Source organism: Fringilla coelebs (genome assembly GCF_963513975.1).
Source record: "Fringilla coelebs genome assembly, chromosome: 8".
Lineage (NCBI taxonomy): Eukaryota > Metazoa > Chordata > Aves > Passeriformes > Fringillidae > Fringilla > Fringilla coelebs.
In genome coordinates, this window is record NC_140066.1 from 2548639 (window position 1) to 2681118 (window position 132480).

The 132480-nt window shown below is 47.8% G+C and overlaps 4 protein-coding genes and 1 long non-coding RNA gene across 5 annotated transcripts in view; 2 read left to right on the plus strand and 3 right to left on the minus strand.

Annotated features, from left to right (window-relative positions):
- Positions 1-28418: 28418 nt before the first annotated feature.
- Positions 28419-82797, plus strand: COL13A1 (collagen type XIII alpha 1 chain; the record flags this gene model as incomplete). The annotated part of the gene is made up of 40 exons (XM_084210773.1): positions 28419-28439; positions 29042-29068; positions 30785-30835; positions 34537-34572; positions 36058-36084; positions 36858-36884; positions 37917-37943; positions 38034-38060; positions 38334-38360; positions 40382-40438; positions 45768-45884; positions 46328-46369; positions 47200-47226; positions 47960-47995; positions 49256-49318; positions 49911-49937; positions 53197-53241; positions 54947-54979; positions 55508-55534; positions 56806-56868; positions 58575-58628; positions 59629-59715; positions 60102-60155; positions 60364-60408; positions 60948-61016; positions 61960-61983; positions 62380-62433; positions 63034-63078; positions 63348-63500; positions 64279-64377; positions 65418-65459; positions 65931-65957; positions 67171-67251; positions 69617-69652; positions 71731-71784; positions 72046-72099; positions 72819-72854; positions 75648-75734; positions 79650-79688; positions 82765-82797. 40 exons carry the CDS (start codon positions 28419-28421, stop codon positions 82795-82797), a joined length of 1980 nt encoding a protein of 659 aa, XP_084066899.1.
- A 10227-nt stretch (positions 82798-93024) lies between these two features.
- LOC311156299 lies at positions 93025-94523 on the minus strand. The gene is made up of 3 exons (XR_014616335.1): positions 94424-94523; positions 93441-93576; positions 93025-93117 (listed from the first exon to the last, which is right to left on the minus strand). It is a non-coding gene; the product is annotated as an uncharacterized lncRNA (long non-coding RNA).
- Positions 94524-95051: 528 nt separating this feature from the next.
- Positions 95052-116539, plus strand: MACROH2A2 (macroH2A.2 histone). Its single transcript, XM_084210274.1, has 9 exons — positions 95052-95365; positions 99939-100172; positions 107390-107496; positions 108750-108947; positions 110170-110280; positions 110647-110746; positions 111643-111732; positions 113412-113586; positions 115618-116539. The coding sequence occupies exons 2-9, from the start codon at positions 100001-100003 to the stop codon at positions 115781-115783; spliced, it is 1119 nt and encodes a 372-aa protein (XP_084066400.1). The 5' UTR covers positions 95052-95365; positions 99939-100000; the 3' UTR covers positions 115784-116539.
- Positions 116540-116782: 243 nt separating this feature from the next.
- On the minus strand, positions 116783-121317 carry AIFM2 (AIF family member 2). The gene is made up of 8 exons (XM_084210339.1): positions 121117-121317; positions 120147-120262; positions 119373-119492; positions 118927-119019; positions 118564-118672; positions 118227-118379; positions 117713-117913; positions 116783-117214 (listed from the first exon to the last, which is right to left on the minus strand). Exons 1-8 carry the CDS (start codon positions 121289-121291, stop codon positions 117060-117062), a joined length of 1122 nt encoding a protein of 373 aa, XP_084066465.1. The 5' UTR covers positions 121292-121317; the 3' UTR covers positions 116783-117059.
- An 8916-nt stretch (positions 121318-130233) lies between these two features.
- CHST3 (carbohydrate sulfotransferase 3) overlaps positions 130234-132480 on the minus strand; it is a 2539-nt gene continuing 292 nt past the window's right edge. The window contains exon 2 of the mRNA XM_084209893.1: positions 130234-132473. Within this exon, the coding sequence (XP_084066019.1) occupies positions 131243-132473 (1231 nt within the window). The 3' untranslated portion in view covers positions 130234-131242. The remainder of the gene's footprint in view (positions 132474-132480) is intronic.

The following is a 132480-nucleotide window of genomic DNA, read 5'->3' on the forward strand; positions in this document are numbered from 1 at the left end:
GCACTGATCCTCACTGCTTTCCCAATAGTCTCATTTCCCTGGAACTCTTTCCTTATGCAAGCAAAGGAGGGACACCAGGCAGCTCTTTCCCTCCTGACTTGAAGCATTTTCCCCCCTCATTTCATTCCCTATCTCAAAGCACACTGCACAATTGTTTCTTAGGGTCTGCAGGCTTGCTCTAAGCACCCCCTGCCTACATCTTTAGCTTAGTGTTCTTTGCCCCACAGTCAGGGGATCTACTTTTTTCTTTCAGCTTCTCTGGTAGCTAAGTTCCATTTCCTTTCAGCTGCTTGCAATCCCTGTACCTAGGTGGTGTAATTTCCAAGCTTTTTGCTCCATCTGGGAGGACTCGCTGCTCCCTTTTGCTTTGTGCCACAAGGTCCCATGATCCCAGGAGCTGGGCCTTTAAGAAAAAACGGGGAAATTGGAAGTAAAACAATAAGAGTTAACAAAACCACCCACCCCTGAAATCCTCCTGATGGTTGTAATAGATTATCTATTTAAAATGTGTTTCTCTTAGCTGTTGGAGATAGTGGTGGGAAATGATTTCACCTCCCCGGGTGACTGCAAATAACTGGGAATGCTAAAGAGCTATTAATCTGCCCCCTTTGAAGAAGTGCCCTCCCTCTCACCTAATCTCAAGAGCCCATCCAAAATAGACAGGCACTGGCAAGGTTTAGGAGACCACAGCACTTTAATGTCAGAAGTGGCCTTGCTCTTGCTGCTCTGTCCCCCATGTCAGCCCTGTCCTGTCACGCTTGTGGTGAGTTAACAAAACCCATGGGAAAAGCCCGTGCTGACTTTAGTGCCCATTCCCAGCAGGTGTTGCAGCATGACCCTCCTGGCCTTGCCCTTTTGCAGATGGGATTTTCCCTTTCCTCTCACTCAGCAATGTGCCATGGCTCCCGAATCCATAGAGGTGCGGGCAGGGGCCATCAGCTGTGGCTCTAGTGCTGGCCAAGGCTTTTCTCAGCCACTTGCCCTGGTGTAGGGGGAAGATGCAGCTGCTATGTCACTGGATAACGTGACAGTCGAGAGCAGGCTCTGCTGACAAAGCAATCCCCTCCATAGGAAGTGTTTTCATCCTTTCTAGAAGGAAGCCTGTTGCTGCTCTTGATGTTACATGCTCCAGGTATCCCTCAGGTGAAAAAAATCCCCAAGATCCCAGGGAGGACATTGCAAACACTAGATTCCCAGAACTGACCTTCTTTTTAAATTTTGCTCACAGAAGCCAACCTTGCACTAAAATTGAATGCTTTTCTATTGCCTGGGAATGAAAGTTTTCAATTGGAAATGACATTTTTAGAGGGAAATACACTTGGTTTGCTCTCCTGAACAAAGCCAGCTTCTTGTGTTGGACCAGGCATTATTTTGCACAGTGGAAATGAGGGAAGCAGAAAAGGCTGGGGGGTTTGTTTTGTTTTGCCATCTCCACCCAAAGTTGAATTGAGGTCTCCAAGAGCCAAGGATTTTTTCTGTGGCAGTGTTTGTTTGATAGACTGTGCAGGAGAATGAGCACCAGGCGCTCCTAAATCCCTGGTAGGTTTTGCCTCCCACTAAAGGGGAGCAGTGCCATGGCACCACTGCCCTTTGCACTCCCCAGGGATGTGCAGAGCTCTTGGGCTTGAGGGAGACTCGAGGGATGGGGCAGAATGTCCAAATGCTGGTAAGTGAGCCATGGCTGCATGCTCATGGTGCACAGGGCTGTGCTCCAGCCTGCCCAGCAGCACCAGCACCTCCCTCCCCAGGGGCCCCTGTCCTTGAGAAGGCTATTTCAGTTGTCCCAGGTCTTTCTACTACCTTGACCCTGCAGATAAAGCCTCAGGGAAATGTTATCAGCCCTGTTCCGTTCCCAGTCACGCTCAAGTCCTGCTGGGTCATCACTTCCCTGTCCAGTTATGCTGCTCCTCTCTCTGTGAGCCTGCCCAGCAACCCAGCCAAGGCTTCTTGCAGCACAGCCTAACTGAGCCATTCTCCCTTACAGCCTCTCCACTGCCTCTGCACTTGGTGGGGCAGGGATGTGTTCCATGTTTCCTTGCAGATTTGTGTCCTCTGAAGGCTCCTGCTGCATGCAGGGTGTTGAGACCCTTGGCTAGGAAATGGCTTTCTGCTCCTGCCTTTGCAAACCATCATCCCTTCCTTGTCTGAGCCCGATTCCAAACATGGGAGCGCCACCCAAACGTGGCAGTTCTGGTGGTGGAGGTGTTTTGGTTGGCACATGTGTGGATTGGAATGGGGCTTTGTGTGTGTTCACATACCAGTGTGAGTATCCAAATAAAGGCTCTGCTGTCCTGCTTGTGCCCATGTTTGACCACTAGCAGTTAGAAGCCAGGCAGTGCTGCAGAGCAGAGCTGTGCCATCTGGGCTGGCAGCAGGATGGGAACATGCCCAAATGCAGAAATTCACAGAATATCTGTGCTTTTAACTGAGAAGGTAAACACCAATGAAATGCTCTATGGGAACTGGCAATTTTCCTTGCCTAAACCCTCTCCTCACCCTGCTATCAAATCAACTTGCTATCAAAACATTTCAATCTACCATGCAAAATAAAGCTCGGAAAATATTTAATTTCTAGTCAGTCACAACAACCATTACTCTTTTGACTTGCAATGAGGAAGCCAGTCCTTTCAAAGTGAAAAAATGGAAATGTTCCAGCCAATTCTACCTTCCTTCATCCCAAGTGGAAACAAGTTGATTTATTTTATCCTTTCTAAAAGAATTTTTTCCCAAACTGATGCCTTCTTGCAGGAAGCTGTCCAATTACTTGTGAAAATAAAGCAATTTCTATATGATCTTGGGCACGGGCTTCTGTTGTGTCCTATATGAGGCCATTTCTTTTGAAATATTGGCCCATGTGTGAAGTAGTTCAAAAAATAGGAAGGCTCAACGGGGATGGGAAGTTGGGCTTGGAGGTTAAGAGGGAAGAGAGAGTGATTCCAGAGCTTAGGAACCTCAGCAGCTCAGTGGTTTCAAATCATTAACCAAGTGTGGTTCGCAGGCATTAATGAATAACCTGTTTGGATTGATTTGCATTTTCTTCACTAAATTAAGGTTATTTTATAAGGTCTGTGAGGGGTGGTGAAGATGCTACCCCTGAAGCACATTTTTCTCAGGACATTGGTTAATTTTGTTGATGTTCCCAGTGAGGGAATATGCAGTGACCTCAGGTGGACTTTATTTGCCCTTCAAGAGATACACAGATGGGCCCAGAGAGCAGGAGACTGACATGCTGACACCATTAGAAATCCAAACTCATATATGAAATGAACATTCTGACAAAAGTCCACCTTGTGGAAGCTCTTGATAGGTTTTGTTGTGTTTTGCCCTTGGGGGAAAAATTAAGTTTCACAGTATCTGAAGATTTCAGGGGATGCTCTTGCTGTTTTCAGTTCATCTTCAGCCACAATCTTGCAGTGGGATCCTTCTGTCCATCCAGGTGTGTCCAAGGACATCAGGAGTGTGCTGCAGGGTGGAAGAGGACCTGCTTCAGATCTTCATTTTCTGCCCACTGAGTGGGTCTTCTGAGAAATGTGGCTTTGTCACGAGGACACAGTCACCAATTTATTTGCCACTGCTGGCTCTTGGTTTTGTAATGCCTGTCAGGAGGACCACATTTGGAGGCCATTACGAAACTCCCTCAGCCTGCTTTCAATCAAACCCTGCATTTCTAGTTAAGGGCTATGAACTTTATTGCCTTTCTTCGTTCCCAAACTGTTCTGCCCTGTCTCTCCCATCTCTACTTGGGCAGCATCCACTTTTTCAAGAATTTGAGGCTTTGCTTTCAATGGTATAAATTAATCCTTTTTCTGTTTTTCCTCTCTTGGCAGAAATTAAAGTTCCACTTGCCAAGACATCGAGAAGTTCGAGACACACACCAGCGATGCAACTGCCCAGCAGGTAGGGATCTGGGACAGCTGGCACTGTGGAAAGTGACAAAATCTTTTCTGTTTTTATATCTCCTTGAAGGATTTTTTAATGCAGTCTCCAGTGTGAATGCAAAATTACATGAACTTGCATAACACTTTGCTCAAATACAGGAAGTTGATATGGAGATGTGGGCAACAGGTCTGGTATGTACATAGGTGCCAAAATGTGACAGGAACAACGAGAAAAGGGATCCAGGTGGATGTCCAGATAGCCAAAAGATAAGGACACATCTGGAGGGCCAATGTCCCCAGTGATTTTAGATATCAGTTTTGAAGTGGGCAGAGAGGCTCTTGGGAAGTGCATCTTTCTTGCCTGATTTTGGAAGGTTTAAGACATGTAAGCTAAATCCAACACCAAAGCTGAATTTTGGTGAGCCAAAATGCCTCTAGGGTCAGAAGATTTGAATTCCTTGGTGTTCTACAACTATCTGAGGCATGTTGCAGAATTAACAGCTTTCTGCTAGAAGCAGCCATTTATGGGGGGCTTGAATTAAGTGGTCACTTAAGGTCCCACTCATATAACGTACAGAAATATTATGGGATTGCCTAATTGCATTATGGTTTTAATCATGTTAATATCAAAAGGCTCTTTGAGACACATCTTCTGAAGTGGTTTCAATACAATAAGTGACAAATTGCTATGGAAAAAAACGTTTGTGAATGGCATTTCATTCCACGAGTATGAATCATTCAGCCTTCCTCATTGTCTTTTGATGCATTTGACTAGAAAAAAAATAAAGAAGTGCCAGCTACCACTCACATCCAAAGTTGAAGTTCTGGGAGAATTTGAATCTGTATGTTCAAACTGGGTGACTAAAACTCGTTTTGCAAAGAAGGTGGCAGGGAAAGTTATGTCTGGATGAGAACATGAAAGTAGCATTTCCATTTTCAGTTGTTTCCCCTTTGGCTCTCCTTCATGTCCAGTGTGACAGTATCTGGCAGTGTGCTTAACAAAGGGTATTTAAATATGGTCAGTTGGGATAAGGGTGGATAAAATTACAAAGGGGTTGTCTTTGCTGTAGCTAAGGTCTCAAAATCATTGTATTCAGGCTTGTACAGACACAGTCTCTTATCAGACTAAAATGAATTTGCAGCACAGCAGCTTGTAAAAGCAAGAGTTAAAGCTCTACAGGTTTGTGGTGGAAAGAACTAAAGTCCAGGATCCAGAACTGTAGAACATTGGGAAAAGCCTGATTTGAGTAGTCCAGATCAGGACTCTTGGACTTTCTTTTTAGTCCCAGAAAGAAACAACAGGAGTAATTTTCATTTAAATTTAAAAGATGGTACAAATGAAATGTTTTCTAAATAACGTTTCACAAAAGAACAGATCAAAACTGAGTTCAACTTATTTAAAATACCAACATTTTCCCTTCAATGGGAACATAAATCACAGCCCTCCTCCATTTTTAAGTTCTTGCCTGGGCTTGACAGATAAATGCCATAAAGCCACAGGAGTGAATGTTCTCCTGATGTTTCTGAGCCAGCTTGATGAAGGAAGCTTTGAACTTGAGTGCAGAGCAGAGAAAAAAGATATTAGTTCCTTTCTGAGGCCATCTGAATGTCACTCCTACACCATTTGTGTGATAGATGAATCGCCCAGGTATTTCAGCATTGAGATCATAACACTGGGTTACAGATACCCAAATCCCTTGGGAAGCTTTGGCAGCAATCTGTGCTGGATTTCTCATTTTAGGTGCCCATTCATTCCATTAAGCTCATAGTATTGCTGAATAACAGCTTTGATTCAGGAGGACAATAATAATAATAATAGATGTCTCCTAAGGATTGAGGCTTCCTTTTTACCTGTCAAACTTGCTTGTCTTTGTCAAATATTCTATGGATACAGAAACTGTATATAAAATTCTCCCCCACCCATCAGCTAATCTGTTGAGGGAAATTGTGAAACCATGGTCTAAAGCTGATGATGTGGCAGGTGAAGTTTTGATTGGCTTGGAGCTGTACAGAAACAAAGGCACCTTCAGCCAGCTGTTGTCTCCTCTCAGACCCTTTGCTCCAGGGTATTTCCCTCTGGTCTCCAGGCTGGTGCAATGCAGGCCACCTGACCGCGTTTCAGCGTGGTCTCTCTTCCAGCACAAGACCTTGGGAATCCTTTTCCTCCATGCATTTTTTCCCCCTGGTGTTTAAAACGCCCCAAGGACCAGACAAGATGACTTTTGCGGGAGACCAAGGTATTCAGAAGTGCCAGGATGTTGCAAGACTTGGCGCATGCCCGTTGCTTCTCACTGGCCCACTTCACTGCCTATAAACACATCATGCTCCTCAGCAAAATAAATGTTTATCAGAAGTGACATTTGAGTTCATCCCTGTCTGGGAGTCAGGTCCCTGCATGGCAGAGAAGGGGAAAAGGAAGACAAGTTCATTTGCTGACCTGTTCAGTGCGGATGTGGAGGTCCTGGGCAGTGTCACCCATTGCCATAGAAGAGCTTCTGAACGGATGGGATTGTGAACAGAAATGGTTTGGAAAAGCTGGGAATAGGAGAAAAAGAAGATTGTGAATTGTGTGACTGTGCTGTGGCTATCTGAGAGCGTGTGATAAGGATTCTAGAAATAACATGGTCAGGAAAACAGCACAGCTGTATTTACAGCAAATGATAAGGAAATAAAAGTTTCATTTGACTGGAGAGCGGCTACTTCAGATCACTTGGGCTGGGTGTGGCTACCTGTGAGATGTTGCTCCTTGCCATTGTGATTTTTGAGTTTAGAGGTCACAGTGGGCTTCTCCGGCAGTGTCTTGGTGGGGAGGACACAGCCCTCAAGTTTAACATAACCCATCTGGGTAATTAATGACTTTGTTCTCTTCAATAGATAACCTCTGTCATTCATTCTGTCCCCACTTACTGCCAGACAGATCTGGGACAACTTTGTACAGGTTGGAGAAGAGAAACGTCAATGGCAGCAACGACTCCAACCCCAGACCCTGTGCTGGGGATGGGGCCAAGTGTGGGCTGGGAGCTCACACTTGTTTTGCTCTGAGGTTGTTGAATGCATGGATGTGACTTGGGGAATTTTTCTGGGACTGAGCAGATGCTTTTCCATATGGTGTGTGGATGTGGTCAGGAGCTACCTGAGGCTGGAGGATCCTCTTACAGCCAACTGACCTCCCTTAATTTCCTCCATGTAGTAAAAAAATGCTGCAAGGGGAAAGCATTTTGTTTCAGGTTGACAGGGCAAAAAATCTTAGCTCTCCTGGCCTAATCTTGATCCAGTTGCAGATCCAGACTATGTCTGCCTGGGCAGCCTCAAACAGCCAGGGATTACACCACAATCCCTTCCCACAGCTTTCCTGGCGGAGGTGGGCGCTTGTGTATTTTGTATATTGTGACTCTCTTTATTAGACCTTTCCCATCTTCCTCTCCTCAGCTCTGATTTTCACAGTCCCCACGTGGCTGTTTTTCACTGTGCTGGCTCTCTTCTCTGGTTTTCAATATCCCTTTAAAAAAAAAAGAAAGAAAAAAAGGCTGGCTGCTTTCCCTCTGCCTCCACAGTGCTTGTTTTGGTCCGGTTTCTCCTTGGTCAGGTTGGGAGCCTGCGGTGCTGGAGGCGGTCAGCCATGCAAGCAGGGAAGCAGCTCAGAGGGATGCTGAATGACTTTTCCATCCCTCCCTGTGGCAGCTCTCGGGGGCAGAGGAGGGACCTGGGCTGCAGGAAGAGGCAGCTCCCAGGCACTGGCACTGGCAGTCAGAGGAAGGTTGCACAGCCCTGCCACAAACCAATGTACCTTCTGTTGTTACAGGGGCTTGGAGGATGTGTGCAAGAATTTTGGCAGTGGCCAGGAACTGAGCTTTTCTCTGGAATGTCTTTGAGGCTTTGCAAAGGAATGTCCCCTGGGCGTTTCTTCTCATACAAAATTTCACCCACATTTCCTATCTGCCCCACCACGGGGCACAGAGAAGGCTGCTTGGCCACCCTTCATCTGCAATTGACTTTACAGAAATATCAGCAGCAGATACTGCAACTCAAAATTGTTGCTGCTGTTCCCCTTCTTGCAGGGAAGCTTGCAGGAGCCAAGGTGCAGCCATGGCCCCAGTTGCACCCAGGAGATGTGTGCCACTTGGTGCACACACTCAGTCCAGGCATTCTGCTTTCCTTCTTGGCTACACCCGTCCTCTGCTGTCCAGACCCCTCGACACATTGGCAGCTGCTGGACAAAGCCAGCAAGAAACAGTGTAGGGCTGCAGTGGGGTGTTGGCTTCCACCTAGAGCCAGCTGATGGGAAGTGGATTTCCCACATCCCAACCTGTGTCTGTCCCCACAGACAGGTGCAGAGGAAGGAAAAAATGGGAAAGGCAGCAGATGAGGGGTTGGTGGGGATGGCTGAAGCAAGGGGAGACTCCTGGGCAGTGTGGGCTGAGCCTTGGCCCTGCAGCAGACAGGCAGGATGTTGTATCCGAGTGGATGCATCCGTTTCTAACTTGGGATTTGTATCTTCTCCCCAGACATCTCTGTGGAGATGAGCCAAAAAGGGGGACAGTGCCCAAGTCCTGCCTTCTCCCCGCATCCCAGCAGGGGTGCTCCATCTCTTGCCAGGTTGTTTTCATGGCTTTTATATTTTCTCTCTTGTCATGTTTAATGTGATCCTTTTTCAGCTTGCTGGGGCTGCTTGGATAGATCACAGAATCATAGAGAGGTTTGGGTTGGAAGGGACCTTAAAGGATTATCTAGTTCCACTCCTCTGCCACAGACAGGGACGCCTTCTATTAGACAAGGTTACTCCAAGACCTGTCCAGCCTGACCTAGAACACTTCTAGGGATGGGGCAGCCCCAGCTTCTCTGGGCAACCTGTGCCAGTGTCTTAATGCTGCTCCAGGGCTCCCATGAGATTAAAAACATGAACACACTGATGAGCCCCGAGAGGTGAAGGAGGTGTTTGGGATCCCTGGTGTGGGGTGAGGGTGGGGAAAGGTCAACTCCAGCTATTTGAACACCAGCAGCCACAAGCCATGTCAATGGCCCTGGCTCAGAGCCATGAGGAGGATGGGGTGGGAGGGTGCAATGGAACACCCTTGGCCCCATGGCCTTACTGTCAGGAGGTGCATTGAACTGGTTGAAATGCTCTGGTTTTGTATTTCACCCCTTTTGAGGACAGTAAGTCAGCATGGCTTTGTGTGCTGACTGTGCAAAAGGTGTTTTCCGCTTTGGAAGTGCCTCAACGCTGCTTTTTGACAGGCGCTGAGAAAAAAATTGGAAAGGAGGACTTCTGTCTCAAGCAGCTGCTCCTTGCCAAAAGCTTTGGGCTCTCTGAATTGTGTTTCCCCTTGGAAGGAATAAGCCCTCATGGCAGGGCTCACCAGAGAGCTGGGATGTGGAGGGAGCAACGCTGCAGCCATGGCAGCACATTGCCGTGTCAGAAAATGGGGTTCTCTGGCACGCCACCCCCCTAGCACATCTGGAAGAAAAATTGCAGTATAATCATTGCTCAAATACTACCCTCCTTTTTTCCCTGGGAATTCTATTATTCCCTGAAATTTAAATATATTCCCCCATCCACATTTTTGGGCCCTCCAGAGTATATACACACTTCAGCCTGGAAAGTTGCTCATGCGCCCTGGGCTGCTGGCTGTATTTTGGGTTGGGGTTTGTTTGGTTTAGACATACTGTTGTTTCATTTGTTTTGAAGATGCAAACCACACAATGAATTCCATGGATTCTGTGAGCAGTTATGAATAAATGGGGATGAACAATTCAGGAAAAAACCAAACAAATAGTTTGTTTGGTCACTTAGCTCTCGTTCTCTGAACATGTAGGCTGCCGTGCTCTTAACTGGAGCGGCTTGAGGAGTCACCCCAACCTTGGCTTTTGTCACCTGTATGTTGCCACATCCGTGCTTGCGGGACAGGAAGAGGGAGAAATGATGTTCCTTAAACCTCTAAGCATCAACTCATCCGGCTTAGTCTGCTTTCGGGATTTAAACTGGCTTTATTAAGGAGTATTTAATTGATTTTAATTAAGCTGCAGTTGTTGCCTGAGTGCAGACTAGGAGGGCTTGTGTAAGCCATTAATATGTTTGTGAGCGTGGCCTGTGCTGCAAAATGGTTGGAGGGCTCAAAGCATCCCTGTGGGGCTACCATGCGATAGAGTTAGGATGGCAAACACCTTGGCCTTTCCCTCTTTATCCAAAATATTCTTAGAAACAGCCAAAGCATTGAAAAGGGAAGGTGCCCTGGAACAGTGGTGCTCTGAAAGAGGGTGGCCTGCTTGTTTCCATGCATCTACTTGTTCAGATAATTCCCCCTTGCCATGTTCAGGCCTGCTTCCTGTACACTCCAGGGCTCCCCTCTCTGTCTTTTATATGTCTTATTTTAAACTTTTTATTTTTTGGCTTTTTAAAAATTTTAAACTGGATGGAAGGTGGGAAGAATTTCCTCCAAAGATGTGGAATTGCTATGGAGGCTGAGGTGCAAACAGGTGAACATTTATATTCAGGTGTGCATGAGTCCTGGTGATGCATGCATTAACTTTGATGGTCCGAATGTTATATGTTATATGGCCCAAATGTTATATCCTAGCCCTTGGTTGTTTGAGACCGTCGTTCCCCAAGAAAACCAGGGATAAACAAACCTAATTCTCAGGCAAAGGATGGTGCAGAGAGAGACATTGAGGATTAAATGGATGGGAAAGAGATTTTGGAGCAGATACCCGCCGTGAAGTGCTCTGTGAAGAAAAGCGCTGTGGCTGTGCTGATTTTTATCAGGCAGTGGTCTCGGTGTGACCTTTACCATCCATGTCCCAGTAACAATCCCATGGCACATTGCACCCCACGTGCAGGCTGGGGCCCGACAGCTTGCCTGTGGGGCACCGGGGCGCATGTCGAGGGCTGCAGCAGGGAGCTTCTGCATGTTCGACGGGTTTGTGTACAGATGTTCGGTAGAAGTGTTTACACCATTGCGTGCCTGCGCTCACAACGTATATGGTACATATGGGCATAAATCAGCGCCTTGACAAAGCCAGGCAAAACCATCCCAGCTGGCTGAGGAAACCCGAAGAGCACATTGCGCTGCTACTGTACGCGACGGCTTTGATTCAGCGCGAGCGTGCTACCGGGGCGGAGGATTTTCCCCGGGCCCGGGCTGCCTGCACATGGCCGGCCTGGTTTGCGTCAGCCGCTGACGCACGTCCGGGCCCCGCGACGCGGGCCTCGCGTGTGCTGCCCATGCTGGCAGCTCTGCGGCCGCCCGAGGAATGAGCGCGAGCCCAGCCGGCCGCCAGGCTCCACGGCGGGGCATGAGCCCCTTGCGCAAAGCGTGGGCGCCCGCCAGCCGCCGAGGAGCGCTGGAAACACCCGGCATGGGCCCAGGGAGATGTTGGAGGTGCCAAGCGGCTCCGTCCGAAGCTGTTTGCCAGGGGACTTCGCTAGATGCTGCCATGAGGGCCATGGGCAGGTAAAAAGTGGGCTGCTGGCCTGGCCAGTGGCGGGATGGCTCGGTTTGGTGTCCCTGTGGTGGGGTAGAGAGGGGTTTCTCAGGGGGATGCAGAGGCCCGTGAGGAGCCGTCCTCTCCAAGGTCTCTGCTTTCAGTGTGGTGATACCCGATTCCCTGTTGGCTTTTCCGGGCATCTGCCTACACCTTTGCCCTATGGGGACCAAGGCCCAGGCTGATCCGCCGGTGCCCGAGGGTGTCCCAGGACGCAGATCAACAGGAAGAGAGGAGGGGCGGCTTTCCTTCCCCCGGATCGCCTTTCAGCCCTTGTGCCAGGCTGGGGCCGCAGGTACGCTGATGGTACAGGGGCAGAGTCAGCCTTTAAAAGGGAGAGGTTGCATCATGCGGGGCTGGGCGGGCCTTGCGAGGCAGAAACCTCATCTGTTAAACATATACCGCCCCCCCTCTGCCGGGGAACATTCAATCCTCTCTTTGATGGACGTCCAAGAAAATACTTCTTCCACATCCTAAACTTGTTAGCACCAGTTAATCATCTTAACCTTCTTCCCCTCCGAACACACACTCCAATGAGTTTCCCATCGCTGGCAGCTGTTAAAGACGCAGCGACGCTTTTTGCGCCAGCCTTCGCAGGCGAGCGCATGGCCATTAATTATTAAACCTCCCGCTGTCCCCCAGGTGGGACAGCAGCGACCCACACCTTGTGCTGAAGCCCCTTCGAAGTGACTGCCCGATGAATCGCTTTGGGGGTGGATGCACTTGATGCAGCTCTCCTCTTCCAGGAGTTGTACCAGGTCTGTGTCCCTCTGTGCACAGCCTCTTTGACATTATGAGTGCATCGTGAAGCAGAAGCCCTGGAAAATATTTGTTTGCATCAGAGTGATGCTTCAACATCCCAGATGAACACTGCAGAATGCCAGCAGCGTGATAGTCAGAGAGGTTGGAGAGGTGTGCTCACATGTGGAATCTGTGCCACCCACCTGGTAAGAGGAGTGGGTTGTGACATGACACCTGGAAGCTGAGCATCTGCCCTGTATTGCATCTGGCTATTTCTCCCCTTTCCAGTCTAGAAACCCCCTCGTTGCCCACTGTGTGTCTTTGGTTTTCCCCTCAAAACAAGCTTGTGTTTCAGATAGAAGAAAGGTGACAGCCTGATGCATCCATCCCCTCTGCAGTGCCCAGGGCTCTGGTGGGGCAGTGATGTACCCTTTGATGGTGTCTATCTCTTGCACATAAGGGATTGGGTGGCAGCCCACTTGTATGGGCTCCCTGGACCAATGCAACCCCTCTCTCCCCAAACCAGCTCTGGGATGATTCCTGCCCTGCTTGCCCATCCTGCTCTAGCCTGGCTGCTGAGGCTCAGTGTCTGTTTCTTCCTGGTGCAATGTCTCGGGTGAGCAGCATTGCAGAGGGGCTGTGCAAGCAGGCGGTAATTAAATCAGTGTATTCCCTGGGGGGGGGCAGCTGATTAACAGCACATGGGGGGCTGAGGCTCACAAGAGCAGTATCAATCCATCGCTTGCCTCACTCAACTCCCTTAGGATGTCTGTTTTTTTCTTTCTGCTTTTCTTTTTTTCCTTTCTTTCAAAGAGAAAATGAAGATTATATCAGCTGAACTGGAATCTGAACTGACAGAGCTTTGTGCGAGGGACTTGTTTATTTTGATTTGGTGTTGCTCTGGGCAGTGTGTCCGCCTCGCTGGGGACCACCCAGCTGTCCCATCCACGCCAGGCTACCCTTGCTGGGCAGCTCAGCCAGCAGCAGGTAGAAGATCTTTTGAGAGGGCTCTTCCAGAGGCTGAACCTGGTACTGGAATGTGGCACTGGGTGGATGCAGCCAGATCCTGGTGGCTGCTCTTTTCTTGTCCTTCTCCTCTGTCATCTGCTGCTGCTGTCCCAGGGAGGAGATGTTGCTGGAGGCAACAGCAGCTGCTGGGAGTTGTGTGTTGGCCTCGTCCCTAACGGAGCTGAAGAACACAATGGGCTAGGATTTTTTTTAATCCTTTTTTTGGTTTAGGTTTTAAATATTAGCTCCTTATTAGAGCAATTTTGGCAGCAAAGAGGGAGCAGTTATGTCTCCCAAAACGGCAGTCCTTGCCTACAGATTAACTTCCCATTAGACTCTAAGGTATACAAGTGCCACACACATGGCAGAGGGGTTGAAACCCCAAAAGCACCCACAGAGCTTACAGGTCTGTGGCACTGCCCTGGCCACAGCGAGGGAGCCACTTGTCAGCCCTCTGCTCAACAGGGAGCAGTGTACCTGGCTCTGACCCCTCTGAAACCCAGGGAGAAGCTGTGTTACTGTGAGGCTCTTTGCCCCTCCCTGTGCAATGTGATTTCATCTGTGTTTAAAAGCAGAAGGAGAGGAGAGGGGAAAATAAGTGTGTATTTTTCTGAAAGGTGTAGCCTTGTGTTTATTGGTTTACTCCCAATTCATGTGTATGGTGATCTCTTGCTTATGGATGACCTGAGTGCTTATAGAAAATGTTTATTTTGTGGGGAAGCAGGTGGAGATGGGGGTTACCAGGTGTGGTTGTGAATATTTCTGTCTCTGAATTCCAAAGCCATCCTGGATAGAACCTCATGCTCTGCTATTGCACTAAACTGTATCTTAATAGGCAGGGTCCTGGAGTTTGTTGGGACAGTGGCTCTCAGGCCCTTTAGGAAGGGAAGCTACAAAAATGTGACTCTTGGCTCGAGGGCTGGCGTGGGGCATGCGCCACATGGTCTGGCATGCATTCAGCCCTTCCCCCCTCCTCCACATGGGTTTTGCTACGTGCCTTTCCCATGCAGCAAACTGTTGCAGACCTTGGTTCTCGTTCCTCCTCTTTGCTCTCTTCTTTTCTAGAACAGTGAGGGTTTCCTGTTTTGATTGAATTTGCCTCTTTAGCAGTGGCTGAGGAGCCTCAACCTTTTTTTTTTACCAGGTGTACCACACAGCCCATGTACTTTGGAGAAACTTCTCTCTGAATATAATGCCCTTTTGCCCTCATGCCCTCAGGGCCTTTCCTTTTGTCTGGCAGGAAGAGCTTCAGAGTAACTGATGTCTAAACTTGCTTGGTTTTCCTCCAAGTAATTTTTTCTCTGCTCTGGCAAGAAGGAAAACTATTTCTTATCCATTTTCTTTGCGTTCTCTTTTTGAGATTATAATGGGATCTCTCACTACCTTAAAAAATAACCACCGGTATGCCTAAATAAGGAAAAAATCTTGCCCTCTCAAACAAGATGGAGGTCCTGACAATTTAGCAGACTTACTGAGTCAAATTTGCCATGTTGGGAAGATGAGAGCATGCAGGTGCCTTCCACACCCCGCTCGGCGGGAGGCAGCAGTTGGTTGGGGTTCCTTCTTTGCCTTTCCACTTGGATGGCTCTCTCCACAGTGTGTGCTGTGCATCTGGTGCTGGCACTAGGGGCAGCAGGGAAGGGATCTGCACGCACAGTTCATTCTAGGTAAGGGAAGCCTGAGTCCTTTATCCCTGTAAGCCAGTGCAGGTTGTCTCCATATGTGCATGCTGCCCCAGCCTGGCTCCCACTGGGCATGGGGTAGCCGAGCCAACCTCTCCAGCTTGAGATGTGCTAAAAGCATCAGCTAGAGTTGGCTGAATGAATACTCTCCTCTTCTGCTCCATAAAACATGCTGAACAAACCCACTTAGGCTCATAAACCCCATCACATTTTTCCTTTTGAAAGGGCTAGCATCAGCCCCACTCTCCTCCACATGCTCTATTTGGAAACAAGGCGACTCATCAGGAAGAGCCTGAAGGAAGAATTTATGGTGTCTCTAATTAGTCAGTTTGTTCCATCCTTGAAGGAGAGGATAACGAGCGACAGGGATGCATTGCTGGCCTCTGGAGGAAGAGCACTGTGGCTAGGCTCATGTCCAACTGCTGATAGGGTAATTAGTGGTAACTGGGAGCTATCAATCATCTGGGGTGGAAAAATGTCTGGGCTAAAGGAAAGACCCTCCCAAACATTTTCATAACTCAAAAGGGTGTGAGACAGGGTCTGGAAGGGAGTACTGGCAGTCCGTGAGGTATTTGAGGAAGGAGTCTATTAAAAGATAAATTGAACACAATGGTCTTTTGTTCGTCCCTGGGTAGGTGACAGAATTTGCTGTTATAAAAGTTGCAAAGTATTTTGGAAGGAGGAAGGAAGAAGAAAAGAGTTAGCAGATGGAAAAGAGAGAAGAATAACAAAAATTAAGGGGGAGAAAAAAGTAACAGTGCGCTAGTTATTAAAATCAGCTGCTAATTGCAAAAATTATATAGGATTAAAATTAATTATGCAATTTGCCAAATGAATAAAGTGTGCTGTTTGCATTTGAAGTGCACGAGCAGAGAATTTATTCAAATAATTATTAGCTGTAGTAAGGTCCAACTTTCTACTTTTCCCAGACAACCACATTATGAGAGAGATTGTAATTTTCAGCAGGAAGTAAAAATGCCATGGATTTTGGTTTTTGCTTTACCCAGCCATGATTTACTTTGGCCATTTTTTCCTTGTGGTTCCTTCCTAATTCTGCAACTCTCTGAGGAATAGGTCTTGTGCAGGGCCTGGCCGAGTGCTGAAGAAGTCTGCTCCTCGGTGCAGAAACAAGAGACTTCTCTTGAGCAACCAGCTGTAACTTTCAAACTGGTTTGGATCTCTCCAGAGCTTTCAGATGCTACCTTCTTATTCCTGGCATGGAGGAGGATGGGTTAGGGGATTTAGGGTGGGAGTTCCAGAGAGATTATCAAACATCTGCCAAAGGGTAGGGTTTGTTGGAGTGATGCCTTATTGAATTGGCATGTGCATCTTCAGACTAAGAGTTGGCACGTGCTTCTGGTGCTCAGGCGTTTGAGATGGATTTCAAAAACTCAGAAGGAGCTGGGGAATTGGTGGGGTAGTGCCCCTGGAGAGCAGGAGCTGGGGAAGAAGTTGAGAAAACTCAGCAGCCTGACAGAGAAACTGTTGAAGGCACGAGTTGAAGTTGTCTCGGTGTGAAGGAGCCGCAGGAAGAGATCAGCTAAAGAAAATCACTAAGTCGTCAGCAAGGTGAAATTCAAGACAGAAGGAAAGTAAAGCTGAAAGGTTTTAAAATGAATGGGTGTGCAAGATGAAAATCTGAGAGCCTAGGCTGAGGTGGGGACTGTCAAGGACACGAAGGAAAGGCTGAAGTTATTCCTTGTGAGTGAGCAGGAGACCTTCCTCCTCACTGGATCATGAATGCCAGTCACACCCAACAGAGGACATCAGCTTCTTAAAGAAGAGAGCCCTCGAGGGCTCATGGAGAACAAGTGACATGTCAGAACATAAGGGCAAGGCAGAGGTGGTGACAGGGAGGAACTCATTTTCCCTCTGTGAGTAAGACCCTGTGGATAAGGTAAATAGACACCATGTCTTCTGCCTTCACCAAGTCGTCTGCCATTGACTCATGCACTGAGCTGGAGAGGCGGTTGCTGTTTGAGAATTACATTTCAAGAGGCAAAAAGGCCACGGAGGGGGAGCAATGCGAGGAACCAGAGGTCCAGAAAACATGGCCTCTGCAGAGAGACTGGAAGAATTAGGTTTTGTTTAGTCTAAAGACAAGAGAAGACTGAGGAACGGGACTGCAGACATCAAATACATGAGGTAACCGCAAAAAGGAGAGAAATAAAAAAATCCCTTCTTTGAATTTGCTGTGCATCAGAGGTCATTGACTGACTTAAACAACAACACTGGAAATTTTGGGTAGTCTCTAAGAAAGATAATAAATATGGCCTTATGAATCAGGGCTTGGGTATTGCCTGGATTGGATCACTAGGGAAGCATGTGGTGTCGCTATCCCCAGAGGACAGCAACAGGTTAGAGAAATATTTGCCCAAATGGGCTAGGTACAGACTTTTTATTCCTTTGGTTGCTTTGAAGATGTTCCCTCCTCAGTTTCGTGCCATTCTCATTTCACAGGAATCCTTTAATCTCTGTCTGGTTTGCTCAGGGGAGGCAGAAGGGGAAGAGAAAGGGGGATAGTCAAGAGCAGCGGTTTTGGGCTGGTGGTTTGCTGGAGCCTGGGGGCTCTTTGGCAGAAGGTGGTGGAATGGAATGAGCCTGCCACCATAAGGTTTCCATTTACCATCCAGGGGTCTGCCCCACTGCTGGAAAACTTTGGGGGGGGCCTTCAAGTATGAAAACCCACTGGGTGAGCTGACCCTGGGAGTCCTTCCCAGCCCGGATTTCTCTGCTTTCTGTGGTGCTAAGTGCTTCAGCATGGCAGGGACAAATGTGATTGTTTGCTGCTTGGGAAGAGCTTGCTGACCCGTGGATGCCTGCCCAAAAGGAGCATTGTGCTGCCCAGCATTGGCCATCCCACCATCTCTCCCCTGGCGGTGCCAGAGGTGCTCTGTTTGTCCTGGGTGCAGCCAGCACTGTGTGGGCCATCTGCTCTTGACCCTTTCCTGCCCTTTGTTTTTGCAAGGGGGTCTCCCAAATGTTTGGCAGAATACTTTTTGCTTGTCTGTTGTTGAGCACTTTAATTTGCCGAACGGGCTGGGTGTGGTTATGCCAAAGGCCCCACTTACCCTTTTTCTTTTGGCTCTGGAGGCTGACTGGCTCCTGTTGTCCTGATTTTGAAACAAGCAGAGGTATTTGGAGATGCACTTGGGATCTGTGATTAAACTACACTATCAGACTCCCTCTTTTTGGTTTTGAGGCTAATGCTTAATCAGGTTCATTTTTCTGTGAGGCTTCACCTTGGTGTCTACTTTGATGATAGCAGCATCCTTTGGACTTTTTTTGGTGCTGTGCTTGGGGCCTTCTGCTTGGCTTGGGCTGGTGGTGGTGATGCTGGGATGCTCAGAGTGCCTGAGCAGTGACTTTTATCCTCAACAGCTGCTGATATTAACTGCCGACTCTCAGTGATGTCATGGGTTTGATTTTGGGGGCCAGCTTGAATGACTGGCATAACCTGGTGCCTCAGCTTAACGTTGGTCAGATTTTTTAGCAGTGGAATCCTGATGGTCCTTTCACTGTCCAACATTTCTGCAATCCTTTGAAGAACCTCTTGCCACTCTGCAAGGGTGTAGCCTAGAAGGGAATGTTTTAGGGATGGAGGAGCCTGGCCTTTTGCAATGGCCTTCTGCTCTCTGGAGTGAGTTATCCACACAGATTTTCCGCCTCTGCTGACAAAACCTGAAGCAAAATTACTGGAGGTTGTTCTTTGGGTAGTCAGTGTTTAAAATTTTTCTTATTATTTTCAAGATTTGTTTTTGTCTTTAATTCCACCTACAGCTAATAATAATGAATTATGGCAAGGCACATGGCATTTTTTGCCTTTTCATTTGAAGTTCTCTGAGTTAATGTTCCCTCTGCCTTCGCTTGTACCGCTTGTCTCCTAATGGAGGTGGGGAAGCTGGCTCTAGAAGAATATGAGTGCTCTGGGTCTGTTGTGAGAAAACTGCAGCATGGTCTGTGTTTAAAATAGGCCAAACCCATTGTTTGTGCTCCATGCACCCAGCTGGGGTATGCCTGCTCTGAAATGGGGTCAGTCTGCACTGAATGCCCGTGGAGCCATGAATTAGGGGTTCCATGCCACCCTGGGTAGGGTCATGCTCAGGCCACTGGCATTTCAATCAGCATTTCATAACTAATTGCCTGGCCACAGCTATCTTGTTATCAATTAACATAGCACTGAATGTCAGGAAGTAACTGTATCTCTAACTCCCTAAGGCTGGCTTCTGGGTCTGTGAAATGGCTGGATTTCCTCACGGGGATGGATTACATGTTTACATCTTTGCTGCTGCCAGAGTGTGTAGTGAGGATGACCCAAGTAACCAACAGCAATGTCTTCGTGTTCCCTCTTTCTCCTCCTCATCTTATGTATGCTATACAGGAGGGGAAAAAAACCCCTTGTATGTGATCTCTTGGAGCAGGCTGGAAGATACACACATTGCAGACACTGTACTGCCTGAATCCAAGAAATTAGAGGGAAAAAATAAGCAACGGCATTTGGGAACCTTTTGAGAATGGACACTTTTCCAGACTTCAGGAAATACCCGTAAGTGGCTGGGATCATTTCAATGATCCTCTCGGTCCAGAGAGCACTGCCGTCTCAAGCTGGAGAATATCTCTGTCATCAGCAGAAGGCCTCTCACCAAACCTGCTCCTCTGCAGCTTTTAACATCTGGTAGTCTGGAACATGAGACTTTCCAGATTAGGATAAATTTGACCGGCTTGCAAAATGAAGCCTCTCCTTTTCTGAGGCTACAGCGTGGAGAGTGGCATTTTATCTCTGTTAGTGGCTGAGAGAAAAGGAATCATTGCAGCTCTTTTGTGGTCAGTTGCTGGTTGAACATGGGGAAGATCAAGTGAGCAGTGGGCTCTGTGGCATGGCCTTGCAGTTCACCACAGGTGTGGTGTTTCTGTATGTGCAGTAAGGTGGACCTACCCTTAGGCGGCCGCTGATTTGCTCACTTCGGCTACTGAAAGGCAGAGCTTCTTTAAGGAAGTTTTCTGTCTGCATAAAAACCAGAGCAGCTGAGAAGGGACAGTGCAGATGGTGCTAATTTCCAGAGGCCATATGTTTGGAGGGACCTTGGGTACCCCTACAAGAATTCTTTGTTTTCTCAATGCTCCGTTTCAAAGGTACTCTGGAGGTCTCCTCCTTGCAGGAGACCACTGCTTCCTCCCACTCGTCCACTCCTGACACGTTTTCCCTGTCCCCTCCTCCATCCCCTGCTGCTCCACAAGCCCTGCAGCTGGATAAACAGCTCTTGCAGTCACTTACAGCCCTCCAGTGCCTTCCAGCACGGCGCCGGCACGGAGAGAAGCTTCCTGAGCAGCCCGTCGTGGGCGGATGGTCGTGCTGCAGCCCGCGTGCCAGCACCGGCATCGCCCCGCTCCCAGCAAGATCAGGTTCAAAACACACAGCATCTGGAGGTGCTAATTACAACTGTGGGTTCTCTGTCCGTGCAAGGCTGAGGAATTTGGTGATCTGGAAGCTCTGGGTCTGTTTGCTGGCTGGGCTTCGCTGCGCAGTGGGCTTGGAGACGTTTCACAGTAGCTTTTATCGCTTCTCTGTTGACTCATCCTTTCTCTGTTGACTGTTTGTATGGAATGGGGATCTAGCTCATCTCCTATGCAGCACAACCTCTGTCTCACCCCAAAAGAGCCTGCTGTAAGGAGGGGAGGAGCCCCCAGTAAGTGTGATTTGTCCTTGTGGCCGTCCTGGTTGTTTGTGGAGCTCTTTGGAGTTCAGCACCGAGAGCTGGCCCCTGTGGGGGCAAGCAGGCCTGGTTCCACATGGTTGCCCCAAACTGGCTGGGCCTGCAAGTGACATGACAAAGGGACTACATTTAGAGGTGGTGTGGTGACTCTGTTGCAGTTCAGGTGGCCTTTGTAAAGGGTCCCATGCAGCCTGGTCAACTTGTGGGTTTGTTCCCTTGGCTTGCAGGGTTGTCATCATGCCGGCCTAGACCAGAGCAGCTCTGCCAGAGCTTTGGCCAGGACTGAGCTCACTGCATTGCTGGTGGTTGGAGCTGTTGAGAGTAGAGGCTCAAGTATCTCCGTCCTCTTTTATCCACTCTTTCCTGTAATGTGCATTAATTTACTACTTGTATTAAGGATAGAGCCACTTGAGAACCTCTGCTCCACCTTGTCATTTATCACTGTGACAGAATATGACCAAAGCATTTTGCTGAAGCTTTATTCTGCTTTGTAAAATCCCCTATGCTTTGCAACAGCTAATCCAGCAGCACCTCCTCCCTTCCTGCTGTCTTTGGGACATCTTTCCTCCTCCTCCTCCTCCTCCTCCAGCCCGTGCAAGATGATGTTGCTTTTGGAAATGACTCTGTCTGAGGGCTTTGCTTTCTCCTGGGTCACACGGATGATCCCCATGATTTGAAGCCCAGTCCCTGATGGTGTATCCCGATTGACTTATTGCAGCCAAGACTGTGTCCCTGCAGCTCACTGATGAGTGTTTACACAAGACTGTGCAGTCCCCTTCACAGAGCCATTAATTTTATAGGGGGCACATAGCAGAGATGGGCCTCCACTATTGCTCCTGCCTTTGATCTGTGTGGGGTGTGTGGCCCAGAGCTGCCGGCATTGCTGATTTACTCCGCTCTGTGGGCGGAGCTTCTGGAGCAAACAAGAGTTTATGTTTGCTCTCAGTGGTATGGCAACACCGTGCTGCTGGCTGGTTGTGTTTGGGCTGGAAGGACAGGGATGGCTCAGGGTTTGCATGTCCTTAAGTTTTAATATTAGCTCAGCAGTTTGGTTCATGCAATGCATGAGTGCCCAAGTCCATGCAGACAGGTAGGTGGGTTATTAAGGGTCTGAAATGTTGCTAATGGAAATAAAGTCTGTGTATTGGCAAGCTATAAGCATTGACCTTGTGTCAGGGCACTCAGTCTGAAACAAAATCTCTCCAAAACAGTTCTCTCACAGAACTTTATTGTGATCCAAGCCAGACTCAGAAAACTCTCTCTTTCTTTTTCTTTCTTTTCTCCCAGTCTGGCATAAATTAGGATTCCGGCATCAGTGTGACCTTGCCCTCCTAAATGAGCTGTCTGATCAGAAGCCCTTTTGTTGTTTAGGCTTGGTGTAGCAAGTAGGGAACAGTGACCTCAACATCAGCACCGGTATGGGACCATTGCCAGACCAACCAAATCTGGATTGCCCCTGTCCTAAATTTAATTGGAGTTGTTTTGAGTTGTTGAGTGTTGTCTTTAGCTCTGTCAACCATCATGAAGGTGATTATTATTCTTTGTATTTTAACCAAAAGTTACTTTATCTAGAACTAACCTCTTCTGATCAACCACAATGAAAGCCGTGTCTAACAGTGGCATTTGACAGGGCAGTTTCAGGTCACCAAACCTGGTATGAGAGAGTCACACTAAGTGAGAGATTTCCAGTGTGGAAAGTGTTTGTTCATCCAAGATCTCCAGTTTCTTTAGTGGACTTTCAGCCAGGGGCATTTTCAGGATGACGACTGTTCCGCAGGTGCTCGCCGTGATATCCGCCTGCCGTGCAAGGAAGAGGCTGCTGCCTGTTATCTGTCAGCTCGCCTGTTAGACTGCTTAGCCTTGCTTCTTGGCACTCTGTGTGAAGGAAAAAAAAAGAGAAAACACAATGTCTATAAAGTATGGAGAATGTAGAAACCCCTGACAGTTGTATGGTGTGTCTTGCTTCTCCCACAGAGAGGAAACCACAAAATAGTGAGTCCGGGGGTTTCTTTCCACACACACAATATCTGTCAGGATTTTGAGGAATTTTCTGGGAGCTGATGAAAGAAATGTGCTGTTTGAGCCCTGATATATATTGTACAACCATTCTGTATGAGGGAGATGCAGTGCTCCACACTGGCAGGTTCCAGAAAAGATTTCCAAAATAAAAGAAACCCAAAGGATTTGAGGGAATTTCTTCTGAGAGGGCAGGTTGACTTCGATGGGATCAGAGGCAGAAAAAAAGGGGAAAATTTGCTTGTATTCAAGTGAAAAGGTACCTGATATCTTTAATAGCTGTAGTTTCCTCATTAACCATTTTACACCTTCACAAGATTACTGATTCTGGTGGGAAATGGGTAGGAATTTTCGCAGCAAAGGGGCTCTTGCCTCCTCAGTTTCAACTTTCTCATCCCCCCATGGGTGGGCAGGATGTGAGGAAAAATCTTATAAATAACAAATTCCCCACTCTCATGTGTGCTGGAAGACCAAAACTGAGTTTGACAGTGTCAAGAGCCTGACTAGTGTGGCCTTTGACAGGGCTGTCAGAGGCTGCCCTGCACTCACAATGGTTATTAGCAGCTGCTAATTGTGGGGATACCTTAATTAACAAGCAGGGAGCAGCCTGAGGATAAAGCCCCAAAGATGGTGCAATGTTTTTTTCTAGCTCTTCTTGTTAGGATTTATTGCGTTAAAAAATTAATTACTGTTTATTTTTCTTCTCTCTTCCAGGTCCACCTGTAAGTACCAAACCTCTATGGTTATAGAAGCTGTTGACATGGAGTCTGTGGGGCGTGAAGCCTCCTGTCTGTGGTGTCTGGTGTGGCAGCCACCTTTGCAGTCCTGGCAGCCTGGGCTATCCCAAACAGCAAGTACTGGGGGAGCTCAGGACTGGATTGGGGTGGGATTGCTCCTGGCTGCAGCTCAGCAGGGACAGGGACACGGCAGATTCACGTGGTGCAGAGATCTCTGTGTGAGCAGCCGGCCCTGCAGCCTCTGGGGGAACCAGCTGTGTGTGCTTCACTTGCATGGGATGCCACGTGCTGAATGAGATGTGTTTGCAGAAAAGGGAAAGACAGATCACAAACACATGGCAGGAGCTGAGCTGCAGGGACTTGTTCCCTGCTACTCACCCGGGCTGGCTGAACTACTGGGCCTTCAAGTATAGCTGTGCAACTATCAATTTCAGAGGAAAAATTGTGTTGACAGCTTCCTTTTCAAATGTTAGCTAATGTAAAACCTCAGCACAGACAATTTAGGCTTCAGGAAAATAGCTAGGTTATTGCAGAAATTTTCTTGCAGCTATTACCAGACCCACAGTGAACCAGAAGCAGCAAGGCAAGGACTGAAGCCATGTATGGATAGCTCTCAGGATTATAAAGAAATGCTACATTGTCTCATAGCAGGGTCCTTCCAGAGGAAATGGTTTATATTCCTGTACAATAGAGGGACTATTCAGGGTTTCTGTGAAGGAACATGAGAAGTTAAACATACGGTAGTCATCTTTTGTCTGTTCACGCAAAAATGTCTTAAACAGTTTGCAGATGACGTTCTGAGTAGTAGTTGCTGCACAACCTATTTTCTTTCCCCTTTCATCAGGCTGAAATGCTATAGACTCAACTCCCACAGATATACGAGCACAGACCTATTTCATGACAGCAATCTTCCAAAAAGTTTCACCTTCTAGGCCAAAAGGTCTGAAAGCATTTCACAGCTGGAAGGCCTGATCCACACAAAACCTCAGCGATAGCTCACCCCAGGGGCTTTCAAGACTGGCTGTTTCAGCATTAGCTGTGGCTTTTTGGGAGGAGAGCATGCCTCTGCAGGCACCTCCAAACTGGAGTCCCTCCATGGCAGTCCCTGCCACTTCAGCCTGGGCAGCCCATGTGTTGGCTCTAAAGGGATGAGGTGGGCACAAAATCGGCAGTGGTGTTGGCATTTCTATTATTGCTGTGGGAAATCAGAGAGAAATCACTAGATCAACACAGATGAGCAGTCAGTGCCTTTGTGGGGTGAGGAAGACGCACGCTCCAGGCTTGCTCTGCAGCAATAAGGGTTAGAAACCTAATATTGTAATGAGAGATTGAAGCCTGGCAGAAGCACATGGGACCACCAGAGAAGTGCTGACACTATATGCTACTGTATCCTGGCTTCTTGCGACCCCTGAACCTGTCTCTGCAAGCAGACTTCTAGGACAGGCTGTGAGGAATGCTGCAGCCAATGGAAATAACAAGAGGATGTCGGGCAGACTGAGTGTTCTTAGCCAAAGTGAAATTTGTCTTGGACTAGTAGGACCCTCATCTCATTCAGGACCTCTTGGGTTTCTGATCAGCTGGCAAGTGAGATCGGCTCGGTCACTGTGAGCAAAGGTTCACCTCTGAAAAGCCAAGTGAGTTCTACATGTCACCACAGGAAGTATTCCCCCACTCCTGTGTATTTCTCCTGATTGAAATGGAAATGGTTTTATGAGCAGCAGCCTGAGCTCCTTCCTGGCTGATTGTCATACACATTGTCCTGGATAGTGACCCCAAAGCAATGACCACCCCACTTCTCCCTCCCATTATTGTTTCCCAGCTTGCAGAAGAGACAACAACTGTGTGACAGGGCTTAGCTCCCAGTGCAGGTGTTGGCTTGGGTGTGGAGATGGGCAGAAATACTCGTTAGAAATGCACTCAGCTCTTCTTGCAGTCAAGGACAGCATGGAAAAGAGCCAGGGAAATGGATGAGCACCATCAGAGCAGCAAAAGGGAACTTCATGTTCTTCTCTTGCCCAATGAACACTTCCACCCTTATTCCTCAAGCCAGTGAAGGCTTTGGTGAAGACAAGGGCAACCCGCAGTCATGTAAGATATTTGATGAGATTGGGACTAAAAGGGGTGAAGGAAGGAAGTGATGAAATCCTGCAATAGTCCTTTTGCTGTCTGGACCACATCCGAAGCAAATGATCCTCTCACGGACATTTTCTCTCCCATTTCTGATCATGCAACATTTCTGTGGCAACTGCAGCAATTCCATACATGAAAAAATAATATTTAGCAGATGGAAACTAAGGAAGAAAGTCAAAGCCCTGTAATTAGCTTGTTCTCCGTGGACTTGCAGATACCTTCAGAGCTCGTGCGGAGAGCTGTGGGTAGAGTCGTGCCAAAAGGAGAGAAAACTTCACAAGCAGGAGATTAGGAAACCGAAGCAATCAGAGCTGATGGTCAAGGAGCTGTGGAGAGTTTTTTTAACCATTCTGTTTCCTAAACACTTCCATGTGATTCCATATCTTTATCAAGCCCTCCTTTCAGAGTTTGAGGCTGACTTTTCCTATTTCAGTGTATTTTGTTCCAGGGCCTCACAGAAAGGCTACAGCTCCTGGCAAATACTTCATTATTTCTGTTTCATCCCCTCATTCTTTCTGTCTGACAGTACTTTGATCAGGAGGCCCCCAGCATTCATAAGGTGGTAGAAAGTAGACTTGCATAAAAAATGGGACATGGAATAGAATATTGGAAACAGGACGTGTCCCATATAGAGTAGGGACCGCAGGAGCTTTGTAGGTCCAAACTTAAAGGGTAGTATGATCCTCATGAACCCTCCTATGTGTGGGAAACACAACTTTTGAAGATGTCTTTGAGGGTCAGGTTGAAGAGGCAAAGTGTTCAGTGTTCTCGCTGATGGGATTTGCTAGTTGCAGCAGGATTTAGAAGGCCTAAGTCACCCTGGGACAAATGCAAAAACCCATAATAACAGTATCTGCATCTGAGTTAGTCATGACTGAGGAAGGAGCGTGGGTTTTGGAATTACAGCAGTGTGATTTTCTGGTGATGGTTCCCTGCTCCCCAGGCTGTGGCTCACCTGGAAGATTGCACGAGCCATAACAGGCAGTTTCCCTGTCAAGGAAATGCAAACTGTGCTGCTGGCTCTCCCCTGGCTCAGGACAGGGGCTGCTGGTTGCCTTTCATGCTCTTTTAACTCTGATGTGGGAGCTTCAGGCAGCTTTTCATGGCTTTGTAACCAACCTACCCGGTATCATCCACCCACAAGTGCTCCTTCCTGGCTCCCTGTCACAGACAACCTTTCCTTACAAACATCTGGCATTTATTTGCTGTCCTACAGGGAGCTGCCCCTTTGCTGTAGCTCTGCACAGTCACATTCCAGACACGGTGCCGTCATGTACCTCTCCAGGTACTCACAGGGGACCTGACACAGCTCAGCCCTGACCTTGGGCCCTTCCTGCTCGGGCACCAGCCACAGCAGAGACAGAAGAAGCAAATTCAGCTTTTACCTCAAAAACCACGAGGGAAATCAGCCTGGGCTCAGCTCTGGAGGAAAGCAGCAGTTAAGGGACTAAAAGCAGAGGAAAGCTCAGTATTATGTTTTCCAGCAGCCACAAAGTAATGCCAGGGCCAGATGCTGACACCAGGAGCTCTGCTCACTGCTGGCACAAAGAGATAGGCAAATATTAGCAGGACTGAGAACCCACCTAAAACCCTAGAAGAAAGCAGTTTCCCATAATATATCCTCAACAAAACTTAAAATCAAGCAGCTGTTCAGGGTTTCATCCATCTGAAAGGAGTGCTTTTGCAAAGTGTACAGGGCTCTTCAATTTATCACAACATAAGCTGCATTGGAAAGGAATGCCCCCCATACCAAACAGCCCCCCCAGGTCTGCAGAGGGAAATGACTGAGCTTCCACCAGGGAATGGTTTGATCCCAAGCAATAATGTTTGAGTTTGGGATACACAGCCTTTGTGTACTCCCAGAAGAACAAACAGAGCTAAGTGCCTTCCCCTGCCAGAGATTTCAGATTATGTTCACACGCGCTAGGGCTGAACGTGTGGGGAGGCATAAAGAGGTGGCACCCATGGGGCTGGTGTCTCCAGCTGCAGAAACCAGAAAACCAGGTTTATGTCTACAGACACAGTCAGCCAAGGGCAGGAACATTCTGTTTTACATAAGGAAACCCCAAACATCGCTGGAAACAGAGCTGAGGGATTATTATCATGTCATTTTTGCAAAATATAGAGCAAAAGCTACATGACTGCTGAAGCCATAATCATCAAGATCCTTTAGCCATGAGCTGCTATCTTCCAGATCTGCGCAGCCTTCAGTTTTGGTGACCAGGAACGCAGAGGGGGTAATTTTTTTTTTTTTTTGGTAATTGCACAGTACAGTTCAGCTGTAAGAGGCATCCAACTGCCTTGTAGGTAAGTGGGTGAAGAAAATTGTCACTGGTCCTATGTTCATGTGTTTACGAGCCTCTGTCCAGTGTCACCTGACCCATAGTCATTCCCAAAACCACTGTTAGGATCACTCACATGCTGACAATGCACTGGGAAGTATCTCAGAGGGGTAGAGGACACTGAAAACAGCTGCTCATATGTCTTCTTCCAGACATGCTTTTTCCTGTGGCAGCTTGTGTTCTCACATTTTTCTCCTGCTTCTGGACAGGACAGTATTTTTAAGTCTGAAAGAATTGTGTTTTAAAGTGATAACTCTATAAATAAATAGCTAACACCCAGATGACTTTGGTCAAGAAAGAGAAAAATATGACAGCTGGCCACTGCAGGAAGCCAGTTCCCAGGACCTGGATTTTATGAAGTGTTGGAAATAGGGATAGTACTTTGTTTGACTGGAGACTCCTGTCCTCCTTTAGCTGCCTAAATTGCTGTATGTAATTTCTGTTGTGAGATGGGTGGGTTTGTCATATGTGGAAATGAACTGGTGGCTCACACGTTCTAAAGACACGTTTGAGCACACGCAAACGCATTTTACCCTTTAACCTTCTCCCTTTCAAAATCCCTGGGCACTTGCACCACAGTGTGAAGCTGCTGCTGTGGCTTAGTTCAGTTTTGCTGTTTTATAACCTTGCTTTTGGCCAGTTACCAATTCCCTCTGATTTTTGCCTTAATTGCCAGGGGGACAAAGGTGCGATGGGAATCCCTGGGCGGCCGGTAAGTCAAACCCTCTCTTGTGTGCCTTATCATTCCCATTCTCTTCCAACCCCCAGGATTTGGGGGTGAGGGAGGGTGGCTTTCAGGATAATCCTTGTCAGTTAGAGCAAAACTACTCTCCCTGAGCCCCACATCTGAGGGGCTCCCCTGGTCTCAGCGGGGTGACCAGCCCTGCAAGCCACGTACGTGCTGGGGAGGTGTTTCCATTTCACCTGCTGTCCTATCCAGGCCCTCCTCTGGTTCAGCATCCCCCTCTTTGGGTGTCTCCCACTGCCACCTCGTGTGCCAGCTGGGCTTGCTAACCCTGGGTTTCCTAACACGCACCCCTGCTTGCCACTGGCAGCTGCCTTGAGCAAAGGGGGCCATCCCCTGCCTGGCTGAGCTGTGTTTTGGAGCTGCTCCTTGCTCGGGCATCCCATGGTGAGGATGGGAAAGAGGACTGGGGCAGGAGCTGAGGCCACCCTGCTGATGCCAGCCCCATAGCCAGGGTTGTGGGGGGCAGAGCGTGCCTTTGCCGCTGACGCCTGTGTTTGTCTCTCTCCTTTCTCTCTCTCTTCCCTGCACCCTCTTGCATGTGGCTGTGACGGCTGCCACTGACCCAGGGACTAAAGGGGCAATCTGGAGAGAAGGTGAGTCAGCTCCTTGTAGCACCCTCAAACTGCCCTCTTCTAGGGCCAGCCCAAGCTCCCCTGTCACAGTCATGGCCACTGCAGCCAGCTTTGGGCTTCCACACCCCTGGGCTGCCCCATCTTCCGTGTCAGTGCAAGTATATCTCCCAAATTCCTTCCAGGCCAGTCAGCCTCCAAAGATGCTGCGTTTCTTGTTTATGACAATTTACTAACAGCATAAGAGCCAGTGGGCACGTGCAGGGCTTCCTTCAAGGCTTCCTGGATTTTAACCATTGACTTTCTCCCCCTCTGGCAGCTCTGCTTGTCCCAGCCAACCTGCAGCTCCCTTCTACCTCCCAGGTTAGCCTGACCCCTGATGCAGGTGGGAGCAAGGAATAAAAGTGGCGTGGCATGCTCCTATTCCTGACATGGTGGGACCTCTTCCTCCCGAGAAAAGCTGATGGTCTGTGGGAAACCATCTCACAGACTGTTTGCTGTGCAGCGAGTTGAGATTTGTACCCACTAAAAAGTACTGGTTTACAAAGTGATCCTACTGCTGGCCTTTTTCTGGCATTTCCGTGTTAGTATATTTTCCCCAGAGCTGTGAGTACCTCCCACCTGGGAGAGCAGGGAAATGGAGGTGTTTGGGATTTGTGAATAATTGAATAACAATGTGTAGAAATTAAGAAAGGTATGGAGATTTACCTGACAAGGAAGGTCATCTATGCAGTACCATACCAGACCCATTTGCTCCTCTTCATAATAGAGAGAAAAACACAGCAAGGAAGGGGAAAGTAGGATAGAGATTCTTCATCTTTGTGTTCGCTGTTTGCTCATTGGAGCCAACCAACATCCAACAGACCAGAATTTCCCACCTGAAGCCATTCTGCTTTTTTCTCTGAGTATTCTTGCATTTGTTTCTGGCCAAAGTTTTCATGAAGGCACAGCAGATAGATACAAACAAACAATGGGAAAAAAAATCACTCCTAATTGCCCCTCAGCCCCAAAGGCCTCCCTGAGAGCCCTAAGTCTTTGGCAGTCCATAGCTTTGTTTTTCAGAGTGCTTTGCTTTCTTGCAGGCTGCTTGGTTTATGGGATGCTCTGTCCCAAAGCTCCTCAGCCCTGGGCACTTCTGGAGCTGCCTCTCAGGAATACATCATGTTTCCAAAGAGTGACATGTCCTGCCCATCACACGCTGTGGGTGGCGTGGAGTTGGAGAGGCAGCTGTTTCCCTTTCCAGCAAGCACTTTGCTTTGTTTTCATCCACATCTCAACTGAGTTTGAGATGTACACAAGCGAGGCATTTCTGGAGGCAACCAAATGAGCTGCCTGCAGCTCCCCTTACCCTGGAGCCCAGCACATCCCTCTTTTTCTTTTTTTCTGCAGGACACAATCCTCCTGGAACTCGCAGGAAGGAAACAGAAAGGGTTTCAGGCCATCTTTCACACTTGCAATGGGGCAGAACATCTGTTTTGCCAGAAAGTGTTTTATGTGTTTATACTTCTCCTTGCTGTGCAGCTTCCATTTTCTGGCACATCTGAGCAGCTCTCAAGGACATCTTTTTTCCTCAAGTGTCAGGCAGGATCTGGGGGAGGCAGAACAGCAGCTGCCCCATAAGTCCTGAAGATCTCACACCTAAAGCACCCTCATTTACCCGCAGTCTTGACAGGAATATAGTTGTCTTTGTGTTTTCCTCTCCTATTCTCACCCCTTTTCCTCTGCTTTGTCTCTCTGCAGGGTGCTCCAGGAGAAGCTGGCATGTCCATCATTGGGCCCCGTGGTCCACCAGTAAGTGGTTTTTTCTCTCTATTTTTGTCTGATGCAGGATTTGGGCAAGTTACTGGGAAAGCCTTAGGAGAGGCATTAAGACTCAGCATCAGCTGGAAAGAGCAAAAACCCTGTATAATGTGGTTCCCATGCTGAGCCAGCCTTGGTTTTATACTGCTATTATATACTATATATAATGAAATTATAGCTCATATTCCAGAACAAATGAGGAAGCCTTCCCTTGGCAAGGAAACTAGAGTCCGGCATTTCAAAGGAAGAAGTGTATTTCCTTTTTGCAACAGAGCTGCTGTCACTTTTGGAGAAAATTTGCCCTTTGCCTGGCTGATTTCAGCCTTTGGTTTGATCAGCAGGGAACAAGCCCCCTAATTTTACTGCCTGGCAGGATCAGAGCTAAGCTAGTGACTGGGGAGCTCACAAAGACAAAGGGTAGTTCAGGGGTCTTTGTCATACACCCAAAATCTTGGAAGCTCTTTGTCAGCATGGTGGCTGCTTATCTGGCTGAGAAAAGGCAGGATTTTGTTCTCTCTTCCAGTAAAAGTGTCTCTACAAGGTGCAATGAGTCAGCCAGACAAAACTTTTTGCAAGGGCAGGGTCATAAAAAAAGACCAAGATGAAGGGTTGGAGTGTTTACGTGCCCTAAATGCTGGATGCTTCTTGCACTGTGGCTCAGCCATCCAGCCTCTGCTTTTGTGTGGGTGCAGCCAGACCTCTCCACTCCATCCCTGCACAGCCTCCACCAGAGATTTCCATGAAAAAAGACCTGGAGATTCAATTCTCTCCCTCCCAGTGGGCACTTCCGATTTTGATTAACCTGTGAAGAGCACCGTCCTTGACCTGCAGAGAGGATGGGCTGCTGGCAGCCTTTGTTTCACAGCTGAGGTCAAGTGAGACAGACCCAGGCACTTGGCTACATCTGGCTTTCCAATTAACTTCCCAAAAGCCCCATGACAAGTGTTTCTAATAAAAACCAGCTTTGCTGGTCCCCAGGCCCACCTGCCGGGGATGCTGCAGTTCGAGAAGCGACAGAACCAAAGCCCAGGACCCAAATGGGTCTCCCCAAGGGTTTTATGCCTAGCAGATGGTCCCTGGTCATGTGTCCAGACAAGGAAGAGGGGCTGGCAAGTCTCTCAAGCCAAGGTCTGAGCAAGACCACCCTGCTCTACAAACAGCAGATTTTGGAGGGTAAGTGCCCAGTTGTTTTTGCTATTTCTCACAAACTCTGGCTCTCAGCCTTCTGAACGGGGTAATTATAGTAATCAGAGGGAAAACCCATCAGTCCCCGTCCAGGTAGGTTCTGCAAAGGAGGCAGTTTTCTTGAAGGACAATTTTGTCTGCTTTGCTGCTGTTTGGGAAAGTGCAGAACAGGTTGCATCTTCAAAGCAGCAGAAAAATTAGATGGCAAATGGTATCTAAAATGGGGTTTTGCCCACACCAGTCAAAGCCCTGAGGTGCCAGGACCGGCCCAACTCCACACTTTCCCCCTGCAAAGCCTACTGTGAAAATGATCCAGTTTCCTGGGGAGCTGGTGATAGGTCAAAAGGATGGCTGAGCACTGAAGACAAACACGGAAACCCTGGCCAAGGGGCCACTCAGAAAGATGTGGGATGACAAATAGTTTCCAGATTTTTGTTTGGAGGTTAAAGTTTTTGCCGGAGCTCAGAGCTGCTTAACTCCCGGCCAGAGAGGGACAGTGCACCAATAGTGGCAGAAACAGACGGTCTCCATGATTTGGCAGCTCCCAGGATCACATACTTCATACAATCAACATTTTAAAAAGGAGACAAGGAAAACCAGCCACCCAACAAAAACAGTCTCTTGGAATCGCTCGCTGCTGAACTGTTGTCTTGGCGTGATACCGTGCAAATCATTCTGCTGTCCTCTTAGGAGAAAGAAGCAGCAGTCTGTAGTCTACAGAGGAAGCCAAATTGCACCATTTCCAGGTTTTCTCCCTAATTCTTTTTTTAGCACTTTTTGTCAGGGAGGTGTCCAACAGGGAACCAGAATTCTGGCTCGGCTCTTCTTGCTTCTTCTTGCCTTTTCAGAAGCCAGCGGTGGACAGATCCTTTAATTTATAGCCTATCTTCCCTCCTGGTCACTGGCCAACAGGGCCAGGTGGTTTTGTGTGTATCTTGCAAAGCAAAGCTGACCAAGTTCAACTTTGCAGAACTAAAGAAATAGTGCAAATGTGATTAGGTCCTGCTAGCACTGCCGAGCAAACCAGAACTCTTCACTGTGACATGAGGGGATTCTGTGGTGGGGGGGCATCCCTCAAACCCTGCCAAGAGGCTGTTTGGGCCCATCCTCTGCAGGGGTAAACCCTCAATGAGTCTCTCTGCAGACAGAGGGTGCCTGGAGATGTTACCTGAAGGTGAAGGTTTTCCCTATCAGTGCAACTCTGAGGTCTCCCAAAGGATTGTTACTGCTTCGCTGTGGCAAACCTCAACCTCACAGCCCAGAAGCCCCATCTCCTGCTTGCCCTTCCCTTCCCTCAGCACCACATGGGATCACTCTAGTTAAGGCAGAGGTGCACCCTGTTTATGCCCAGCTCTATCCTAGGAAACCCCTGTGGGGCTCCAGCAGTCCAGTCATGGTAGCTCAAATTGCTGAAAAAAGCATTTCTTTCCCCCCAAATGAGAGAACACAGAAGGAAGCTGGGCATTTTGGCATCCCAGCCCAGCTTTCAGGGTAGGCAGGATGCCACGGTGGTCAGCTGATGAGCGTGGCACAGGATTTACCTCATCCTGCTGTTTCTGTCTACATGAGACTGCTTCAAGATCTGCTGAAGCCTGGGCCAGATGGACCATATGCTTCCTGACCTTTTTCTTTTTAAAACAGATTGAAAAATCCTAAAATGAAGTGGTATCTTTCCTGGATACCAACAAAGCTATGGTAACTGTGACCTTGTCACCGGCCTGAAAAATTCAAGAACTACAAAAATTTAACAGCCAGGACATTTTCTCTTTTTTTTGGTGTTCTTAAGTAGGGGATGAAGAAGCTGCCAAACACATGCCAAGCCAGTGTTTGCTGTACCTGATCCCAGCCTGGTAGCCATAGCTAACTAGCCAGGAAGGGGCAGGGGAAAAGTTGTGGTGTTCATGTTCCTCTCATCACACAGCCTAACTCTCCTTTTTTGTCTTAGCTCTCAGGGGATAAAAATAAAAATAAAAATAAAAAAAAACAGAAGAGGAAAAATAAAATCATCTCCAGAATTATTTCTGAGGAAAATGAATGAGCTGAGATATAAGATGAGGGGGGTGGAGGAGGAGAGGGATGGTTGTATTTAGACACCAGTGACCTGCAAGGCTTGTCTTGCATAGAACAGCACCCTGCATTAAACATCTCAGGTTTATGGCAGCAAGAACTGCCATAAAATGAGCTCAGCCTCTGGAATATACTCCAAAAGTCTAACATATGGGCTAGAGACACCCATTTAATTAATGTAGAAACTTAAAGGAAACTGCCTGCAATCCAAACTGGAGCTGCTCCAGCCTTTTCTTGGCCCTGTACAAATTGGAGTGGGGATGAGAGATTTCCCCTCCTTCCCCAGACACTTTCCCCTTGGAGAGGAATTGGGTATCTCTTCAGAGAGTTGCAGGATAATTGGTCAGAGGCTGGAGGAAAGGCTCTGTAGAGAGGACTTAGGATCCATCAAAATTTATTTCAGTTCCTCTAAACTGCTGTCTCTGTTTCATCCTTCCCAGGGACAGCCTGGAACAAGAGGTTTTCCTGGATTCCCGGTAAGTGGAACTCCTAATTTATGAGGTACGGATGTGTGGTACTACTAGGAAGCCTCACAAGTGCTTGCTGTATCTCATCATTTCTTCCTGAAACCAAGGACCTGATCTGATATCACTGGAAAAAGCAATTTTTTTTTTCATTTGTTTTTCTCCTGCCTTTTTTTCTTCTTTTAAACGATACTTAGGGAGAAAAAAACCCTACCAAACCCAACCACACAACTCTGAAAGGAAATTAATTTTTAAAAAATCCCCAAGTGTTAAAATAACATAGTTAAAGCCAGATCTGTTCAGTAAAAGAAAACCATCCTAAGAAATGCCCCTATCCCAAACAAAGAAAACATCCCCTAGGTAGGGGTAGGTAGGGGAAATTCCAAATTTAATTGAGCTTTTAGATGATATTCCAATAGCAGCAAGTGCCTGGGATCCAAAAAAGGCCCTGCCTGTTGAGGGTCAGCTGGGGACTGTGCTGGGCTGAACACCCTGGTCATGCCAAAGGGAAAGGACACGAGGGGGAATTCTTCTCCAGCACAGTTGCAAGGGAACTAAGATAATGCCCAGGAGAGGACAAAGCAAATTTCATTTCAATCCCACAGTTGCTGGCAGCACTCCATGAAGCACTGAGGCTGCTGAAGAGCTCCAACAGTTGCTATTTATTCATATGCATTTATCCTGGACAGCTAGGAAGCCTGGGGCAAACACAAACACCCCCCAGATCCCTGCTCTGGCCAGGCAGCTCAGCTGCTGCTCCAGGACCCTGGATGTGCCAGAGCAGGTCTGCAGGGGGGACTCTCACGCCTGCAAAGTGGGAGGAATTGGCAGCCTCCCCCTGTCTGCTGGGCTCCACCTCTCTGCCTGTTGTGACAGGGGGGTGTGAGCTGCCCCTGGGCTGAGGAGAAGCAGATCTCTCCAGGCCCTTGTGGTCTTTGGCTTTTGGAGGAGCAGAAAACAAATGGGTCCAGCTCATGAGAAAGTGCTGGGTGGGACAGCTCTGTGGAGCCTGTTTCTCATCAAACAGTACCTTCAGCATGTGCTGAGCTGTATGTCACCTCTTCCCTGAGACGCTTTTATTATTCTGTCACTTGGAAAAATTCCTCTTCCCCCAAAGGTGGGTGCCCTTTTAAGTGAAAGTCTTGAGAAAACTACTGATATTCAACTAGTTTACCCAACACTGTAAAATTTTGAATTCTCGAGATTTTTTTTTTGCAAATTGACTATGAATCCCTCCTTGTTTCTGTTCCTGTGTCCAGCATTGCTGCTAAAATGTGCTGACAGTGAGCAGGTCCCTGCTGAAGCAGTTTGAAATCTGGGCTGGTACTCAGTGGGCCAGGGACCTGCCAGGACCGGACAGGAGGGCAGGGAGTCACCTCACGTCACCCCAGCCCATGCAGTCTTGTGGCACACAGTGCTTCCTGGGACAGATGGACAGGATGGACAGAGACACCATGGGGAAAACACTTCTCATCCTTTTTTCCTCTTTTATTTCAGGGCCCTATTGGCTTGGACGGCAAACCGGTAAGCAAAGAACTCCTCTGCAGGCTTCTGCCCTGCCTCCTGCAGGCTCCCACTGGGCTGCAGCCTGGGTGTTACACCTTGTGTTTGAAAGGGATTGTTTAGAAAGAAAATTAGGAGGTTGGCAGGCAGGAGGGTGCCACAGATGCCTTGGGGGAGATGCAGGAGTCAGGAGATTAAGGAAGGCAGAGGATGGCCTGTTCCTTTCTAGGTAAATCTATAAACTAGCAGTTCACAAGTTCTCCTGCTGCAGGGAGAGCCTTAGCAGGCACTCCCACCCAGAATCAGACAGGCAGAGCAGATCCCCAAGGTATCAGCCCTCTGCCTTAGCCAACAGCTTCCTGCTCTTTGCTGCTGTGCCAAAACGGTGCAGTAGAGGAGGGAAGGATCCTAAAGACCTCTTTGAGACCTCCATGCTGTCCTTAGAGATTTGCAGTAGAAACCCAAGTTCTTCCCATCCTTCAGAGCTGGGCACAAATGAGCTACTTCTCTGTGAACCCAGTGGGCATGAAACCCATAGCTCCACGTGGCAGCCATGTAGCCAGGCTCCCCACCACACTCCTGCAGTGCTGCAATGGAGAAGGAGCTGGTAGCTCATACTTCTGGCTTCTGATTTCCTGTTTCTGCCATGAAGAACTTCACCCCCAAGAGAGATGTGGCAGCACCTTTCTTGTGCTGCTCTGGGGACACACACTTCACTCAGCAGAAGCTGTTAAATCACCATCATCTAGAGTCTGCAGCGGCCAAAGCTGATGTGTGTTTCCTTTCTTTTGCAGGGGCATCCTGGACAGAAGGGAGAGATGGTAAAAATACATTTGTTTGTCTGTGGGTGATGGGTTGGTTTGCAATGATGTTGGGCCTCAGCTGGAAACAAGCTTATGGGCAGGGTAACAATCTTACCTCAGTTGATGCACTAACTGCATCCCTAATTCTGTAACTTCATAATAGCAGTGCTGGGATGCATGTCTGTAATTTTTGCATTATGGCTAGCACATTCATCATGTCACAACAGCAACTCTCTAGTTAGGCATGGGATGTGTTTTCCTTGCACTTAGCAATTATGTTCTTTAAATATATTCTGGGAGCTGACATTTTTCGTGGTTGGCCTCATAGGACAAGTAAAAGTTGATGGAAAGATTTCTGAAAATCCATCTGGCAGCTTTCAACTTATCTAACAACAACCAAAAAAAGCATATTTTTTGTATTAAATGCGGTTCCCCCCACCCTCTTTTCATATGTGCATCATACTAAAATGCTTTTGGTTGAAAATGATAAACTTAGACTGCACTTTATGGAAGCCCAAATGCTGTCTTGTTCCTCTTGACATCTCTGATGATGAAATCCCAAATATGAGTATGTCAAAAGAGAGAGGCCCTGTAGTCACCTTTGCTCACTAAAGTGTTGAATGTTTTCTTCTGCTAATTCTGTAATTCTGGTTTTTGAGCCCGAGTGTCAGTATAGCCCTCTGGCAAGCACATGTTGAAGATCCCCCTCCCCACTCCCCTGTTGCACAATCCCAGCTCAGGCTTCAATCCTGGCTGCCTCTGGTTCCATCCCAGAGCGTGGCTGGGGAGACTCGCTGTCAGCTGAGGTCCTGGGAACAATGAGGGTGTGTTTTCCTGATGATTTTCCCCCCTCTCCTTTTAATATTTCCCCCCCGTGGTGCAGCCAGAGCATGTGTGCATTTTAACTCCTCCAGAGCAACAAAGGGAACCCAGATCTCTCTTGGGAATTTTCTTCACAATTGTTTTTAAAAGCTCAGTTATTCTATACGCTGTCTTTTTGTCCCTGAAAATGGAAAATCATCCCGTGTTAAATTCTGTGTTTCTTTAAAGGGTGCTGCAGGTCCCAGGGGACAACCTGTAAGTATCTTTCCCCCTAATCCCTTTCCCCTTGCATTCCCTGAACTCCTTCGTTTACTGAGGCCTTTTTTGATTGCTTTTCTCCTACAGGGACCCCCAGGACAAAAAGGAGAGAAGGTAATTTCAATGGGGGCCTTGTTAAAAGTAAGGAAGGGACTTGCTGGACTTGGTGCTGCTTGATCTGACTGTGAGTGAGGAGTACCAAGAGCAGAGGGCTCAGGGGATGGGGACAGGAGGCAGGGTGCTTATCGGGTACAAACTGGCATAGCTGCACTGAGTCTGATAGAGTCACAGTGATTTACACCTTCTGGGTCTGACCCTGCGTGCCTATTTTGGTCGCCTCTGTTTGTGGTTTAAACTCTTTTCCTTTTTAATCCCCTTCTTTCACAGGGTCAGTGTGCAGAGTACCCGCACAGGGTAAGTCATTAGCGTTATTATCCTCTGTCCCGTGCCTTCCTGCATGTTAATCCTCCTTCGTTTGAATGGCTTTTTGTTGGAGGTAGAGATCGTTCCATTAACAAGAAGCGTCATCTGGGCCCCCGGGGCAGTGCTTGGCTGATGGATGTGTTTCGCAGAAAAGCAGCAGATAAGGTTTTCCAGGAGGGATGTTGGTTCTTCGGTTTGTCTGTTCCTGCCCACCAGAGCTGACCCCTAGATGGCTGCTGTCAATTCTGCTTCCTGGACACCCTCCTGTGCTTTGTGCTGGAGAGGGGAAGGTCCACGTCCCCAGCCCAAAACCCAGTGAAACCTGGGGGTTCTGGAGGAGCAGAGGTCACCCACTCATGCCCTGAGCTGCTGCACCGGCTCCGTGCTGCTTGCACAGCCTCTGCTCTGGCTGTGTGGCCTGAAGCAGTGTGGGGTTTGAAGACCTGGGGAAAACTCCATCATCATTCCTCTCTTTTTCTTCTCCCTCGTGCTGGTGTCATCCCTGCATAGAGACAAGGGGAAGGGTTATGCTCCCTGCCTGAGGGTAACCCTGCACTGCCTGGCCATGGTGCTCTGTGAGGTCAACAGTGAGCTGGTCCCCATGCTGGTCCCCCAAGCCTGGTGGAATATCTGCCTGCAGGGAAGAGGCTGAGTGGGAGGCTTGATGCCAGCAACTGTTTAATGAAAGCCAGGATGTTGCCCCACCTGCCCCTTCATCTTGGCCTGGCCAGTATGTGCTGCAGCCAAGAGTGGAGAGAGAACATCATGGGGTTTGAGGGGATTTAACCAGTTCTAAAAACAACCAGAGTGCTGAAAATCCACTGGAAATGCATTGGAACGACATCATATGAAGTGGCTGGAATTTGTAATCTGGGTGTACAGGGAGACAAGCTTAAGAGCTTTCTGTTTATTTTTGATGGGCCTCTGGATAATCAGCTGGGCTCTGGTCCCTGGCCCGGAGGGAGCAGGGTTGGAGCAGCAGAGCCACAGGAGGGAGAGCTGGGCTGGCAGCGAGGGAGAAGGGGGCTGTGGGGAAGTGCCAGTGCCCCGTGCAATAACAGCCGCTCAGCTGTGTTTATTTAGTGAGCCGGCTCACTAGATTGTTATGTTAAAAAGAAGCCAACAACACTGGTCACCCCAGCAGTGTCCTGAGTTCCTGTTACAGCCCTTGGCTCTGAGTGTCCCCAGTGCTCAAGGTGAAAAGCAGTGGCAGGAGCCAAAGCAGCACTGGGAAGGGAGCTGGTGCATCCCTGGGAATAGCCTGGGCTCAGGCACGCTGGTTTGGTGGGTCAGGGTTGTAGGGTGGCTGGTGAGCTGCAGGGCTGTGATAGTGGGAAAAGGGTGGGTGCACAGCCTCACATCCTGGCAGCGTTTCCTTGCCTCTCATGGAGATACTTTGGTCTCATGAGGCACCAAGCTCAACATTATAAAAAGCCCGTGAGTTGTTCACGGCTGAGACATGCTCACGGGAAGGGTGACTGTCCTCAGATCAACTCAAGGACAGGCTGTCCTGAACTGCAAGTTCAGGGAGCCAGAGGCACAGACCAGCCAGCAGAAGGTGCAGTTCTCTTTCTTCCTCCCTGAATGAAAATTAGGATGAGCCTTGCTGCAAAAATGTGACACTGCTGACCGAACTGCAATTTATTCTTGCTTTTCTGTTTGATAAGGCTCTTTGTCAGATGCTCCGGGTGAGGAAATGAAAACCAGCATCCTGACAAACTGGGCACGTTGTTTCAGTTTTGTTTCATATTTGTTTTCTTAGGAAGGAAATACAAGGTTAGGATATGTGCCTTGGCCCTTGTAGATTCCTATGTTTTTTGTCTGTATGAGTCTGTGTGGCCTGCAGTGCTGTGAGGGATGCATTGGTGCTGCCCGTTCAGGGTGAGAGTGGCCCTCAAGCTGCTGCCAAGTGCCACTCAGGGAAACAGGGGGACCATCCATGCTGCGTTGGCTCTCAGAAATGTGTTTGTCTAACTGACCCCGTTTGTCTCGTGTGTGTTCCCTGTCCCCAGGAGTACCTAAGTACCACACTTGCAGCCCTGCGCTCTAACCAGATCCTTACGCTGAAGGTTTGTGGGTAGCAGTCTCAGGGGACCCAGTTCTGATGCAAAGGCTTGAGGGAGCAAATCCAATATTGCAAGCTGCCTTCTGAAAAAACTTCCCATTGGAACACAGAGGGGGCAGGGCAGGAGCTGGGTGGAAGTGCCTTCTGATTTCTTTTCACCTGAATCCATTGCAGGGTCTTGTCTTGCCAGTTTTCAGGACTGGTTCTCTCCATTTCCTCCTTATCCTTTCCAGCATCCTCCCTCAGCTTCCCTGTAAGCTGTGTGATATTTCAGATACCCTTCAGCACTTAAGCAGCCAGGCAAAGCCAGCTTAGCTGGCTCTCCTGAGCTAAGGGGCCTCCTGCACTGTCTTTTAGAAAAGGGAGGTCTGCCTTTGGGTAAAATCAGCCCAGCTGAATTTCCAGCAGCACTGCTTTTGGAGTGATAGCTTGTGGCTGTCTGGATCAGTGCATTTGAGCACAACCACCTAATCATGATGCTGCAAAATTGGGTTGCTACTTCTCTTTGCAACAGGACTGGATCCTTGCTTTCACTGCACACATGAAGTACGATGTTTAAAGGGAATAACATGTGCTCCTTGGAAGTGTATGGTTTCTGTGGTGGGACACCTGTGGGCACACCTCTGGGATCTGATGCACAGCTCACGTGGGGAAATGTCACACATGGGCACGTTTTTGTGCCAAGCACAGAAAGGCTCTCTCACCTCTCCCTATGTAAATCAAGAGCAGCTTCAATGGAAAACTGATAGGAACAGGAAAGTGGATCAGGCCAGAGCAGCATTCCTGGGCCTGGAGCCGACCTGGTGGGTGCCAGGGTGACAGCAGCATGCGTGCAAGTGGAAACTGGATACGGCAAAAGGATGAACAAATGCTCCTGAGCTTTAGTGCATTTGATTTCTGTGTGTCCGGGTCAGCTTTGTGCCCTAAGGCAGCATTCCTGGCTATAAGCAGGCAGAAGGTGATGACACTGTTGAGCAAGGAAAAACAAAGCACAGGCTGCCAAGGCAATGCCCTGCTTAGCTGTCCAGCTCCAAGGCCTGGTCTTGTCCCTTGGCCATGGTAGTGGTGTGTGCCAAGTTAAGTGAGCCAAGCCAGGACTCCTGTGCTGACCCCAGCTGGCCTTTCTCTGCTTCCTTCCACACCTGGAGGAAGGGTGAGACCTGGAGATACACTGGGTTTCCTGTAAGAGAGCTAGAAAACTTGGAAAATTTGGAGAAAATTGTTATTCTGATAGGTGCCCCAAATCTGGTGATGATGAGAATTTAAGAGAAACAGTCCCATTGCTGGACACCCTAGCAGAGCCAGCGAGGGATGCCTTGCAGTGAGCAGTTCCTAAGGAGATAGCAGAGCTGAGTCAGAAATGTCCTGGCCATTTTCTGTTTCCAGGCAGAGGGAGCTGTGAAAGCTCTGTGCAGTGGGGATGGTGAGTGGGCTGGCCCCTGGTGGGTGCCCCTGTGAGCAGCAGCAGGAGCTCAGAGGTCTGCCAGCAGGTACTCACCCCTGTGAGCAGCAGCAGGAGCTCAGAGTCTGCCAGCAGGTACCCACCCCTGTGAGCAGCAGCAGGAGCTCAGAGGTCTGCCAGCAGGTACCCGCCCCACGCCGCTCTCCTGCCAGGCTTCATTTTCATGGCAATCTCTCTGTTCCCCTCTTCTGTGGTCTCTCCCCTGGCTGCTCTCTGACTCTGGGTGCCCTAATGGCCTCCTTTGCCCTGTGACCTTCTGGTTTGATCTTCTTCAGCTGCTGCCTCTCCTCAATTCAGTGCGGCTGGCTCCACCTCCGGTCATAAAGAGACGCACTTTCCAGGTAGACTTCTCCTCCTTGTTGCCTGTTTCTGAGCTTATCCCAGTGCTTGCAATTAATCAGCTTGCTACCTGTCTTTCTTCCCCTACAGAGGGCTTTCCAAGAGTTTCAGGCAGAGCTGAGGGACTTTCTTTAAAGCAGAGGAAACCTTTGATGTGATAATGTTGCTAAAAAGAAATGCAGTGAAGCCAGATTTTTGAACTAAAAGAAATGGGCCATGAAGCTGTTCTTGGGGCTGTCGACAAGCAGCCTCCTCCCTTAAGGAGTCAGTTCCTGCATATTCAATCTCCAGAAGAGGTTGGAAGCCTCTTGCTGAAATTCATCTAATGTCTGTGAAATTTAACTGAGATGAATGAATAGGCAAACGCTTCTTCTAAGGGCTAGTCTAGTCTGAGGCACTTGGGGAAATGTGTTTAAATAAGCTCTTAGAATGGTTTCATTAAATTGCATTAAATCTTTGTGTAAACACATTTATTTTGGTTTCCAGGGCTATAATTCATGTTTAGTTTATTTTGGGAATGAATTCATAAAGTGAATTACGGACATATGAATAGTGAATAAGAGTGTCCATAGTCAGAGTTCATGTGGCTTTTAATGAGCCCACTTTATGCTCCCTCATTCCATCAATTGGGATTAGCTTTCCTGTGTGGACAAACTGCTGCAATTACCCTGCTGAAGTGTGCTGGGCACTCTTTATTAAGTGGCTGGGTTTTGTCACCCTGCTGCCTGTCTAGACGGTCGGATGCCAGCAGGGAACTGCAGGATGCGAGAGACTTTACCATGAGGTGCCTGGTCCTTGCCCAGCTCTGGACAAATCCTGACCTTCCCACGTGAGCCCGTGGTTTCAGTTCAGTTTCTATCGATTCAGCACTCACACCACGCAGAGCCCCGTGGATTGCGCTGTTTGCCCTTCAAAGTGACAGTCTGGAGAGCCAGGCCAAGGACTGACCTCTTGGGAAGGCTTTGAAAGCTGAAGTTCCTCTCCAGGATGAAGTGGGAAACTTGAATAGCTGCCCTACATCCTGTCGTCAGCCAGGGCTGCAAATTCCCTCTGTCCACAGAGGAAAACTTCACCGGAGTTTTGCCATGATCCGTTTTGCCTTTGCTGTATTCATTCTCTAAATGCAACAGGGTGGGGTCTGCTCCTGCAGATCTGCCAGCACGAGGCAATTCCAGGAGCCCAGCCTGTGAGTACTAAGGAAAAAAGTGAGGCTGCAAAATGGATGTTAGCACCAGCACCTGGAAGAGAGGAAAATCCTGCTGCTAGCTCTGAGCACATCAGCAGGAGTGCTTTGCCCAAGGGCTGGGGCTTAGCTGAGCGTGGGCTGAGTGGGGTCCTCTGTGAGCAAGCATTGCATTGCTGGGGTGCAGGCAGGGTGCCTGGCTGGTGTTTAAAAGAACAGAGAAATAGTTCCAGTCGACAGCTAAAAATATAGAATGACAACTGAGGAAAATGACACCTGATCTCCCACTTACTGTATCCACTTACTGTCCATTTAGCTCTGTGGGGGTCCTTTTGTGCTGAACACATTAATGAGGCTATAATGATGTGGTGATAACACTTTGTGTGTTTAGGGATCTGCAAGGATGGGCACTTGCTTAAACAAAGCCTGCCGTGCCCAAGACAGCAGAGTGAGGGTGATGCAAACGGGACTTTGGGTGAGCTCCTTCCACCCACTCCCTGTGCTGGGGCAGGGCTCCTGCTCTGCCCATCTCCCTGTTCCCTGCCAGCACCCCGTTCCAGCACCATGCTGCATTTTAGTGCCCTAAATTTGGAGCATGGACTAGGCTGGCAGAGAGTAGCTGAGGTGGGAATGGAGGAGAGGGAGCCAAAGTGAGATGGGCAGAGCCCCCTTTGCTTTCCCATGGTGCACCCATGCTGGGGGTGTTGTAAGATGCAGTGGGAGGGAAGTCTTTGAGGCTGGAATGAGAGGGCAAGGCAAGAGAAAATCTAGAAATATATTCCAACGTCTTCCCATCATCTTCAATAGATCCAAATTACCTCCCATATTTAAAAGCTATGAGACCATTTTCAAGATAGTTGAGTAGCACTGAGTATGGAGGATAAGGAAGCTTAGAAAAGAACCTGCGTTCCCTTGCAAGGGCCACAGGATGAATGAAGATCCATTTTAAAACTGGGGAGAAGCAAGGGCACCCCTCCTGCCTGGCCCTGCAGGCTTCCCAGTGTGGGCTGAGGGTTGGGCAGTGAGGCACAGGAAAAGAAAGGGCTGTTGCTCCACATATGACCGAGCTTCTCGTGAGCCTGGCCCACGTGTTGGAAATTTTCTTTTAAATAGGGCTCATGGCAGAAAGGATGAAATTTGCAGCTTATTACTTTCATTTATCATTCTAAATAAAGCAAACATCCCTGTATCTGCATGTTTTACTAAAGGCAGCCAGGATAAACAGCGCACTTGGTAGGAACACAGGGGACAGATTTCATGCATTTTCCTCCAGTGTGTAAGGCTGTAGAGAGGATAAATGCAGCAGAGACCCAACTGCACACCCACTGACTTTTAATTGAGAAACAGCCATGTTTGGTTTCTAGCTTCCCATGGAGCCACCAAGGGAAGTTTTTCAGATTTGAACTGGATCACTAGCAGTAGGCTCTCGTGGTATTTTATCTAGGGAGGTGAGCCTAGTGACTGAGCAGCTTAGCACGGGTGCCACAGTGCCCTAGGAGCTGGATTCATCAATTCTAGATCAGCAGTCTGGTATTCAAACGTGGTGCTTCCAACCCACTGTCTCCTCAGTGCCGCTCGGTGCCACGTGCAGCCCCTTTGGGCCAGATGACATTGCTGAGGCATGAGCCACAGGCACTGAGTGGCCGCTGAGGGGCCTGGGGAGGAACTGGCTCAAACAGCTCCATCTCACAGAGCTGAAAATGGCAGGTGGCTCAGCAGGCACTGCCTTGTTAAAGCTGAGAAAAACAGGCTCTGCCTGGTGTCCATGGGCCTGCCTTGGGTGGGCTCCAGGAATGCCATGATGATTGTGTTATTTTCTTTGGGGTTTGTGGCATTTCTACTTTTGGTCCTTGGCAAAACAGGGGAAGTGTTGTCCAACAAATATAGTATGGGGGGAAACTGGCTGAGGTAAGACACTGTGGCTCTGCCTGGAAGTGCCAGTGTCGTCACGGGAGGCTTTGCTTCACATGTGACTGTCAAGTGCTTTGGAAAGCCTCCTCAGAGACTCAAGACATGTTGGTCTTTGACACGTAAATTTTACTTGGCTGGCTCAATGAAGAAAAAGGTCTCTTTGGGCTGCTCTGTCATCACTAGATCCCTCTAGAAGGGACCTCTGACCAGGTGACCTCAGATGTCTTTGCAAACCATTGGGTGCTGGCTCCTGCTCCCCAGGCCTCCCAGCTGCCCTCGGCAGGGCTCTCCATCACTCTTGGAAACTTCTCCTGGCAGTAACCTGGGACTTGCTTCTGTCTCCTCTGCTTCAGTCAGGCTGGCCTGCCTTGGGCCCTTCGGGTGGTGGTGTGAAGGGTTTGCTCTGCCTGGTGGTGACTCTTGTTTTACAAACTGCAGGGTGAACAAGGACAGGCGGGGATCCAAGGTCCCCCGGGGCCCCCTGGTCCACCAGGGCCCCCTGGACCAGCTGGACCCGAAGGAATCCCAGGACGTCCTGGGCCAGTTGGACCCCCTGTAAGTCCTTACCAAAACTGAAATCCTTCTGCTTCCTCATCCCCTTGGGCAGAGGCTGCTTCCTCTGGCCTCTGTTGCTTCTAGTGAAGCTGAGATAGCCACGGACAGAGGCTGTGGATGCGTGGACCGGAAGAAGTTCTGGGAAGGAGGGGAGTGAGAGGAAAGGCAGAGATGTGAACTGGGCACTGCTGCTATCTGGACACACAGTGGGTGACACCAGGCTCATTTCCTCCTCCTCAGCCCCTGCAGATGGCCCCGGGGAGGAAGTAACACGTGGGGTGTAATTGTCTGCTCCCTGCCACCCCTTTGAAGTCCTGTCCCTGTCCTAGCAAGCAGCCGAGGAGGGTGGGAGCAGAAGCACCACTTATAAAATAAAACCACTGCTGAATGGCAGGGCAGAGGACAGAAAGTGCTGCTAATGTACCTCTTTCTTCTTGCAACAGGGCAGAGCAGGAGAACCTGGAAAGCCTGGCAGAGATGGAAAGGTGGGTATGAGAATCCAGCTCCATTCCTGGGAGCTGCAGGGGCCAACATGCCATGCTGGCTCTGCAGCCCCTGGGAATTAAAGGAGTTTCCACCTCCAAGAGTTTTCAAGGCCTCCTAGCAGGAAAAGCCAGTCTTGTCCCTGGAGGCAAATCCATCCCTCCACACACAATACAGGGGTCAGCACCCTCATTTCTCTCTGAGAGATCTTCCTCTCTCTGAGGGGCCAAGGACAGGATGGCTAAGCACCTGAATTGCCATGGCAGGTGGCATAGGCATCAGAGCATATCTAGAGCAGTTTTCCTTCCCTGCCTGCTCACAGGCAGCTCCTGCGTGGATACTTTGTTTATTTATATTTACACACACGTATGTCTGGTATGCTTCACGGTTCATATCAGGTAAATTGTTTGGTTATTTCTTATTTAGAGACACAAGTGGTTTGTTTGTTAATACATTCTCTCTGTTTAGCTTGCCAGAGGAAGCTGCAAATGCTTGATTTACTCTGGAGCTGCAGTGGGCTGGGAACAAGTTCCCCAAGCAAACTAGAGAAACAGAAAAGATTCTGGAGCATAATGCATAAGGCAAAGCAGCTTTTTAGTCTTCAAACTGAGCAAGAACAAACCTGGGGGTATGGAGCACTGTGGGCATAAGTTTATTTGAGTTTATGCTCTTAAGATAACTACATGAAGAATAGATTGGGGATGTTTGAGCTCAGCAGTGGAAATCTCTAAGGGGTGTTTTGAATCAAACCAGCCTGCATCCCCCTATCACCCTGCTGTCCATGTAATGTCACACTTTCCAACCCCACTGTCTGTTTTGATTCTATCCACAGGGTTTACCTGGGCCTCCTGGACCAAAGGTGAGACATCCCACCTCCCTTAGAGGTGTAGAAAGATGATGACCAGAGATGGGCTGTCCTGATGAGGACAGATGTGTGCATTTTGATGGATGGAGGAGGGCTAAAAGAGGTTACATCAAAGAGCTGAGAAGGATTTCTAACCCAGCTCAGCACTGCCTCTGGGGCCCAGCCCCTGTGCTGACTCATGGGTTTCGTCCAGGCGACACGTCTGAGCTGCCTCTCCACTGAGCCAGGCACGCCTCATCAGCCCAGCTTGCAAAATTGTTTGCCACACACAGCTTTATTGGCTTCTCCCATTCTCAAAGCATTTCCCAGTGCTTCAGGAATGGATTTTGCAATGCTATTGTTAACTCTGCCACGGTTTCCCATTTATTCACTTGCCAAAGTGCGAGGGAGGGGGTGGTTGTTGTTGTTTTTCAGCTGCAGCCACCCAACCTAATTTGTTTTTATCTGAGATATGTAGCCAGGGTGAGGAGACAGGAACCATGGAGTTGGGGCACAGAGCTGACCCATGTTAGCTGTCTGCCAAAGCTTTCCTTCCAGGGCTCAGCCCAGTTGAGGTAATGTTGACCTGTGGGTCTGAAGGGACAGGAGCTCACTGGAATCACTCTGAGCAAAAGGCAGATTTTCCCCATGGAATGCTCAGCCATCCCAGCAATACCCCAGGGAAATGGGGAAAGATTGTCCCTCTCAGTCCAAGTCTCACTTTCTTTTGTCTTTTTGCCTTTCTCAGGGAGATGCTGGGATTCAGGGATACCCTGGCAGAAAGGTAAGGAGGGAAACTCCAGTGTTGTTAAATGAATTAAGTGCACTGATGCTTTCTGGAATCATGGCTGAAAATCTGTGGACTATGCTGGAGCCTCCTGTGGAGCTCTGCTGCTGCTGGGTTTGCAACAGGCCCACAGATTCCCTGCTGTCACCTGTGTAAAGAGAGCCTGGGCCCAGAGTTGTCCGTAACTCCCCAGCAGCTGTGGAACAAATACCTCCCTGTGTATGTGTGTGTGTGTGTCTCTCTACACCCACTTCCAGGCTGAAATGCATTTCTTATGCATTCAAACCCACATGGGAGGCTGAAAAGGGCTAAATCCCTGTCTGTTCCTCTCTGGGATACAGGAAAGAGTCAGTCCTGCTCTGGGTTAAAAGGCAGAAGCTGGCAATGCCCGAATGCCTTCAGCAGCAGCTGATTAACAGCAGGGCTGTCAAGCCCCGAGGGTGTAATGAAGAGACAAGAAGAGAGACAGGGGAAAGACAAAGGGAGATCAAACAGGAGAGAGGGAATGAAGAGATACTGCCGAAGAGATGTCAGCTGGAGATGGGGAAGGTGAATGTTCCCAGCAGGAAGGAGTCCTGTGTCCCCTGTTATCTCCACCTTGCTTTATGGGTGCTCTGCAAGCAAAATGGCAAGACCTGAGAGCTTTTTAATTAGCTCTGTATAAACTGAGAAGTTTTTGTTATGTCAGGAAGTGGAAATTACAGCCCCTGCAGACCAAGCCCACTCCTGCAGACAGACACAATTTATTGCCCCTTCTCCCAGTGAACCCACAGGTTTTCCATCAGGAGCCCATCCTGTCCCGTGTGCTCCGGGCGGGCGGCTCTGGGCGGCGACCTCCCAGCGAGGGCCCCTCCCAGCAGCTCCTCTTACACGAAACAACTTGTCTGGCTTGATCCCTGCTGAGCCAGGAGCCTGCCCTGGTCTGGAAGGATGAGCCCAAGGCATTCCCTGGGAAAGCTGGAAGGAATGGATGAATGCAGGGCACCAAATCCTAACGGGAAAGGAAAAGAAGGCAAAAGGTTGAGTGAAGTTGTTAACTCAGATGTGATGCTCCCTTCACTCCATGCATTTCATACACTGAATATCTTTCTTGATGCAGAGTGGTGCTCCTCTCCCAGAGACCCAGGGGTAGGTTGGTGGGACACCTCAGTGGGGGACGTGCCTCTCACCTCTCTGCTGGCCTTTCTGGCAACAGACAGCTCCTTTTCTTGCTGCTGTGTTTGCTTCTTCCACTGTTTTGTTTGTTCTCTTCCTCAGGGTGAGGTGGGTGAGTCAGGCCTGCCTGGTGCCCGTGGCCTCCCTGGAGCCTCTGGCCCCAAGGTAACCCTTCAGCTGGAGTCAGTGGGGCACCCCTGAGGGGCAGATAAGTGGCACAAGCCCGTCCTAAAGGGATATCAAAGGCTGCAGACAGTTCTCTGGAGCCTGGAATGAGCCACGTAGACAGAAACACTTGCTCCTGTGTGTAGAATCTGGGCAGTTGTGGCCAAGGTGATTCCATGCTGTCCTGAACCAGGACCTGCACAGTCCCTCATTAAGGAACAAAACTGACCCAGCCTCTAGAGGCTTTTGCACCAGTGCTGTGGAAATGAGGGTACTCTGGACCATGAAATGTTTCAATGGTTTCTGCACCCTTATCATGTAGAAAAGCATTGGTGTGGGCAACCTCCAGTGTCCACTCCAAGGACCTAAACTGCTTTGCACTGCCTGGGAGGGGAGGGAGGGCTGCAGCCAGCGCTTGACTGGTGCCGTGTTGCCGTGAGGAGACCTGGAGTGCTGGGGTTGCATTTATCACACCCTCTTTTGGCTACTTTGTCTTCGTTTCTTGCTGTTACAATTGAACTGCTTGCTTTGTTTCCCTTTGTGTTCACTGTCCCTCTCTGTTTCCCCCCTTTCTCTCTCCTTTGCCGGGCAGGGTGAAAAAGGGGATGCTGGCATAAAGGTAGGCACAACAAATCCGTTTTCCTAACTCCCAGCAGATCACCTGGGAGATGCTGCTGCTTGGGCTGATGGGCTGTAAGGGGAAGCTGGGTGCAAGGCAGCTCTGTGGGGTGTTTGATGGAGTACACATCTGTGCTCTGATTAGCCACAGACAGGCACTCCCAGCTCAGGCTGCCTTCGTCCCTTTGCTGGAATTCCATTCTTACCAAAGGCATTTCTCTGGCTATGAAGCTTGCTGGTGATTTGTTACATCTCCCTATTTGATGGGCTAGGTTGGGGTTTCCTCATAAAATCTGGTCAGCTGACGCATCAAATCCACTCCAACTCCGCCATTCAGGCTGAGGTTTGGCACCAGCTTTTCTGTCTGTTTCTGGACACTTTTTACAGGCTCTGCCCAGATGTTATCTATTTGACTGAAATTTACTGTACCCATATATTTAAAGTATATTACTCAATGTAGACTGTGCTTAAAACATTACAACATTGGCAAGTGTTCATGGCAGTCAGAGCACACTGTGTCATGCCATACATCTCAGACATCGTGAGGAAAGATTGGTCCTGTAATATTTGGAAAGGCATTAACTGTGACATGTTCATTTCAATTATTTAGTGTGTGGCATGCAGCTCATTTATCCTGCAGCACATACACTTTCTGTATCTTTTCCATCTGGGTGGATTGCTGTTTGAAGAGAGAAAAGGCCCCTTCAGAGCTTACCAAGGATGCATTACTTGGAATTTAAAGAAATGTTCTTTGGGAATGCAGGCTCTGGGTTCATAGCTGAACAGAGCAGCAGGGATTGTCTTCCTATAAGAAAACACCTCAGAAACACTACAGTGCATGTAGTTCCCTGTGTCCATCTCCATCAAGCACAAAGGCATCGCTCCTGTTTGTACCAGTGGGAATGAAGGTGGAATTGCACCCAGAACTGATTATTTTGAGGGCTTGGAGTTTGCTGCTCTCTTGACAGCATGTCTCCCATTAAACTGAACTGAAGGAATGAAGTCAGAGTGTTGCCCAGGAGGGAGAAAAGACTGAAAGGAGAAGCTGTTTTATCCTTGCTGAAACCCTCATGTTTCACTGCTAGCATTGGAACACCTGCTTTGCTCATGCCCGTGTACAAGCACTAGCCAGCTCTTCATGTGGGTTCTGGCAAAGGGGAAGTCTCCAGTCATGTCTCAGGGTCATCCAGAGGGTGAGAGCCTTCCCTGACTTGGGGCCACCCTGGAGACACAGTCTTGCTACTTGGCCCTTTATTTATGTCTTACACACCCCCCTTCAGGAAGAGCAGAGATGAAACCCACCACACTTTTAGGATACTAAATTGCAGCTCCAAAGGGGCACCTCTGCAGCCCCAAAGCAGCAGTTTCTTTCACACACAGACTATCATTTATTACTGTCAAGGTCACTTTTCTCTTGACTTCCTTTCTTTTTCTCAGAGGAGTTGAAAGGGAAGTGCAGACACATTCTTAAATCAGCAGCCAGACCTCACTCAGTAGCAGATCGTGAGCATCCAACAGCACGTGCATTTGTTGTCTTTGGAAATTGCTTCTTTCTGTTGTCCTCCCACCTAGGAGGATTGATTGGGCCTCTGGAAGACTTTTAAATCTTCCAACTTTGGATCCAATTGCCTGGACTGGTTTTACCTTCTCTTTGCCTTGAGGAGCCCTGCACAAACACCACGATTCATAGGTCAGCTGTAGTGACCAATTTTGCATGGAATATCACTGCTCTGGCTGGCAGTGAAGAATATCTCTGGCCTGAAGAGGTTTCCTAGAATCACACAGAGCCCTTGTTCATTTAACCACCTCTCCCTGTCCAGTGGCAGGTGCACCACGACCTAGATTGTCTCTCAGCTGTTTTTTTCCTGTGGCCATCATTTGTACTTTGATCATGTAAGGACCTAAGTCTGTGTCTCATGAAGGTCATTAGGCAGTGATTGTGATCACCTGGGCCACTTGAATGAGCATTTGACTCAGTGCCCCCAGCTTGTCACATTCAGCTTGTCTGATGTTTCCTTACTTTTTTTTTCCTGAAAGATTCAGAGGATAAGGCTTTCTCTCATGCTCTGAGGAAGGAGCCATAAAGTGCCCAGAGCCTGTCTTAATAAACCCCTGATAATTTGCCTCTGACAGCAAAGAGCAAAAAGGAAGGGTGTCTGCTTTAATTGGCAGCTGATCGGTGTGAGGCATCGTTGGCACCCAGTGGGGATAAAGCTGCTCACAGCAGGTAGAGCAGGGTGTGAGGTTTCTCTGGGAAGGGGAGAGGTGTAGCCTAATTCTCCCAGAGACCCGGGGGAGATGCTTCCTAAACCAGCATGAGGCTCAGGAGAGCTGCGAGGTGCTGCTGCTCGCCTTCCTGAAGCGCCCTGGGGAGCTGTGCTGGATGTTTTGCCTTTGGTACCCAGCTCCTGACTTGGCTGCACCGTTCCAGGGCTGCTTTCGGTGGGAGGCTGCTGCTGCCCGGAATCACAAAGGGAGCAGCCCAGCGGGTACTCGCTGCACTACAATGGCTTTCAAACACTTAAAGGCTTAAAGATGTTCTGCAGAGTTGTTTTTCCTGCTTTTTCTCCGGCGCTGGGTTTCTTTCTGTTCTTCGGTGGCTCAGTGTCACGTTTGTTGCTGCCCTCTCTAATTAGCCCTAGTGGCTGTGTGATCCCGCCGCTGCCGGGGGCTGTGCCAGCCTCATCGGGAAGCACAGTGTAGGCTGGCTGCTCTGAGTTGCCTCCGTGGGGGTCACCGAGCTCCCTCTCACCGAGGGGGCTTTGCTTTTGCAGGGTGAAATAATTAAGCAGCTCTTCAGGCAGGCAGCAGTTCCAGGAAAGTCTCTGGGAAGGGGAATTACTGTCACAGGCTGGGCTGCCCTTTGGGGATGGTCTCTGCGAGCAGGGTGGGTGTGTCCCAGCAGAAAGCATCAGTCTTCCCTGCTGGGTCTCACTTAAAAAAGACAGGGAGCATAGTTGGGAAGGAGAGAGACCAATCCACGTCCTCCAGTACAAAGTATTCCTAATTACTGCTTTACTTTTCTTACTGCTGAAAATAGGGGAGTTAAGTAAGCTGTGTAGGGCATGGTCATGGATATTATGTTAGAAAGTGTTTTATGAAATATAGTTCACAGGATGCTGTAATTACAAAAAGTTATTACAAAAAAAAAAAAAAGCATATATATATATCCTGTGCCCTGGACTCTCCTCATGGGGCTCTGGGAGGACTCATCTCCTGTCTCTTGCTGTCTTTCTCTGTGTGTCTTGCTCTGCTTCCAGGGGGAGAGAGGCATGCCAGGGCTGCCAGGAAGACATGGCTCTAAGGTACCTTGGAACCAGAGGAGTGATGCTTGTCTGCCTGACCTCACCCCTAGCACTCGACTGCCCCTGATGCACAGGCATTTGTGTGTGTGTCTGTGAGCCACTGACTGTCCTCAGCTGAATTATTCACGCTTCTAAATTGGAAAATACAGGGCCTAATTCATGAAGGCAGTGGTGGGGGAAGATGTGTATTCCAGAGCAAATGGCATGCCCAGTCTGATGCTGCCTTGCAACATCAGGATCTTAGTGCTTTCCAGCAGTGAGAGCAGCCAGTTGCTGATGTTTTTAGGGAATTGGCATTTTGTAAATTGTCCCAGGTGGGCGCTGCAGGTGTGTGTCAGCCCAGCTGGGATGAGCAGGGCTGCCCGAGTGGGAGCCTGGGCTAACAGAGCAATGAATCAGGGTCAGTGTGTGAGCAGCCCTGCATGTCTGTGGATTGCAGTTTGAGGGGAAATACTAGAAAATAACATGGTCTGCATGCACTGCTGTTTGAAGGCTGGACAATGAGGACCAGGCGTCCCAAGGCTCTGCAAAGGCCTAACCAAAGGCACTTACTGCACGTTATCCCTTTCATGGCTCCAGCCCATATTGGCTGAAACCTACTGACCCTGAGACAGTCTGGAATGCTTTTTACCCCATTTATTGCATAGAATCCCTGATCTCCATCTTCTGTCCTTGTGTTTTTTAGCTTTTGTCCCCGATTTCTGTTTCAGAAAGCTGAGAGGTATGATCCTGCTGCTCTCTGGCTCCCCACTCCTCCTTGTTTGAACTGTGCCAAGCTTTTTTTCACTTTGAACTTGCCTCCCAGTCCTCTGCACTGCCTCATGTGCTACATCCCACCCCCTCATATTTCCCAACTTCTAACACCACTTCACTCCCTCCCATTTCCTTAGTTATCCCTCATATTTGCCTTTTTAACTGGACCTTTTCTAACCAGGACCTGACTAATGCTAACACAGGGGATACAGAGATTTCAGAGAGGATGGTGGACAGGGACAACCTGCTTTTTGCATCAGTGCTGTTGAGGGAAATGTGACAGTCCCTGTGGGAGCAGCTGCCCCCTGAGGCTCCTGTCTGGGATGGCAGGGCAGGGACACTCCACAGTCCCATGGTGGTGGCTTGCTCTGCACTGCAAAATGACACCTGAATCTCAGTGCTTGGAAGTCTGGTTTTTTCCCTAAGGTGTCTGGCTTCAGAGCTCTCCTGAAAACACATTTTGCTGCAGGGTTTGTCTTCTGTGATAAGAACAGGTCAGGGGGAATAGCAAGGCCAAGGCTCTAGGGTATGAGCCAGCCTTTCTCAGGATGCTTGAGCTGATGTGTCTGGGCTCAAGCCTTGAAGTGGGGGTTTGGTCCTCGGTTTGCCTTTGCATTCCTCAGTTATTTGACACTGTTCTGCTTGTTGGCTTCACTTGCAGGACTAAAACCAGGAGTGGTGGGGGTGGAAATCAGTTGGACTGGGTTGTGCTCATGGTGCCTGCCTTTGGAAGAGCTTTCTGCAACCCAGAGCCACTGCCATGGGTGAGCAGATGCTCAGGGGATGAGGACGTGTGCTGTGTGGGCTCACAGCATCACTTCTGAGTTGTGGAAAGGAGAAGATGTGGATTTTTGCATTTTCACTTTCACCTGACTGCTACTGTTTCGTTTTAAAAAAATGTGTATCCGATTAATTTCAAACAAGGTGTTGCTGTGTCTCCTCTCTCTGCCAGGGCGCTCCCGGGATGGCGGCCGCAGGGATGAAGGTCAGTTCTGGGCTGCAATGCCTCGGCTTGGGCTTGGGCTGGAGCTGGGAGGTGCTGGAAAATGGTCGGACAGCTCCCACTGATGGGGAATATCAGAACTGCCTGCCTTTGGCAGAGCTGCCAGACCTGTCTGCAGCCTCACCCCGGGGCTGGTGAGCTCCCATCAGCACAGCCTCCCGCAGCCTTGCTCTTCTGTGAATACAGAGTGGGGAGTGGCGAGTTCCTCTGTGCCAGCACATGAGTCTTGTCTTGCTCTGCTCTTTGGTATCTGCTAAACACCTGCAAGTACCACTCTGTGCTGTGGAAGCCATGAGTCTGAGGTTTGGTGGTTTCTCACAGCAGCCTGGGAGCTGGCTAATGAAGATAAAAGAAGTTCCAGGCACAAAAATTTGCAACTGAAGCACTCTTGTGCTTCAAGCTCAAGGCCCCCATAGATGAATGTTCTTTTCCCCACTCTGATAGCTCTAGGAAGATTTGTGCTCTCTCCTCCTGGTTTGTCACTCTGCTTTCCTGTCTCTTTCTCACCAGGGCGAGCCTGGGACTCCAGGAGAAAAGGTACTCTCAGAAGGTTTTGCTCTGAGCCTGCACTTCTGGTTGGTTTGTGTATTTTTCCCCTCCCTGAGCAGCTGAGGAATGTCTGTGTACATCCCAGTGTAAATCCAGGCCCTAATGGCACCTGCCCCTCTAAGCAAATTGGTAGTAGGGTACAGTGATACACCCAGTGAGAGAGGGACCATACTGCAAATATTTCCATCCTCCTGCTCATGTCTGTGTGTTACTATAGGACATGAAATGACACACACACACCTCTGTTCTCCAGGTAAAAAAGGGGAACTTCATTTTTTGACTTTAACATTTATAGATTTCTAAAAGTGATAGTGGATTGGGGGGTGAAAGTGCCACCTCTCCAATGATGCTGGACAAACTAAAAGTCTATTAAATTTTTCCTCTTTTATAAAAGAATGTAAAACAATGAGTTACTTACAGAAAATGTGTGAGAAAGTTTGTTACAAGAATGTAAACATCAGAAGGCTTAGAAAATCTTAAAAAATCAGAGCAACATCTGTGTCCATGGGGATACCTTCAGCTGCCATCCTCCTTTCCTCCCTGCTCCACAAGAGACACAGAGCACACTTTGCTTAGGAAGCAGGTTCCCTCTGCCCCTTCCCTTGTCCCCCTTGTGCCTCCCAGCACTTCTGTGTCCCCAAGCCTTGCCACGTCCCTGCAGAGGGCTGTCCCCTCCTGTGTCAGTGTGCTGTGACCTGGTGTGAGTTCCCAGGGCAGGCATGGGGCAGTACTGCCCTGTCACTTTCATATTTTCTGAAACATCCCTTCACCAGGATTTTGTCTCCTGGGAAGCTGAGAGGCCTCAGAGAAAAATGAAAACAATAATGATCTGATTGCTTCTCCTGTGTTTCCCTGCTTTGGAATGTGGTTTGGAGATTGTTTACCAACAGGTGGTTGTTTGATTGGTTTCATGTGAATTGTTTTGATTGAATGACCAATCACAGCCAGCTGTGTCGGGACTCTGGAAGAGAGAGTCACGAGTTTTCATTATCATTCTTTGTAGCCTTCTTTCTGTATTCTTTAGTATAGTATCCTTTAATATAATATAGCAACATAAAATAACAACTTAGCCTTCTGAGAACATGGAGTCAGATTCACTCATCTCTCCCCTCGTTGGGATTGCCTCCAAATTCAACACTGCCCCATCCCTCTCCATCCTGGAGCAGCTGCCTCCTCTTGTGTGAGGCCGGCTGGGTTATGTTACAGCATGTGACAGCCATGTAACACGACGTTCTCTGTCTCTTTTCTTCCCCCCCAAGGGAGATTCTGGAGTGCCAGGGAGGATGGGCCCCCCAGGTTTGCCAGGGAAGAGGGGGCAGCGGGTAGGACATTGCGTGTTTGGGCTGGGTGTCCCGGCAGCGCTGCGCTCCTGCAGCTGCATTGCGGTGCTTGCAGGGGATTATGTGTCCTGTGCTGGCTCTGGCCCCCTTGGTGAAGTGTGTTTGTGTGTTCCTGCTTGCAGGAGGGTGGGGGCTGCTGGCAGGCAGGGCAGCATGAGATGCCTGGGATGCAGTCTTGTCCCGGGAACGGTTAAGGACAGTGCCACTTCGCTCCAGAAATAACAGCCTAAACAGGCATCCAGTAATCTGACCTCCTTCCTCAAGAAATCCACTGCTTTGCTCTCTAGTTCTGGCAGCACAGGATGTTTTCAGTAGTTCTTATGGACACATGTATTCAAAACAGTCCTTGAATGAAAAATGGGATACCAAAGCAGATTCAGGGATTCACAGATCCCTGGGACAGGATTAAGAATTATATTTTTACAAAAACCTTCAATGCCAAACCTTTTCCTTGGGTATGAGGTCTTGAAAATGTTTTCCCTCTTTCCAGGAGAGAAGCATTAATTTAGCAATGTGCATGCTCTGGCAGGGAAAGAAAGCTGGGGAGGGGCCACAGGTGGCTGGAAGCCAAATTACCTTAGAGAAAGGGGTCACTGCACTCTAGAATTGCCTGACAAAAATATTGCTCCTAGTAGATTATTTTCCAGGGAGCCACCAGTGCATGTCTGTTCCTGAAGCATTGATGCAAGTCCCCTGCATGTCAGATGAGTGCCCTTGAGCTCTGATGAGCAGCAGCAGCATCCTCTGCAGAGCAGCAGCAGGGCTCCAGGAGAGAGCTGGCCACTTGTGGGGGCAAAGAGGGTTTGAGTCGTTCTGTATAATCTGTACAAGTTGCTGAATCTTGGAGCTGTGGGGTAGTGGCTAAGAACACACCTTTCCCTGGGGGTGCAAAATGCAGACTCCCAAACAGGACACTGTGCCTGGAAACCATGGGTTTAGCAGCTGGGTGGAATGATCTGAAGAGAACTTCAACACAAAGACCAGTAATTGATCTCCAATATTGAAAATATGGCTCAGGTGTCGTGGTGAACTGAGCAAAGCCACTTCACCAAGGGAATGTTGGGTGCTCACCATTGCTCAGTGCCCCTGGCATCCTCCATGGTGCCTCACACAGCTCAGCCTGCAGCTCTCCAGGCAGCATCTTACACCATCAGCTGCTGGCTTTGCCATTGCTGCCACTCCTGCCTTCACTGCTTACATGACCAGTGTGTGTCCCAGAGCTTGGCTGCCAGCTGAGATGCTGCACTGCTTGGGTTTATTTGGGAGCATGATGAGGCTGGGATTTGGATCTAGGGAAGAGGAGCAGGACATGGAGAAATTCCTGCACTTCAACTAAAATTCACCCTGGGCAACAGCTTCTGTGGGCATATGGATCAGGGAAAGCCTCTGCAGAAGAAGGGTCAGGGAAAAGTGTTCAGCAGACCAGAGGGATAAGGAAAATGTGCAGGGAGGACCCTGAATCCATTTCTCATTCACCTTCCTTTGGAGAGAAATGGCAATGATGTGCAGAGATAGTCAAAAGGTTGGGCAAAACCATGTAATGTCTTGAGCTGGTACTGCTCAAGGTCTGTGCTCATCCCTAGAGAGGAGAAAGAGGGTGTGAAACCAGGAGCAGATCACCTTTTTACTGCTCCTCCAGGATGGAGAGCCTGCAGAGTCAGCCTTGACCATGTCTGTTTTGCCAACAGGGTGAGAAGGGACGAGCTGGTGACCCTGGAATTCCTGGACTTCCTGGCCCAAAGGTTTGTCTCTTTCCTGAATTTTTTTTTTTTTTTTTGGTAGGGCCACCCTCACCCCTTTTCCTCCCTCCCTCCTGTGCACAGCTCACACATTCTTAGCTGGCTGTGGCAGCATGTTCTGCACTGCTCAGCTGAATGGCTGAATGTCACCTTCAGTCAGGGATGTGAGAGAGGCACACAAAAGATGCCTTTTTGTAGGAATGCAGTGAGGGGCAGGTTGTGGTCCTGGGAGCAGGACCACAGAGTTGTGTTCCAGTAGTTGCCCTTTAAAAGCATGACCCCAGATGAAACATGGCATTTCAGCCTCCCTCCTGCTCCAAGATCCATGGATGATGAGGAGCTGGGCTTTTGGGGAGCTGCACTGCTGTGCTCTGAGTTGGAGGAGTAGCTTTGTGCTCAGAGAGACCCAGGGCAGGTCAGATAAAGCTAAGCCCTGAAACTGGTTTTTCCCCTGTGCTCTGAGATTCCCAGGTAGAAATCACACCCAGACTTGCTCAGGGTGCTTTTCCTTTGGGAAAGGGGACAGTGCAGTAAATACCAGTGGCCATTTCAGGAAGGGATGAGGGTGTAGTGGCAAAGCTCTCCTGTTGCTGCCTTATTATTTGCTCTGTGCAAAGGACATGGTGTGCAGGGCTGAGTGGCTGGTGACTACAGCTCCAGAGGGAGCATTCCAAAGGAAGCCATCATCAATCAGGTGCTTTAATCAGCTCAGTTTCATCAGCAGAGTTCAAAGGGAGGCTGGGGGATGAGGGCTGTCCTGGTGCAACCAAAGGGTTGAGCGTGGCTGTGGCTGCTGGCAGGGCTCCACAAGGACCCTCAGGCAGGACCTGCTGTGCTGGTTCCTGGCCAGCTGCTGCCTCTGGAGCAGTGCTCTCTGGGCTGTCAAGAGTCCAGCTGATGGATTTTGTCTTGGCTGTGTCTCTGAGCCTGTGTTTTGGCAAGTGAACTTACAGAGGTGCAGAGTCTGAACTGAGACACGTGGCTTGTTGTTCTTTGCTAACAGGGAGAGAAGGGAATTGCTGAGAATGCCTTGGTGGGAGCTAAAGGAGAACCTGGCCCTCCAGGTCTGCCTGGACCCCCTGGACCAAAGGTGAGGGATTTTTCCTTCACAGAGTTGTGGGTTGTATTCATCTGTGCCCACCTCTGATCACCTGCTGGAGGGATACCAGGCTCTACAGAATGTTCTAGTACTGTGGTTCTGTATGCTGCAGGTGAGAAAGTGAACTGGTTGTGGAAGGAAAATACCCTTCTTGTGCTCAGATAACTCTGTGAGAAACCAGTCTGAGCACTGTGCACTGGGTGGGACAGAAGGGAGCCTGGTGGGCAGTGGTGACAGGAGATTTGGGCTACCTGAGGGGAAGGTACAGGAGGGGTGCTTGGCTGGTGCAGTTCTGCAGTTCTTCCTCCTGGAAATGCAAAGCCAGCACCCTCTCACCACAACACAAACCCATGCCTCTCCCTTTCTCTCCCTGTCAGGGAGAAGCTGGTGACATTGGTCAGCCTGGTGCTGCAGGATCACAGGGAGAAAAGGTAAGGAGTGCTTCTGCACAGCCCAGCTCTGGGCTCCCAGCTTCAGGAGCTGCACATTTGTTCCTGTGTGTACAAAACTTAGCTGAGAAAGAGGATTTTAAATCAAGCTGTCTAGCCCAGATTGTTTCAGAGAACCAGCAGAGTGATTCCTGGACTTCAAGAAAGTGAAGGGATGGGCTTTGCTAAAACTGTGATCTTGCTGTTTCAGGGGGAACGTGGTTCACCAGGAGACCAGGGACCCATGGGCCCACGGGTAGGTGTTGCTTCACTGACAAGGAGTTTTGGCCCTTCAGGGGCTCTGAGGATAGTGGGACCACACTGACAGTGCAGATTGGGTCTTGCTGTCACTAGGAGTACTCCTAGATGGGCAGTGGGCAAGTTTGAGGTGGGCTCTTTCTCCACTCCACACCCTCAGCCCTACATCAGAGGAAAACATTCTCCCAGGCCATCTCAGGGTGGCTCGTTCAGAGGAGGAGGTGGGTTTGGACATCCCAGTCTGGACTCAGACCCTTGACCTACCTACAAGAGGGTGGATGCATGCACACATCTAGCAATTGGTCAAACAATCCAGTTCCTGCATTCTGGCCTCAACTTCACCTCTTCCCAGACTGCCAGCTTTGATGGTTGTGATTTGGTGATCTGAGCTGGGCTGGCTGCAATTCTGTAGAATCTCCTGCACTGCAGGGGCTTTCTTTAATAAATTCAAAACTGGTGAAATGGGCCCCTCTGAGCCCCCTTTTTCAGAGTGAACCTCAGCTCTGAGCCCCTGGCTGAAGACCTGGTATTTTGCAGGGCCCTAAAGGAGAGCCTGGGAAGGATGAAATGATGGACTATGATGGGAACATCAGTGAAGCTCTCCAGGTGAGCAGCTGCCTCCCTGTCCTGTGAGGTGTCTGCTGTATGCTTGGCTATTCCCCAAGGGATGCAGACAGGGGACAGATCTGCAGATCTGTTTTCTCAGCAGGAGCAGCAAAGGGAAGCTTTGCTTGTGCCACAGTCCCCTTCATCCCACAGCTCACTGCCTGCAGTGTTTTGCTGAATACCTTTTGTATTGTATTTGCAAGGACCCTCATGGCAAGAAAGAATTATGAATCTATGTTCTCAGAAGGCTAATTTATTATTTTATGATACTATATTATATTAAAGAATACTATATGATACTAAAGAATACAGAAGAGATACTTACAAAATGCTAAAAGGCTAATAATGAAAACTTGTGACTCCTTCCATAGTCCTGATTGGCCAAAGAGTCAAAACAACTCACTAAAATCTAATTAAACAATCTTCAAACACATTCTACATGTGAACACAACACAGGAGAAGCAAATGAGATAAAAATTTTCTTTTTTTCTCAGAGGCTTCTCAGAGAGCAAAGGGATTTTTCCAGAGAATGTGAATGCCACGCTGGCTGGGCTGGTGCACTGACACTGGTGGGCAGAGGGGTCACATGAATGCCCTGGGAGTGGCCCAGAGCATGGGGTGGGTGGTGAATAAAGTCACCAAAGCTCCCTCACAAGGAATGTGAGGATGGAGAGCAGTGAACTGGGCTGTGCGCAGCTCTGGGCTGGCCTGGACTCCACTGGGAAAATGGAGAAATTGTAGAATAACAGCTCTGTGGGACTCGGAGTGAGTTTTTAGTTTGGCTTTCTTTTGGGTTTTTTTTTCCCCTCTTCTTAATTTTGTAAGCTCCTTACTCATTTGGGCCTGTGTTACTTTAGTGGAGAACAAACCAACTCCAGGAAAAAGCTTATTTTTCCAATGGCTGTTTTCTTTTCTAATTTTTTTTTCACTTTTTCTTTCCTAGGAAATACGAACTTTGGCCTTGATGGTGAGTTCCTGTCCATGCTGAGGGGTTTTATACAAGCAGCCATATGTCCATCCTAAGCAGATGGCCTGACAATTTAGGTGCAGCTAAAACACTTGGCCTCTGCAATTGGGAGCTAAAGCTGGGGCAGCTGACAGCTGAAAGAAGAGCTCATCTTGCCTTCTGATCTTGGCACTTGAATTCTAATCAGGGCTTTCATCTCTCTGCTTTAAGAGGTCATACATGCTGCTCAGAAGGAGCAGGGAAGAGCAGCTCTCAGGGCTCTCCATTGCTCATCTTCCCAGCAAAATAGGATTTTAGGAATCCCTTGGAATATTTCTCTGTGATTGCCCCTTAAACTTAGGAGAGGTATTTGGTTTCAAAAATACAGATATGAAAATATTTTTTTTCTTTATCTAGGGACCCCCAGGACGTCCAGGTGTGGCTGGACCTCCAGGGCCACCAGGACAGAAGGTATTGTCCCAGTTCAGCACTTGCAGATCTCAGGGAAACACAGGAGTGGCCCAGGCAGAATTCCCACCCCCAACTCTTCCCAGTGTCCGATATTTCCTGTCCAGCACTGTCAGACTGTCCTGCTGTCCTCTGCCACTCCTCCTCATACACAATATCCTGAAGATCTTTTTTCCCACAGTGATAATGCCTAATCTGAAAGATGAAGGATCCTTTTTACTTGCCCTCCCTTGTGGGAACCAAACTGTGGGATTGTGTTGGTTGGGGACTGCATGACTGCACTGGGAGCTGGCAGTCAGGATCAACAAGATTGGGAAAGTGCTCAGGCAGTCACATAATTTAATGTTTCATCAGGGGTTTCCATGGGTTTTTTTTTTTTGTTTCTTTTTTTAATTCTATGACTGCAGAAAAACCCAGAGGCTTCCATGCTTTATTTTTGGTGATTACGGCAAAAAAATTTGGATTTTTCCTGCTTTTTTTTTTTTCAGTGAGTAGTGGATGCAGACTATTTCTGCAATGCCTGCCCTTTTTCATCACAGTGCCCCCCAGAAGGAGTCAGAGTAGCTGCTTTCTAAGTGCCAAAGTAACAATTCTGTGTTTCAGGGTGAAATTGGCTTGCCAGGTCCTCCAGGCCACGATGGAGAAAAGGTAAGGCATGATGCTCTTCCCTTCAGGGGCCTTACCTGGGGTAATCTCTGCCACTGCCATCACACAATTACTTTTTCCACCAGGAAAAAAAAGTTTTCTGCTTCACAAGAAGGAGCATTAATGGTTTGTCAGTGTCCTAACATTTGTCATGGCAGTGTTGCTTTGTCCTCTCTCCCAAGGGCATAGCTGGGAGGGAAAGGATGAGCAGAAAAAGGAGGCTCTGAGCCTTACTCCATCTGTAAGTTGTTTGTTGTGTGAATTTCATTTAGGGACCACGTGGCAAGCCTGGAGAAATGGGCCCCCCTGGGCCTCAGGGACTGCCAGGGAAGGATGGACCTGCTGGGATGAAGGGAGAGCCAGGCCACGTTGGGCTCAGAGGAGAGAAGGGTGATAAGGGAGAGCCAGGACAGGCAGGCTCCCCGGTGAGTAAATCAAAGCCTCTCCAGTCCTGCTGCCCACCCAGCTCATGGGGCAAGGCTCCAGGGCTCCCTGCAAGGTGGGTGCTGCTGTGTCAAGTGCCACAGAGCAGGAGATCCTGGCTTCCTGGCACCTTGTGTTGTCCTCTTGCTGGAGTGGCTGTCCCCAGGTGCCTGCCCTGCACTGTGTGCCTAGCTCAGCTTGCTGCCTGGTGTCTTGCTGGCACTGAAATGCTGCTGGCAGTGAGCAGGTGTGAGTGTGAGCCAGGAGGCTGAGGCAGCAGCACGCCTCCTCTGGGAGGGCAGCTGCATGGGGTAACCCCTCACAAGCCAGCCACTAACTGGGGCAGAGTGCCCAGCCTCCCAGCTTCAGTCTGTCACAGCTCCTGTGTCCCCAGCACTGCTCAGGGGGGTTTGTGAAACAATTCCTGCCTCTCCATTGGATTGCCAGGATGAAACTCCTGTTGTCTCAACAGCTGGCTGTGGGGGATGATTGCTAACACAGACTCCAGCAAACTGCATGAGCCTGGGCAGAACTTGGAGGCAGGAAAGCAGCACCCCATCCCCGCTCTGGGGACTGGTACATCCACAGTGACAGGAGGATGTTCAGCCACTTGCCCCTCTGCTTTTAATGCTAGTGAATTTCCCTGGATACCTGGTGGATGTCCAAGGTTTTCAGAGTACTCTTGGGATGACCAGAGTCAATCTTGCCTCTTATACTGATATGTTCTATGTCTGCCTGACTTAGCAGTGCAAAACTCCACAAATCCTTCTTGATCTGTAGGGTCTAGATGGCCCCACTGGAGAGAAGGGCGAACAAGGTGACCAAGGGATCCCAGGACCATCAGGACTGCCAGGGCCCATTGGACTTCCAGGATTGACAGTAAGAATGGAAAAGAAAAGGCTGAGAGCAGCACACGAGGGCTCCTTTCCCAAAGTGCTGAGTACCCTGGGAGCCTCAGAGGTGTCACAGGATGTCCCTCAGACCTCCAGCAGCACACAGGGAACGTGAAACACATGGTCTGTCCCCACTTCTCCTGGGGGAGCTCTGCTTGCCAGCACGTGGAGGGTTCACAGGCAGCTTCAGTGGAGGGAGACTCCAGAGCACAGCCAGTGGTGATGGGCAGGGAGGGAAGGAGGAGCTGGGGAGCACGGAGACAAAAGGAATCCAGGAGAGCTGCTATGTGGCATTTTTTGGAAACCCACATAAATTCCACCCAGGACAAAGGTGGAATTGATGAATTTGACTCTATGTTTTTAGAAGGTTAATTTATTATTCTATGTACTTATATTTAAAAAATGCTATACGTAAGCTATACTAAAGAATAGAGAAAGTACCTTGTTAAGCCTTCTGTCTGTATCCTAATTAAGAACTCGTGGCTGACTCCTCAGAGTCCTGACACAGCTGGACCATGATTGATCATTAAGTAAAAGCAACTCACATGAAACCAATCAAACAACCACCTGTTGGATAAATACTCTCCAAGCACATTCCAAAGCAGCACAACACAGGAGAAGCAACCAGATAATTATTGTTTTCCTTTTTCTCTGAGGCTTCTCAGCTTCCCAGGAGAAGAATCCTGGGCAAGGGGATTTTTCAGAAAATATGACCATGACAACCCTCTGCCTTCTTGTAGGAATGGTGGTAGAGTAGTGGAAGTTGACCTTTCTTTGCAAAAAACCTCACTGCTTTCCCTCCTCTTAAAGACTGGCAACTTTTGCATAACCTTCCCCTGAGTCCTGCTGCTGCTTGCCAGCCTCTCAGTGCTGGATTGCTGCTGCTTCCTAATGCAGTCCTTAGGTGGAATCCAGGTTTCCCAGGCTGGCAGAGGAGCTCTGCTGCACCCTGTCCCCCTCTGAGCAGCCCCACTGTGCCCCTGAGGGCACCACATTGATGGTGACTTCTCTTGCTTTGCTTTCCAGGTATCTGGGCCCCCTGGACCCCAGGGCCCTCCAGGACCTCCAGTAAGTTTGAGTCATTCACCTGAGGAGCAAGGGAATGGGATTAGAGCAGGCAGTGGCTGGGGAGGATTCTGTGTGGAGACAGCCAGAACCACTTCATTGAAATGGGAACATGCTTGGTGTCACTTCCAAACCCACCCCCAGGGTAGGTCAGGGCTGGGAGGGCACAGAAAGAAGGTTTTGTTAGTTGGAGATGAAAGGGAGGACAGTAGTGAGATGGGATTAAAGGGATCAACTGCAGAAATTGTTTAAACAGCACACCTGGCCCCCTGCCAGGGTGTGCTTGGCAAGAGGCTCCTGGTTAGGGATGAGAACAGCACATGAGGTGCCCCTTACACAAATAAAGAGGCTTTGGGGCTGAGGGTTCCTGCCCCACAGAGCAAAACCTTTGTAGTGCATGCTTCACTGGGATACCTGGAGTGTAAAGCCCACCCTGAAACATTTCTTACATCTTGTCTCTCCTCCCAAATACAGGGTCTGCAGGGTGTCCCAGGACCCAAGGTAAGGGTACAAAGCATTTTGTACTGAAATGTAACAAAAGTTGTCCCAGGTGCTAGAATTCCCTTTCAGGTGGTAGATTTCTTCCATCTTGGTAAGAGGACAAATCCTTCTGGGTATTTTCTTGAAGGAAATGGATTAGCAGCTCTCATTTTAGGACCCAGAAAAATGGTCATTCCCTCCAGTTTTCACCCAGAGAAGTGGGAATTCACTGGTCTGTGGAATTCTGCCTGTGAGAGCACAGTTGAAATCTCCGTCTGGAGGGTGGAGGTCTGTACAGTGGGATGAATAGTCTGCCACACAGTCCTAAGGAATTGAGCTCTAGCTAAAAATTAGTCTTAAAATTACCCTGTACATTCTGCTGTAAAGCACTTTAGAACTTCACCATCCTTGGTGGTGAGAATCTTTCTAATCTCCATGTAAATGATCAGCCTGCACCATTGCCTTGCCCACTGTTCCCTACACAAAACTGCTCCCTACACAAAAAATAGGGGAGTGGAAATGTTCAAGGAGAGCTGCATATTTCTGGTGACATTCTGGACAAAGACTGGAAAATGTGAAAAATGTCATAATTTTAATTATTCTTAGTATTTGGCCAGCAGCATTGTTTTAAAAGGGATGGATATGTTTTAAAAAGCCTTGTGAGCAGCAATGAGGAGGAAAAAATTGGTTACATTTTGAATTTAGGAAAAAGGAGTATTTTTTAAAATATTGCTTTATAGTTTATAATAGAGAATTTTAAATATACAGCTGGGAAAAGAATGGTGAAATTGTTTTTTTTTCTGAAATGTTGAAACTGATGCCTTAGCATCTCCAAAAATTATTTCTGTGTGATTTTTCTTCAAGGCTTGTAGACACCTGTCATTCACTTCCAGTGGATCCACATCTTAAAATGTAGACCCACTGTATCAGATAACTTCTGGTTATTTATATTCATATATAAATGTATGTACAGCAACAACAGCAGGGAAAGAAGCACTGGAGTGAGCTCAGCTCTCCTCTGAACATCTTTATCTCAGGGCCTGAGTCTCCTCTTATTGCCACTGAGATAAAACAGGGCTAATTTGAGTGACAGTGCTTTTCTTCAGATTAGGCTGAGAATTGGGCTAAAGCATTGCTCTGCTGCCTCTTGTATTCCCTCTGCTCTGAGGGGAGGAATGTCTGTTATATAAGTGCTGTTATGGTGGGTTTATTTTCTGCTCCATCCTTCCTTTAGGGGGAAGCAGGGATTGATGGAGTGAAAGGAGAGAAGGGTGCCCAGGGTGAAAAAGGAGACAGAGGGCCACTGGGATTACCCGTAAGTATCCAGGAAGCCAGCAGCACTTTGTGAGCCAAACTTGATAGCAGCTGTAAAAGGATCCCTCAATAGCAGAGAGGCACGTGGGGATTTGCTACATCAAGTCAAAGAGATGCTCTATAAATAACTGTGCCTTTGCTTTTTAAACCCAAAGCTTCAATTTCTGTACTGAGCCTTCATCTTCTAGATCTGTTGAATAGATGAGTGATTACTTTATTTCCTCCTGCTTCTGGCAGGACTGGGAGAAACAAGCAGTAACTTTCCTGGAGGTTCTCTGCACTTCAGGGCAAGATGAGAAACAAAAGTCAGAGATGTGGAAAGAGAAAAACCTTCCCCAGCCATTTGTCTCCTGGGCTAAGCTTTGTACAAAGCATGGTGGTTCTCAGTGCAAGCAGCTTCTTTGATAGCTGGAACATTCCTGCCCCTTCTGCCATGGGATCAGTGCTCCCCCTGGCCCAGCTTGTCCCTGCTGTGTGTGAACTCAGTTCCAGTAGCCTGGTGTTAGAGCACTGCTTGGCTTAGCAAGGGACCTTGGGGCATGGTGTGTTGCAGAGAAGTTGCAGGAGCTTTAGATACAAACCTGATGATGAGTTGGTGGTAACTTAGTCCCACCCAGTTGTTCCACCAGCCCCCAGGTTCTCATCATAAAAAGCACTGGTGGCACAGTAGGCCTTCCCCAAATGTTCTGCCTGGAACAAACACTGCAGAGTGCATCTCATGTGCTGTGTGGCTTGTTGTCCTGTGTTCCACCACCCAGATCCCTTGTCCCTGACTTTGGCTGAAATGTGTGTCTTTGTTTGTAAAATGTTTTCCTCCTTTAGTTGTGCAGAGCAGTGGTTCCCTTCTAGAGCTTGAATGAATTCTCTCTAACTCCAGGCTCTCAAATGAGCCCAGCCAGAGTACATTCCCTGGGGCTCCAGGCAGGGCAGTGGGGGGAAAGGGCTGCTTTTGGAAGGCTCAGAGGGCAGGGATTGTGCCTCAGTGAAGTAGTGAGAAGTCAAAACTCAGTCCCCTGAGAAAGGCCAGTGGAAGTTTGCTGTGTACATGGTTCTTCCCTTGAGCCTGTGGGGTATCTGGACAGGAGAAGGAGGTCCTTGTGACAGCCCAAGCAGGAGGTGCCCCAGCAATTATCCCAACATCTCATCCTTGAGGCAGGGAATGTGCTAGCTGCTTCTCTACAGCAGTGAGCCCCATGGGGGTCCAAAGGTCCCTTGGCTTTTCCCAGCACTCTTCCTGAGCTGTGGAGGTGGGAAGACTGGCTCAGAAGGGCCCTCTTAGCAATGTTTTGTTGGGATCAGCAATATTGGCTGGCCAACCAGGCAGCACAGCTCGTTAGATCAGATACTGTGGAACTTGTGTCCTTCTCCAGAGCCATTGAACTCTGTCCATAAGCTTTTCCATGCCTGATCCAGTGTATCATCAGCCTGTCAAACTAAATGCAGTGCCAAGCAGGTTCTGAAATATTTCAGGGTGTAAAATCCTGAAGCTGGGTCTGCTGCCTTTTCCTCTGACTTGGGGCTTGACATCATGCACAATTCCAGTCCTGATTATCTGCAGTAGCCTTGGGCTTCTCTATGGCTGCCAGGGTGAGGACCTTGTAATTCTCAGGTGGAGGAAAACTCAGTATTTGGTACTTATATCCTACCACAGTTTCCCTCCCAGCCACTGTCTGAGACAAGCCACTGGGCTTGATGGGCCTTGGGCAGAACCACTGTTAGGTCTTGTGGATGAGGAGGTTCAGGGCAGACAGCAAAGGGCTGTCTGATCTCAGTTTGGTGTAAATCTGCACTGGTGACACAGGGAGATGAGCCACCTGTTTCATAAGCCCCCAAACAACTGCATGTGGAGTGGAGCAAGCCTGCAGCTGACCTAGTGGGCACCACAAGCCCTGGGTTTCTTGGTGGCAACTTGAACAGCTGATGGTTCTGCACTGCCTGTGAATGCCTTGGTGACCAGTGGCCTCTGAGCCTTGTGTCTCACCTGTGTTGCCCAGCCTGCCACAAAGGCAGTGCAGATTCCAGCTCCACTGTCACATTGTCCTTTTCACCACCTGTCACAGAACAGCTGCTTCCCTAGGAGTTTTCCTGGTCCTATTGAGTGAGGGAAATTTGTACTCTTAAGAGGGTCTTAAGAATGCAAAGAGAGAAAGTTGCAGGTCAACATTATATGTATTCAGTGTTTCTATGTTTTTGTTGGTTTGCTTGTAAGTGCCATCACCTGTCCTTGAGATCTTAATTTTTGTTAATTGCAAGCATATGTTTGTCTCAAGTCACTGCTTTACTCACCTCTCCCCTCCCCTCTCCTTTCCCCTCACCCTCCTCCCCCTCCTTTGCCTTGTTTTTGTGACCCCTCCCTGCCTGTTCAGGGTGCTTCAGGTTTAGACGGCAGGCCTGGACCAGCGGTGAGTTCCACTTCTCTGTTACCCCGTGTTTGTCCTCCCCAGTATCGTGACTCGTGTTGTGTCTCCCACCCAAGTCTTGTTTATACCAGGAATAATCTTATTTTTACCAAAGCAGGCCTGGGAGGGGGTTAAACTTAAAATGAAGAGTGATATCACACACTTGTTGTCTTTGATGCTCCCAGTCTGGATGCTGGGATCACAGCCTACTTGTTCCACTCTGTCTCAGTAGTAAGAGGAATGAAACCTCTGCATGATTCCATGATGCTCTGTTCTCCTGTCCTGTTCATCCTGATGGGTCTCCAACCTGTCATTCTCCAGGAGGTGGGAGAGGGACTCATCATCAGGAACTGTAGTCACAGCACAAGGGGGAATGGCTTCAAAATGAAAGATTCAGTAGGTTTAGATTGGATATTAGGAAAAAGTTCTTTACTGTGAGGTACTGGCACAAGCTGTCCAGAGAAGCTGTGACTTCCCTGAAAGTGTTCAAGGCCAGGTTTGACAAGGCTTGGAGCAGCCTGGTCTAGTGGGGGTGTCCATGTTCATGGAAGGGGGTTGGAGAGATGATGTGTAAGGGCCCCACAGACCCCAAACCATTTCATGATTCTAAGTAATGCCAACCTGGTTCTGCAAACCACTCAGCTATTCTTGGGTAACAGCTGTTAAATAACAGCCAAATATTTTTAATCCCTCTTGGGAAATCACAGATCACCCATGTACAGTCCATTTGGCTATTTAAAAACAAAAAGCAATTTCTCCTCCTCAGTGTAGCTGGGAATAATTTCAGCTGCTCTGATTTCTGAAGAGCATCTGAGTGGCAGCTTATAGAGTCACTTGTTTGGGGAAGCTGTAGATCTGATTTTATAGATGTGCAGGACAGATTTCAGTGTATTCCTTAGTGCATAAGTGAAGGCAATTAAGGTGTCCATGATTGCATGGATCTAATGCCTGATTTTTCTCTCTTCCTTCACCACACTGAAGTTGTGTGTTGCATGAGCTGCTCCTCAACTTGTGTTCAGTGGATCTTGACTTCTCTGAAAAGCTTTCCTGATCCATATGAGCTGTCCTGCTCTCATCAGAGGGGTTACTTTAGTGACTAAGCATTGCAGACTGACATTAGAATGTGCAAGACCCTTTGCTTTAAGGCTTTTAGAAAAACACTCTCCCATTTGGGAAGTTTTCTCCTTGGTTCTTCCTAGGAGTCAGGCAGTGTGCCTCAGAAGTGTTCCTATATGGAGGCTCCTTGAGGGAATTGTAGACCCATACCTATGTGGTTCAAGGAACCTGAGCTGGAGGTGCTGGAATCCTGTTCTTAGCCAGAGGGGTATTACTGCCAACATTAAAGGTCACTTTGATTTCCCAGAGGCCAGGTGAGTCTCAGGAGCACCAGCAGGGAAGTTTGGTGTGCTGGTGGGAGATGGGCTCTGTGTCAAAGGCTTAGGAAAAACACTGGGTTTTCCTGTCAGCATGGCTGGGAGCCTGGTGGAGTGACAGGAATGGCAAAGGAGGAGCAGAGGGACTGGAGGATGCCCCTCCCAGCTCACACCTGTGCCTGTGCACACCTGCATTCAGCTCTGCAGCTTGGGCTCTGTCAGCTTGCATGAACCACTGACCCAACACTTCCCATCTCCTCAACTACACTGACTCCAGGAGAGGGTAGAGAAAATAGGGAAATAATCCAAAAGAAAAGCAAATTGTTTAGCATGTGTGTAAATGGCCTTTATTCTGCTACAGCTTTCAGCCTTGTCTGGTATAGCCTAGAAAGAAAGAATTCCTGTTTGTGGAGCTGGTAGAAATGCCTGCTGAAATAATTGGCAGGAGAGAGCTTCAGAATTAAAAATGAGGCTCTGTACAGTGGTGCTGGTGTTATCTAACATAGCAGTTCCCATGTTCTTCAAATTGCCTTGCCAACTACAAATCCACCTCCCCCAACACTGAAAGCTGTAGTGGTGCCAGGTGCCTTCCTCCACCAGCCTGTCCTTCCAAGCTCTGCTTTTCCTAAGGGAGCAGCAGTGTCTCCTGGCTTTAAGGAGGCCCTGGAATAAAAGTGTCCTGATGTGTTTTCCTTCCTACAACTGCAGGGTATTCCAGGACCAATTGGGCCTTCAGGACCAGCAGGACCAAAAGGAGAGAGGGTGAGTTTTCTTCAGATCTGACAGATGCTCTGTAACTGCTCTGAGGGATAGAGGAGCTCTAGGCTTTTCCAGGGCTGGGATTGCCCTCTCCTTGCTCATGGAAGAGCCTCAGCTGGGCCTCTTTGGTGCTTGAGTACCTCATCCTTGTGGGTTTTCAGGTGCTTTGAAATGCAGCCTTTGCTTTTTCTTCTATGGTGCTCTGCTGCCTGTTTGTAATGAATAGGAATGTGAACAGTTTCTACCCTTTTGTATCCATTTCAGGGCAGTAAAGGAGATCCTGGAGTTGCAGGACCAATGGGGCCAGCAGGGCTTCCTGTGAGTATGGAAATCCTAGGGATTTACCTCCAGAGCCTGTTTCCTTGCTGTGCTTGACAGCTGAAGATGCTGCTGTGATACAGTGTTTGCAGCCACAGCTGGGTTAGGTGTGACTCAAATTCCAAGACTTTGTTCACTATGGGAGTGACAGAAAAAGCTGAGTAGCTTCAGGGCAGACTCAGAGTGATGTGCAGGAGGCTGAAAGGAAATTGTTAATTCTCCTTGGTCCTTGAACTGCCTGAAGAAGCTGTGTGGGACTCCCAGGATGTGTCTCTTAGTCCAAAGTGCTGCTTTTGAGCAGCTCCTTTACCTTTCACAGCCTGGGTGCCTGCCTCCTGTCTGAGAGGGCCCTGTGTTGTCATTGCAGGGACAAAAGCTGCCTTCAGTGAGGTTAATTCCACTGCCTGGGATTGCTTTTGGCAAAATGGAGCCAGTGTTGGTGCTGTGGTCTAATGCAGGAAGTTTGTTGCATGCTCATAACTTAATTTGTTTCTTATCTGAAGAGTTCATAGGGTAGGTGGTGGTGGTGTTGCCACCTGGATGGTCTGATGGAGGTGAAGAGGAGCTTGCCTATTGGAAAAGTTTTGTTTATTTTCACATAGCCATTGGTACAAATAGAAAAAACCACCAAAACCCTGAGCACACATTCCTCTCTTTAGTGGGAACATGGTGAAATCTGCTTGTTTTGAATTGTTTCTTTCTGTGTTGATGCATTTCAGGGTTTACAAGGTCTACCTGGTGACAAGGGAGTCCGGGTAAGTTACCAGGCAAACTTTGTGTTGAATTGCTAACCCCTGCACTCAGTGACAGCCCAGTTAACTCCTGTGGCAGCCAGCATGTCTTTGTGTGCCACACCCTCATCCCAGTGACTTTGCACACCTGTGCTTTAGCAGGTGAGACCTGTAGCTCATTCCATCACCTGGAACATTGTGCTACATCTCCCTGAAGGCTGTAGGAGGGATTTTCTGGTGTGTTCATTGTGGTCACACCTCTGTTCTAACTGAAGCACAGGACTTGAGTTGGGCCAGCACGGTGTGCCTTAGGAAATCCTGCTTATCTAGTTCCTGATGTGTGTAGGGATTCCTGGGAGAATTAGCTGAGGTGCAGCCAGCAAATCTTATTTCAGTACTTCTAAATTGTCCCTGAAGCATGAAAAAGAAGGTTGTCTTCTAGCAAACAACCCTGCAGAGAATTTGAAAGATGGAGATTTTGAGAAGATAAATTAAATTTGCCTGTCTTGAAGAATCAGGCCTGCAGTCTCCTCAGGCATTGTCCTGATGTGATGGTGAAGAGCTGGGTCAAACCCAGCGACAGGATGGCAGCTTTCCCATTGTACCACCTGTCATGGAAAGATAAACATTGCTAAGAAGTGTCTGTGGAGAAGCTCCTTCTTTTTCATCAGGTTTTCTTGGCTGTTAAGGCTTTTAATCTGAATCATTTTGATAAAAACATTTAGGAGCTGTGGTTGAGTATAATTTATATTTAGAAATATAAATTACTTTTGGATTGAGTCTGTAACATTACAATTGTATAAATGTCTAGAGGTTCAATACAGTACAAGTGTATGTAGTCACATCTTTAATTCATAAGACTCTGGCATCACCTAAATTTATCTGGAGGTGTAATTTTTTTATAGTGCATGTGCCTATGTGATGATTTTCATTATATGGATTTGCTTCTGGTGTGTAGTGAGTGTTCTGTGTCCTCTATCTGCAATGGGTTTCTGACCTTACTCTGCACAGAAAGGACAGTTCTGGACAGCACTGGCCAACTGGCATCTTAAACTAGGGGAGAAAGGTTCAAGTTTCATGGAAACACCAAAGTTCTCCCCTTTTTTAATTATTGCATTTCTGGCTTTGCTTCTTAACTTTCACTTCACTTTTGTTTTGCATGTGTGGCTTCTTCTAAAAAAAATGTAGTTTTTAATTCCTCAGCTTTTTCAGTTGGTTTTTGAACTGAGTGCCTTGGTTAAAAGAAGGCTCTTTCATTAGCTTTCATTAATGGGATTTCTCTGAGCTCTGGCATAAAAGCAAGTGAAAAGTGAGAGAAATTGCAACTCCTTGTAGAGGATGAGCTGGAAAGCACGAGTGAGGAGTTCTGCTGGTCCCTGGAAGCTTGCATGCACTCTGCCTCACTGCAGCCTGTGGTTTGCAATGGTAAACTGAGAGACTCAGGAGTGTAAATGGGCAAGGGCAATATCCTAGGGGACCCTAGAGACCACCCCTTTTGCCACTGAGCCTTTGTACAGGGATTTCCCCTTACTCCTTACTCTGAAGTGCCAGTTTGCCAACAGCCTCTCTTTTCCTCTGTGCTTTTTAAATCCCAGAAAAGCTCCTGCTGCTCTCTGCTTGGAGCAGGAGATCAGCATGGCTGTGCCTGGGGTTGTGGCACTAATGGCAGTGGGAGCAGGCAGCATTTTGTGAAAGCCAGCTGAAAAAGTGTGAGCCCTGAACGTGTCCTGCTGTCATTTTAATGCTGGGGGGGTTTGTGTGTGTTTGTGCATCTTCTTTGCTCCTACCAGGTCCCCCTTTGTCCCCTTTATCCCTTCCTCCTCTTCCACATTTCTTCCTGGTTCCTTCCTCCAGAGCAACCCATGCTGCATTTTTCCTGGATTATCCTCTCCATTCCAGCGCTTGGTTCTGGGTGATTTCTCCTCATTGCTTCTCCTCTCCCATCCATTTCTCTTGCCAGCTTTGGGTTTAACACTTTATTTTTTAAACAAGAAGCAGCAGCCTGTGCTGTCTGATTTTATCCCTTAATTCCTTTAACTCTCCCCACGAGGACCCTAAGCTCAGTTCCCTGTGCAGCAGCCCCTTCTCCCTGTTTGATGCTCAGCAGCTTTGAGAATTTCCTGTTACACAGAAGGATTTGGTGTGGGTGTAACTGGCAAATACCACACTATGCCCTGCCTGGTGCTGCCAGTTAAGGATCAGGGACCAGCTGCTGCCCTGTGGCTGTGCTGCCTAGGACTACTCCCTGCTCTTACAGGTTTTTTGGGAGGGCACTACTCAGAGCATCCCAAGGACAGCCAGACTGTGCAGACTCAGAGCTGAGCACTTCCTTCATTCCCTGGCTGACAGTTCCCTGAGTGAAACTTTCTGTAAGAATGGGAATTGAGAGGGATAAAAAAAGCATCCCAGTGCTATCCCAGAGCCCCAGTGCAAGAGGGACCTTCCCAGCCAGCTGGAGATGGAGATAAGGAGGCACAGTGCTGGCCAGAGGGGTGGTTTCCATCCTGTGTGCCTGGGCTCAGCCAGCTCTCCAAGGTGCCCTCTCTGATGTGTGGGAAGCCCTGAGCAGTGGTGTGAGGATCCCTTTGGTGCTGAGCCCTGTCCATGTGGGGCTGCAGCCACAGCCACAATGTTTATGCAGCTCAGCCACAGCTCAGCAGCTCCAAGCATTGATCTTCACATCTCAGAGGGAGATTGGTTTTAAAATGTGTCCTAAATGTTTATCCTTTTTTAAACTATCGCTGACATTTGTTTGAAATGGATGATCCTAAAGCTTTTGTGTATTCTTTTTTTCTTGGACTAAACTATTATTTACAGGGGGAGAGGGGCAAGAAAGGCTCTAGAGGGTCTAAAGGGGATAAGGGAGACCAAGGAGCACCTGGATTAGATGCACCCTGTCCGTTGGTATGTCCTGTTTCATCAAATGTATTGTTTTAATATGTGTTGATGGGGAAGACAGAAGGAAATCATAACAGAAATAATGGTCTTGCAAAAGTACAACATTTGGATAAGCCCAGCTGGGTTCCCACCACAGCCTGTGGGACCAACTGATCCTCTCAGAGATCAGGCAGCTGAGTGACCATGGTTATGTTCCTTCCTCTTCCAGACAAAGGTTTGGGTACATGGGGTGTGCCATGTGCTGGGAGCTCAGGGCTTTCTCCACTGTGGATAGAGCCCTGTCTCCTTTGCTGCTGGTTCCAGCTCTTCTCTGGAGATGCTCCATGGGATCAAAGCTACCTGACAGCAAAACTGCAATGCTGGTTCCTTGCCTTGGAATAACAGCCAGCTGATGTGATGGCCTGAGAGCACACAGGGCACTTGAGCTGCACTACCCAGAGGGAAAACAAGTCTCAGTTATCCTAAATGGGATGTGTTTCTGTCAAAACAGATTGGCCATAAGTCTAGACACGTGAATAAATACAGGAACATGTGTATATTTTTATCTAAATTCATATGCTGCAGCAAACACTGCCAGAAATCTGCTAGCAGTGCCACAAATTCCAGGAGTACTTGGGGATCATTCTTTTAGAAATCCAGCTGCTGGGTTTCTCAGTGAGGAATGGAAGAAATACCATTCCCATCCTCTCAGAAAAGCATCTCCCGGCTCGTGGATGACAGAAAACTGCTGCTGCTGCAGACACAGCTCACTGTGCAGCCAGGGCTCTGTGCTGGGTGTGCAGCTGAGTGCCCTGTGCCAGTCCCAGCAGGCACTCAGCCTCTCCTCCTGGGACGTGGAGCTGGCTGGCACTGACTGAAATAACGATAGTGGTTGATTTCATGAACAGGGTCTCCGAGGTTTTAAAGGCGAGAAGGGTGAGCCGGGGTTACCTGGGCTGGACGGCCTGGATGCCCCATGCCCATTGGTATGGTGTACCTTCCCTTTCCTGCATGCTCGTTTGCTTTTTGCCTCTTGGTGCTATTTTCTCATCCCACCAAACGGCTGCATGCCCTGGAAACACTGGCAGTTCCTTCCTTACCTGTCTGCAGACTCCCTCTCATTGCTGCTGTCAGAACCAGGCCCTTCCCTTCATTCTGATTCCAGCAGCTGTCAGCAGTACTTTGTGGCATGAGGAAAAATAGAGTTGGAATGTGGTTTTATTTACAACTGCTTCACTTCTTCCTTTGCCTTCCCTTTGACAATTTCCAGTAAACCAGTGCATGCAGACCCAGCTCTACAGTGGCTTGGCTTCCTCACAAGGAGCTGCAGTGCTTGTGTCCTTCATTAACTCTGTTTCTAATTGCTTGTGTGTGTTGAGTACAGCCTGACATGGTTCTGTATGACTTCAGTCACCCCATACATGAAGATGACTGAAGATAAAATTATCCCATTAGTAAGCCCATGTGAAGCATATTAATGGAGACACTTAACCTCCCTGCTGGATCATTCCTATTTATGACTCTCCCCAAAAGTCCAAATTGCACCAATGGCATCCAGAAAGCTTGAATTTAGGATTGCCTGTTTCCCGATATCCATCTTATTCAAGTGATAAAATGATTATTGCATTAGTGCCTGATCTAGCCTAACAGTTGTAGGACAAAAGTATTCAGAAACACTTAACCCCAACTGGTTTCTTAGTATCCCAATAAAGGCCACCAATTTATTCATTCTCTCTGAGTTTTCTGGAGATGCAACATTCAGGTGATGTTTTTGCTCTCTGGGAGAGTCTCAACATCTCCATAATACGAAGTAACTTCTACTCCCCTGCCCATCCAGCCCTGTTTGGCATGACAAGGTTTGCTTGAGGATGGTCTTTCCATTAAGGAAGTTTGATACCATCTACAAGAGATGGGATATTGTTAGTTCAACTAGCTGGGAAAATGCATCCCAAAGCAAAAAGCCACATTTAGTTTAAAAGATTTTCCTAGTTTCTTGAGGGGGAAAAAAAAAAAGCCATGAAATTGCCATTAAAAGCCTTTGTTATTTGAGCTTTGTGAAGAGCTGACATAATTTTTCTTCCAGTGTTCCCTCCTTTGGGTGCTGCCATTGCCTCTTTGGGACAGTGACCACTCAAAGTCTCAGTTGCTGCTCTGTAAATTCTGGGTAGTAGAAACTTGTGCCAGTCCCACAGGTGAAACCATAGCTGCCCAGAACAGTGCTCAAAGGAGGAAGACCACAGAGCCATGTGTTTTGTGTCCCAATGATCACAGCCATGGAGTAACTTCTGGCTGAGTAAGGCACTTAATTTCACAGGTGCAAGGATTCCACCAATGCCCTGGCAGGTGACATTTCTGGTTTTGTCACTGCTCCCAGTGAGGATTCACCCCACATGGCCATATTAGAACTCATACTTCTTTTCATACCTATTTTCATTAAGGGAAACTTGCCAGAAAATCTGATGAAATATGGATGCTGTTATTTTTTTATACATGGTGTTGTGGCATGCAAGCTAGCTTGGGGACGTGAATAAGCATGTTTTTTGATCCAACTAGGTTTAAAGCTTGGCATCCAGCTGACACATCCATGTGTGTAGCTTATGGAGGCTGTGAACTAACTCTTGGCACATCTGAGATATGTGGAAGGAGATCCTTGGTACTAACAAGCACGTCATGTTTCCGTTCTCGGCACATTCGCCCGCAACAAACACTTCCTTGTGACCCTGGTCTCCTTTGATCCCTGAGCTGTGACTCCCTGGCCTCCCATTCCTTCATACACCTAACTTCCCATCTCCTCCTGCCATGCACTGTACCAGCCATTCCTATCACCACCAGTGTACCAATGGGAACACCACAATTGACTCAGTAATTTTGTATTTCCACATAGTTGGGGGAAGGGGAGGAAACAGCACAAGGAGACCAAAGTCCAAAAAATGCCTTTGAAAAGCAATATTGTTATAACATCATGGTAATGTTCAGTGCATCAGCCCCCTGGAAGTGCATCTCCAGTAAATAGTTCATTTCTCAATATATTACTGTGCATTTGCTTTTCTGTTCGTATTTTTTTGGGGTTTCCTGAGGAATAGTGATAGACCATGAATCTGCCATGTGCATACAGCACAAGAATTTGACTTCTTGTGTCAGACGTGTATTTCCTTACACCTGACTTTATCTGCTGCTCCAGAGCACCTTAGCACTGGTGTCATATCTGGCCCATCAAAGAGGGCTGCACAGGGTTGAAATGATGGCAGTAATCTACAAAAGCATTTCCCAGCTATGGAGCCCAAGACATCACGGGTGCAGAAGTGCCAGGGGATTTCCACAGAAATCCCCCTGATGTTTTTGAAGCCAAAGTCCCTTTTCAGGGAGTCAGCTGAGACATCCTGAACCAGCAGAGGGGCTGCCCTTATTTCCCCAGAAGCAAGAGGGGATAACTGGGCAGTGACATGCCAAAGCATGTAAACATGACAAAGCAAACCTTTAACAGGGCAGAAAGGAAATGGAGATTTTTTTTTCTAGATCCTCCTCAGGGTCTCAGGTTAGTGCTGACTCTGGGATTGGCTTTTAAGCTCAGTGTTACAGAGGATACAGAGCAGCCACCTCTCACTTTCCTGTTTATCTGGCTGAGTTGGACCTCCTGTGTTCCTTCTCCCTTCCAGGAGGCCTGGATAGACTCCTTTCTTAGGGGAGGGTGGTTCTTGGGTACCTAAGTCCCTTGCACAGCCTGCAGGCATTTCCCCTCTTCACCCCAGCCCCTGCTTCAGGCTGCACAGGTTGTGCCAGCCAGAAGTCTGGGTCATCTGAAGGATGAGGAATATCTCTCAGACTATTCCTCCAGCCCAGGTTCAAACTGTTTGTTGCAGTAACAGTTAACCCATGCCTTCCTTTCTCCATCTCTGTGCTACTTTCTGTCCTAAACTGCTGTTTCATCCATCTCTTTCACAGGGAGAAGATGGCCTTCCAGTTCAAGGCTGCTGGAATAAGGTAATTTGGAAATGTTGCTGTACTGAGTTGGCAGTGCCACGGGTCCTGCTGATGTTTTCCATGAATCTGGCTAAGGGCAGAAGAGGTGTGGATGCATGGATGGGATTTCCAGGACTGTATCCCAGAGAAGTGGCAATTAAAACTCCTCCTTATTTAAATACCACAGTTCAGCTCTGTGGGCTACAAAGGAGAGAACTGTATGTGTGGCCTTTGTGCTGCCTGCCCCAAAGTGCTCTAGTTCTTGCACAAAGATGAGATTTCCACCTGGCTTCTCTCAGCCACCCCCTGCGCTCCCCAGGGTCTGGCCCACCTTCAGGAAAGGTGGAAAGGGTCCCTGCTGAGATCCATCAGCACTGCTTTTCCTCCTGGAGAGCCCAGAGCCAGCTTCCCTAACAGTGTCCTTCCCCCTGTGAGCTGTCACTAACATTTGTTTATGTTTTCTTTTGCAGTGATGATTCTAACCCTGGACTGACCTGTGTGTGTTACTGTACATAGAATATTTATTTTTATACTGTGTTCTTCTCTGAAATGCCAAAAGTTATGCATTTTTACAAATTATCAAAAAGTGGCATATTTTTTTGTACAGAAAATACTAGATCTCCCTTTTTTCCCATTTGTCAGTTCTCTGTATGATTCTATGTCTGCATTATGCTTGTTTTGTCATGGAGTACAGCTGTAATATTTACATGATATTTGTGCACACATGATGAATATAGGAACTTAATAAATTATTGCATTTAAAGTGCCCAAAGGAACTGCCCTGTATAGATTTAAAGGTCATTTTCATTTTTTAAGCTGGATCATTCAAGAATATTTCAAAATATTATGTATTTTTTATTAAAGTGAAATATTAACACTTCTGTTGTGATGAATTAAAGTGTTGCTGAAAAACCTCCTAGTAGTCCCTGTGCACTGGGAATGCAGAGACACCATGATTTACAATTATCCTCTCATGACCTGGAATAACCCTCATGACTAGGAGCCCTGGTTGGCAAGAAATTCTCATCCCTTTCTAAATTGTAGGATTTCAAGCAGCTTAATTAAAGCCTTATTTAAAATTAAGCATAACGCAGCATACCTTGATATCCTAACAAATGTTTGTAAAATCAATCCACGTGGCTTTTTAAAATGTTAACCAAAGGTCACATGCAAATTTGCAAGTGTGTAATTTTCATTTGCATATGCACATCTCAGTTATCCTTCCTGACATACCTTTGCTGATGTCTCAAGTCTAAACTACCCAGAGAGGAAAACACCACCAGACTAAAGTGAGCATAACACTGTGCTTTCCTTAGGATATGAGGGGACAAGTGGGAGCCTAAATCTATTCCCTAAAACACATCCACTTGCCTTGGCCCTTGACACAGGGGGCAAAGGCAGTGCAGGAGTCTCAGGGGAAGCTCCTGATCCCAAAGGAGAAGCACAAGTGGTTATTTTTTTAGTGAGACTGATCCACTCAAGTCCTGCTCTTTGCATGATGCTGCCACTCCAACAGGAATTCGGCTCCTCCTGGCTACAGCTGTGCCAGTGGAAGGGGTCACCACCACGATGCTCCCTATACTCACCTGTTCACAAACTATTATCAGGTAATTTTCCAGATGATTCCAAGCAGCCTTTTAGCACCATCATAATAAAGTGACAGACTAAGGGATGTAGTTCCCTTGCACACAGGGAAAGGCCTGCTGGGGACTGCCCAAGGATCCCAGCCCAGCCTCTGACTGCTGCAATCCATTTGTCACTCGCCCTTTCAGAAATTTATTGAATTTCTTCTGAAAACTAGGGAGTTTTCCACTGGCCTGTGTCCTTCCCCTCCCTGCCCTGCAGGCTGTTCCGACTCCAGTGCCCTCGCAGTTAGGAAACTCCTTGCAACTTTCGACCTAAACTAATTTGCGGTATTTACAACTATTTGTTCTCGTGCCAACATTGTCCTTGGGATGAAACGTTTCCATGCACGATGTTTTCATGAGATGCTTGGTGTGCTGGAGCTGAAACAGCACAGAAAGAAAATGAACCACAGAGCACTGAGGGATTCTCCCTGGTTTTCTCAGTAATAGATGTCGTTAATATAAGCCCCAGCGCCCTGTTAAAAGGCTTTGCAGCTGTGAAGCTGAGCTAATTGGAACAGCTAATGGTCCAATTGTGTTTTAATTGCACACCTGTTAAAGCAGTTACTAAACACCCAGCCAGGTGTACTCCTCGTGCTTTGGGTTTGGAAGGTTGTAGCGGCAGCAGTGAGTTCCTGCTCTGATCTTGAAGGTAGGGTGTCTGAATGCTTCAGTCCCTTCTACAAATCCTGATTATTCTTAATCCTTTAAAATACAGAGATCCTAGGAGAAGCTGCCAATGCTTCCTGTTCCCTTTGGTCTGTGTAGCGTGGTTTTGGTGTAGCTGGTTTTTGTGATTGCACTGCATGGGATTGTTGTTGGTTGTTTTTATCTGATCCAAGAGCAGAGCAAGTGCACAGCTACCACCTTGTTCTGACACAGCTCCCGAAAGGTTAAGGACTCTCCAGGTGATGCTGTACCTGTTTTATTTCTTGGGCTGTTTTTTGACTGTTCTATTTGTGAGAAAGCTCTTGCTTGAGGTGTAAGGGAGCTTGAAGTGAAATTGCCAGAACTCTTGATAGTACCTGACTTGGGTCAGCAATGACTTACCTAACACGGGGAAAACGTGGAGGCTACCCACTCATTTAAAGGTTGGAAAAATGGTGATAAATGTTCCCTGTGGCTGTGGTGGATTATAGATTATGGCCTGGGATCTTAACTGAAGTACCAGATAACCATTTTAGATTGCTGCTCCACAGCCCCAATACTCATATAATCTCATCAGCCCCTGGGGATAAACAAGAGGGCTCAAATCAGTGATGCTGCACTAACCTGCAGCTCTTCCCAAACCTAAGCTCCTTACATGTCAAAAGAAACCCAAGCAGGGGAGCTGGGTTTGTACCACCCTGAGCGTGGCAATTTGTTTCAGGCTCTGTCCCTACTAAAACCTGTAACTAGGCTGCTGTTGCTGTGGGTTCCTGTCAATTCTACCTGTCTGTTTTCACATGAAACCTTTTGTCTGCCACTTCAAGGGCCAAACTCCTTGGCTGATAGCCAGAAAGTGAGTCTGAGGGTGGAGAAGCTTGGGAAATGGCAGCAGAGGGAAAGGAGAAGGAGGACCTTCCTGAAGATTTGCTGGAGATGTTTTGCAAGTTCCCTCCCTGGAGCTTGGGAAGAGTTCCTCAGCAGTGCACCAGGAATGTGTGCCCAGATGCTGGGCCTGCAGGAGCTCGGCGTGCCAGCACTTTCTGCTTTGCTTTCTGTTTTCTCCCAGAGGGTTGAGAATGGCACCATTTATATTCTTTTTCTTTGGTCATTTTCACTTCACTCTACTATTGTGGTCAGACTCTTCAGATGAAGAATTAGGCTCGTTTTCCAGCAGCAGCTACGCAAATGAGTGCAAGACATAGACAATATTTCTGGGAGGGGATCCTTTGATCCATGAAAGAAACCCTTCTTGAAGATTTCTCTTTAGAAAAGCAGAGAAACCCCAGAACTGTGTTCAGTTCAGAGTGCTGCTCAGAGAAGATGTGATAACACTTTTTGCTACCATTTCTGGTTACCAGGTGACAGACTTCCACCTGTATCATTGGTGATTCCATCTTTAACCTTTTCATCACAAACTTTCTTCTCCCATTTAATTATAAGGAAATGACATTGGCTTGTTTGGGTTTTTTTAAACCATACTGGATTCTGAAGGCATGAAATATGTTTTCAGAAGAGAAAAATGTGGAGTGTGGAAAAAGGCTGGTTTCACTGACTAATTCCTTTGCTTCCTGTACTTGTGCTTTGGTCTCCACTGCACCCTCTGGATTTACTTTGTCTGGAGCCCTCCACAAATGTTTTCTGTTGGCCCATTAAGGCCCTTTTGTGGGTACTTCTCCACAGATGTACATCCAGATGGAAAAGAAGAATCACAAAGGTTCGATTCCACTGTTACATGTTTTAATATGTTCACTAAAGGGAAATAAAGATTTGGCAAAGTGCTGAGGGGTTCAGAGGACGTTTCCCAGCCTGAAGGACAGAATGTACAATCCTGGATACTTTCTGCCAACTGCCATGCAAACCTGGTGTCCTTTACTCAGCCCCCACTGCTGAAGGTTAGCATATGAGCTCAAGTGACTTTCCACCACGGATCTTGAAATTTATTTTAAAAAACCCCAAATTTAAAATAAGTACCTATCTTTTGAACATGACAAAACATCTCTACTTTCCTGAGTGCATTGGGAATCCCGTTTGCCCAAGAACTAAACCACGTCTTTAACTTTGAGGGAGTGATTCCCTGCTGGCCTAAATGATGCCATTTGCATATTGAAATACTTGGGTGAGCCAGGGCCATTGTTATTAGAGCTAATGAATGACATTATCTCAATCATTAGACAGATCCAAGTGCTAAGTAATTCACATTACAGCTGGGGAGAAAGTGCTGATTTCAAGCTCAAAGGGATGCCATTAACCCAGGGCAATCCCAGATTCAAACACTATCAGCACAAGTAGAATCATTCTGATCTTCTGATAAGGACACCTGTACCTGACACCCATCTCCTCTCTACAACGCACAGAAAGTCTACTGTTTAAATAAGTCCAGGTTTGTAAAGACTGGGGGAAAAGTCCTACTTTCAAGTTCAATTGAAGAATTGCAGATTTTTTTATTGAGGTTTCCAACGGAGGTGTTCAGGACATAGAGCAGTGGGGGAAGAAATTGTTTCACTTGGGAACCAGGCTGGTGGAAACATTAATTTATTTTATTTGTATTTTTTTTAATTTTTACTTTTTTGGGGTGGGCAGAGGGAGAACCTGACCAGAACTGCAGGCGGTAGGGTGTGCATTTTTCCTTCTTTTTTAATGAAAACCATTATATATATAGTTTGATAATTTTACTTTTGTTAATGATTTTTTGAGGCAATTTGTTTGCTCTATTCTGTTTTCTTGTGTTTTCTTTTAGGTATATTTTTAATGGGATTTTGGAATAAGTGCATAGAAGTTCCTCACCCAAAATGTCCTAAGGACATTCCTGTCGTGTTTTTTCTCCCTAAGTTCGGTAGTGAAGAGGTGCTTTCCATCGGCAAAGGCGTTTTTAGTGGGGATAAACATATCCCCAAAGGCCACACCTAGGGACCAGGTGCCAGTGACCTCTCCCAGACAAAACGCTCCCTCCACAATGCTTCATTTACATTTACAAAGATCCAAAGGGCTATGTTAGGGACCAGCCGCTTGGAAATGGTCTCTTCCCACCTTCGCTGGTCTGTCTGAAAGCAGTGAAGTCTGGCAAGAGTCGCTGTGTCCTCTTCAACAAAACCTTCTGCAGCCTGGAATAGCAGGCATGGCTAGAAAGAGCTGAAAAATTAAATTAGGAAGACGTTTATTTGAAGGTGACAAGTTCTTGGAGGGTACCTGCTCAAGTATTACAGTCTGTTGCTGTTGTTTTCCCTCCTCTGAATCCAGCAGCACACGCAGGCTCAAGCTTAACTTTAGGCTGTGCTTCACCCTGAGCCTATGTGCAAATGCTTTGCTGGATGAAGGTCTCTCCTGTTACACTTTGGGTTTTTTTCTTCCCTTCCCCTCTTTTTGTCCCTGTATCTTCCAGATGTCTTTGATCCAGACAAAATAACTGCTTTCTTTTCTGCGTTTTCAGAAAATCTCTGTTGGTCACGTTTGGATCATTTTCCCCTCCCTGTGATTATCTGCCCTTCCTGCTGTCCTCCCTCCCTCCTTGTAGGCCTGCTTTGGTAAACATTTTATCTGATGAGAACATCGTGACAAAACATGAATTAAGGTTGTAGATGTTTGTGATTTATTTCAGAGTTGACTGTAAAGCTTTTACTGTTTAAAAGGCAGCAAGGGCAGTGTAGTTTTGTAGCTTTCTTACAATTTTGTTTGTTCTTTTTTAAATGGAGTTAGAATATTGCAGGGTTGTTTTTTTTCAAGAAAAACGTGCTAAACTTTTGTTTTTCCTGCAAAACATGAGTTTGCTGAACTGCTGTTTCAAAGCTTAATAAGTTAGATACTAATGGCAGGTACGAGAGGACTGATTGTGGAGCTTGTGGAGCGCAACTTACGCTATTGCTTTCCATGGCTTGCTGTTTGTCAGTCTCTTGTCTCCAGTGGGGGTTTGCTGGGAGTGTGAAATTCCATTTTGTGATAATTCCATTGTTTTTTTCACAGTAATGTTTCAAAACGTTGCTTCAGTAAATCATCCCTTTTGCTCTCCTGCAAAGATTTGCTGTTACCCTGATGTTGCACCCCACCAGCAGTGCCACAGACCGAGCAGTTTCACCCTTTTTTTGAGCCTTCCAAAGGAAGAGTGTTAGCTCCATGAGTTTCACAGCCTTTTCTGGGTGATGTCAGTGAAAAGGAGAGGGAGACACTTGGCAGCAAAACTCTGCAGGCCACCATAAGCAGACTCCTTCTCCGAGCCTGGTCCTTCAGCATTCATGGATGACCTGTCCCATTCCCACTCCTTGGCTCTGCTATTCCTTGTTCTCACTCACCATTATGTTTAAAGATGGGTAAAGTGAGGCAGAGCATTCATTGTTTGGTTCTGAGGTTATCCCCGGTGCAGGGAAGGATGTCCTGATCCCACCCCCTTCTCATGGCATCAGTGATGCAGAATGAGCTCCAGAGGCTGAGCAGGGCAGCAGTGGGAGGGAGCTCCTGATTTATGAGGACAGCCTGTGCCTGTCTGGGCTCTCCACGCTTCCATCACCAGTGGCTGCAGTGAGTGGCTGTGGGGTTTCTCCCGGTGCTCTGCCGTCCCCCATCCAGGTGACTGCGCTGCTGCAGAATCCCCCCTTGGCATTCAGAGTCCTCAGGGCTCCAGGAAACACCGCCCCGATGGCCTGTCCCACACCTGGGATGCTTGTGTCATTGGCACCGCTCCCGTTTCTCATCTTTGTGGCACTTGGACACCAAATTCTTTGGTACTGGGACACTTTCTGTCCAAGATCTGCTCATCAGCCAACACCAGACAAACATGAACGACCTGCAGGAGAGCGATTTCTGAAGCAACTCTGTGTCCTTACATATCTGGTTTCCTTGTATTTTACAAGAGAGATTTTTTTTTCCCTTTTGATGGCATAGGATGTAGAATATTTATTGTAGCTGTAGCAAAGTGATGAATTGTGAGTAGACTTGACAGGGCATTGTTTCTATGTTTCTCTTACACTGATTGAGATGTTTAAATCTGAATACATTTTGTACACTTTTTTTTTCCCACACGGAGCTTTTCAGCCTGTATATTGAATATCCAATGTTATTTGGCATTGATTCATGTATGTGCTGTGTATATTTTTGTGTTACCAGTAATTTTTACTGTCATTGTGCTGTTTCTAAGACATTATTTCAACTCCTTTTGACATAGTTTAGCTATTAGGAATTTTTTGGATTTCCACAAAATTCCATGCTTAGTAATTGCTAGAATGAAGAGAACAAAGGGATGTTCTTTCCCACAAGCTTTTCAATCTCAGTAGGAGCTTCTTCAGCCAAAATGAGCATTTGACTTTTCTTTGTCACTTTTTTCTTATTAATACAATAGTGCTGATTTGTTTGGTTTTTAATCCTGGGAATTCTGAATTCCATGTTGACCATTCCTAGCAATATTTTACAAAAGCAGAGACAGCTGTGCCATAAGGAGTTCTACTGATCATAACAGAATTGAAATATTGTAATTATTTGGTGTTTATTTATAAATATTTTTCCACTATTAGGTTTTTAAGCAAATCTTTTCTCAGTGTGATATAAGATTAAAAAGACACTAAAGGACTAAGCACTCAACATGTACAAGGAAAGGGATTCAGGTAAATGATTTCCATCTGTATGAGTGAAAAATAGCTTAGGAATTTTTGTCAGAACAAAAGCTGAGTTTGTTACACATTTCCTGAGTCCATTAAATTAATCCAGTGATTTCAATGAAACCACCCCTGTCCTGGAAACTAGAGATAGACTTAAAGAACCCCCTGAATCCACTCCTCAGTAGTAAATAAAGCTGAGTTGAGTAAAAGTAAAGTGTTGCTTAAATAAAGCACCTTCAAAGCATTTCTATCTTCTTGTAAAAGATGAGAATTATCTTTAATCACCAAATGCCCATTTATCAGATAAAGAAGTCAGTGCTGATATTACCAGAGGTGCTGGTTTATATTGTGATAAAAACTGCTATGCAGAGCTGTGTATAACTGTTTTAAATACCTTACCTTAGTACAGTATTTACATTAATTATCTACATTAGGAGAACAAGTATGTGAGATTTTTAGGAGGAAGTTTGTTTGGGGAATGAGTTTTTGGATAACTAAAAATGTGCTAAAAAACCAGGCAGGAGGTTATGAAAAATATCTCTGGCAGGGGGGTGGTTGTAGTGTTAAACATGACCTGGTACTTAAAGTGTCATCCCATTGTTTTCCAAAAGGAATCTGATGAATTCCCCGTGCCTTGTGTTGAGGCTTTACTCCTTTGTGTCAATGTTTTAGTGAGGTTTCTATTTTAATTTATGAATTAAATACATACATAGATAGCTATTCCAGTACAGTCTGCATTTGTTCTCTACGATGTACATACTTTCTTCTCCTTTTATAAAAATGCCTGTTTACCTGCACATAGTTTGTGTCTTTTGTAAATGACACCACATGCAAATCATAGCCCATAAATTCACTCACAGGTGAATTCACTTCCCCTTTGGGGATAGGTTTTAGGTTCCTGGGCTGAGGCAACCACGCCATCTGCTGTTTGCCAGACAGGCCCGGGAACTGTGGAACTGGTGGGAAACGGCACTGGATTTAGGAGAGAAACCTCAAAAAGGCTGTTATCATTATAAAATTAGATGGCTGGAGAGAGGACAGAGTCCTGCCTAGTGCCTGTGTAAGGGAAAGGCAGCAACATCCACTGAGCCCTAGCACTGGACACTGCAGAATCTGCACGGGAGAAAGCCTGAAACCTCCCATGGCAAGAACAGCAGCTTGCTTTTACAGCAGGAATTCATCAACCATAAGGCACAAACCCACACTAATTGTGGAACTGAGAGAGCAAGGGCACAGAGGGGAGAGACAAACTCTCTCTAGTTATGCCCATGCTAAAATTCTTGTAATTATCAGCTTTGTGTGTTGCCTTCCTCTGAAACTGGAACAATGGGGAGGTGTCCATCCCTCTGTCCCTTCCCTCAGCTTAGGGATACAGCCTTTTCCCTCCCCTCTCCTGCATGCCTGGGTCTGTTTCTGTGTGAGCCCAACCACCAATGCAGTGGAGGTTCCTTGGAATCAAAGTGTTGGGATGAAAAACCATTAGTTCTGAGTGGCCAGACAGCAAAAGTGTGCTTCACTCCTGACCTCCTCTGGGTACACACAGTGAGCTTGGAGTGAGGCAAAATCCTCAAGAATGTGGATGTTTAACAGTGACTGATGCATAAAGTTATATAGGAAAACAAACATGTTTTGATGATCTAACTGGGAATGGAGTGTGTTTGAAACTTTGGTTTTTATCTTTCCTTAAGGCTTCAAGGTCACTCTTGTTAATAAAGTGATGGTTCCTGGATATGTATTGCTCTGCCCAGGGAGAGCAGTGAAATCTTGCACTTGCTCAATAAATAAATGTTCTGGAGGCTTGCTCTGTCCTGCCTCAGACAAACCAAAGGTTGAGACCCAAAGGCTGGCTTGGACACAGCTGGGATTTTTTTTTCCTTTAGGGCTATGCTGTTAGCAGGAAAAAATCGCTAATGAGGTAAATTGTTTTAAATCAAACTCAGGAGCAGACAAACAAGCAGGGCTGTGCTGCCCTTACCTGTGAAGCTGCTCTGAAAAGAACCTGGAGCTTAATGCTCTGAGCTTGTCTGTGTCACCAGAGGAGAAAGGAAATGTCTGTCACTGCTCCAAACGACACCAGAGGGTGTAACAGCACAGGGGCAGACATCCTTATCAGCACAGGAATCATCAATCAGATCTAAGATCCCTTTGCAACAGGTGAGAAGTGGGAAGTGCGATCTGGTCGCTGCAGATCTGGAGGGATATGGAGTTGAGTGACTCAGTGCTCAAACAGTCCAATGACACATTGCTGCATCTTTGCTCCTCTGACAAACAGAGCTCTGCAAATACCAAACCCAAATCATCACCTCAGGAGTCCCCAGACAAAGAATGTGTCACTTCTGCACCAAAAAGCTGTGCTATAGTAAATGCACATTATTGCAAGTAGTTTTCTTAAAGAAATTCACAGGGATAGAGGCTTTTCTGACTTTTAGCTTGGCAGTGCCTGGTTACCACATTGATCTGTGGCCAAAAGCTTCACTCACAAATGTATGGTTTTATCCATCCGGCTTTCCTCAAACTCAGAAACTGAAATAGGTATTTTAGTAGTTAATGTAAAAAAATGCAATCCTTGGGAGGTACTGAGCACCAAGCCAAGAGCATCAGTCCTTCCTCAAGCCACCACTCAGTTTCCTTAGCTAGAAGTCCTGACCTGTTCTAATTTCCTTGGAGAAGTCAGTCTATGCTCACGATTCCCACAATTTTCCCTATCCCTTTCTGGCTACTTTTTCTAAGTTGTGGGGAGGGATCCTACAATGTATTCCTCAGCTGAAACAATGTTATTTTCTGGGGTTTGTTACCTTATTTTTTTTTCCTCATTCTGAAAGAAATATTTGTAAATCTCCGTTAGACAAAAAAAAAAAAAAAAAAAAAAAAAAGTTGTGTTGATTGTGATTAAACATTCAATTGGAATTTTTACTTATATGGCTAAGGAATAATTAAGACATGATTTCAGCTGCATTTAAGGATAAGTAAAAAAGATTCAAACCTCCTTTTAAAGGATGAAAAGACATCTTTGATTTGATATTTTGCTAAGCTAATAAGCTACATTTAACTTTTAGAATCAGTTGGTGTTTGGGGAAGAAAGACCTTTCCCGTTGCTTACACACTATAGCTAACCTGTGACTGCAGCTAATCAGCCCACTTAAACAACGTGTCAGAATCTGACACACACACAGACTTCAAATTCTGAAATATGCAGGATGGTCTAATTTAAGAAAGTACTATTAAAAGAGTTCTCTAGAAAGTTAGGGTTTAGGTTTTCTGGCTTCTTCAGCCCATTGTACCCAATCTACTGGCATAACAAGCACATAAACAATATGAAAGGTGGAGGAAGGGTTTAAAAATGGCTAAAAAATGGGAAAAATAATTCATTACAGAAATATTGATTAGTTGCAGAACTTGGTTGTTACAGCTGTTCACTATGACCATTGTATAGACACACATCAACTTTGATTGCATTTAGTTATCCTAATGTCAGGGCAATGCTTACACTGATTTGATCAAGTTCCCTGGATTATATACACACATGAAATGGAGCTTTTGGAGCACTTGGCATTCCTGTCCTGCCAGGATGGCCCTGAACGCCTGCCAGCCCCAGAGAGAGCCAAGCCCTTTCTCTGGGTTCTGGGGCTATGAAATATTCATTGCAATGTTTGAGCTGTAACAGCTTCTGCCCCAAAATGAGAGTGCCATAAACAGGCTGTTTCCCCCATGGCTGGGGAGTCAGGCAGGCAGCAGGCTAGAAATGATCAGATAGAAGTGTTGTTTATTTTGACAAAATAACAGATTGTATTTGTGCTTGAAAGGCAACAGGCAGATGGTCTTTGCACAACCTAGAGAGGGCAGGCCCTGCTCCTGCTGAGTGGGGAAAGCTCTGCTCGACTCCAGCAGGGCACAAATGAGGGTGAGCAACAGTTCCTCCTTGAACAACTCAATAAAATGGCACAAATGAGGGTGAGCAACAGTTCCTCCTTGAACAACTCCATCTAAATGGCACAAATGAGGGTGAGCAACAGTTCTTCCTTGAACAATTCAATAAAATGGCACAAATGAGGGTTAGTAACAGTTCCTCCTTGCACAGCTCCATCTAAATGGCACAAATGAGGGTTAGTAACAGTTCCTCCTTGAACAACTCCATCTAAATGGCACAAATGAGGGTGAGCAACAGTTCTTCCTTGAACAGCTCAATAAAATGGCACAAATGAGGGTTAGTAACAGTTCCTCCTTGAACAGCTCTATCTAATGGCACAAATGAGGGTGAGCAACAGTTCCTCCTTGAACAGCTCCATCTAAATGGCACAAATTAGGGTTAGTAACAGTTCCTCCTTGAACAACTCAATGAAATGGCACAAATGAGGGTTAGTAACAGTTCCTCCTTGAACAGCTCCATCTAAACGGCTGGAACATACAGGTGCTGTGACCAGAAGTGTCTTTCCTGCTCTAAAAAGCTGTTTCCAAGGGTGCTGTTACTGCAGAACAATTCACACCCAGTAACTGATCCACTGTTGCCTTGCTCTGATCTGCTCTACTCAAAAATTCTTTATTGTGTCACCAAGTGACCCCAAATCTTCCAGAAATATTTGAAGCAACATAAAATATCCATGTAAATGCCGTTAATATTTAGGTTAAGGATAGGCTGTATCCACTGGAGAAATACAGAGTGGAATATGAGTTTATGGTGTGAGACTTAAAAATCACAACAGCACAAAAATTGTTATTAAAATTCAGACATCTATGACAGACTTAAAAAGTGTTACACTGTGAAAATTTTCAATGTCCTCTCTCACACTTCTCCAGCACTCCTGTTTCCTTCAGGAGAATGTTGTTTATAAACAGAAAAATGTTGTTATAAACAGAGGGAGTTCTCCTAATGTTGAAAGTTTGCCTCACACAAAGACTTTTTTTTTTCCTTGAAAGACCTCCCGCACGCTCATGTTCTTATCACGCAGCAACTATTTGATGTTAAACTCTAAGAAACTGGAAATGTTTTCAAAAACTTGGGATGCTTATTTTGCATCTCAAATTATTTTAAATTACAAAGCCACGTACCACATGCATGATTGTAAGGGCTTTTGGATGCAGTTATTTGTATCTGGAAATAGAAAAATGTAAATGCTTTTCTTCCTTTTCACATGGGTTTTACATTGTCATTAATTTTTATGCTTAGTGCTTGAAAATCTTCTTGAGCTTCCTTCTACCCTCCCAATATAGTTCAATACACTGACAAGCCTACAGATATCTTCTTCCTTTGATAAATTCCAACTCTCAGTGGGCAAGATCAAGGTAAGGCTTCCTCTTACATGCAAAATAAGTCAAATTCATACACGAGTTTTTTCTGCTATGGTGTCAAGGCATCTTGACCTTGTTTTCAAAAAGAAGCGAGGAAGAGAACAGATCCCAAAGAATTAATCCACACCAATGCATTGAGGCTGTTACTCAATGCTTGAAAAGAGAAAAGGTATCTTTATTTCCATTTTACCAACAGTCAAAATACAGCTGTGTAAAGGGAACTGCTTTACTCAAGGTCACAGGAAAACGCAGGTCCTGAACTCAGGCCCTCTTTCTTCATGAGATGGTGCAATCCAAAATTAACATAACCTGGGGAAATATTCCATTGCTTTTTTACCCACCAAATCCAATCCTGTGCAGACATAAAATTGCTTACTTTGGCAGAGCCAAAAACCAAGCTCAAGTGAATCTTTTATGATTTTTTTTTACAGTGGCAAAGAGAATGCTGAATGCATGAATGGTTCTTTCCCTCTGTTGTTCCCAGACACCCTCCTAAAGTAACACTGCAAGCAAGCAGGAGTGGCCTGTGTTAATAATGTATCTCCTAGTGCATTACAGTAGCACCCAAACGTCTTTATAGCAAAATCAGTGCAACAAAGTGTTTGTGTAGGAACGATGATATAAACCTATACCTGAGAGGAGTTAAAGAGGTGTAGCCCTGCACTCTCCTGTTTGCACCAGCCTCTGCTCACGGATTTGGCGCTGCCAAGACTCAAAGCACAATCGCTTATTGCGTCTCTTGGAGCTCGAGCTCTTCAATCCGTGCGACTGCAGGGAAGGAAAGAAAAACCCTCAGCTCCCATTCAGAAGGGAACTTTGCAGCCCTCACGGACGAGTTGGAAAGCCTGAGAGCGCCCAGAACGCTCCAAGGCAAGACAACACAAAGAGCCGCCGGCACTCTTTGTTAGGGCCGTTCCAAGCCGACTTGGGGATGCCGCAATATTTGGGTTAGAGGCACCATAGCGAGGCGCACAGGCCACCCTGCCAAAGGGACAGAGGGATGGGTGGCTCTCTCTAACAAAAACCAGGCGCTCCTTGGGCTTTAACCCAATCTGGGATTGCCTTGAAACCTCTCCATCTCCGAACTCCTCCACCCTGGCAAAGGATGGGAAGGCTTTCTGCCTTTATGCTCCCGGCTACCACAAGCCCACTGGGACTGGGGTCAGGGGGGCCCTTTCTCTGCTGGGCGGGGAGGGGGCTCCTGCCCCCACTGCAGCCCTGGGGCCCGGACGAGGAGGGCGGCAGCCAGGAGAGGGGGGTTGTAGCGGGCCCGGGCTGCAGTGACTCCTCCTAGAGGCGGTATGTGCGGAGCGGGAGGAAACCCCTGCCGCCCCCCTCACCAGCAGCCGCCATCGCCATTGAAACATACAATACGGGGAGAGCGGCTGAGGCGGAGCGAGGGCGGGGGGAGCCGAAAAGGGAAAGGGGGAGGAAAGGGGAGGGGGGGCAAGGAGAGGAGGAAAAGAGGGGGAGGAAAAAGAGGAAGGGAAGACAAGAAGGAGGAGGCGGCGGCGGCGGGCGCCGGCAGGTGAGGGGAGCGGCGGCGCGGGGGTTCCGGGGGCCGCGGTGAGGCCCTGCTCCTCTCCTTCCCTCTCTCCTCGGCCGCACGACCCACCTCCTCCTCCTCCTCCTCCTCCTCTTCGCGGCGCCGCTGCCGTTCTCCGGGAGGGCCCGGCCATGGCCGAGGCCGTGAGGGGGGCGGGTGAGGGGCGGCCATAAAGGGTGGGGGGGCGCGAGGCTGTAACGGCGGCGCGCGCGGGGCCGACCCCGGCCAAGCTGTGTATGGGGGGGGGGAGGGGGCGGTTCTTCCTCGCTCGCTGCCTCCGCTCGGCCCCCGCAGCGCTTCCCGTTCCGGGGCCGTGCGGCCGCCGCCACAGCCGCCCCTCGGCGGGCAGCGGGCGAAGCCCCCGCGGCGGCGGCGCTGGCTGAGGGCGGTGTGAGGGGGGGGCGTGAGGGGGGAGCGTTTGCGCGGGAAAGCCGGCGGCCACACCCCCACACACACGCACACTCCACTGCGCCTCGGGACGCCTGCGCGGCCCGGCTGCTGCCCCCGCCCCTCTCCTGTCGATCAAGAGGCTCGCAGCCAATCACCGCGCGCTCTACCCAGCCCGGGCTGCCGCAGCGGCCAATCAGCGGGGGGAGTGGGCGGGGCGGCGGTGTCCAGGCAACAGTGAGGCGTGCGCGGGGCGGGGCGGCGGCGCGGGCCGGGCGGGCCCTGAGGGGGCTCGGGGCGGCTCCGGGGCCGAGCGCGGCGTCCCCGAGGCTGTGAGGCCGTACCAGGCCCGTCCTGTCAGCTGCATCGGGGTCGCCCGATGTTGTTTGTGAGTGGAAGCTGCCTCAGCAGGGACCCCCGGGGCTTGCGGGGGCCCTGGAAGCTTCTTTGACGGGGAGCGCTCTCTGTGTGGGCGGTTCTGGAGACACCGCACCTGCCCCCTGAACAGCGCTATGGCCTTAGCAGTTCGGTCAGACAACGAACCCCTGCTTCAGGTCTTCTTCAGGGTTATTTTTCGCAAATATTTCGTTTGTAAGTGAATGTGCAGCCTAAGCTGGATCCAAGGTATGTCTGTGGGTTCATTGTCAACTCCTAACTGTTCTGATAGATCTGCTGGAGATGAGGGGAGTGCAGCTGTGTGGATAGTCCCGAATGTCCTTTATTTTAGCCTTTGGCTGCTGAGTTCGAGTTCTCTTGGTGTTTGGAAGTCACAGAGTCAGAGAATAATGGGGTTGGAAGAGACCGCTAAGATCATCGAGTCCAACCCATGCCCTGACACCTCAACCAGACTCTAGCACCAAGTGCCATGTCCAGTGTTTTTTTAAACACATCCAGAGATGGTGATTCTACCACCTCCCTGGGAAGAGCATCCCAGTACTTTATTATTCTTTTGGTGAAAAATTTCTTCCTAATATTCAACCTATCCCTTCCCTGATGTAGCTTGAGACTGTGTCCTCTGGTTCTGTCAGACACCAACCCTACCTGTCTACAGCCTCCCTTCAGGGAGTTGCAGAGAGCAATAAAGTCACCTCTGAGCCTCTTCTTCTCCAGGCTGAGCACCCCCAGTTCCCTCAGTGGTTCCTCACAGGGTTTGTGTTCCAAGCCTCTCACCAGCCTCATTGCCTCCTCTGGATGCACTCAAGCATCTCAACATCTTTCCCAAGTCAAGGTGCTCCGAGGGCTGGAACCTCTCTGCTCAGGAGACAGGCTGGGAGAGCTGGGCATGTTGAGCCTGGCCCTGGAAAGGCTCTAGGCAGACTTTGCTGCAGCCCTTCTATACCTGAGTGGGGCCTGTGAGAAAGAGGGAGAGGGGACTTTATACACAGGCAGATAGTGACAGGGCCAGGGGGAATGGTTTAAATCTAAAAAAGGAGAGATTTGTGTCAGATGTTATGAAGGATTCCCTTCGTTTTCCCAGTGAAGGTGGGGAGGTCCTGGCACAGGGTGCCCAGAGAAGCCGTGGCTGCCCCATCCCTGGAAGTGTCCCAGTCCAGGTTGGATGGCTCTTGGAGCAGCCTGCTCCAGTGGAAGGTGGACTCTTAGGTATTTTTCCAGGAGGTAGAAGGAAAATATCACTGGTTGCCTTGGGCTGTGAAGAAGGCAAAACTCATCAGAGGAAAGCCCTGCTGCAGTCATGTTGTAGAGAGCTCTGTGAGTTGTTTTACCTACTCAATCCCCCATAGCAACACGGGGTTGTTGGAGTCATGGCAGAGTGGGAGTGTGCTGTGACCAATTAAGGGATAGGGAAAAGAATTGCTTTCAATTGCCCAAGCCTTGTTGGCCTCATGGCAGGCAGATATAGACACAGCCCTTGTAGCTCAGTGAGGATGGACTTAGCACGAGTGGCACAGGTTTATTTTTAAATGGAGGCTGTTCTTCATGAGGAGAAGCATAGAGATGATGAATCAGCTGGCAGAGAGGGAACGAGTGTGGGTAGACTTTTCAACTGATAAGCCTTTGAGGCTTGGCTGTGTCCTCAGAAGAGAACAATTAGGACAGCAGTGCTCAACTTGTAGCTCTTTACCTGTTGGTTGCAGTTCAGGTGAGTGTGGCAGGGCTGAGCTCATGTGCCCCTTCCTGCAAGGAAACCAGATCCCTGCCTTTGGGATTTCTTTGTCCAGGTCCACAGGAGTTTTCTCTGCATGTTTCTTTGTCCAGATCCTGTTGTGACTATGCCAGAGCTTGGCTTTCTACCAAAAATTGCCTCCTGTAGGAGTCAAAACAAGACACTGTGTTTGTTGCTCCTCAGTGCACTCTGGTCCGTGTGAGTTGTAAAGCAGAGACAGTGTTAGCAGAGTTTTGAAACATCTTGTATTTAGGCTCTCACAAAATTCTCCAAACGTAACCTGCAGTGCATTTGGAAAATATTTTGGGATTCCAAGAGCTGGCTTGGCAGCAGGGGAGTAAATAATAGCAGAGGGCTTCCTGTGAGAGAGGAGGGGAAAATAAAGGAGTAGGCAGGGGTGGAAAGTTCAGTGATGGCAACAGAAGGATGAGCCAAAAGTGAGTAATTAAACATAAATTTATATAATGCAGCAGCATGGCCCAAAGCAGTGTGGTTAGTTGTATACAAATATGTTTTGATTTTCTACTATGGAGATCAAGTGTAACAATGGTATTTTCTGTGGATCTAATCCCTTGATGTTGGCCTTTTTCCATTGATTTTCATTCAAGTGGGATTTGATGCTATAGGAACAAATATATGAGAGGTTAGTTTAATATAATTTTGATACAGGTAGTGTACTCTTTCAGCATGGCTCTCTGTAGGGGTTTCAGTGCTGGACTGAACTCTTGGGTGATAAAACTGTCCTGCCAGCATTGCAGGAAGCTGTTTGTACCCTACTGCATACATTTATTAACTTCCACTTCAAAAAGAGTTATTGTTGCTCTAAAGGGAAGGCTGTTCTAGAAATTGGCTCCTCTGATGACTAGAAGCTTAATTCCCAGCCTGTGTTTATTATTTGGATGTCAGTTGTCACAAACTGAGAAGGACACATTTTAAGGGTTGTTATTATTATGAAATTGAATGTTCATGAAGGGTTTGTTGCAAATTGCGAGTTACGTCAAGGAAGATCACCAGGTCCAACCTCCAGCCCCGAGGCAGATCCAGTGCTGCTGGATTTCTGCCATACATTCTCAAATTGTTCTGAAGTTGTCCTGATGGGAAGATTCTGCTGCCTCCCTGTGTGCTCTCTCCCCTCTGCTATACAACTTCTGTAAGAGTCACTGCTGTAGGGAACACTTGCTCTCTCCACCTTCACAGCATCTCTAAGGACCAGTATCATGCCTCCCCACTTCTTTTCACCTTCCTTTGGAGCTCTGTTGCCACCACTCAGGGTTCCAGGCTGGCAGTTGGCAGGGAATTCAGAGTAGGATGATGAGCAATGCCAATTTTAATGTGTCTGTGTCTGATAGGTTTACTGGTTTAATCTTTCCCAACTTTCCTTATCATGCCCACATGATACATTGCTCACAGAAAGAAAAAATTGTCTGGCTGATACACAAGGACATGCCAAGGTTTTTACAGCTCCCTGCTGATTTTATATCCTTGATAAAATAAATGAAAATTTATGATAAAGTTTAGCAGTATCACCTAGATTTGTTTGAATGCTTTCCAAAGTGTTTCCCTTGTTGTGTTTCCTTGTTTCACTGAGGTGAATGGATGCTGGCAGTGAGGTAATTGTGCTTTCCTTGGCAGAAATCTCATCTGTGGCAGACCTGCTTAGTGTTTGCTTCCAAGGAGTAACCAGGCTCATAATTATGCCTCCAGGGCAGCTATCAAAATGGAGTTAAAACCAAGTTTTGTAAACAGAGTTAAAACTCTCCCAAACATTATTTGTCTGAGAGTGAGAACTGGAGGTGTAATTGTGACCACATGCAAGCTTTGGAGTAGAGTGGCAGATTCCAGGGTTTGTTGTCTGTTTATCCCTAATCTTGTGGTTGCCAGAAAAATAAGGAGGAAACAAGGTTTGTTTTCTTTGCTCCTGATATTGCTACACTGACAGTGCAGTTCAAAAGCAAAGTTATAGCAAATATTCCAATTATCCTATGTGGTGTTTGTGAGTGTCCCCAGGATGAAGTGAGAGATGAGAATCTGGCTCCATGTTCAGGAGGCTGATTTATTATTTTATGATACTATATTATATTTAAGAATGCTATACTAAAACTATACTAAAGAAAGAGAAAGGATACAGATAGAAGGCTTAACAAGAATGATAATGAAAGCTCGTGACTGACTCAGAGAGTCTGACGTGGGTGGCTGTGATTGGTCATTAATTAAAAACAATTCACATGAAACCAATCAAACGTTCACCTGTTGGCAAACAATGTCCAAGCCACTTCCAAAGCAGCAAACACAGGAGCAGCAATCAGATCATTATTGTTTTCATTCCTCCCTGAGGCTTCTCAGCTTCCCAGGAGAAAATCCTGGGCAAAGAGGATTTTTCAGAAAATATCATGGTGACAATCCTGCTTTTAATGAATAATGCCTGCACTTTAACAGGTGTTGAGAGCAGCTTGGGATTTTTGCTTCTGGAACAGCAGCAATGCATGAAGATCACAGAGTCAGAGAATAATGGGGTTGGAAGAGACCTCTAAGGTCATCGAGTCCAACTCATGCCCTAACACCTCAACCAGACTCTAGCACCAAGTGCCATGTCCAGTGTTTTTTTAAACACATCCAGAGATGGTGATTCTACCACCTCCCTGGGAAGAGCATCCCAGTACTTTATTATTCTTTTGGTGAAAAATTTCTTCCTAATATCCAACCTATCCCTTCCCTGATGTAGCTTGAGACTGTGTCCTCTGGTTCTGTCAGACACCAACCCTACCTGTCTACAGCCTCCCTTCAGGGAGTTGTAGAGAGCAATAAAGTCACCTCTGAGCCTCCTCTTCTCCAGGCTGAGCACCCCCAGCTCCCTCAGTGGTTCCTCACAGGGTTTCCCAGCCCCTCTCCAGCCTCATTGCCCTCCTCTGGATGCGCTCCAGCATCTCAACATCCTTCCTAAACTGAGGGGCCAGAGCTGCACACAGCACTCCAGGTGTGGTCTCACCAGTACAGGGGCAGAGTGACCTCCCTGCTCCTGCAGGCCACACCAACGTGTTGTTTCTCACCAACACTCTTGGTTTTCTCTTGCAGCCCATAGATTTGGAGCAAGGCACTGAGAACCACCAGCAAATTGAAAAACACGAGGCTGCAAGATGTCGGGGAGGAGCGGGAAGAAGAAAATGTCCAAACTGTCCCGCTCGAGCAGGGCCGGGGTGATCTTCCCCGTGGGGAGGATGATGCGCTACCTGAAGAAAGGCACCTACAAGTACCGCATCGGGGTGGGGGCACCCGTCTACATGGCAGCTGTCATAGAGTACCTGGCAGGTAAAGCAAGACCTGCTCCTGGCAGTGCTCCTCACACACAGGAGCCAGGCTTAGCCAGGGGAGGGGATGGGAGCATGTGGAGCACTCCTGGAAATCAGGATCTGCTGAAAACGCTAAGACGGTTCACTTCTTGGATGGAAATTCTCTCCTTTAGAGGCACCATGCTTGGTGACTAGCTGGAGTGTTTTTTTAATTGTTTTGCAGAGTGAGGAGTGACTTCTGTGTAGTTTCTGTAGTGTCATAGAGTACCTGGCAGGTAAAGCAAGACCTGCTCCTGGCAGTGCTCCTCACGCACAGGAGCCAGGCTTAGCCAGGGGAGGGGATGGGAGCATGTGGAGCACTCCTGGAAATCAGGATTTGCTGAAAACGCTAAGACGGTTTGCTTCTTTCTTGGAGAGGATGGAAATTCTCTCCTTTAGAAGTACCATGTTTGGTCACTAGCTGGAGTGTTATTTTTTACTGTTTTGCAGAGTGAGGAATCACTTCTGTGTAGTTTTTGTAGCTGTCACAGAGTACCTGGATATAAACCCAGAGCCTGCTCCTGGCAGTGCTCCTCACACACAGGAGCCAGGCGTAGTCAGGGGAGGGGATGTGAGCATGTGGAGCACTCCTGGAAATCAGGATTTGTTGATTTCAGATTTCAGAAACCTGCTGTAAATGCTAAGCAGGTTCATTTGTTTCCTGAGAGAGAGGCTCAGAGTGGAAATTTTCTCCTTTAGTGACCATGCTTTGTCACTAGCTGGAGTGTTATTTTTTCTTGTATTGCAGAGTGAGTATTCACTTCTGTGTAGTTTTTGTAGCTGTCATAGAGTACTTGGCAGGTAAAGCAAGACCTGCTCCTGGCAGTGCTCCTCACACACAGGAGCCATGCACAGGATGAGATGTGAGCATGTGGAGCACTCCTGGAAATCAGGATCTGCTGAAAATGCTAAGAAGGTTAATCTGTTTCCTGGAGAGAGGTTGAGGGTAGAAATTCTCTCCTTTAGGGGCACCAAGCTTGGTCACTAGCTGGAGATTTATTTTGTCTTATTTTGCAGAGTGAGGAGTCACTTCTGTGTAGTTTTTGTCCCAGAGAAAAATGGTATTAATTAGTTTTTTTGATACACCTAAATGTGAACAATAACAGAAAAAAAAGCAAATCCACCTTATACTGCTTCTGTGCTTTTTAAGTGAGAAAACTGTTTTGCTGGCTGCATTTCTCCTTGCAGGAGAGTGTCACAATGTTATGAAATATAAAAGGGTTTTTTTGAAATTAAAAAAAACCCTTTTGCTTTGCCTAAGTGTATAAAGAAAGTGTTCTAGGGTTATATCTTCCCACATGCCCTGAATTTTCATTTTCCTGCCTTTCTGAAATTGAACTTTGAGGAAGGGGCAGGTGTCCCATGGTGATACAGTATACTGTGATTCTGTACAGAAATATTTCAGAGTGTCCTTTGATCATATCTGCTGAGTTTCTTGTTTAATTATGGAAAATAGCACTTCAGCAAATTGTTAGAATTCACGGTGCAGAGAGCATTCTGGTTCAGGTTACTCGGGGGGTACAGATCAAGACTGAGGTGCATTAGAGGATCTGTGAGGAGTCACAGCCTGGATGGAATCAGTTGAGTTATGTTTCAGCAGTGTAATTTATTGCCAGGTTGGCATGAAGAAGCTTGCATGGAGCCTGGTTGTCCATGCAACAGATTTTATGTAAACACTGCTGTCTTTTTTACACATGAAACCTGTTCTCACTACCAGACAATAAAAGCATTATTTTCTTTCAAAGTGTGGAGAAAATCTGAGATCTCACTAATAAATTTCACTAATTTAACAATTTCATAGCAGATTGCAAAAATTTCCATGTTTGTGGCAGTACATTCCAGATGAGAATCAATTTTATTTTTTTTTCCCCCTGAGGCTACTTCTGGAGCTGGAGTGACAAAGTATTGCTTGTGTTGAAGAAATCACAATAACTTTTATAACATAATGTGATGCATTATGACTCTTGTGACCTTCTGTCTGCAGAGAAATAATTTTTTTCTTCTCCTACTCCACAGGGAGATATTTCTAGGATAAACATTTGGAGATGCTTGTTCTGAGCTGTGGCAATTTTTACAAGGTGCAGTAATAAATTGTCAGCAGCACATCTGGTATGTGCAACATTTCAGTGGTGCAGACTGACTTGTGGTCAGCACTGTTTGCCTGTTACCTGAACTAGAACAATGTATGTCTTGGCTCTGCTCCTGGGTAGTAAGTGCAGTTTAATTTAAATCATTAATCTGATATGAGCAGATTATGTGTGGGCCTACACTTTGCTTTAGAAAAAAAAGAATGTGTAGTCAACCAGGCAAGAAGATTGCTAGAGGTGTAGGCTGGGAGCCCACATAAATTGTAAGAGAATGCTATTTTTAGCTGCTTGGTTTAGCAGAGAACTCCTGTATATATTGTGATAGAATGGAGTAATGTTTCTGAGCAAACATCTATTGCTGGTGGATTGTGTTCTTTCCAAACCAAAGTTCCTGTGCTCTGTCCAGGATTTGTTTGGAAATATTACAAAGGTGGAGAGTTCAGTTAAAAAGAAAAAAAGTGTTGCAGCATTTAATCCTGCTGATCTAGTTATTCCTAATATTACAGATGTATAAAGTCTTTGGTTTTGGGAAGCCTGTGGAAACAAAAGAGGTTTTTCCAAGGATGTTGTTGAAGAGGGTATTATATATCAAACAGCTAAATTGTCTTCTCATTATCTGATCTTTCTGTTACAAATGCCATTCGTTTCTCCTGGATTTGCAGGTGTGAAATGGTGGTTTCTCAGGATGAAAGGCTGCATGCAGGGGAACTGCTTCAGGCTAAATCTGGGAGAGTGGCAGTAAGGGACTGTCACTTTTTAGCTGTTCTACAGAAGCAGGTTGAACATATTTTTTTAATGTTAAAACATTCACGAAAACTTCTCCTCTAATCCCCTGAGTGCTTCTCTGTGTTTGAGCAGAGATTTAATGCTTTACAAAAGGGGAAGGGGGGGTCTGTGCCCCTCAGAGAAATCTGCTCTCTTTGGCCAGGCTCTAACTTTGATAAAACACAGGATGCTCATGCTCAGCAGAGACTTCTTAGACTTTTAACAGCTAAAATCTCTGAAGTCTTGGTCCTCACTGAACATGTTCCAGCCTCTCTCAGCTCCCAAATCATAACATTGTGGGGAGGCAGTGGTTATGGAAGAAAAATGTTGGTGTTAGAGACAGGGTAACGATAGGTCTGGCTACTGGGGAGAGCTGGACTGGTGACCAATAGGTAAATAAATGGTGAGGATTGTCTCAATATCCTGCCAGGAAGCTGGAGAGCAAGTTGAAAAAATAGGAAATAGGCCAAGGATTGGATGGAGGGGGTGCTGGGCAGGAATATTGAGCCAGAGTAGACAGGAAAAATGGTGACAGGAAAGGTGCTGAGATAGAAGTCTTGGTGTGGATTGCCAGGGAAAGGAGATTGGGATGTGGGGAAGCAAGTCATGGCTGGGATAGGAGCAGGGTGGATGAGGTTGGAAGGGTCAAACAGAACCAGAACCACCTGAGTGCCTGCATTCCTCCAGGGCTGGCATGGACCAGCAGATCTCTGAGTGACCAGTCCTGCATGGTCTGCTGCTGGCCTGGGTTTGTGCTGCCCCAGAGCGCTGAGCCTCATGGCTGGTATCATCCAGAGGCTGCAAATACATCTGGAGCATCCTTACTCCCAGTCTGTGGAGTTGAGACTGCTCTTTGGCTTTGGTATGTGCTCTGTGTCACAAGATACTAGACCCCTGTTTTTTTCCTTTGTAAGCAAGGTTGATCATGGCAGCACCTCACAGCCATTATTACCCCCAAATCTGCACTTTGCCTTATCAATCCCATCATTAAAATGCCAGCAATGGTGGTGGACTCTCAAGAAGAGATATTTTACCTCAGCTGATCAGCTAATGTGAAAATCTCCTCACTGTTTTAAACCTTTCTTTCTAATCTCTCCATGCTGTTTTACATTTTAGGCTCATATTGTAAAACTGCAACTGAATTCCTATCCAGAAGGTTGTGTTTGCTGAGAATTCCACTGGCTTCAGAGTTAAAATTCTCTGAAAAATTGGCCTGAGTCCCATCTGATTGATGGGTTTTGCAACAGACTCATGCTCTGAGTGTTCACAGAGCTGACTGCAGGCACAACCACCTAAATCAAACATCAACTGCATATGTCCCACAGGGCATCTTCCCAAAAAGCAGGCAACGAATACAGAAGCCCCTTGATGAGGAAGCACAAGTCATGTTCAGAGGAACTTTTGGAAGATCTCAATGGAAAGCCACCCTCTCTAAATTAGGGCAGAACATACCACCAGCAAAGGCTTCCTCCTTCACAGGAATCACCTGGAGCACTCTTCTGCCTGTTGTGCTCATCTGCCATGCAGAGACAAATCCAGCAGATACCTTTCCACCTGTAAATGGAGGACAAGGACTCCATCATCAATAGCTTTTTGCAGAGTAAAGGTATTGCTGGTACATTTTTATGTGGTAGTGCAACAGGAGCTGACAGAATTTCTCCTGAAGGGGAAGTGGAAAACAAGACAACCTGTATGAAATTTTTCCAATTTGCTATCAGTGATTCTCATAGACCTTTCTTAGCAGTTCACCTTCCTGAACAAAAACCTTTGGCATGGCTAGGATGCTTTAGTTCCCAGACATTTCAAATCTGCTGATCCATCAGCTAAAGAAACCTCTTTTCCCCTGTATGTCACAGGGTGACAAGATGTAATCCCATCCAGGTCATAGCTTGGCTGCAGCTTGTCTCTGCTGGAAGAGAGTTATGTGCTTCTGAAGATGTCTGGATTTGAAGTTAAACTTCTGATGTGGAGGCATCTTTGTGGATTTTGACTCTTGCAGGAAGCAATATGATTTGAGATTTCAATATAATTCTTAATGCCTGTGCTTAGAGCAAAAAGTAAAACCAATTTATGGCTGAAAATATCAAGATGCCCAGTTCCAAGAGAATTTATTATAGTGTAGGATCTATATTCTACTTTCCTATATTCTATATTCATATTATATTCTATAATACCTATTTATATAGGTATTTATATAGGTATTATAGGACCTATATTCTCAGACTAGTATTTTTAGAATTTAGGTGACCTCAGCTGTTAAGAAATTTCTAGTTGAAATGTAAAGCAGTTTCTTGAGGGATCTGTTATTGTTAGCAGAGCATGTGACAACTGAAGCCTCCAGTTTTGATATTGTATTTTGTAAATGCCATTTTATATTCTTAAGATTATGAGCCCCTGCCTCTACCATTAGAAAAAATATTCATAGAAACCTTCACTAGAAGAAGGTAAGGTAATAATTTACCTATGCAAATGTTTGGCATCCTTTGGTAAATCATGTACATATTCCACAATCTGCCATTCATCACCTCTGCCTCGGATTCCCTTCTTCCCAGTGTCCTGTGATGGATGGCTGGCATTTGAGTGTTCTGCCTTTTTTGCTCTTAACATTAGGCAGAGGACTAAGAGTGCACCATCAGGATGCTGCTGGCCAAAGGACCCAAACCTGGGGCAGTGGGGTGAGCACACAGGTAGCAGGATGTGCCTGTTGTTGTGGCACACCTGAAAGAGCTTCAGTTCCCACACAGGTAAGTATCTGCTGGTTTTTTGGATTTTTTTTTCCCCCTGATGCAATTTTCCTCTGCTGTCAGCACACATCTGCAAATCCCACTGGAGGAGCCTGGGTCTCTTTTCTTGCTCTCTGCTGGTCTGCACAATGGATGGAATCTGTTCCTGCTGTCTGCTGCTGTGTTAGCTCTGCTGGCAGAGGTCTGGGAGAGGGTCTGACAATTCCAGCCCTGTGGGGGTGAATATGTGGGATCTCTTTGCAGTTTCCTCCTTTAAAATCCAGGACAGACTAGGAAATGCTAGAGCTGAGAGGTTCCTGCCCTAACTTTTACAATTCACTGTAAATATGCATGTAATTTTTCAAAAAAGGCTTTTACATTTCCAACATTCAATTAAATATGTGTGCTGTGTAGCAGTGAAAACTGGAAGACAAGTTTGTACTTTTGTTCTTCTGAGTGGAATTGAAGGCTTGTATTTTTCCCATGAGTCAGAGCTAAGCCCCATGTTGAAATCATTTGGATTTTAGCCAAACATTATGTACATTTCCACAAGATTTTTCCTGAAAATTCTTCTTTTATAATAGTTATAGTTCTTTATGTAGTTTGCAAAAAGGAGTGGGATGTCATTAAGGCTTCAGTAAGTTATTAACAGGATCCTGATCGGCTGTAATTTTCATATTCCTGTTACTGACAAACACAAACCCAAAAGACAGGGACACTACATACTTTTAAAATGAAAAAAAAGTGGGAATATGATTTTTAGGAGTAATTGGAGGGAAAAAATTCCTTTCTCCTTCCTTCTCAGTGTTTCAGTAGAGCTCTTACATGAGAAATAAGTTCTGAGTAGAGGCCAAACTATGTAAGCTAATGAATTATACTGATTGCTACAGTCCAAATAAACTTAGGAAGAAATATCTGTATTTCTGTAATAATTGGGAAAAGCTCAGTGACTTTGGTTACAGTATAAATGTTATTATTTCTCTAACTGGTAGGTAGAGAAACTACCTTTGAAGTGACCTCCTGTTCCCAGAGAAGGACCCTTCTATCAATATTTCATGCATTGAAGCTCTCACGTTGTCTCTGCTTGCATCTGGATCAAACCTTTCATATCTTGTTCTGAAATGAAGCTTCTCACAGATTTTCAGTGTCCTTTAATGCAGAATTCCAGCAGTGCCTGGCTAGTGTGTTGGCTTTCCAAGTATTTCTTCAAATGCACCTCAGTCTTCATCTTCCCTGGTCCTGAGAATCCTTGCTGTTTGTCAGAGCTGTCTGTTCCAGGTTGGGGGTTTCACTGCATGCTTGACTGTTCTGTTGTCACAAGGCTGCTGATGTACATTTTTAGTTGGGGTTTTTTTGCCTTTTTTAAAGAGAATTAAAAGAAATTATGTGAACCAAGCTTAGCATATTTTCTCCTTTAGGGAATTAGGAAGGACAAATGAATTTATCTAAATGTACAGATACATTGAGTGGGGTTTGGTTTTTGCCTTTCTCTAGTGAGAACCTTTTAAATCTGGAAACATCCCTGAGAAGGTAAATGGATATTAAGAAGCAGTGTAAAATGTGTATGCAGCATGTACCTAAGCTGCATTTTTGTTACTGGTTTTTATCTTGATGTGTTACAGCTGAAATCCTGGAGTTGGCAGGAAACGCGGCGCGGGACAACAAGAAAGGCAGGATTGCCCCCAGACACATCCTCCTGGCAGTTGCAAATGATGAGGAGCTGAATCAGGTGCCTGTTTGCATTTTGGTGCAAGAGTTGTGTGCTTGAGTGAAGCTGCTACCAGGGAAGGTTAGAAACAGCTTAGTCTGAGACAAGAATGAGATCACAGTTATTGGAGCAGAAGATTGTGCCCTCTTAAAATAAAGGCAAACAAAAATTAAGGTTATTACATACCTCATCTTAAATCTTATGGACATAAACTGGTTCTTCTTAGCAAACAAAAATTAAGGGTATTACATACCTCATCTATGAATCCTGTTGAATCCTATGAATCCTGTTGAAACAAGTAGTCTTGATGCTTCACTTTTCCCTCAGGGACATTTAGTACTTTAAGAAAATGTGCAAGACCTTCTCCCAAAAGCTGTAGAAAAGTGTGTTTTCTATTATATTGGCTGTGAGGCCCATGTTGGGTAGGGATCTGGCTCACTCTCTGCTATTGCTGCCTCCCTGTCTGTTTGCCCAAACTGTGGTTTTCAGCACTCTGACTCCTGGGATCACTTGTGGGATCACTTCTGCTAAACTTGTTGAGTGAGGACAGAGATCACAGCATGGGCTGCAGATTGTACTGTTCAGGGCTGCTGAAAAGGTTCAGTCAGCATCAGAGTATCTCCTCTGTATGAAGATGGATGATGTCATTCACACTTTGAATACTCCTGCACTTAATATGACTGCTTTAAATAATGAAAATGTGGTGCCCATGAAGTCATGTGGCTCTATTTCCAGTCAAGTGGAGTAAAAATTCAAAACAGGCCAGAAGAGAAAGTATGCTAACACTACCAGCTCTTTCCCAGCTCCCTGTTTCTGGTCAGTGACCTGTGAGCTGGGATTTAGATCCAGTGTTGTCTCTCAGGAATTAGCCAGACTTTGTCCTCTACATGGTATCACAGCCCATTCCTGTTGTTTGCCTCTGCAAAGCAGGTCCTTGGAGCTTTTCCTTGCTTTCACTGCATCTGTTTCCCTGCCAAAGAGATCTGCATCCAGTCTTCCTCTGAGCAGGGTTGTGGTGCAGTCCTTTTTTTAAGTAGCCCACAGACACTCTTCTTCTTTTCCCCTGATTCACTGCTCGTGAGTCACCAAGGACAGGTTTGCCTTAAGAAGGGGTAGGAATGGTTGTACAGCAACAGAATTCTCCAGGATGTGCTGGCTGACTTTGCTGTCACCTGCCAAGTTCTTTGTTATTGTGGATCCTCTCCCTAATTGTTTTTGGTGGTGCAGACTAAGAAGATGTGTAATTTGCTTCTATGCACTGCTTCTCCTTGCAGTTGCTCAAAGGTGTGACTATTGCAAGTGGAGGTGTCCTGCCCAGAATTCAGCCTGAGCTTCTAGCCAAGAAAAGGGGTGCCAAAGGCAAATCTGAGACCATCCTTTCCCCTGCTCCTGAGAAGAAGGGGAGGAAATCCATGGTGAACAAAAAGAGTGGGAAGAAGGCAAAGTCTACCAAGGCCCGGACGTCCAAAAAGGTAACCAGGGGGCAGGTACAGATTCCATGTAATAATCTCTTGATAATTGTGTAGAATCTCTTACCTCCACTCTAACTCTGTGGCAGTGAACCCTTTTAAAAGAAAGGAAGCTGTGTTCTAAAACATTTTCTACCAGAGATATGTCATGCCTTGTACAGTTACTGGGTTGCTGTTAAAGATTTTTCACTGTCCAGAGAATTTGTCCCAACGTGGAACTTCAATGTCATTTTGACAAGCTCTTTGTTTCATGTGTTCTTAGCTGTGCTGTTGTTAGTGAGTTTTAAGAGAAGAATAAATCAATCAGAACTTGACCACTGCACTTACCCATCTTCTATCACTATCCAAAATGGATTAATTTGGTAAAGCAGTAACCCAGATCAGTGCTCTTGGTTTGTCATTCCAGAGCATGTACCTTGAAACACTGCTGAGCTTTTCATTGGGTAGTGTTAAATGATATCAAGCTTTGACTTAAACTTTTAAAACTTGGATTAAGCATATTTTTCAAAGTTTTAATACATGATAATATGCAGAAACAGCCTTTAAAAAGAAAAGAGAGTTGCTTAATGGGATGTTTAATTGGATGCCTCTGTGCATTGATCTCAGCTACCACCTTACTTTGAATTGTGCACATGCAGAGTTTCGACTTGTTAGGAGGTAGTAGCTCCTTGACATACCTTAAAGCAAATATTGAGAGGTGTGAGGAGATGCTCCTTTAGCCCTCTAGGACTGGTAGGTTTGCTGCTCCTGAAAGTAAGCTATAAGAAGGCTTTATCACTTAATAACTTAAACGTTTGTTTTTCAGACCAGAAAGTTGTTTTTTCTTCAAACTGGAGCATTTGACTGGGTTACTTAGTGACTAAGTTTGATTTAATATGAGGTTCTGCTCTGTTAGCAACAAAAATAAACTAACACATGCCCACCCATATAAATACAACCTTAATTGTCAGTAAATCTACAGATGGGTGTGGGTGCCCTGCCTCTGAATGTGACTACAAAAGCATGTAATGCCTCAGATGAACCACTGATTTAGCATTATATAAACAGTGCAGACCTCTGTTGTTACATAACCTTAGGGGATTACAAGGCTATGAGTAATGTATTGATCTGAGAAGATAAGATTTGTAGTGAGTTATTGACTCTCTCCATTATTGAATAATGCTAGATGGTGATTATTTTGTTTCCTTTGAGAAGTCTTGCTTTTTTTTTTTCTCCCATTAAATAGAACAAACAAAAGGACAATGAAAAAGAAGGAGCTTCAAATTCAACAACTGAAGATGGACCTGGGGATGGTTTCACTATCTTGTCCTCCAAGAGCCTCGTGCCAGGACAGAAGGTAATAAAGAACAATAACAGATTGGGACTTAGCATGAAGGGAAGGATGCTTTTCTCTTAAACCAAAGCATTTCCAAAATCAGCCTTTTTTTCCTTCAAATTATGATGTTAGAAAATTTGTTTTCTAGCAATAACTTCCTCTGGAGCAAGCTTCCAAATTGTGGGCATATCACCAAATAATCTGAGTGGTGTGCAAATTAATTAATTAAAAGCTAAAAGTCAGAATCACACATACTGAACAGAATAAAATAGCTGGTCTCTGAAAGACTGAATCCAACATTCTTTCACTTCAGCTTTTTGGTATGAAAATGATTTTGCTCTGGGATTACTATTTATTTGTTCCTCCCCCCTCATTGTTATTTTTCAGCTTTCTCTGACACAGAGTGACATCAGCCATATTGGCTCCATGAAAGTAGAAGGCATTGTTCACCCTACAACTGCTGAAATAGACCTCAAGGAGGAAATAGGTGAGGCTCTGTATGTGCAGAAAAAGATCATCTAGAGCTGGAACAGTAGCTGGGCTACTGGCTGCCTGCTGAGATCCCATCCTGTTTCATCTGAATCTACCCCAGGCCATAAAATATCACTTACAGCTTCTGAAAATCAAGCTGGGTCTGACTAGGTGCAACAGGCTAATCACTCATTTGTCTGCTTTTAATGACAAGCAAAACTCAGATAATTTGTTGAAGCACATGAGCAGCAAAGGTGTAAATAATTATTATTGAGGTGTTTATTGGCTTATTTTTACATTTGCATCTGAAAATTGCATTGCAAAATGATATGTTATTAACACTTCTAACTATAACTTCCATTGGAGGATGTTACATAATTTAGAAATACTCATGTACAAAGCCCTATACTGCTTGTGCAAAATAAGGAAATACTGTTATTACAAATATGGAAATTTAAGCAGGAGGGAGGTAAAAAGCTATTCAGACAGTCCCATAGGGGGCACAGAATCTAGTAGCAAGCTTTTGGATCATTGTTTTTCAGTCATCAAGACCTTCACTGGTATCCCAGCTGTGTTTGTTTCAGTAAATAGTAGGGTTTGTATGTTGGGTTCATTTTGGAGGCTGAAATCCTGAGTCCTGAAAATCCCACTCCACACTATTTTAGCCATGAGTCAGAGTAAATAGCATTCTTACAGATATTTATATTAATTTCCAGTAGCAGCATACAGGCTCTACAAAACCATGACAAGTAAACTTTATCTGTGTCTAGGCAGAGTGGTAAACATAAAAATCAGCTGCTGCTGGTAGAGGGAGACAGGATAATGTGTGTACAGTGTTTTTTTAAATAATGTGGACTTGTTTTTCCACACTGATACTCTGAAGCCAAGGCCTTTTGCTCTGTGTCCTTGCAGGCAAGGCACTGGAAAAGGCTGGAGGCAAAGAGTTCCTGGAGACAGTGAAAGAGCTTCGCAAATCTCAAGGACCTTTGGAAGTTGCTGAAGGTGAGAAGGATTCTCTGCTCTCTTTTGGACATGGCTCATTTTATATGTTCTCTTCTCTGGACATTCTGATCTGTTCCTGTTGTTATGTGTCTTTGCTCATGTATTGTAAATGTTTCCTCAAAGCTGTTGCTGATATGGGCAGCCTACAGAGGGGGGAAAAAAGGAAGAATAAGATACCTGTGGGCTGTACACATTTTGTCTTGAGACTGATCAATTTGTCTTAGGCAATTTCTGTCCAATTGGAGTCCAAAAGTTAAGGAAATCTTGTGCCATCTTTCCTGCCCTGTTTGTACTGCAGCCTTAGTGAGAATCAGAAACAGCGCTCAGCCTAACATATAGGCTGAGGAAAAATCAGGCATAGGAAAAATAAGTCATACTTCATAAATTATTCTCCTTTATGCATATTAGATGAATGTGTATAACCCACATAATTACCTTACTTTGAGCAGAAATGAAGATGTGATCTGATCTGCAGAACTGGCACGCTTTTTGGAACTGCAGCTACTTTATTAGAGGAGCTCCCTTCAAGGGTTAACACATTTGTAGCAGGGAACAGTTTGGGACCTCAGATTGTGCTTCCTTTGTGGACAGATTAAACCAATTGAAGGTGTCTGGAAGACAGATGGAGAAAAGTTACAATATGCATTATTTGGCTTAGTATCTCTATACCAAAAAAAAAAAAATTTGCTTTAAATAGTCTAGTTTGGGAAAAATCCTAATTGAGTAGCCTAGTTTTATCATCTGAAATGATAGAGAAATTTTTATACAAGATAATTTGCTTGACTTTCATATCAAATCAAATTTATATGCCATAAAATCAAAGTAAACTACTTTTCTCTGTCAACATCACTACCCAACTAGGAGATAGACTCCTTTTATACTATTAAGACAGCTGGTTAAAATTTAAGTAGCACAGAATTCCTCTATGCCTTCAACAGAATTCCTTTGTAATGGAGAACAAGTGAATACATCCAGGATTTTCATCCTTGGGTTAATTCCATCCTGCACAGCTGATTTCAGAGTGTTTAACCTGAGATTACCAAGACACCCAGACTTTCAGTAGTGCTGATGGTGACAATTGCAACAAAAGCAAATTGATGCCATGCTGTAAGCTCTGCAGGTCTTGGAGAAATATTACACTTTCTGAAAAATTCATCTGAGACTCCTAATTGGACATAACTGGTGGGGACTTTCAACAACTTTGATTTTTATGTCCTGGTCTGAATTACCCAGCTGTAAAGTGAGTCTGCATATTAGTTCCCAACTCTCTGGAATTGTAAAGATGATGATGATGATGCAGGATATTTGTACAAAGCACTCAGTGCCAGCTCTGCAGAAATGTCTGTGGGGATTACTGATACTGTGTTTAGGGCTAGGTTTTTGTACTTTGTATGAAACAAACCCAGAGGCCTTGCTGGATGAGAGAGCTAAAAATCATTATTGAGTAGCTGTGTGCTAACCAAATGAGCCCTGGGTTCTTTGGCCTCCAAAGAAATAACAATTGATCACAGAAGGAATGGTGAGACAGGTTATTATTGCAAGTGAGCCACTGTGGTGTATTTTAATCCCAAATGTATTTCTTTGGAGAGGTGAGGTAATTAAGAAGGTACTTTGGGTTGAGAGGTCGTTGCAGGGTGGTTTCTGTTCCAAACTAAATGTTATATTTTCATTTGTGTTAGCTGCACTCACTCAGTCTAGCGGCCTAGCAGCAAAGTTTGTCATCCACTGTCACATCCCACAGTGGGGCTCAGACAAGTGTGAAGAGCAGCTCGAGGAGACTGTCAAGAACTGCTTAACAGCTGCAGAAGACAAGAAGTTGAAGTCTGTGGCTTTCCCCCCGTTTCCCAGCGGCAGGTAGGACTCCCTGTGTCAGGTAGCAGAGGTGGAATTGGCTGTCAGAGCTGCTGCTGTGACAGAGAGGTGCCCTCTGCTCTGTGACCCTGCCTCTGCTGCTGCCATCTGACACAGAGCTCCAGAGGAATCCAGCCTGAAGTGCAGTGTTTGCATGAAACTGCCAGAGAGCCTTTGTAAAGAGAAATTAGCCAGCCCACAGGAGAGCTGAGTGGGCTTGCTGTGTTTTCTATTGCTAGGCAGTCATTTTCATTCCTCTGCACCACCTCGGGTTTTGTGTCCCTTCATTTTGCTGTGGGGAGTCTTATTAAACCTGCATTTGTACTAATGAGATTAGGGCAGCATAATTCTGAAGGCAGGTCACAGTGATGCCACCTGAGCTACGTGGATGGGGGGTGTTCACTTAAGCCCTCCTGATAATAGATATTGAAAAGACTTGTCACACAAAACCTTTCAGAAGAAAATCTGTTTCTCAAATATGGATCTGCTTTCAAAAGTGTGAACCATTAAACCAAGTGTGAAGCCACACATTTCTTTCTTAATAACTAGCAAGTAGAATGTGCTTGACTAAGAACTCTGAAGTATTTTTCTTTTTTTTTCTTTCAAATTTCTTTTAAAATCAACAGTTTGTTGGTCTCTAAAGACAGGAGATCTTACTGCTAACTGCAGTAGTTGTTATTTTGTGTTAGAGTTCATGTGCTTATATTTATTTTGAAATGTATCTATTGATTTTGGTAGTAGTGCCCAAAGAGTGGAGTACATAGTAGTCTTCTTGTGTTGGCCTGAGAGTCAATAAAATGAAAGTAAAACTGCATTTGATCAGTGAAATCACCACACATCACTGAGTACACAGGAGGCGAAAATGCCATTTTTATACAGATACTCTTCAAAGCAAAATACATTTTTATGAATCAGGACAAAAGATTAAATAGAGGGGCAGTGCAATTTTTAGTCATTTTAAAAATATACAGATATTTTTGTTTATGGTTTTCAGTGAAAGCAAAGTAGGATACATTGTTTTAACAGTCTTTAATATAAAAATGAACTATAGCTTTTAATGCCAATAGAAATAGTTCTAGACAACATATCTTCTAAGAGCACAGAATCAGATGAATCCATTCTTGGACCATTAGTCTTAGTGCAGATCTTTCTGCTGCTTTGTTCCATTTCACTCTGTTGCTCTTACAATTACTCCTCCTAACAGAAATAGAGAGACTTACCAGGTGCTGCTGGTTTACACTTCATTTATCAAAGTACCTCAAAATTTCCTGAAAAAAGGCAGTTTTTTAAATAGGACTTTTTGGTTTTGCTGTCATTTTACTCTACCTACATGTCTGCACCTGAAATGATGGTTTTGTGGGTAGATAAAGAATTATACTGTATCAGTTATGTGAATTTCCATTTTCCTCCATCCCATCTTAGGGACTATGTACAGTAACTGATGTAACATTGGGATACTTCAGTTGTGCCAGATCTTTTTGATGGTTTTCAACATAAATATGATTGTAGGTTAGAGAATATTACCATCAAGAGGAGTGAATGAATGCAGCTCGACCTTAATATGGCTTGGAGTTGTAATTTCAGTTATTTTCACAGGAATACCAAGCAAAGTATATAAATGACAGAGTGAGGAAGTCAGCTAAGTAGGTGATGTTTTGAGTTTGGGGGTTTTTTTTTTCAGTTCTCAGATTAAAAAAATAATCCTCCTTGGAAATTTTTAGCCTCCAAGGCAAAAGGGCAAGCTAATTTTTTTTTAAATAATTGTAAATAAAAAATAAATTTTAAAAAATACAAATAAAAAAATTTGTAAATAAAAGAATTTGGTCATAAGAAGTAGAAGCAGATGAAAACCGAAGCTATGCCAGCAAGGAAACCTAATTCAGCAGCAGGTGAATATTGCTACCAAATCCTTGGGGTTTGCCAAATTGCAAGTGGCACTATCTTAGCAGCCTGTGGCTGGAGCAGCCCTGGCTGGCTTCTCTCAGCATCCCTGCCCAACACTCACCTGCTCTCTTTTCTTCCCTGACCACACAGAAACTGCTTCCCAAAGCAGACGGCAGCCCAGGTGACCCTCAGAGCCATTTCCACCCATTTTGATGGCACCAGCTCTTCCTCCTTGAAGAACATTTACTTTCTGCTCTTCGACAGTGAAAGCATTGGCATCTATGTGCAAGAAATGGCCAAGCTAGACACGAAGTAGCAACGGCAGCCAAATGAAACTTTATTTTTCAACAAACTTGAGTAGCATTAAAAGCATTAGAGGTGGGTTTTATTTTTTCAATGTGATGATGAGGGGGAGTGGTAGTAGTGTGACGTGTTGTGACTTGATGGAGAGCTGTGATTAGAGATGAGAGGGGTTTAGTCTGATTTCTTCATGCCATTTTTATCACCTTAAGCAATTGAGTTATCATCTGGCTTCAGGAGTTTAGTGTCCTTTGTTACTTTAGTTTAGAGGTTTTTAAAGAGTAACCTCATTTTAGATTTGTAGTGATGATTTCTTCACACACATACACACACACATGCCACTTTCAAGAAAGCTCTTAAAAATGTTCTGCTCCTTTTTCCCCTCCCTTTAGGGTAGATGGTAAACTTCTGCCTTCAGCCCACAGAGAGGTGAAAAGGGTTTTAGAAGTGATGCATGAGGAACTTCTGTTTTGCTTTTAACTCACAATAACCTCTGTAATTACTGAGAATATTTCATGGTGATTTTGTTTGTTTTATAAGAAAAAAAGAAAAAGATGTGTCAAGTGTGGTTATTATTACAAACCCTAATTTTGCTCTGGGGACTTCTAACCCAAAAAAGAAAAAAAAAAAAGGAAAAGAGAAGAAAGAAAAAGCAGCAGCATCTGTAATCCGGTGCTTGCCATATCACAACCAACAGCTTTTCTGGCTGAAGTTAGGTGCTATAAGTGATGTAATTAAAGCTGCTGAGGAGATTTTGACACAAAGCTGAATTATATTCTGTTGCATTCCAGGCTGACCATATCCCCTTCCAGGTTTTAGACAGGCATTACCCTGGCAGCACTGTGAGCCATTCTCCCTGCAAGCTGCAGAGCAGATGCCAGATCTGTAAGAATCAGGTCCTTCTTAGAAGAGCAAGAATAGAGAAAGCCAGGAAAAAAAACAAACAACCTTCACAACAAACAAACCACAGAGATTCTGAAAAGCACAGTGTTTATTGTTACAAGTCAAGGTAAGCCAAGCTTGTTGCCCAGAGCTCTCTCAGCAGGGGGAGTAAAAGAAACATTTCTTCCCTGGTTTTTATCATGGGAACTTCTGTGCAGCTCATTTGGGAAGTGCCTCCTTCCCTTTCACAGCAAGGCAGGCAGCCCTTTTATGTCACAGTGTCAGGTCACAGTGACAGGTGGCCTGAGGAGGTGCTGCAGAGGACACTATCAGCCAGTCCAAGCAATAGAAGTGCACCCTCACCCTGTTGCAGCAGCTGTGCTCCTTCCTGGATTGTTCCTGGTGCCCTCTCAGGAGGGCATTGTCTGCCCCATGGTCTTCCAGCTCTTGGAGACAAACAGATCCCTGCTCTTGGCAATGGTCACCAGGAGACGTCCCACGTAGTAACCATTCACCTGGCCCACACCATCATTCCTGCCCATGGAGAGCAGGAATGTCAGTGACCCTGCAAAGGAGATGTAGAGGTGGAAGTGAAACAGCTGTTGTCCAGCTCCCCTGCATCTATGTGGAACAGCATTCAGCATAGTTCTGGTAAGTTTACATCAGTGCTCAGGAAGAAGAAGACCCATTATCCAGCTGGATTTTTGAGACCAGATTGTTCAGTTTGTGTTTGTTGTAGTTTAAGGGGAGAAAGAAGGAAAAAGAGAAGTCATCTACTCCCAAGATTTAATTGGACAGTGAGCAATTTTAAGAAAATAAGTTTCATGAATAGCAGACTCCCACCATTAGTGAAGAAAGAACACGTTGTGTGGTAGACTGACACAGGTAATTAATATCTACACTGTGTCTTTGGCAAGGACTAATATGAAGGTGAGCTATAAGCTGATATTACCCCCATTTTGAGTTCCTTCACAGTGAGTTCAGAGTCTCATGAGTTAAGACAGCTGTTCCTTGCAGAAAAGCAGCCCAACACCTAAGGCCAGGTGCTAGGAGCTGACCTTACCTGGCTCATAGGTTTTGAGAGGCTTCTGTGTCAGGCTGTTGATGATATTTGTCACCACGATGTTGGCGTGGAGCCCAGCATGGTAGGCCATCTTGGGCTCTTGGACATCTGCACAGTCCCCAATGGCATAGATGTTCTCATAGCCTTCCAGCTGGAGGTGCTTGTTAACTTTCAAAGCACCATTACTTGCCATTTTGTCACCTGTTTTGCCAAACAGCAGGATTTTAGAAGCAGCTTTGTGTTGCTTGTTGTGGCCTGAAACCCCAAAATGCTGCAGATGTAATTGACACAAAGTGAGGGGTTGTTTTTCACCCTCTTTTCTATGTGTCAGGGTGCTTTTTGCCTTGCTGTAGTTAATCACTGCAGTCTCGTGCAATGCATCACCCTTTGATATTTGGGTAGAATCACCCCTGCAGGTTGTACACCATCCATTCCCCACCTCACACCCCTCAGGCACCACACACTGAAGAACTGCTGCTTCTCCCCCCACTATGGTTTGGGTTTTTTCACTTACCAAATGCAGCAGCATATGCAGAAGAGTTAATCTTTATCCCTGTGCACAGCACCACCATGTCAACAACCACCTCAGTGCCCTTCTTTGTCCTCACTACCATGTCCTTCTGGAAGTGGTTTGGCCTGAGCCTTTCTATGTCGCTGACCTTTTCACCTGTTGCAACAGAGAGCCCTGGGTCACAAACCTTTGCTAGGCTGTGGTTTCCAGCTAACCCAGAGGAACAGGAATTCAAGGGAGCCATGTGTAGCCAAAAAAAGTCAGAAAGAGGACATCAGGAGATGCTTTGGCTAACGGAAGAGTAGCTGGTAGGTGTTCAGAGGCATTGTTAAGGACATACTTAACAGCAGCCGGACTCCTTTCCTGAGGAGAATCTCTTTCACCACCTGACGGACACTGGGCAGCAGCTCCACGTCAGCCAGTGCAGTTTTTGAGTGAATGAGGGTGACCTGTTGGGGACAAAACACCAAATGGGGACACAGGAACAGAACAGGACTCACTGCGTGCAAGATGGGAGCAGCTACAGCCGGTGTCCCTCCACCCTAATTAATTCCTGCAAGAACAAGCCAGGAAGGGGCACCTAGTGCCACAGTCCTTGCTGGTGGCTGGCTACAGGCTCAGCAACCAGGTGTGCAGTCATCTCAGGTACCATGGAACAGTATCAGAACCAGGATGGAGTTAATTGTGGTGAAGATGTTCCCACCTCTTTGTCTGGGTACTCCGTTTTGATCTCGGCAGCCATCTCCACTCCAGCAGCACCACCTCCCACTACCAGGATGCGCTGAGATTTCTCCATCTTCAAGAGAAGATTTGTGTTAGAAGAGAGCTGCAAAGGGCAGGAAGCCAGATCCCTTCAGTCACTCCATGAACATTCTGGGACACAGCACAGGCCCAACAGCAATAAACCTCTTAGCTCATTAAGAGGCAACAACAAAGGAGTGCCCTGTGCAGTCTTCCTGCCTACCCTGTAATTCTGTTGAGCATTTCAGGTTTCCCCTTGTGCTAGAGAAGCCATGGTGAGCTCCTTGTCCTGGCTGCTCCCTGTGTCCCTTCCTCTTAGACACAGCTGGCTCCAGATAGCCACAGAGTTATCTGGGACAGGGAGGCTGAACAAAGGCAGGCAGCATTTCCTAAGAGTTGATTCCTCACCTCTTTAACCATGTCTTCATAGGTCTGGATGGCACTTTCCATGTCAATGACTTGGTTGAACTTCCCAGGGAATGGCCCATCACTGCCTGTTGCAAGAATGAGATGGGAGTAGTGAAGCTCCTGGGAGGACAGAAGGCAGAATGGGACATTAGACCTTTTAAAAGCAGAGCCTAGAATGCAGTGGTTAGCTCCTAGGTATTGGTCACTCATTCCCTCATCTCTGTCCCTTGCTGGTAACCGGGAAAGTACTTGTCACTGTCAGGAAGTTACTTTAGGAAGAGACCCAGGCCAGGTCACAGCAAGTAACTGTTCCTCCAGGTCTGAGCTAAGCACCATTCAGGTGAGTTGAGAGCTTTAAAGAAATTACCCTAAATTTACCAGGAATAACTTGATATTTATGCTAGACACTCACTGGTTCCAGAGACTAACTTCTCTCCTGAACAGAGGTGAGACGCTCTGGCTGAAAAGAATGATTGATGCTGCTGCTCTTGTCCCTTCCTGCAGTTAAATAAGGATCTGAGCCCCAGGTTTAATTGTTGAGCTCTAAATCCAGCTCTAATAATAAAAGCTCAGCTGAGCAGGAGAAAGGGTTGGGTATTTACTGCACACCCACATCCCAGCACAGCTGAAGGCCACTTAGCTCGGCTGGAAGGGATGGGGCTGTGCAGGAAAAGATGCCAAGTTCTTCAGGAGGATGGAACACACCCTGCTGAAGGCTGGCTGCCTGCACTAGCAGGTGATCCCATGAGGCAGCCAGGTCATTGCAACACCCACCTCACCATCACTGAGCACCACTTGTTGCCTCTCAGGGTCTATGGCCACGACCTTGCCTTGTCGGAAGCTGTCCCCAAAGGTGACCGAGTAGGAGATGAAAGTCTTCTTGGCAAATCCTGTGGGAAGAGGAGACAATGGGAGAGCTCTCCTTCTCTGGAGGCTAACCACCCCCTCTTCTCTTCACCCCTTATGCTGTCCTTGCTCAGACAAAAGTATGGCAAGCATCTGGGACTGTGGGCTGGGCTTTTGCTGGGTGTTATCTCTGCCCAGCAAGGAGCTTCAGGACTCTGCCTCAGATCAGATGATACTCTTGGCTAGATGGCTTTGTCTCTGCTCTTTGTATCTCCTGCACTGGTTTACCAATTAGTGTTTCCGTGGTCCTGGCGGTTTCTGGCTGGGCGTCAGAGGCTTTTTTCATGCAATCTGCCTCTCAGATCAAACTTTTGCTGTCTTTTTGGTGCTTGTTCCCAGCCTCGAATGGGGTATTTTACCCCTAAATTCCCCAGTGACTGGATTAATGGGGTTGGCCCAGACAGGCCTGAGCAGCTCTCTGAAGGGTTTTATCATCCAGGGCCTCACTGCTCCACATTTCAAGGGCCAGAAAGTGATTGACTCACCCCTTCCAGCAGCTCTTGCTTTTAGCTTAGTCACCTTCTAAACTTTTGAAATAAAAAATAAAATAAGGGGTGGGGGTGGGGTGGGGTGGGGGGGGGGGGGGAGAGAAGGAAGGGCGTGGGAGAGGAGAGATAGTCTGAGCCGTTTTTACTCAGTTTTCCCAGCTGATGTGCAATTAGCTTAACCACAGACGGGCTGCGGGTCCTCCCGTTGCCAAGTATTTGTTTTCCCCATGGAAAACATGAAGTCTTTCACCATCGCAGGGCGGAGAAGACAGCGTGAGCCCGCGTTCCCTGCCGCTGCCCGCATCCCTCCGCAGGTACCGGCGGGACAGGGGGGCTGCCCGAGCCCTTACCGCTCTCCACGGCGGCCCGGAGCGCGGCCACGTTGTGATGGAAAGCATCTCTCACGTCCACCAGCACGAAAGGGACGGCCCAGGACTTGAGCAGGCTGGCGGCCGCCGTCCCTCCGAAGCCGCCCCCGACCACCACGACCCGCACGGACTCGTCCAGGGACAGGCGGGAGCCCATGGCCAGCGCGGCTCCGGCGGGCGAGGCGCGGGGGCCGGGCCGGGGCGCGCTCGGCCTCCCCGGGCGGAGCCGCGGGCGGAGCCGGGCTCCGGGGCGCTGAGCCCGGCACCCGGGGCTGGCGGAGCCTTGAGCTCCGGGGCTGGCGGAGCCCTGCGGCCGTCGCCCGGGGCTGCCGGGGCCCTGAGGACGGAGCTTGCAGAGCTGGGCACCCGGGGCCTGCAGAGCTCTGAGCCCGGCACCCGGGGCCTGCAGAGCTCTGAGCCCGGCACCCGGGGCTGGCTGAGCTCTGAGCCCGGCACCCGGGGCTGGCTGAGCTCTGTGCCCGGCACCCGGGGCTGGCTGAGCTCTGTGCCCGGCACCCGGAGCCTGCAGAGCTCTGTGCCCGGCGCCCGGGGCCTGCAGAGCTCTGTGCCCGGCACCCGGGGCTGGCTGAGCTCTGAGCCCGGCACCCGGGGCTTGCAGGGCCCCGCAGGAGAGCCGCGGGCAGGACGCGGCTCTTGCCAGGGGAGCAGCGCGTCCCGAGCGCAGAGCGCTTCACCTGCCCTAAGCCCCCCCGCCTACATCCCCCCTGCGAGAAGGGAGCGAGGGTTTTACAGACTGACTGAGGGTTCTACTCTGAACTTCATAAGGCTGCAGGCTGGAGAATGGCCCGCTCCACCCGAAGAAACAAGCTTTTGAAGAGGGAAATTAAGATTACATAATTACAGAAGCAATTAGGAAAATACCTCTGAGATCATCGAATCCAACCTATGAGCAAACCGGCAGCATGGCACTCAGTCTTTCCTTAAACACCTCCAGGAATGGTGAATCCACCACTTCTCTGAGCAGTCCATTCCAATGTCTAATCACCCTTTCTGCCAGGAAATTCCTCCTGGTGTTCAACTTAAACACAGAAAACATCCATCTGCTCTGAGTGGAGCAGGAAAGGGAGCCCAGAGATGGTGTGCAAGAGAGAAGATCACAAAATCTCAGAAAGGTCTGGGTAGGACGAGACCTTAGAGGCCATCTGGTTCCAACCTCCCCACCATGGGCAGGGACATCAGCACGGTGGAGACAGTGGGATATAAAGAGGCAAGGGCTGAGGAGGTGGCAAAGGGCCCAGAAGAAGGGGAGTAGGGGGTGGAGGAGGTGGGCAGTATAAAGGACATCCAGATCGTGTTCTTCCGCAGCACGGAAGTTGCCCCGAAGACTTTCAGCTCCTGTGGCATTCTGGATAAATATAGCTGCTGGCCCTGTGGATAAAAATGGATAAAAATAGCTGCTGCACACACTGCTGTGTGCTGTGAGCTGGCAGGGCTGCTCTCACACTCCCCTGCCCCCGCCCTGCTCCTCAGCGGTGCCAAAATCCCCTCCCAGCAAAACACCCTCCAGCCTTGGGGGTGGCGGACGACGAAGGAATTTTCCGGGAAAAGCAGAACCTGGACTCAGGATTGCCGCCAGAGGGTGCAGCCAGCTCGGCCGTGGGGACATGGGACATTGTGTCCCAGTCCAGCGCATCCTTGCCTCGGCCACAGGAGGGGCTCGGGGACTGGGGAAGGAGGGTGACCAAGGGGCCGGCAGGAGTGGGAAACGTTCCTGCACAATTCAGTGCAAAAATTGTGAAAAAGCAAACCCACCTCCATTTCTAAAGGGATGAACTCTGTGATTTAAATCTGCTTTAAGCTCTTCTGTAAAATTACGTGGACAGGCTTGCTTGACACCCCTTGTGTGTGAAACCATTCTAGTTGGAGCAGGGCTCTCCTTACCTGTATCACTTCCTTGGTGTTTCATCTTGCTGGAACAAAGCTGGATCAAAGTCCCATTCCTAGCAGATGAGTATGCTGAGGATGAGTTTCCACTTCCCAAATGCCGCTTTCCTGTCCCGCTTCCTCTGCACCTTTGTGCCCAGCTCTGTCTTTTCCAGAGGCAGTTTTGGGCTTTTCATGACAGGCATTTTCCTGTATTTTACAGCACATACCCACTGCTGGGAGCAATCCATTACTCCAGCAGTACTCTGTAAATTTCCCCTGTCACCTGATGTTTTCCCCCTCCAAGTATACATGAGGGCTGCCTTCAGGTGAACTCAGTTGGACATCAGAAGATCAGGGCAATCTTTCAAAAAAAAGGAAAAATCTTCTAGGCCAGTGAGCTGGAGATGCACCAACAAGCAAGAAAAGGTCACTGGAAAGAAGAGTACCTGTAGCAAAGAGGGAGGGTAAAAGGGGCCTTTGTGAAAACCTCACTCCCAACCCCAGACAAGCAGGAAGAAACTTGGAGTACCCAAAGCTGAGGCCAGTGGGAGCACTCAGTGTGCAGGTCAGGGCTCAGGGTTGGTAAATGGGATGTTTGGGTGATGCTTCTCCAGCTGGGTGCTCAGAGGTGCTGAAAGTTCATCAGCCTCAGAGAGGGTTTTTTCTCCTGCTGGTGGTTGGTGGGGCAGGAGAAAAAGTATGTATGGGGGCTGCCTTCAGGTGAACTCAGTTGGACATCAGAAGATCAGGGCAATCTTTCAAAAAAAGGAAAAATCTTCTGGGCCAGTGAGCTGGAGATGCACCAACAAGCAAGAAAAGGTCACTGGCAAAAAGAGTACCTGTAGCAGAGAGAGGGTAAAAGGGGCCTTTGTGAAAACCTCACTCCCAACCCCAGGCAAGCAGGAAGAAACTCGGAGTACCCAAAGCTGAGGCCAGTGGGAGCACTCAGTGTGCAGGTCAGGGCTCAGGGTTGGTAAATGGGATGTTTGGGTGGTACTTCTCCAGCTGGGTGCTCAGAGATGCTGAAAGTTCATCAGCCTCAGAGAGGGTTTTTTCTCCTGATGGTTCTTGGTGGGGCAGGGACAGGTGGGCAGGCCTGGGGCAGTGATTGCCCTGCCCTGCCCTGTTTCAGGCTCCCTGGACTTTTCCTCCCAGCTGCCCCACGGACCAAATGCTCCCTGCAGGATGGCAGGGGGCAAAGGTGTAGGGAAGGGGCTCTGTGAGATGGTCTTGTCCCAGTTTGCCGCTCTGAGACAGGCAGCCTGGGTAGATGTGCCTGTCTGTGAGTCCTCTCCTTGTCAGGTGTAATCCAACATCATCCAGAGCTGAGACTCAGAGGATGATTAATTCATGGGTGGGTACAACAGTGCTGCATGGGGAGACTTTGGGATGCCACAAGTGCCCCTGCACTGCACTACCAAATCCCTGCAAGCCTCTGCATCTTTGTCCTGCCCTCCCTGATCATCAGGGCAGTTTGGACTCCCTAACTTTGCAATAAGCCAGACAGGCTGGAAGAGGGATAACATTCCTCCCTTCACCCTCCTCAAGGGAGCAGCTCTCCCACCTGGGCCAGGCTGAAGGCCACATCCTCCCCTGCCAAGCCTGAGCTGCTGGAGACTCTTTCTGTCTCACAGCCATCTCTGCAAAACCCCAAATGCTCTCCTGTATCAGCAGCCTCACACACCACATTCCCTCTGCCCACAGACATGTCCTGCACATCGTCCTGTGACAGCCCCAGTGGCACCAGGGTGGCTGCAGCTCCCTGGCTGTGCCCCTGGAGACTTTGCTTCAGGGAAAGGAGGATTTTGAGTCTCCCAGGGATGAAGGATTGCTCTAAACAAAGTGCCTGGTCCATCCTTGCCTCCCAGCTCCCCATTTTGCCTGGGTGAGCTGGCTGCCCCCCGTGCCTCAGGGAGCTCTGCTTCAGCCAAGGTGGAATTGTGTTTGTTCAGGGCAAAGAATCACCTGGAAAAACCAATTCAGACAGTTCCTGGCTGCTTTTAAACATCAACAATGGCTATTTTATTCCTTATACATAAAAATCTACTTTTAGCAGAAATCAACAAGGTTCCACTTACATTTATTCTCTCCCTGACAAACCTCATTTTTCATTCCCAGTTTTTCAGTGCCTTGAGAAGACAAGCTGCTTCCCATGGACAACCAAAATCACCCAATATTTATAGGCAGCATCTCTGTACATGCCAGCCCATAAATTGGTCACAGATCCCAGCCAGAAAAGGGTGAGAAAACCCCAAGGGTAAAATGCAATGGTCTCTGCAATGAAATGGTCTTTGTGTCCATGAGAAGAGCCATGGGGAGCTGGGATCTCCCTCCATCCCCCCCCAGGGCTGTACCACAAAGCTGTTCTCCTTTTTCCTGGGATCACAGCATGCTCTGTGCCAAGGTGCTGCCCAGCTCCTCTTTTCCTGCACGATACAGCAGGATGTGTTTGCCAGGCTCAGGGTGCTGTGGTGAGAGGCTTCACCTCACCTGCCATCACCACCTTCAAACTGGGACTAAAACCAAAGCAGCTTTTGGGGAAATGGGGGTGGCCAGGCTCATGTCAGCTCCTGGCATGGGGTAAGCAGGGACCAAGCAGGGCTGTCCTTCCCCTTGGAGGAAACTCCAGCTCACACAGCTCCTGCAACTGCCTTTGGGTTTTGTGCCAGGTCTTTCCTACTCCTCCAGAGCATGTAGCAGACATTGGGAATTTTACAGGAATGCCATTTTGTGGGAATTCATCCCTTATTGTGACGTGATCCAGGCAGGTACCAACAAGAAACTTTATCAGCTTTATTCATGTCAGCTGCCTGGCTATAAGGATTGCAGGGATCTCCTTGGAAATTCTCTGGCTCCTCCAGGAGTGGAGCCCAGATATTGACAGTGTGGTGGCAAGTCTCTTTTATGGGATAACATGGTTTGTGGCATTAATCCCTGTGGGGTGGTAGAGAAGCATAAAGGATGTCAGTGGCTGGGGTTTCTTTGGGAAAAAGGAGAGGGCTTGTGCAAGCTCCTTTGCTCTTGGGGCAGCTTTTGAGAAAGAGTAGCTTTCACTCCTGATGTGGGGAGTTTTCTTCCCCTTGCCCCCCAGATTTCATTACAGTGAAAGCAGAGCATAGAATAAAACTGTGTCCTGAAAAAAATGGGCCTCACAGACAGGCAGCCTTTGTCCAAAGGTGTAATTACAGGATAAATATGGGATGCAGACCAAGAAATGCAGTCTGGTCAGGCATGCAGTCTCTTAGAAAAACACAACAGAAAACAAGGTTGTCATTTAATGCTGAAATGTCCACATGTGCTGCAGCCCTTGTGGTGGTCCCTCGCTGGCCCATGGATCTCCCCATTGGCCCAGTGTTTGGATGTTTGGATGGTGCAGCTGTAGCCCTGCAAGGACCAGCTCCCTGCAAGGACCACACCAAGCCCCATGATGGAGAGAAGGAAAGGCTTGATTCAGCCTCCAGCAGAAGCCTGTGAGGGTTGGTGAGGGCATTGCTGGTGTGATGGATTTCCTTGCCTCCAGCCCCTGTGCAGAAATCCCCTCTGATAGGGCTGTGAGGAGACAGGGGGGATTAGCTCATCCGATCCCATTAAAAGGAGCTGCAACAAGTGAGGAGAAGGCTATTGGAGGTCAGCACAGCCAGCACAGCAGCCACCACTTCTGCTGCTTGGGAGAAATCTCATACCAGGCTGGAAAAAGGCCTTTTATGGATTTCTATGGACAATGCCTGGCGGCTTGGCTTCATGGCCCAGCAGGGCCACCTGGGTGTTAAACTGCAGGGCATCTAAGGTGGCATTTCAGAGACTTGCCCACCTTGACCACTCCCTTACTTGGTTTACCAGCAGCTTCTGCCTCAAGAAGTGCCTCTCCAAGGCAAGCCCAGCCATGCCAGCATGGCCCCAGGCAGCTTTGAGTGCTCTGAGAGGGAAGCAGAGAAGGAGCAGGATGTACCTACTGTCCAAAGTCAACTCCAGATTAGACTGGCAAGAGAGAATAATTTCCCAGAAAGATTCCATTTTGAGGGGAACATCCATCATTTGTTAAAGTTCTTCTTGGTGCTACATCATCTTGTGTCACCTGCAATGACCCTAAGGAGAAGCAGTTTTGGCTGGTGGCCCTGTCCCACGGGACACATATCCCCTCGCTGTTCTGAGCTGTTCTGGAAAAAGTCTCTCTGGTGATAATTAGCATCACCCCAACATTCCTGAATTCCCCCCAAAGCACAGCTGCAGCAGGCTGGGAGGTGAGCCTGGAGGCACTACAGCTGCAGGCTGGGGTTGTTTTATTTCCTTATTTTAAACCAAGCTTTAGTACTGCTTTATTTCAGAAAGCTTAGATCTTTTGAAAAGAGGATTGATTTTTTTCTTTTTCATTGGTGGCTATGACTAAGGGTGAGGCTGCATCCATTGCAGCTCCTGTTGTGGGCTTCCTGCATGGTCTGTCTGGATGCAGGCATGTCCTTGCTCGAAGGCAGTCTCTTACTATGACTTTCCCAATCCATGCTTTCTCTCCCAAATCCATGCCTTTCATCTCTATGGAAAGAGCTGGGCAAGGCCTGGCAGCAGCCAGAGCAGGCTGAGCAGGAGGCCCCTCTTGTGGGGGCACAAAGCTCCCCCAGCAGCTCAGGGGGAATTCAGCTGCTCCAGCCTCGAAGGAGCCGCGTCCCCTGTGGCTTCCCGATGCGCCTGGAGCCCGGGGGTTTAATGGGAGCAATTAGCCCTGCAGAAATCTGCATGGGCTGGGGGCATGTTTTCATGTTTTCTCTCTGTCCTGTGACAGTTTTGACAGGAAGCTGGAGGATGGCCAGGAACAATTGCTTATGCTTGGCTAGCAGTGCCGGGCTGGAGCAGCCGGGGCAGAGGCAGCGCAGGTAAAAACGGGCAGTCGTTGATGTCCCCTCTGGAATACAGAATCACAGAGTCACAGAATAATGGGGTTGGAAGAGACCTCTAAGATCATCCAGTCCAGCCCATGCCCTGACACCTCAACCAGACTCTAGCACCAAGTGCCATGTCCAGTGTTTTTTTAAACACATCCAGAGATGGTGATTCTACCACCTCCCTGGGAAGAGCATCCCAGTACTTTCTTATTCTTTTGGTGAAAAGTTTCTTCCTAATATCCAACCTATCCCTTCCCTGATGTAGCTTGAGACTGTCCTCTGTCAGAGACTGACCCCACATGTCTACAGCCTCCCTTCAGAGAGTTGTAGAGAGCAATAAAGTCACCTCTGAGCCTCCTCTTCTCCAGGCTAAACACTCCCAGTTTCCTCAGTGGTTCCTCACAGGGTTTCCCAGCCCCTCTCCAGCCTTGTTGCCTCCTCTGGATGCACTCCAGCATCTCAACATCCTTCCCACCCTAAGGGGCCAGTGCTGGACACAGCACTCCAGGTGTGGCCTCACCAGGGCCAGGTACAGGGGCAGGATGACCTCCCTGCTCCTGCTGGCCACACCATTCCTGATCCAGACCAGGAGCCATTGCCCTTCTTGCCCACCTGGGCACTCTGCTGGCTCATGTTCAGCCGGCTGTGCACCAGCACCCCCAGGTCCCTTTCTGCCTGGGCACTGCCCAGCCACACTGTCCCCACAGTGGAATAGTGTGGCCAGCAGGAGCAGGGAGGTCATTCTGCCCCTCTTCTTGGCACTGGTGAGGCCACACCTGGAGTGCTGTGTCCAGCTCTGGCCCCTCAGGTTGGGAAGGACGTTGCGACACTCGAGCGCGTCCAGAGGAGGCAACGGGGCTGGAGAGGGGCTGGGAACACAAACCCTGTGAGGAAGCACTGAGGGAGCTGGGGGTGCTCAGCCTGGAGAAAAGGAGACTCAGGGGTGCCCTTATCACTCTGTACAGCTCCTGAAAGGTGGCTGTGCTCAGCTGGGGCTGGGCTCTTTCTCCAGGCAGCGCTGACAGAACCAGAGGAACACAGGCCCTTAAGGTGCACTAAGGGAAATATAGGCTGGATATTAGGAATAAGATTTTTGCAGAAAGGGTGATAAAGTTCTGGAATGTTCTGCCCAGGGAGGTGGTGGAGTCCCCATCCCTGGGTGTGTTTAACAAAGCCTGGATGTGGCACTGGGTGCCAGGGTTTAGTTGAAGTGTTGGGGCTGGGTTGGATTGGAGGTCTCTTCCAACCCAGTCTGTTTGTATCTGTTCTGTTCTCTGGCCCTGGCTCAGCCCAGCTCCCGTTTCTCTCACCGCTTGTTTGCTGTGCTCCTGGATTTGCCTGTCCTTGTCCCCTGGACCCTCTCTCCAAGCCCAGAAGCGCCTCCACCCGCATTGGGATGGGAGGGGGATGCTGGCCACTCTCCAATGTCCCCTCTTCGGCTGTGGCAGCTCAGTAGCTACCCACCCCTCATGTTATTTCACAAACAATTACCCTAAAATTATTCTCTCTGCAAAAGCCAACCCGATGGTGCTTTTCCAAAGGCATTTACCAGGACGCTGCGTCCGACTGTGTTCCCCCTCAAGCTGGCTGAGCTCTGTGGGCTTTTCCCAGCGCGCAGCTGCGGAATATCCATCTGACCTCGGTGACCCTGCTGCTTTCCCAGCAGGAAGCCTCCAAACAAAACCCGATTCACTCAGCAGCCCCGGGGCTGCTTGTGATGCGCAGAGCTGCCTGTGAGGCGGGGTGGAGGCTGACGCTCTCCATCGCCCGTGAGCGATGAGGGTATGCCAAAAATCTCCACTTTTGTGTCCTTTCTCCATCCAGCTGGCACCGAGCACCCTGAAATCACACCTTGAAGCCTGATGCTGCCCTGCCCTGCTCGCAAAACCTCCGCAGCCGGATGGCTGCCCGGGGCTCCGGTGCTGCTGCTCCCCGCCGGCCGGCCCCGCGCTCCTCAATGCCGCCTCTGTTCTCCCTCTTGGGTCAAAAACGCGGCTTTTGTGAGCTCAGCCCAGCCGCAGCCCTGCTCCGGAGCCCCAGCACGTTCCTCCCGGCCGGCAAAGCTCAGCCCAGCTGTGGCCGGCTGCCGCCTCGTTTCATTTATTTATTTTTGCTTTTGGCCAAGAGCTCTAGTTGGGGAGAAGGGGACATGAGGCTGCTGGGACCCCTCAGGGCTCGCTGGCAAGCCCGAGGTGGAGACAACCACTCTCCACCAAAATGCTTGACTTCTCCCTCAGGTGGCTGCCATAACCCAAAATATCTGGGGGACAAAAAGAATGAGATACAAAGAGGGCTAAAAATAGGCATTTTAATTAATGAAATGTGAATTGGAGGGGGCAGCTTGGCACTGGGTCAACATCTGCAAATGGCAAACACCTTGAAACTCCCTGGGCCTCTGCCAGGTTTGGCCACCCATCAGTGCTGTTAGCATGTATTTCAGGGGCTCCCCCGGGCAGGGGACACCCACAAATACTGAGGAGACAGGAGATGCTTTGGGCTCTGTGCTGGTGGCTTGTTTTTAATCAGATAAATCTGACCGTCTTTCAGCACCTCCTAAGAAGTTCGCAGTCGCTGCCACACGGGGGCTGGGGGTGGGTTAAAGCCCGTCAGTCCCCGGGGGATCTCCCGAGATCATACAGAAGGACACGTGGTGGTCTCCAGATAAAATGCGACCTCTGTTCTGGGTGTCTCCCTTTGTGGCATGTTGTGCTGCTCTGATTGTTGGGCTTAGCTCCTTGACCAGCCTCCCCCTCCTTTTCACATAATAAATAAATAAATTCACCTGGTATGCAAATACACAGGGAAAAAAGGAAATAAACCCAAACCTCCAAAACCAAGTTTGAAGAGCACCAAACCATAGTCACCTCATTTTGTTGTAGCCCAAGCGCCGTCCAGGGCTCTGTGGGCAGTTTCCAGTCTCTGCTGGTGTATGAAGGCACTAAACCAAGAAGGTCTCCGGGCGCTTGCTGGCACCACGGGGGTATTGTCCTTGCCCCGTTCCAGCTGGCATGGGGGGTGGCAAGGCAGAGGTGCTTGGTCCTGTCCCCCTCTGCTTGCCATCACCCTCCTCCTCCTCAGCGCAGCTCCCAAGCTGGAGAGGTGGCCCTGTTGCCGACCCCACCTCCCCTCACCCTTACCATTTCCCCATTCCCGGAGAAACCGTGTCATTCAGGCTCTGCAGGACCCTGGGGCCAGCTCTGCCAAGATGCTCCGGCTCCTGGGGCTGCCGCAACCTGGCAGCAGCGAGGAGCATTTTTGGGAGCAGGGACCCCCAGGTCGCCTCCGACCGGCCGGGAGCACGGCCGCAGCCCCTCGTTCCGCCCCGCCGCCGCGGCCCCGCGCCGCTACGTGACCCAGGCGGGCTGTGCCTCCTCCAGCAGGCTGAAGGAGCGGTTGGCCAGCGCCGCGGGGCTGCTGGCCAGCTTGTAGCCGAAGAGCCGCATGGCTGGGCCGCAGGCGTCCTGCACCACCTGCGCCAGCTTGAAGGGCATGCTGAACCGCCACTTGTCGAACTGCTCCGAGGAGTTCTTGCACGTGGAGTAGACGCCGTTGCCGTCGGGGGGAGCCTGCGTGTTTTTGCCGATCCACTCCTCCACCTGGCGGGTGAGGGGCAGCCCGGCGAAGCGGAACATCTCCCGCGCCTTCTGCAGCGGCGCCCGCGCCACGTCCTCGTAGCGCACCAGCATGTAGCGGCCCCGCAGCCAGCCCGGCCGCCGCAGCCCCAGCTCCGCCGACACGCGGATGCTCTCGCAGTTGCCCCGCAGGCGCTGCACCTCCTCCTCCCGCAGCGGAGCCTCCCCTTCGGACGCCCACTTCTTCCAGGTCTCGTACTTGCCCGAGAAGGCCACCATGCGCGAGGCCAGCACGGCGCGGGGGTCCCGCACCAGCTGGATGATGCGCAGGTCCAGCCGGGGGTCCTCCACCAGCGGCTGCAGGAACTCCAGCTGCCGGATGCGCACCGTCTTCAGGGCCACGTGCTGCTTGCGCCGGCACGCCTCGGCCGCCAGCGTGATGTTGAGGGGGCCGCAGCGGCGGTTCTTGCAGTAATACTTCTCAAAGACCTTCTTGGTGCTGGGCGTGCAGACGGGCTCCTCGCACAGCGAGTGGCTGGAGCCCCGCCGAAACAAGAAGGGCGTCAGGTGATCCTCAGGAACTGGGGAGATGAAGTTCTCTAGGATGTAGAGGTCGCAGAGGAGGAGCTGCTTGAGCACATCTCGGTAAACCAAGGCTGAGCCCACCGCGCTGGCTCCCCCCGGCAGGAAGTTCACCGTCTTCTCGACGTGCCAGAGGGGCTCAAAGAGGTAGAAGATGCTGCCCTGCTGGTTGAAGAACTCCCCGACAAAGGAGGAGCCAGTGCGGGTGGTGGCCATCAGCAGGACGTGCCGCCGGGGCCCAGGATCCTCGCTGCCTGCCAGCTGCAGGGTGATGTTGTACAGGTGGGACCTCAGCTGGGAGAAGGCAGCGTCCAGCTCCTGCAGCGAGGCCAGCGAGCCGTTCTTGGCCGGTGCTGGGCTGACCTCCGTGCTGTTGGCCTCTGCCAGTGCCTGCGGGGACTGCTTCAGCTTGTCCGACACCCTGCGGG

Excerpts from the sequence above, each read along its gene's own strand:
- MACROH2A2 (XM_084210274.1), top strand. The coding sequence starts at position 100,001 with ATGTCGGGGAGGAGCGGGAAGAAGAAAATGTCCAAACTGTCCCGCTCG. Across the intron at positions 108,948-110,169 it reads AGGCCCGGACGTCCAAAAAG|AACAAACAAAAGGACAATGA; the intron begins GTAACCAGGGGG and ends CCCATTAAATAG. Across the intron at positions 111,733-113,411 it reads ACCTTTGGAAGTTGCTGAAG|CTGCACTCACTCAGTCTAGC; the intron begins GTGAGAAGGATT and ends CATTTGTGTTAG.
- AIFM2 (XM_084210339.1), bottom strand. The coding sequence starts at position 121,291 with ATGGGCTCCCGCCTGTCCCTGGACGAGTCCGTGCGGGTCGTGGTGGTC. Across the intron at positions 120,263-121,116 it reads CCGGGCCGCCGTGGAGAGCG|GATTTGCCAAGAAGACTTTC; the intron begins GTAAGGGCTCGG and ends CTCTTCCCACAG. Across the intron at positions 117,914-118,226 it reads TGCATATGCTGCTGCATTTG|GTGACAAAATGGCAAGTAAT; the intron begins GTAAGTGAAAAA and ends TTGGCAAAACAG.